At 45.4% G+C, this 136,327-nt stretch overlaps 18 protein-coding genes and 1 long non-coding RNA gene across 21 annotated transcripts in view; 10 read left to right on the forward strand and 9 right to left on the reverse strand.

The window, feature by feature from the left end:
• Positions 1–15,349: 15,349 nt before the first annotated feature.
• On the reverse strand, positions 15,350–18,323 carry LOC101761886 (pentatricopeptide repeat-containing protein At5g48730, chloroplastic). The gene is made up of 3 exons (XM_004966636.2): positions 17,671–18,323; positions 17,138–17,544; positions 15,350–16,847 (listed from the first exon to the last, which is right to left on the reverse strand). The coding sequence occupies exons 1-3, from the start codon at positions 18,046–18,048 to the stop codon at positions 16,154–16,156; spliced, it is 1,479 nt and encodes a 492-aa protein (XP_004966693.1). The 5' UTR covers positions 18,049–18,323; the 3' UTR covers positions 15,350–16,153.
• A 136-nt stretch (positions 18,324–18,459) lies between these two features.
• LOC101773646 (uncharacterized WD repeat-containing protein C2A9.03) lies at positions 18,460–23,763 on the reverse strand. The gene is made up of 10 exons (XM_004964671.4): positions 23,440–23,763; positions 23,117–23,320; positions 21,821–21,988; positions 21,639–21,725; positions 20,979–21,113; positions 20,735–20,845; positions 19,795–19,886; positions 19,611–19,716; positions 19,435–19,521; positions 18,460–19,164 (listed from the first exon to the last, which is right to left on the reverse strand). The coding sequence occupies exons 2-10, from the start codon at positions 23,285–23,287 to the stop codon at positions 18,751–18,753; spliced, it is 1,371 nt and encodes a 456-aa protein (XP_004964728.1). The 5' UTR covers positions 23,288–23,320; positions 23,440–23,763; the 3' UTR covers positions 18,460–18,750.
• A 3,929-nt stretch (positions 23,764–27,692) lies between these two features.
• LOC101774052 (fanconi-associated nuclease 1 homolog) lies at positions 27,693–34,408 on the forward strand. Its single transcript, XM_012845124.3, has 15 exons — positions 27,693–27,917; positions 27,992–28,148; positions 28,614–29,128; positions 29,202–29,303; positions 29,956–30,217; positions 30,311–30,373; positions 30,910–30,984; positions 31,062–31,180; positions 31,832–31,902; positions 31,979–32,066; positions 32,197–32,337; positions 32,418–32,641; positions 32,962–33,235; positions 33,315–33,548; positions 33,741–34,408. Exons 1-15 carry the CDS (start codon positions 27,795–27,797, stop codon positions 34,188–34,190), a joined length of 2,898 nt encoding a protein of 965 aa, XP_012700578.1. The 5' UTR covers positions 27,693–27,794; the 3' UTR covers positions 34,191–34,408.
• A 339-nt stretch (positions 34,409–34,747) lies between these two features.
• LOC101774459 lies at positions 34,748–37,098 on the reverse strand. Its single transcript, XM_004964673.3, has 5 exons — positions 36,839–37,098; positions 36,662–36,735; positions 36,470–36,573; positions 36,266–36,334; positions 34,748–35,400 (listed from the first exon to the last, which is right to left on the reverse strand). The coding sequence occupies exons 1-5, from the start codon at positions 36,910–36,912 to the stop codon at positions 35,137–35,139; spliced, it is 585 nt and encodes a 194-aa protein (XP_004964730.1). The 5' UTR covers positions 36,913–37,098; the 3' UTR covers positions 34,748–35,136.
• A 106-nt stretch (positions 37,099–37,204) lies between these two features.
• LOC101774853 (ALBINO3-like protein 2, chloroplastic) lies at positions 37,205–45,181 on the forward strand. The gene is made up of 15 exons (XM_004964674.3): positions 37,205–37,702; positions 37,842–37,948; positions 38,296–38,423; positions 38,649–38,720; positions 39,709–39,810; positions 40,698–40,757; positions 41,605–41,670; positions 42,452–42,499; positions 43,238–43,351; positions 43,546–43,674; positions 43,760–43,815; positions 43,905–44,022; positions 44,110–44,175; positions 44,266–44,375; positions 44,639–45,181. The coding sequence occupies exons 1-15, from the start codon at positions 37,242–37,244 to the stop codon at positions 44,775–44,777; spliced, it is 1,776 nt and encodes a 591-aa protein (XP_004964731.1). The 5' UTR covers positions 37,205–37,241; the 3' UTR covers positions 44,778–45,181.
• Positions 45,182–45,216: 35 nt separating this feature from the next.
• On the reverse strand, positions 45,217–49,646 carry LOC101775257 (adenylyltransferase and sulfurtransferase MOCS3-1). Its single transcript, XM_004964675.3, has 11 exons — positions 49,176–49,646; positions 48,874–48,966; positions 48,631–48,686; positions 48,321–48,385; positions 48,166–48,240; positions 47,993–48,071; positions 47,772–47,810; positions 47,577–47,685; positions 46,993–47,111; positions 45,972–46,091; positions 45,217–45,889 (listed from the first exon to the last, which is right to left on the reverse strand). Exons 1-11 carry the CDS (start codon positions 49,477–49,479, stop codon positions 45,503–45,505), a joined length of 1,446 nt encoding a protein of 481 aa, XP_004964732.1. The 5' UTR covers positions 49,480–49,646; the 3' UTR covers positions 45,217–45,502.
• An 84-nt stretch (positions 49,647–49,730) lies between these two features.
• Positions 49,731–53,454, forward strand: LOC101775662 (zinc finger CCCH domain-containing protein 40). The gene is made up of 4 exons (XM_004964676.4): positions 49,731–49,944; positions 50,668–50,937; positions 51,325–51,548; positions 52,376–53,454. Exons 1-4 carry the CDS (start codon positions 49,840–49,842, stop codon positions 53,256–53,258), a joined length of 1,482 nt encoding a protein of 493 aa, XP_004964733.1. The 5' UTR covers positions 49,731–49,839; the 3' UTR covers positions 53,259–53,454.
• An 8,215-nt stretch (positions 53,455–61,669) lies between these two features.
• Positions 61,670–64,509, forward strand: LOC101762308 (wall-associated receptor kinase 5). Its single transcript, XM_022825904.1, has 4 exons — positions 61,670–62,155; positions 62,335–62,800; positions 62,901–63,029; positions 63,119–64,509. Exons 1-4 carry the CDS (start codon positions 61,670–61,672, stop codon positions 64,300–64,302), a joined length of 2,265 nt encoding a protein of 754 aa, XP_022681639.1. The 3' UTR covers positions 64,303–64,509.
• A 1,945-nt stretch (positions 64,510–66,454) lies between these two features.
• Positions 66,455–70,862, forward strand: LOC101776069 (putative wall-associated receptor kinase-like 16). The gene is made up of 5 exons (XM_012845394.3): positions 66,455–66,590; positions 68,119–68,512; positions 68,690–69,164; positions 69,275–69,406; positions 69,493–70,862. The coding sequence occupies exons 2-5, from the start codon at positions 68,129–68,131 to the stop codon at positions 70,668–70,670; spliced, it is 2,169 nt and encodes a 722-aa protein (XP_012700848.1). The 5' UTR covers positions 66,455–66,590; positions 68,119–68,128; the 3' UTR covers positions 70,671–70,862.
• A 2,269-nt stretch (positions 70,863–73,131) lies between these two features.
• On the forward strand, positions 73,132–75,986 carry LOC101776471 (putative wall-associated receptor kinase-like 16). The gene is made up of 4 exons (XM_004964677.3): positions 73,132–73,632; positions 73,762–74,233; positions 74,369–74,476; positions 74,560–75,986. The coding sequence occupies exons 1-4, from the start codon at positions 73,180–73,182 to the stop codon at positions 75,744–75,746; spliced, it is 2,220 nt and encodes a 739-aa protein (XP_004964734.1). The 5' UTR covers positions 73,132–73,179; the 3' UTR covers positions 75,747–75,986.
• A 1,341-nt stretch (positions 75,987–77,327) lies between these two features.
• Positions 77,328–82,231, forward strand: LOC101776875 (receptor-like serine/threonine-protein kinase At3g01300). Of its 2 annotated transcripts, none has more exons than XM_012845669.3 (7): positions 77,328–78,058; positions 79,511–79,830; positions 79,904–80,039; positions 80,671–80,804; positions 80,886–81,009; positions 81,464–81,814; positions 81,950–82,231. In XM_012845669.3, the coding sequence occupies exons 1-7, from the start codon at positions 77,908–77,910 to the stop codon at positions 81,964–81,966; spliced, it is 1,233 nt and encodes a 410-aa protein (XP_012701123.1). In that variant the 5' UTR covers positions 77,328–77,907; the 3' UTR covers positions 81,967–82,231. The 2 variants fall into 2 exon arrangements, with proteins under 2 accessions (XP_012701123.1, XP_004964735.1); XM_004964678.4 differs by having other exon boundaries at positions 77,333–78,058; positions 79,514–79,830.
• A 2,125-nt stretch (positions 82,232–84,356) lies between these two features.
• LOC101762710 (36.4 kDa proline-rich protein-like) lies at positions 84,357–85,638 on the forward strand. Its single transcript, XM_004966638.2, has one exon. The coding sequence runs from the start codon at positions 84,376–84,378 to the stop codon at positions 85,264–85,266; it is 891 nt and encodes a 296-aa protein (XP_004966695.1). The 5' UTR covers positions 84,357–84,375; the 3' UTR covers positions 85,267–85,638.
• Positions 85,639–89,166: 3,528 nt separating this feature from the next.
• On the forward strand, positions 89,167–93,802 carry LOC101777285 (ribonucleoside-diphosphate reductase large subunit). The gene is made up of 17 exons (XM_004964679.3): positions 89,167–89,394; positions 89,520–89,581; positions 89,689–89,776; positions 89,977–90,240; positions 90,325–90,565; positions 90,635–90,711; positions 91,132–91,302; positions 91,381–91,473; positions 91,614–91,763; positions 91,844–91,930; positions 92,014–92,178; positions 92,256–92,375; positions 92,499–92,701; positions 92,780–92,929; positions 93,020–93,167; positions 93,262–93,354; positions 93,450–93,802. The coding sequence occupies exons 1-17, from the start codon at positions 89,167–89,169 to the stop codon at positions 93,549–93,551; spliced, it is 2,442 nt and encodes an 813-aa protein (XP_004964736.1). The 3' UTR covers positions 93,552–93,802.
• A 9,563-nt stretch (positions 93,803–103,365) lies between these two features.
• Positions 103,366–107,031, reverse strand: LOC101763115 (probable LRR receptor-like serine/threonine-protein kinase At3g47570). The gene is made up of 2 exons (XM_004966639.3): positions 104,073–107,031; positions 103,366–103,976 (listed from the first exon to the last, which is right to left on the reverse strand). Exons 1-2 carry the CDS (start codon positions 106,969–106,971, stop codon positions 103,582–103,584), a joined length of 3,294 nt encoding a protein of 1,097 aa, XP_004966696.1. The 5' UTR covers positions 106,972–107,031; the 3' UTR covers positions 103,366–103,581.
• A 2,462-nt stretch (positions 107,032–109,493) lies between these two features.
• On the reverse strand, positions 109,494–110,359 carry LOC111257126. The gene is made up of 2 exons (XR_002677538.1): positions 110,008–110,359; positions 109,494–109,903 (listed from the first exon to the last, which is right to left on the reverse strand). It is a non-coding gene; the product is annotated as an uncharacterized LOC111257126 (long non-coding RNA).
• A 223-nt stretch (positions 110,360–110,582) lies between these two features.
• On the reverse strand, positions 110,583–113,769 carry LOC101777705 (mitochondrial outer membrane import complex protein METAXIN). The gene is made up of 6 exons (XM_004964680.3): positions 113,529–113,769; positions 112,916–113,256; positions 112,747–112,823; positions 112,546–112,606; positions 112,076–112,241; positions 110,583–111,105 (listed from the first exon to the last, which is right to left on the reverse strand). The coding sequence occupies exons 1-6, from the start codon at positions 113,713–113,715 to the stop codon at positions 110,927–110,929; spliced, it is 1,011 nt and encodes a 336-aa protein (XP_004964737.1). The 5' UTR covers positions 113,716–113,769; the 3' UTR covers positions 110,583–110,926.
• A 238-nt stretch (positions 113,770–114,007) lies between these two features.
• Positions 114,008–115,557, reverse strand: LOC101763519 (DIBOA-glucoside dioxygenase BX6). Its single transcript, XM_004966640.2, has 2 exons — positions 114,631–115,557; positions 114,008–114,539 (listed from the first exon to the last, which is right to left on the reverse strand). Exons 1-2 carry the CDS (start codon positions 115,510–115,512, stop codon positions 114,279–114,281), a joined length of 1,143 nt encoding a protein of 380 aa, XP_004966697.1. The 5' UTR covers positions 115,513–115,557; the 3' UTR covers positions 114,008–114,278.
• Positions 115,558–129,693: 14,136 nt separating this feature from the next.
• On the forward strand, positions 129,694–130,747 carry LOC101778120 (proteasome subunit alpha type-4-2). The gene has a single exon (XM_004964681.3). The coding sequence runs from the start codon at positions 129,798–129,800 to the stop codon at positions 130,548–130,550; it is 753 nt and encodes a 250-aa protein (XP_004964738.1). The 5' UTR covers positions 129,694–129,797; the 3' UTR covers positions 130,551–130,747.
• A 1,957-nt stretch (positions 130,748–132,704) lies between these two features.
• LOC101778517 (probable LRR receptor-like serine/threonine-protein kinase At1g56130) overlaps positions 132,705–136,327 on the reverse strand; it is a 12,210-nt gene continuing 8,587 nt past the window's right edge. The window contains exons 13-17 of one of the 2 annotated variants that reach the window (XM_004964682.4): positions 136,293–136,327; positions 135,545–135,606; positions 133,670–134,037; positions 133,402–133,588; positions 132,705–133,307 (exon numbers count right to left, since the gene is read on the reverse strand). The exon at positions 136,293–136,327 is cut by the window's right edge and continues 10 nt beyond it. In XM_004964682.4, coding sequence (XP_004964739.1) covers positions 133,117–133,307; positions 133,402–133,588; positions 133,670–134,037; positions 135,545–135,606; positions 136,293–136,327 — 843 coding nt within the window. In that variant the 3' untranslated portion in view covers positions 132,705–133,116. Of the gene's footprint in view, positions 133,308–133,401; positions 133,589–133,669; positions 134,038–135,544; positions 135,607–136,292 lie in introns of those variants that run through there. The other variant, XM_012845098.3, reaches the window with a different exon arrangement.

Here is a 136,327-nt window from a genome sequence, read left to right on the forward strand (position 1 = left end):
TTTAGAATTATCATGTCATCATTTAGAAACCGGATGACATGGAGGGTTCTTAGGGAGCAATAGCTGAACCACCTGGCCTTAACAACCTGTTCGCTTCAGCTTATTCAACTGGCTTATCAGCCACCAAACAATATTTTTCTCTTACAACAAATCAGCTGTTTCAGCTTTTCAACCGGCTTATAAGCTGAAGCGAACAGACCAAAGGGCCGCGGGCATCTGATCGTGCGTACTAACATAAAGTTTAACAATTCACAAGAGTACTTTCAGCCTAACTAAACATCGGCAGTTGAGCTAAAATAATGACCAAGCCCACAAAAGCCACTTAAAAAGACGTCGCTGCCAGTAGTGGACACACGACGCTCATTCGTTTATACTCCTATACTGAAACCATAAATAACCTGGCCTTTCAACCAAGTTTCTGGATATGTCAAAATAAGAGATTTCTTATGCAAAAGTAATCCTCGCCGCGTTAGTGTTCATTCCACTAAGAAAAAGAAAAGAGAAAAAACATGCAATAAACTATCCACGAAAAAGATCCGCCAAATCTAATTTGGAATCGCATGAGATTAATTAAGTGAACTTGACTAAAATCGCCAAAAATGGAAAAGATAAAAAAATAAGAAACTGCCTGCAGCCAACGGCAGTAGTAGTACAAGTCCAGGTGTTTCGTCAGAATCTCTCTAGTCTCTAGCTTCCCAGCCAGAGAGGGAACACGGAACACGCTAGAGAAAATTCCCTATGTGTCATTGTAAATTTAACTCATCCTTTCCGTACCATCAAAATTTAGTCCATCCCTTAGTGCCACTAAAAATTTAACTTCATCCCTTATGTGCCATTACTGTCATAGTACCGCCAAATGACCGTTAAGTGAACATGGAAAAGACAATATTACCCTCAGGAGAGAAGAGATGAATGATATCACTTTTATTATGCCATTGCAATCAAGAACATTACGCTCAATGTGCACAGAACAATCAACAAACTCTAAGTACATACTCCCTCCGTCCTGCGAAGAGTGTCCATTTAGAAAATTTCAGACACATTAGTAATGATGAAAAATGTCTATATTGCTCCTAACAACTAATACTATTTGTGATTGAAAATCGTGCTGGCCGTTTAATTTTATGGATCCTAAATAAATGCACGTGCATTGGAATCAGAGAGATAATATAAATTGATCATTTGATTGGCTCTAGCGTTCCTCCATATACTTTTTTTTACTGGTACGAGTGTTGTTTTAATTAGTTGAGGTTAGTTGAGGTTTACTATGAAGTAAAAAAAGACACTCTTTATGAGATAAATTTTAGAATCTAGACGGACACTCTTCGAGGACGGAAGGAGTAATGCACGGACCGAATCAAAATACATGCACTTGCTGCACTAATGCCTGTCTCATCAATCCATCTGCTCTCCTGCTTGCCTCCTCCTGCGTTGCCCCTCCTGAACGACGAAGGTGAAAGCGGCGCTAGCATACGGACCGGAGGAGAGGCGCGCCGACCCGTTCCTGACGCGGGAGGGTACTGACCCGCGGGGGATGCGTGATGCGAGCGGAGGGACCTAGGAGCGCGATGCATATGGAGTGCAGGCCTGCAGGGTATTTTCACGATGAACGAAGAGGGCCGACGGTTTATGATTAGGGGGTGTTACCCCTACTCATCACATCGGATGTTTGATACTAATTAGGAGTATTAAACATAGACTATTTACAAAACTCATTGCATAGATGGAGTCTAATTCGCGATACGAATCTATTAAACCTAATTAGTCCATGATTTGACAATATGCTGCTACAGTAACCATGTGCTAATCATGGATTAATTAGGCTCAATAGATTCGTCTCGCGAATTAGTATAGGGGTTCTGCAATTAGTTTTATAATTAGCTCATGTTTAGTCCTTCTAATTAGCATCCGAACATCCAATGTGATACTCCTAAAGTTTAGCATCTCGTATCTAAACACCCCCTAAGGTGTCCGGGGGTAAAGTTGGCACTAGGATAGAATTTTGACGGCGTTAACGTACGGCTCAACGGAAAAAACGACAATAATGGCACGTAAGGATGGAGTTAAATTTTCAATGACAGGATTGATGGCATAGAATCAGATCAGAAATCAGATGCTTGCTCGGGAGAGAATATATGGCCTCGGCCGCCTTTGCGTTTGCTTCCAGCAACTGCCGCCGGGTCTCCGCGACCGCATCTTCTCCGGGAAGTCACAAAGGGAAAGCGACAAACGCAGTGGACTGGCTGGCTGATTAGCTCACAAATGTTCGGCGCTCAGCGTTCGCCTGCATGGAGTTCTTGGTTCTGAGTCACCAGTTGGTCATTGGCATGGGCCAGTCCAAGTCTTAGTCACAGTTATGGATTCCTCCACAAATCATTGAGCCATGTCGTCCAAGAACATTGCTTCTTCTTCTTTCTTTTTTTTTTTTTGGAAAAACAACCAAGAACATTACTTGAAGAGGTATTCCACTACACAGTCTGGATTTATTCCACTCCCTCTCGATTCCAGATAGATGCTGATTTGGACGCTGGCTTTTATTATACTGCGTGTTGCTGCGAATTAGACTTGATGTGTTTCGAAAGTGTATTGCAAGAAAGAAAGTGACAAATCCGCGAGATAAAAAAGGCGATTGGTACCATGCAGTGGCGAATGCATGGATGCAGCGCGCAGGCAAAAAAACGCAGCGGAGCAGACAACCAATCAACTTCCTACACGAGCTAGGCTGCATGCAAACATCAACCAATCAAAAGCGAGCCTAGCCGACGGGTGCCTGGAATCGCACCCTTGATCTCGCTGATGACCGTCCACACGGACTTTTCCTTGTCGTTGAAAACTCTCTCATTGCCATATGCTCCGAACAACAAGGATGGACAGTGAGCACTTAGCTGTGTTTGGCCCGGCACGGTTGCAGTTGCAGTTGCTCCGTCAGTACTCTGAACCCGTACAACCACCGACACCTCATAGCCTGGCACCATAACTGCATGCAGAATATGTGCAGGGCCTCCGATTCCTTCTGAAAGTTGATTCTGGGGCTCATACCAGAAAGCAACAAGTGACGTTGAAAACGAGCTGCTTGCCAACATGAGCTCAGTGCCAATCTGCCAACATCCTAACAAGTGAGAGTGAGACCCTAAAATCGGAAAGGTGCAGTGTACATTAATTAGAAAAACAAAAATCAGAAAGGATTTAGGGCTCACAGTTTCTCTTTTTTACATATATACTTGCGTAGTCACACTAACAATATGGATCAAAATTCTGAACATCGTGAGTTCATCAGACCAGTGCAGTACCAGTAAGAGCAGACAAAACCGGAACCGAGATGATGAGGCTACACGGAATTTGGACATATTGCCAGATAATGTACCAGCAAGAGTGGCGGAAGCAGGAACTATGGTGACTGAGGCTGCTCAATGGAACTGGCTTCGATTTGGGTTAGCTCACATGCACAGATGCGAGACCAGAACAGCACTGAATAATGGATGAACACATACAGATACAGCAGCACCACATGATCTGAGAATCCAGATGGAATTTTGGGCAGGTGCAGTGGTAGATGAGCTTACCAATGACTCTTAAGTCATGACTTGATGCTAATATAGTTGTTTTTGCAGTAGACATATACAGGCCATGACGATCCTTCAGCAATTCGCTCAATTATTTTGCTTTCTGGTTAGTGGTGATCAGAAATTCAGAACGATTAACATCAAGGCCCTTGCCGCTGGCTCTGACTGAACTGTCGATACGGGACGCCAGAGGAGCGGATCGAACAGTCGTCGTCGCCGATGGCCTCCGCCGACGGAATCGCCGCCTAGAGAGGGGGAGGGAACGGGAGTTCTCGCCCGCGGCGTAGTTTGACTCGCTGGCACGAACGCCGTCGCGTTGCGATGCCCGGCGTGGGGAGCTCGCTGCGTGGAAGACAGGCCGGATCGAAGATCCATGGCCGATGCCATCTCTCTCTTCTCCAGCCTTCTCATCTCGACGCGGTAGGCTTCGAGGTACCGAAAATGGCGCTCCGGCTGGCGGCGAAGGCGTGGATTGCGGACAGTCCAACGGTCCAAGGACCGGGGTGGGCACCGGAGCCGGCGAGCCGCCATGGCGCGGTCGCGGCCGGAGCCCCTTGCCGTAATGCCGTTCAACAAATCTTACGGAAAACCCCCTCAAACGGATCGCGATTAATAGTCGCGATCCAATAGTTTATATAAAGCCCCCTAAATTGGATCAACGTTTTGTGATAACCCCCCTAGATGGGCCAAAATTTGTTCAAAAGACCCCCTACCCAGCCTCGTGTTCTTCCTCCTCCCCGTCGCCGTCCTGAAGCCAGCGACGATGGCGGCGGCAACGCCGGCGAGGTTGTCCGCGCACGCTTCCCTGAAGCGTGGGCTCCCCATACTCTTCGCCGGAGCCGCCTCCGCAGCTTTCCTCGTCGTCCCCACTTCCTCCTCCCCACCCTCTTCGTCCTTCGTACGGCCGCGCCGTCTCCGTCGAGCACTACGACCCTTGTCGAACTCGACGCCCTCGAGGAACTCACCTCGCTTCCTCATCAAATGCGTTCATCCTTTTCTGCTGGTTTGCTTTTCCGTGAGAACATAAACCTGCATGAGAAATTTGGAATTTTACCATTTTCAGAACTCGGTTTCACTGAAATGCTATCCCGCAATTGAGTTTCGTCAGTTTGCCATTATAAAATAGCCTTTTCGACATTTTCCAATTCATTAACTCTTTTTCCTCCTCTTCCTTCTCTCAGAACATCTATTCTCCTCCGCATCCCGACCAGGTCCGGTTCCGGCCATGTTCTCCGGCAAGCTCGACCTTGACGGCGCCAGCCTCATCCCTCTCCCTCTACGAGGACGTCCTCGACCTGATCTGCGCGCACCTCCGGCCACCCCCGCGAGTGCACGACCTCACGCTCGCCCTTCTCTCTATGCTCTCCGGCGCCCCCTTTCTCTCCACTCGCGCCGGCCCGCCACCACCCGTCGCTCAGCTGCTCGGCCGACGATGCCCTCACAGCAACAAATAGAAACAAAATGACATTGTAATGCTGCAGATTGTGTAGGATTTTGATTTGATTAATGGGCTGGCCGGACGGGTGCTCAAATTGGCATCAATGTCAATGTCTGCTGCTACGTTCGGCCAGAGAAACAGAAAATGGGCAAGAAACGTTCAAAGGCACCTTCGTTGCCTGCACCAACCTTGCTAGTGGGTTGACAATGTTGGAATATATGGGCTTGGCCCATTTATTTGTTCAATTGAAAGAATTAAAAGTCAACTAATAAATGCTAGAGAGTTAAGTGCTTAGTCCCACATGTGGATTTGAAGAGGATCTTAATTGACTTAAATGGTGCACTCTGTATACACCAATTGTGAAGTCAATAAAGAAGATTGGCGTGCCACGTGCGCGCGCGCTCTCGCTTGCTTCACCGAGCTGTGGGCGTGGGTTCATCCCCCCTCTCTTCTTCATGTCTTTGTTAATGGGTAACGGTGCTTCCGGCATTGGCCTCGCCCCAAGGTACATCCTAAATCATATGTGCATTTGTTCTTGTTTATTAGATGTTTAAACTTGAACACAGGCACATATTATATTGTCACTAAATCACTCAACATATTCATGATAATATTTTACATGTTTAATTTTGGAATTAATATATACCGAAATATACCTAGAATTCTAACAATCCAAAAACCTTATAATGTTGATAGACTTTTGGTATATAGTTTTGCTGCGTCGATTAAACCAAACGTGTTTGATGGTTCCAATTACAAGCATTGACGTGAGAAGCTTATGTTGTGGTTGACGGCCATGAATGTTATGCATGTCGTAGCCGGAAAGCCCGAAAATGCCTTTGATCGTGCTAACAGCTTTTCCCGTGGCGCCATTATAAGTGTTCTAGTTGAAAATCTTGTTGACACGTACCTCTCGCTGCCGAGTGGCAAAGAGATGTGGGAAACTCTTGAGGCTCAGTTTGGAGTTTCTGATGTTGGCAGTGAGCTGTATCTCATGGAGCAGTTCCTTGACTATAAGATGGTTGAAGATCGTCTCGTAGTAGAACAAGCCCATGAGATTCATGGGCTATCAAAAGATCTCAAAGACTGTATCAAAGAGATTCCTTGTGTGTTGCTCGACAAGTTTGTGGCTGGAGCTATTATCTCTAAGCTGCCACCTTCTTGGAGGGATTTTGCTACTTCTCTGAAACACAAGAGGATACTTGTTTTTGTTTATTAGATGTTTAAACTTGAACACTGGCAGATATTATTTTATCACTGAATCACTCAACATATTCATGATAATATTTTACATGTTTAATTTTGAAATTAAAATATACCGAAATATGCCTAGAATTCTAACAATCCAAAAATCTTATAATGTTGATAGGCTTTTGGTATCTAGTTTTGCTGCATCGATTAAACCAAACGTGTTTGATGGTTCCAATTACAAGCATTGACGTGAGAGGCTTACGTTGTGGTTGACGGCCATGAATGTTACGCATGTCGTAGCCGGAAAACTCGAAAATGCGTTTGATCATGCTGACAGCTTTTCCCATGGCGCCGTCATAAGTGTTCTAGTTAAAAACCTTGTTGACACGTACCTCTCGCTGCTGAGTGGCAAAGAGATGTGGGAAACTCTTGAGGCTCAGTTTGGAGTTTCTGATGCTAGCAGTATTGTATCTCATGGAGCAGTTCCTTGACTATAAGATGGTTGAAGACCGTCTCGTAGTAGAACAAGCCCATGAGATTCATGCGCTATTAAAAGATCTCAAAGACTGTAGCAAAGAGATTCCTTGTGTGTTGCTCGACAAGTTTGTGGCTGGAGCTATTATCTCTAAGATGCCACCTTCTTGGAGGGATTTTGCTACTTCTCTGAAACACAAGAGGAAAGAGTTCAGTATCTCTAATCTCATTGGGACTCTTGATGTTGAAGAGAAGGCGAGAGCAAAAGACATACTGGGAAAAGGAATTGTTGGAGCTTCAAGTGCCAACTTTGTTCAGAAGAACAATTCCAATTCCCAAAAGAAGAGGAAGAAGCCACCGCAGAACCAAGGAAAGACTAAACAGACAACTGCACCGGCTAAGAAGAAGAAGAAGGGAGTTTGCTTTGTGTGCGAGAGTCCGAATCACTTTGCTTCACAGTGTCCGAATCGCAAAGGCAGGAAGTTTGCCAACATGGTTATAAGCAAGGCTAGAGGAACATTAGGGTATGGTAATTTATTACCTACAGTTCTTTCAGTATGTTACTCACCTGAGTGGTGGATTGACACCAGGGCTAATATCCATGTGTGTGCTGATATCTTCTTATTTTCTTCTTACCAGATCGGAGGAACTGGCTCCTTGTTAATGGGAAACGGATCACATACGCGTGTTCTTGGTGCTGGTACGGTCAATCTGAAACTTACTTCGGGAAAGACCGTGCCATTGAAGAACGTGCAGCATGTTCCCACTATCAAGAAGAATCTAGTCAGCGGATCTCTACTGTGTAGGGATAGTTATAAGTTAGTCTTTGAGTCCAATAAATGCATTCTGTCTAAGTTTTATACTTTTATTGGAAAAGGTTATGATAGCGGAGGCTTGTTCCGCTTTTCTTTGTCTGATGATTTGTAATAAAATTGTGAACAACGTTGTTAATGTTGATGAATCAAATGTTTGGCATTCGAGGCTTTGACATATTAATTTTGGTTGTATGACGCGCTTAGCTAATTTGAGTTTAATTCATGTTTGTGTTGAATCAAAACAAACTCGTAAGCCTCACAAGGCTGCGGAGGCGATGAACTTGGGACCTTTAGAATTAATTCATTTCGATCTATGCGAAATGAATGGTGTGTTGATAAAAGGTGGTAAAAAATATTTCATGACTTTGATAGATGATTGCACTAGATTTTGTTATATCTATTTGTTGAAGTCAAAAGATTAAACATTGCATTACTTTAAAATCTATAAAGTTGAAGTAGAAAACCAACTTGAGAGAAAGATAAAACAAATTAGGTTGGATCGTGGTAGCAAGTACTTCTCAAATGTTTTTACTTTATTCTGCGAGGAACATGGTATTATTCATGAGAGGACGCCTCCCTATTCACCTCAATCAAATAGGGTTGCCGAAAGAAAGAACCGCACTCTAACTGATTTGGTTAACACCATGTTAGATACAACGGGACTTTCCCAGAAATGGTGGGGTAAGGCTATATTGACTGCTTGTCATGTCCTAAATCGTGTTCCTACAAAGAATAAAGAAATAACGCCATTCGAGAAATGGGAGAAGAAGAGGCTAACACTTTCTTACTTACGTACTTGGGGTTGTTTGGCAAAAGTTAGTGTGCCAATAACTAAGAAACGTAAGCTTGGACTTAAAATTGTGGATTGTGTCTTTCTGGGTTATGCTATTCACAGCGTTGGCTATAGATTTTTAGTAGTAAAATCTGAATTACCTGACTTGTATGTTGGTACTATAATGAAATACAGAGATGCTACATTTTTTGAGAACATTTTTCCTATGAGAGATGAAACAAGTTCATCTAGGCAAGAGTTTATCGAGAAGGATATCTCTACCGATGTGATAGAACATAGTGAACCTACACTTGTGGAAAATTATAAGGAGGGTAACAATGAAGCTCCCAGAAAGAGCAAGAGACAAAGGACTAAAAAGTCTTTAGGTGATGATTTCATTATATACCTTGTGGATGACACCCCTAAAATCATTGAAGAGGCATATTCATCTCCTGATGCTGACTATTGGAAGGAAGCAGTAAGGAGTGAATGGATTCTATTATATCTAATGGAACTTGGGAAGTCGTTGAACGTCCTTATGGGTGCAAACCCGTAGGATGCAAGTGGGTGTTCAAGAAGAAACTTAGGCCTAATGGTACTATTGAAAAGTACAAGGCAAGGCTTGTGACTAAGGGCTGTACTCAGAAAGAAGGAGAAGACTTCTTTAATACTTATTCACCTATTGCTCGATTGACCACAATTCGAGTGTTACTTTCCGTAGCAACCTCTTATGATCTTCTCATCCATCAAATGGATGTTAAGACAACTTTCCTAAATGGAGAGTTGGAGGAGGAGATCTATATGGATCAGCCATAAGGGTTTGTAGCAAAAGGTCAAGAAGGAATGGTGTGTAAGCTATTGAAATCTTTGTATGGGCTCAAGCAATCTCCTAAGAAGTGGTATGAGAAGTTTGATAAAACTCTTACGTCCGCTGGCTTTGTTGTGAACGAAGCCGACAAGCGTGTGTACTATCGCTTTTGTGGGGGTGAAGGAATGATATTGTGCTTGTATGTCAATGACATACTTATTTTTGGGACAAGCCTTGATGTGATTAAGGAAGTCAAGAACTTTTTGTCTCAAAACTTTGACATGAAAGATTTGTGAGAGGCTAATGTTATCCTTAATATAAAACTAGTAAGAGAAGGTGATGGTGGGGTTACACTCTTACAATCCCATTATGTTGAAAATGTTCTAAGTCGTTTTGGTTATAGTGACTGCAAACCTGTTTCAACACCTTATGATACTAGTGTAATTTTAAGAAAAAAAAGGATAATGAGAGATCAGCTGAGATACTCTCAAATTATTAGTTCACTTATGTACTTGGCTAGTGCTACGAGGCCTGACATCTCATTTGCTGTGACCAAACTAAATCGGTTAGTTTCAAATCCGGGAGATGATCATTGGCATGCTCTAGAGAGAGTGATGCGCTATCTAAAAGGCACTATGAACTATGGGATTCACTATACTGGTCACCCAAGGGTACTTGAAGGGTATAGTGACTCAAATTGGATATCTGATGCTAATGAGATAAAAACCACAAGTGGATATGTATTCACACTTGGAGGTGGCGCTGTTTTCTGGAAGTCTTGCAAGCAGACCATATTAACGAGATCAACAATGGAAGTAGAACTCACAGCATTAGACACCACCACTGTTGAGGCTGAGTGGCTTCGTGAACTCCTAATGGACTTGTTGATAGTTGAAAAACTGATACTAACAATTCTAATGAACTGTGACTACTAAACTGTGATTGTCAAGGTGAACAATTCAAAGGATAACATGAAATCATCAAGGCATGTCAAGAGGCGGTTGAAATCTGTCAGGAAATTGAGAAACTCCAGAGTTATAGCTTTGGACTATGTTCAAACAGCTAAGAATCTAGCAGATCAATTCACAAAGGATCTTTCATGAAATGCGATAGACAATGCATCTATAGAATTAGGCTTGAGACCCACGTGAGTTATTCTATAGTGGTAACCTATTCTATGTGATCGGAGATCCCGTGAAGTAGGATGGTGAAAAAAGCTATAGTTTAACTGAGAGAAAAGAACCTTTGAATAGGCTCATTCCAGTGAAAGATGCATTTTTCTTCAATCCTGTATGGCAGGTTGGTTTATACCTTAATGCGTTCCAAGTGACCTTTTTGAAATAAGGGTGTTGTTTCTTTGAAGCAAAGATATTGTCTTACAGAACATTTTTTGAGGAATGCACCTATATGAGTCAGACTACTGATCATAATCTATGAGATGTGGGTGATCTCTAGAAACTCATGAAAGGTCTGGAGTATAACTTGGTGCATTTGATGGCTGGGTGAATTGATTGTGTTTGATGACTGTTCTGACTACTGGCATCCAGGTTTCATCCCCCCTCTCTCACTGTTCGCATATATAAGGCGCCCTCATCTTTCTCCCATAAATGCACCAAGGTATTCCTTTCAACAGACCTCTCTATTCCCCCTGTCTTTTGCTGCTCTCTTTGCATTCCCATCACCAGGCACTGCGCGCACAAGTTCTGGCGAGAGCAGAGCCTCCGGAACCTCGCCTTCTGCTGGAGATCCTGCTCAGGATAGGCGGGCGATAAGGTTTTTGGGGAGCGTTCAACGCGACTGCTCACTCCCTCCCTGTTCGTTTGCAACCTCTACAGCCGACCCCTGCAACGTCTACTCCCTGGTGGGCGACCTCTGCATCGTCTACTTCCTGGTGGCTGAGGACCTGTTCGTCTGCAACGTCTTCTTCCTGATGAGCGTGCTGATCGACTACATCCTCTTCTTCCTGCTACTTCCCGGAGGCCGTTCGAGGGACTGCACTGCATCGACCTCTTCCAGCGTCTCGTTTATATGACTACATCAACTGAGGCCATCCCACGATTAGTATGACTAATCCAGATGGTAACGACGCATCCGGTGCCTCCGACACTGGCCCCGCCCCAGGGTACATCCTAAATCATCTGGCCTATATTTGTTCTTGGAACACTAGCACATATTATTTTGTCACTGAATCACTCGACATATTCATGATAATATTTTACATGTTTAATTTTGAAATTAAAATATACCGAAATATGTCTGGAATTCTAACAGATGATGCACCGGCGAGGTGGCCATCTCTACAACGGAAGTGCCGACCAGATCTCGCCTGGTGCTGCGGGCGGACTCGCCAAACACGGCCGCCACGCACCTCGTGCTCGCCACCTTTGCCTGCGTTGACCGGATGCGTGCGAGGCGCTCGTGATCCGTGCCGGGGAGCCGATGTCCTGCGGCGGCATGCTGGGCCAAGTGCTAGGAGGCAGCGGCGCTCAAGAGACCGGCGGCGAGGAAGAAAAGAACGAGAGCCACGGAGTCTATTTCAACTGAGATGAGAGGGCAGGGGCAGTCTGGGAAGTTCCATCGACAAATTGTTGGAGAAAACACAGAATGAATTGGAAAACGTCGAAAAGGTATTCTAGCGGTGCGCCACGGTTTCATAATGGTAAATTGGTGAAACCCAATTACGGGACGACATTCTAATGAAACTCAGTTCTGATGATGGCAGAATTCCAAATTTCTCGAACCTGCACCGGGAACTGAATGCTCACGCACCACTACATGATCAGGTGAAATTGGTAGGATTTGAAGCTTAATACCAATGGTCATTGGTCCATGGTCATTTTTGGATGCTAATATATTTTGCGACAAATGTAATGGTTAGTAATTTAATATAGTTCGATTTGAACCTCCTTCGGTAGATCTTTTAGCTGCTGTTATCACTACACAATAGGTGAAAGTAGGGATGCAGGTTTCCTTGGGTTAGACCCAATTACCCAATACCCAAAAAACAAAAAAACAGTGTTTCTACCCTATAGAGCCGGCCCAATATTTTTTTTGGGTCACTTTGGGCTCCACCGGTGGGGTAACTGGGTACCCAAATCAGCCTCTCTGCATTCACGGAGAAGCAGAGCAGCAACCATGGCGGCCTGTCTGCTTAGTGGCCGGCGGCAGGCATAGCGCAGGCCTGGCAGGGGCCGGTGGTGATTGGAGCTGCGCAAGGCGCGGAAAGCGGCTGCTTAGTCGCCGGCGGCAGACACAGTGCAAGCCTGGCAGGGGCCGGTGGCGATTGGAGCTGCGCAAGGCGTGGAAAGCGGCGGCTGCGGTTCAGCTGTGTGGGTGATGGTGCTGAAGGACCAATGGATCTCGTCTTCTACATTCTCGCCAGAAATCAATCCATACATATGATTACTTCCAGCGATCAATCGAATTTGATGGAGTTTGTGGAAGTCACGCAGAAAGCAGCACCGTGCTCTCGCGCACTGCTGCGGGTGCGCATCCTCCCCAGCCGCTGCTGTCATGGTTCTATCGACATTTGCTAGCTTCAAGCTCGATTTGAGACTAGTTCGTCGATTCCGTGGGGGGGAAGGAGCTCAATTCAGCACCAATAAACTCGATTCAGGCATCGGGGACCTCGATTTTTGTGGCCGTCGTGGACATATGGTCATGGAGTAGCGGAGATGGAGAGCAATTCGAGAAGAATAGAGCTCCCATCCCCACCTCCCTGCTCGGCACAGCCTTGTTCGCCGCCGGTTTCGCGCCGCCCGAGTGCACGGGGTCCGTGCTGCACGCGCTCATCCCCAAGCCTGTCGTCGACCTTGCCCCAGCGCCGGCATCTCCGACCGCGCTTGTTTGTAGCTGCGAGATCACGCGACCTGACCCACTGGTTAACTGGTTTCACTGGTTTCAGGACTAGAATTTGTTTGGGCCGACCCAGAACTAATTATTTGCTAGCTGGGTAATCTGGGCCAGTGTTTGGGTTAACCAAAACCGACCCACTTGCATCCTTAGGTGAAAGCATGGAACAGCTTGCTATACAAAACTTCATTCCGAGTATGAGCAGTGAACAACTCTTTCTGTTGCATTGGTTGGTTAACATGTGTGGAACTCAGCTCTATGCAAACAAAGCCATTATCAATGGAACTCCATAATACTGCTGATATTTTTATCACCAAATCTAGAACTTTTATTAACATAGCATGCTAATGGTATAGCCATAACCATTTAAACCATACAACATTCAAGTGATTGTTTTCAAGGCAAGTTCTTGTGCAGTTATTCGAAGTAAGAGAGTGGCTGTTCCACAAAGCGTATCCGTTGCATAACCTTTTTGGATGAACACCAATGCACGCATAACCTTTGAAACCCTTGCTGTATAAAGGTAAAGGATAATCTCCTTTCTCAAGGAGTCCTTGGTCCATTCATAAGTTAGGTGCCTCATACTAGTACTTTTTTTGTAGGACAGTGATAGCAACAATGTTGGGGGGAAATGCCAAAGAGTCACGCAAAGTAATTCCTGAGAATTAATAAGGGAAATGCTGCATCTTTGCGCTAACCAGTGATAAACGCCATGCACAGCTGCACAAGATACATAAAAAAAGTCACAACAGCAAAGCGAAATCTGACCAATGCCACCAGAGGTCCTTCTACGTTTGCTTATATAAGTTGCACAATTTCACAAGGTTATCTTCATGTCCCCTGTCGTGTTCACCATTCTTCAATCACCAAAACTTGCTCGTATCTTTAACAGAAACTACTGCACTCTTGTGATGCCCGGCAGCTTGGCTAATAGTTAAATGTCACCAGATAGCTCTGCCGTCTAAATTGCAAAACAAAGTTTGCAAGTGTGTCTCATGACCATCACAACCATGGGGAAATATCAGGGGCAGGGTGTGATTCATCCATCTCTGTAAAACAATGCTCTGACATAGACTGGTTCCACGTCCTTGGGATGAATAGCAGAAAGAAGTCAGTTCATGGGATGCTTCTGTGTTCCCATCTACGGATCATCTGTACATTGCTAATGTTTGGGCTCACATAGGTACTGAACAGCACTGAACTTCAATTCCTTTAATCACCATTTGATCATCGTACTGCATGTCACCTTGGTTGGTTTGCACACGTGTTCCTTCATCAGGTGAAGAACATCCCACATTTCTGACAAGCAATGCACCCCTCCATATGCATCCACCAAGCACGGTCAAGTCTTAAAAAAGGTTGAAGAATGCAGCCATATTATGTCTGAATTCTTGAGAATTTTCAACAGCATCAATTTTCTCAACTTCCCTCAGAGCTTGGGATAACTGTATGCAATATATGTATAGCAACACTGATTCCTAGTTGGAAAACTGTGTTAATAAAGCACTAGGTCTCAGCTAGTACCCTAAGCAAGTGGCCTTGAAAACAAGCTACTCACCTACCTCAGTTCAGTGCCAAACTGCCAACATCTAACTGCTTCTGGAATAAAGCAAACCCCTGAAAATGGCAAGGAGCAACCTGCTTTAGGAAAATCAGAAAGCAGAAATGATTCACTTCTATAGCTATAACTAAACATGGATATAAATTTTGACAGATAATCACCGGTAAGAGTGGCAGATGCAGGAACTTTATGATCTGAGGCTTTGCTTTCTGTTCGCTCATATGCACAGATCCTAGATCAGATAATCTCCGAATAAAGATTTAGCATACAACACCACAAGACCTTAATACCGAGATAATATCTTGGATAGGTGTATTTCTGGTTGAAGAATGGATCTTAAACATGATCATGATTTGGTGCTAAATATATTCTGTAAAAAAGGTATGAACGACAGCTTTGTTTCTGTGGGTCTCTTCTTTTTAGAAAGAAGTGTTGGGTTCAGTTAGTATAAGCTTCAAAACAAGCAGCACCTGCAGCCAATTCATGAGTAACCACAAGGCTGTTGCAATCACTACAGTCGCAATTGACTGCCCACCTTTTACTTGCAGCTGGATGAACTTCCTTATGTAGAGCTGTAGCGGTTTCCAGGATTTTCCATAACTTACAAGTTAAAAATAATGAATGAAAACAAGGAACATAATTTCATTTCAAACAGCTTGCTACGAAAACTTCACACAAACACATCTGATTTTAAAATCTCAGTACGATAGAGGCTATGAACAACTCCGTTGGATCATTTTAGCTTGCATATTGAGACTTAACACCATGGGAAAGAGAGGATTAGGAGATCATGTATGATACTAGAAACTCTATAATACCAAGATTGTTTTTCCATGCTAGAGATCTATTAATAGAACAGTTACTATTTGGGAGTATAACCATTAGAAACGGTTGACTTATTTCAAGACATCAAATAATTGAGCACTTATTCAAACCAAAGAAAGGCTGGTCCTGGAAGCATCTCCAATTACATAACCTCTGAAGCCATTGTTGTAACAGGGTCAAGGAGAATCCACTTTCAGAAGAATTCCTTGGACCATCTATATTCTCTTTCTATGCATGAGCATGACAGTGATAGCAACAATGTTAGGTGACATACCAAAGAATCACCTACCTAGAATTGACAGATGAAACACTAAAACATCTTTGCACTAGTCAACATTACAAGTCATGTACAACTGCATCTGCATCGATACATCAAGTCACAACAGCATAGAAGATCTGACCAAATTCACCAGCATCATCTCCCTTGCTTATAAAAACATGTCCTTTATTCTTCAGTCACCAAAATTTGCTTCTATCTTCTCCATAAACTGTTCATTCGTGGGTTACCCTACCCATTACAATTACTCATGGGAGTAGTAGCTATGCTAAGATGTCCCCAGATAGCTCTGCTACTGAAATTGCAAAAATAAATTTTCATGTGCTTCTCATAAACAATCACCATCATGGGGCATATAATAAGAATGTTTGATTCAGTAGCATTCAAATCAGCAACTCATAATATCAGAGATTCAGAGGAATGTCCGATTCAGTAGCATTCAACTCATGATATCGAGGGCAGGTGAGATTGATGCACCTATCATCTATGTAAACCAAGGGTCTGTATGACTGATTCCACTTTCTTGGAAATTGCAGACAAAAACCACTACTTCAATGAGCTGCTTTTGTGTTCAGACCTATGTATCATCTGTAATTCGCCCATCTTTAAGATCACGTAGATACTGAACACGATGGTCATTAATCCCTTTGACAAGAAACCATTTGATCATCGTAGTGCAAGTTACCTTGTCTGGTTTGCATCGATGCTCCTTCATTAAATCAAGAACATCCCACATCTCTGCCAAGCATCCCACTCTCCCATATGCATCCACCAAACAGTTGAAGAACACAATATCCAATGTTATATCTGAATTCTCAACAATTCTCAATACTGTCTTTATTTTCTTAACTTCCTCAGCCCTTCCATATGCTCTAACCAATGAACAGAGTGTAACACAGTTGGGTTTTATTCGCTCAGATTTCATTAGTCGAAATATATATTCCATCTGTTCAAGGTCTCCTGCCCTTCCAAATGCATCAATAACTACATTGTATGTGACTATTGTCCATGAGTAGTAATACTTCTGCATGTACTCCATTACAGCTCCCATCTTCTCATACATTTTAGCTTTACCATAGGAGTCAAGTAAAATATTGTAGGTCTTAATGTTTGGGGAGATACCAGAGGCCTGGAACTTCTCATAGCAGTTTTCCATAGTCTCAATCTGGCCACTGCTGCCAAAAGCTCTGAGAGTAGAATTCATTGTCCATACGTCAGGCTTGCAATTTTGTGACAACATCTTCAGAAGAGTCGATTCCATCTCAGCAAACCTGAAAAACAAAGCAGCATTAGCTGAGCTAATTTCATGGAACTGTGTTCAGGGCTATCCGAAGATTTGGATGACTACAGAATTCGATGAGCGACAAGTTTCTCCAAATTCTAGTTTCGGCTATCCTACCAGTGCATATTATGTGGTAAATTCTTCACTAAACCATAAAACTCAATGTATTCCCAAGAACTGAGAAGCATAACACTTCCAGGATGCATTTATTGGAGCATGTAAGAACTGGCTTGTTACATGTTTAGATTATGAGAAGCACAGGTTGTTGCTGTCACTTACTTTCCTGCTTTCCCATAAGCATCAATCAATGTATTGTATGTGACAGTGTTGGGGCGGATACCCACACGGGCCATATCCGCCATCAAACTCTTCACCCTCTCAAAATCATAGGCGTGCAAGCAGGATTTGATGAGAATCGAGTACGTCTGCACATCGGGCTGGCAACCAGGGGTGTCCTTCATCTGATCAAGCAATTCGAACGCCTCGCGGAAGCGACCGCTCCTGCTGTACGCGGAGACGAGAGCCGTGTAGGACTCGAGGTTGGGGGCGCAGCCCTCGTCGATCATCGCCTGGAACAGCTCGTGCGCCTTCTCCGGCTGCTTGCACTTGCCGAGCATGGTGATGAGCTTGATGTAGATGCCGATGTGAGGCCTGTACCACACCTGGTCCCGCATTAGCTCGAACACCTGCGCGGCAATGGGCGCAGTGGGATTAAGCAACGTTTCTATCCGGATTCCGGAGAAGAAGGTGTGCTGCAAAGCCTGCAACTGCAAATGGAGGAGGTGGTTTGAGGATCTCCGAGGGAGCAGGACCTTGAGGGCGGAGTCCCAGCGGAGGGCGGCGACGCGATCGTGGAGCGCCTCGAGGACGGTGCGTGGGAGGAGGCGGCGGGTGCCCTTGCCGGGCTTGCGCTTGTCGAGGACGGCCTTGGTGGCCTCGCGCCGGAGGATGACGGAGAGCGCCTTCCGGGACGCGATCTTCCGGTTCACCTCCTCCTTCCGCCGCCTCTCCGCCTCCTCGTCATCCATCTCCGCCTCCTTCCCGCGCCGCGCCCTCTCCTCCGCGCCGGTCGCTCCCCACGCGCGAGGCGGGTCGCGGGCCGCCGCGGAGACGGCCGCCGGGAGCTCCCGGGGACGGCGCGCGGAGGGCACCGCGAGGGAGGAGGGCGCGGCCACCGGCCCGGCAGCCATTGGCGAGCTCGGAATTGCAGGGAGCTTTGCTGCGGGCTGCGGCTGGGTGAACAGCCGAGTGGGAGAGATTTTTGTCTTCGCCGTGAGGACGACCCGGCGGAGAGGACTGGATGAGATTCCGAGCTCGAGCAGGCCGTGGCGGCGTGGCGGCAAGCGTGGCGAATCGCAGTGACTTCAGGGGCAGTTGGATGAAGAATCAACGGCCGAGATCTCGCTGACTGTAAGCTCTTCCTCAATTCAGAATCAGATAAACCACCCTGAAAATTGGCTGAGCAACCGTGCTAGTAGCTTCCCCCGGTGAACTTAGAAATCACGCGAGAATATCACCGCAAATACCTACAAGTTTCCAAACAAATTGGTATGACGTACAAACAGAAGGAATTTGGTCGAGACCTATTTTCGGAATTTGGATTCTGGAGTCTGAAACTAACAGCGGCAAACATACATTAATCTGCTTATATATGTTCAGACAGTTAAGGTCCTCAACATTATGCTTCAACTGCTAAACTATTTACACGGCAGGCTCGCCCGAGTCCCAACTCGCCGTAAACCATCGGCTAGCGCACAAGAACAGGCAGATACATTCCCTGAAAAGCGCACAAGAACAGGCAGATACATTCCCTGAATCGCGCACCAGAACCGCCACCTGAGAGCAGTGACCGACAGCGAGCACCAGACAGACAACACGGGATATTCAGTTCTTCACACGTACGAGTCAAGATAATCGAACGCATGCTTCATCTTGTACTGCATCAAGCTGGCGTAGACACGGTCGCAGACCCCGATGAACAGGGACTCGTCATCGGGGCTGAGCGTGATCCCGGACACCTCCCCGAAGAAGTCGATCTCCTGCCGCTTCTTGTAGTCCGCAGCGGCGCTGTACACGTGCACAAAGTCGGCAGGCTCCGAGAACACCAGGAACCTCCCATCGGAGGAGTAGCGGATGCACCGGATCGCGCCAATGTTGCCCCGAAGGACCGCGAGGGAGGTCGACAAGTTGCGCAAGTCCCAGACGCGGCAGGTTTTATCCTGGTTCCCTGTCGCAAAGGTAAGCCCTTCCGGGTGCCATGCCGTTGCGAATGAGTAGTCCAGATGGCCGACTAGGGTAGAGGTTACCTGCAAAACACCATTTACTCAGTATTTTCCACTCTCATGTCTCTGTTCAGTAACAAAACACGAACTCGTAATGCCCCCAAACTGGGCTTGCCATTGATACAGTAATTATGTGACACCGGCAAAAGACAAATGAACAAAGTCTTCCGCAGAAAAAGAGGAAGCCCTACTGTATTAGAGACATGACAGAATAAGAAAGCCCATTTTCATAATGCAATGACAGAATGGCAGTAAAACAACAATGGTTGTGAATAAACCAATTTAGCTCAATACCTTCCCATTTCGTGAATCCACGAGAAGAGCGTCCCGATCATCTCCAACCACCGCCAAAAGTTTCCTATCCGGGCTCACAGATGTGTGCTGTTTTTATTAAGAAAGCAATTATGAACAGTCATATATGGATGAAAAACAAGAAATAGCTAATATGATCCTAATGAACTATAACTTACATTCACCGGCCAGTTATAACGGAAGTGGTTCAAGAGCTGAAATCTTTCCATGTCATATTCACGGACACCGCAATCATTATTGGATACCGTAATGCGCAAGCTTCCACTGCAAAGCAATTTAGAAACCTTCAGATTTTTATGACAATGACATCTTCAGATTGAACATGAAAAAGCTATTTTTTACCTTGTCGATCTGTGTATATCTATGGCATTCGTTATAGCGTTGTCGCTCAAAGTTGTCCTTGTACAGAATTTCACATTGCGGTCCGCTAACCCCTGCAACAACACAAAAATTGCTGAGCAAGCAAGCAGTGGTTCCAATAATACTTTTCCCCTCAAAGCAACAAGGTTATTAAAGGAAGGAAAAAGTACATTTTACTCCCCTCACCAATCCACTTTGTCCACTTAACCCCCCCAACAAAATTTAGGCTCACTTTACTCCCCCAAACTATTTCAGTTGGTCCAATCTACCCCCTAATTAGATTTCTCTTTTTTGTTTCTTCGTGTACAAGTTTAGTTTTAATTTTAGATTTTGTTAGTTAACTTATAACATGATGCCCTACGTTAGAAAAATACATTAGAAATTTTTCATGATTACTTTTCATACAGTTTTTTTTATATCTAAGATCAATTTCATATTAAATGTTCCTAACCTATGAAAATAACCATGAAAAATTCTTAGTATAATTTTTTTAATGTAAGGCATGATGTTCTGTATCTTCTCCCAAAATTTGAACTTAAAACTCAACTCATACACGGAGAAGCAAAAAAGAAAAAAAAACTCATTAGGAAGTAGATTGTGCCAACTGAAATAGTTCGGGGAAGTAAATTGAACCTAAATTTTGCTCAGGGGTTAAGCGGACAGTGAATAGGTGAGGAGAGTAAAATAGACTTTTTCCTTAAAGCAAAAAAAAGGCATCTAAGAAATACGTCACATGGAGTATAAGGATCCTTCAACTTTCATCTTCCATTTTAGATTTTTAACATATGGCATGCTAGTGTATATAGGAAAAAATGCAAGGAAAATGAACAGTTAAAAACTACATCCTAGTAAGTGGGAAAGAGAATTCATCAACAAATACAACCGAGGCAAATATACAACCAAGTCTTAATTGGTGCCTTACCATGCAAATCAGTTCCCCTTGAAAACCACCAGCTACCAATAAACCCTCATTAACAGCAAGTGTGCTGACTTGAACCCCAGAGAACCCTTCTAGTAAACTGCCAGGATGCTTCTGGTGAAACGAACAAAAGAGGACCAGACTTGCGTTAGCAATGAGAACCATTTAATTTAGAGACGAAAACATCAAAAGATAAAAATATATATTTGATCACAAGGTTGCAAGCAGGAATCTACAAGGGGAATACCTCTGCTGGAGCAACATGCCCTGAGAAGTCAAGAACCGTTGACAATTTGTGAGACAATGGTGACCAGTGGCCTACTGTGGACTCCGACATAAAATAGACATCATGCTTTGAGGTTGCCCACAACAAATTCCTAAGCTATAAAAGAAATAGTCAGTACTCAGTATTGAGCGGCCATAGGAGTCATATGACAAGACTGCAGACAAACACATGAACTAGTCTCCATTTCATAGCAGACAATAAAAATGATTATGCTTTTATACCTGTTCTTATCCTCTTTATTGACATCCAACAAGATAATTTTAAACATAACCATTGTTCTTCACTCGCTTTTATACCTGTTATTCACCTATTATCCTCTTTTTTAGTGGCTCTTGGGTACATTTACTGCCTGAAAAAACTTGCTTAGGACTAGGCTTTGTTGTTATTGTTGGAGTATACTTGTCAATATGCATTTGTTTGGCAATTTCAGAAAGGGAGGGAGTAGCACTAATTTTCTTTCTCAAATTTCTTGCTACAATCGGCTTGCAAATTTGCAAATAAAGCAGTATGAATGCTCAAAAGAAAGAAGGAAAATAGATAGTTCGTAGCAACTTGCTCTCATAAAAACAGATTAAATAGTTACTGCATATACTGTACCAAAAGGAAAGTCACAATGCAAACCTGAAAATGGAGAAACGATGGTTTCACTGATCTAGTATTGTTCTGAAACTCGTAATACTTGCTGCTTGGCTCCACTTGCTTGCACAACTAAGAAAATTGTTTTTTAAAAATATTAGGAATTTTAAAAAATTGAAATAATAAAACAAACTTTGATTAGCAAGCATGGATGTGAGTGAAGACACCTTATCCATGAGTTCTCCAGATTGAGGGAAGTTCTCATAGTTTTTATACTGTTCCAACCTAGCTTTTCTGTAGTCCTGCCTGGTTATGTTTAGCCTATCCCATGGTATACCTTGTATATCCTTTCCTGCCCTTGCTTCGGCTGCTGATGTGTCACTTACCCTAGTGACCTGCAGAAACATTGCCGAATACCAATAGGTTATAGACACTAAATTAACAATAAGGTCTGAACAATTTAGGGCTTGAAGCAAAATTCACCATGCCTCAATTTGGGTCTCAAAATCAAAATATAGAAATAATCTTACAAATAGATCAAACGATTTTTTAGTCATTGATAATCTACAATAAGCAGAAAGTGGCCTGAGCTCATGCAAATCCATGCTAGCGGTCGTTAGTCCTTACGTTTATGCCAAAAGCATGCCCCCAACTAAGTGAGCAGTTATTTCAAAGGGTGAATAGTCTTAGCTCCAATAACAAGAAGAAGACATAAGTCTTATCTACTAATTGAAATCCATGTTCATGCTCTTTGGTCTAAGGCAATTCAAACAGCAGTGAAAGAATGAATCTGCGACACCGTGTCATGTTGGGCACAGAAAATTATTCAACAAAGGCCTTTTACGAAAGCGACCTATCAGAGCGGATGGTAAGCCAAGTCATTATTGGCTGAAGATAAGCACCGAAAAAAAAAGATAGCAATCTAGAGCTACATGATTGGCCAAAACAATTCTGCTCCACAAGCCCAGTTGACATCAAGTCTCCTTGTCCCATAAATAATTCAGCAGCCAAGGACTAAGTGAGGAAAATTCCACACTGCAACTCAGCCAGCAAATTAAAGTAGCTCGTGTATATAACTCACTGAGGTTTCTTTGCAACATGCGCTTTGAAATTTAGTAGAATTACTGCTTGCTATTCTCTAATTTGCTTGTCTAATGGCGAGTTAACGTTTTCAACTTTGTCCTTACTTCCCCACATGTGCTTTACCACACGGCTCACCCTAATGTTAGCAGCACACCCACTTCACAAAACAAACCATAAATTATAGCATAAACTTCTGTCCTGGTAGAACTAAACCTAGTACTGGCAAGGATCTATCAATGAGCAATTTAACGATCCAGCACGGACATGTACCTCGACATGGTACCCACCAAGCCCTGAACTGAACGATCTCAAGCTCGAATTTCTCAGGTGAATAAAAAACCGACAGGAATCTTAGGCAAGCATCGATCCAGAGCACAAGCATAGCCATAACGCGTCGGCCCCCTCAGATTTGCGAGCTCGAAAGCAACAGAGGCACTCACCAGCGAGTACGCGTCGTCGTCGTCCGCGCCGCCGTCCCTCCGGTCGGCATCGAGGCCGTGGCCCTCGCCTCCCACCTCCATCTCCACGTCTACCTCGCCGTCCGACGCCCAGCCGTCGTGGTCGTCATCCATCATTCGCCCGGCCGCCTCCGACGCCGCGCTCGACGCCATCCTCCGCGCCGCGCAACCCACGAACCGCCTCCCCTGCGCGCACCAACCAGAAACATCAGATCACGCACGCAGCGCAGCGCGCGGCGTAACCACCACAACCTCGCGCCTCACGGGACGCAACCAGGAGATGAGCTGGCGCGCGCGCGCCTTACCTCAGAGGGCAACGAGAGCACCGCCGCGCGGCTCGCTCGTTCGCGGTGCGCGCCGCGCCCGCGCCGCCTGGCAAGGAAGGAGCGGTGCTGGTCGGTCGGTTGGTCGGCCGGCCTCGGCTGCGACGAGGGCAGGGGGACTCGCCGGTGGTGGGGGAGGGGAAGGGAGCGGTGCTGTGTCGGCGGCAGCGGCGGCGGCTGTGGATCGGGAGGCGGAAACGTGTGGATGGGATGAGGGCGCGGCCGAGCTCTTTTGTGCCGTGCGGCGAGGCGAGGTTCGAGAGAGAGAGAGAGAGAGAGGCGAGCTCGATCCGGCAACGCGATGCGGGTGTGGGGTGGGATAGCGACGGGGAAAGGGGGATAATTAACTAGGTTACGCACGGCACAGTGCTGGGGTTAACGGCGTTTTCTAGAAGACGTGACAACGGGGACGCGGACGGGATATTTCGGGCACACCGGCGTGGTCCTTTTTGGCGTAGTTATCGTGTCGGTTAATGCTCCTGGGTCCTGGAGTCGATTGATCAAGTGAAACTTTTGCCTTTGACACAATTTTTGGCACGAGTAATTAATTCATTTTAACACGGTATGCCAAATAGTGACAATGTTTGGATGGCAGTGAGCATTGATGAAGTTTGATCCAGGAATTTGGATGCTTCAGTGTTAGAAATTGAAAGTGCCATCCATAAAGCTAGCCATGTAAAAAAATTAGGCTTGCTAATGTATCAACACATTTTGTTTTTTTAACTTAATATTTAATAATAAAATTTCTACATATATTAGACATGATGCTACATCTCACTAAAAGGATCTTGGATGTCGACTAAAGGAGAGGTGAATAGTCGAACCTGAAAATTTTTACAACTTCGAACAAATTGATCTCCAGAAATTTCGGAATTTCTGGAGAAATCTTTGGATTTTTCCGGAGAATGACAGATTTGAGCTGCAACCTCAAGATAAACTTGCTGAAAAGTAAATCGATGAATATAGGTTATGCAGAAGGTTGTTCTAAGCCTTTGGCACAAGGTAGCATAGCTGGAAACTTGCTAGAAAAGTAGATCGATCTCAAACCCTAAAAATGTGTTCTATGCTTGAATATGAACAAATTTAAGAACAACAAGCACAAGAGACACAAGAATTTGTTTCCCGGAGTTCAGCTTCACACCTTGAAGCCTACGTCTCCGTTGAGGACCCACGAAGCGTGGACTTTTCACTCCTAAGCCACTTGACGAAATCACCGGCTTGACGAAGAACAAAGTGATCAAGAGATGAAGATTCAGCTCACTAGCACTCTCCCTTGCTCTTTCTTAAATCCCTCCTCAAATCCCCACCAAATCTCACAAAGAATGCCAAAGGGGAGCAAAGAGGGGAGTTAGAAACTTTTCTAAAGTTCAGCACAGTGAGAGGTCAAGAGAGCTTCTGTGGGAGGGGGTGAGTTTCACCCCAAAACTAGCCATTGGGGGTTAAGTTCCGGAATTTCCCGGAACTTTCTTCGGAAACTTCCGGAACCTTCGGATTCTTCCGAAAATCTCTTCGAAAAAATCCGAACCTGCGGAACTTCTCCGGAAACTCTGTAACTTCCGAAATATTCTAGAAGATTCTTCGGAAAATTTCGGAACTCTCAAGTTAGCACCATTCTAAGTAACCTCATGTGATGTGCAGGAAAGGTGTCTCTCATTGGTTTGCTAGGTCATCTTGAGCACCTTTTTCAACGTAAAAATCAGAGATTTCGCATCCCTCGTAATAGTGCGGCATTCCTATACTCAAATTCAAACCGAAAATAAATTTAGTCTTCAACGTATGTTGTTCATTTATTCATTTTCTTTTGAGGGGTCCATCACGAGTGCTTCATGACCAATAATCCTTTTAAACTTGCTTATGCACTTAAAACTTTGTTAGATATTTAAGCTTGCGTCATTAAATCACCAAAATCCACTTAAGGAGGCCAAGATACTCTTCACTCACTTTTGTATTATGTATCAAATGCTAAATTTCACTGACTATGATTGGTCACTGAAATATAGTTTTGGATGTAATGTATGATTACGAAAGTGAGACTTTTTAGATTTTAAGCTGCAAGTTGGTGTTGCCGTACTTTGCTATTGACATCCATTGCACCATCCTTTGCTTATAAGATCAAAGTTAAAATGTTCTTCCATTTGTTCTAAAAGTTAGTACGTCACAACGGCAAGCTACCTTGCTCCCTTTTCATCTGCATATACGGTACACTTTGCTAAACCTTTTATTTTTACTCATGATGGGGTCGATTGATTTAACTTCAACCTTTTGCGATCCCAAATTTGGCAATAGTGACGTATTCATTTTTATACAATACTAGAGAGTGCCAATGTTCCAATGGCACTAAGCATCGATGAATTTTTGTCTAGTAATTCGATGCTCTAGTGTTGAGAAATTGAAAGTGTGATCCACAAAGCCAGTCAATTAGGTTTGCTAATGCAACAACACATATTTGTTGCAATCATTATATTATAATAAAGTTTTTATTTATACTATGGAACGATGCTACAATTCACTTTTTATATTGTGTATCAGTGTATCAAATGTTTAATCTCTCTTGATTACGGGGAATGTAGTGATGGATGTAATATATGATTGCAATAAGCACACCACATTTAAAAATTTAAGCTACAAGTTTAATAGGAAGCTCAATTGCGCTAACTTTGCTCACAGATTTACTCCCCTTCAAACTTTGATTTTTTTTGTTACCAACCACTCATCCAAACTTTGTATTATAACTTGAATTTGTGATGGGGATTCGAGGTTAGGGTTTGCGATTTCTGGGTTAGTGGTTACCTACATGTTCGACTCTAGAGGAAGCTTCGGAGCGACGCGCCGGCTGGCGGTGGAGGCAAAAGAGATGGCGGCGGAGCGGAGGTGGTAAGGGTGCAGCCGGAGCGGGCGGCGGGGACCTCCTGTGTGTGCTGGAAGGCGGTGGGGGCGTCGAGCTCAAAAAGGTTGTTGTTGGCGGCAAAGGTGGCGAAGGCCACTAGAGTCGGAATGAAGATGGGAGCAGTGGGGGAGCTCGGAGGAGAGGGAGGAAGGAGACGGCATCGAGCGTGAGGTAGAGGCGGTGTCGGGAGGGACATCAGGTGAAGAGGAGGAAGAAGATAAAGGGGAGAGAGAGCAAGCGGATCTAAGCCATTGCTTTGCGATCGGACGGCTGGAAGGAGTGGTTGATGGAAAAACGGAATGTCAACAATCAACAGCAAGACACATCCTTAGAGTTGTTCTTTTCATTTGTAATGAAGGAGTTAATACATGATAATATCAATTTACATGCTTCTTTTTCATGTACAAACTATCAGATGTGCTATGCTGTGCTGAATCTTTTACTGATGATGATATTTGCTATTGTTATTTATATTCTCTTCTACGAAGGTAGTATGATGTAAGACTTATTTTAAAGCTAACGTTTAGTATTGGCGTTACAATTCACTGTATGAGAGTATATTTGGCACATCTCCAATTCTTGCTAAAATGGCTTACTCTACCTCATTCGATGGAGTTGAAGCACTTTGTAAAAATATTTGGCAAAATACCTTTTGTTTTGGCTAATGAGATCTACTTTAAGCATTGGCGTTACAATTCACTGTATGAGAGCATGTTTGGCACATCTCCGATTCTTGCTAAAATGGCTCACTCTACCTCATTCGATGGAGTTGAAGCACTTTGTAAAAATATTTGGCAAAATACCTTTTGCTTTGGCTAATGAGATCTACTTTAATAGGAACGTGAAATGCAGGATAGAAGAAAATAATAAAAGCTACATTTTTAGCTTCTTGGATCTAATTTTATAAGAGAGCTTCTTGGATCTAATTTTATAAGATAGCTTCTTGGTTTAATCCATTTTAGTTTTTATGATTTAGCGGTGCTTCCTTAGACATGGAGAAGCTGCTCAAAAAGTTCTATTAAAAGATGACTTATGTGTCAATACCTATATAAACTTGTAAATAAAAATGCACCTAATATGTTTAGATGGACCTAACATGTTACCCAAAACAAAAGGGTAACTTGTGGACGTAGTAATACTTGGAAAATGGGCATGACCTGTCTATTAAAAAGAGTCAAAAACAGTGTGAAAAACTGAAGAACAGAATCATGTGAGCTGGCTTTGTTAACCTGCACGGTTCACCCCACCACCCACTGCTCCAACCCAAACCACTGCGCTACCCGCGGCGGGAAAAAGCCAAAAGCCCACCCCGCGCGTTCACACACCGCGGGCCGCAAAGCCCGCGAGGCGACCGGTTCGCTCCAACAGTCCAACGCCGTTCGCGCCGCACCACCAGTAGCCGCGCCCATTCCTTCCCGCCCCGTCGCGCGCCGCCACCTCCCCGCCGGCCATGCTGACCGGGCGGGAGAGCCTGGTCCGCCTCATCGGCCGGCGCCGCCGCTCCCCTCTCCCGGCCTCGCTCGCCGCCGTCCTATCCCCGTCCTGTCCTCTCCCCTCCGCCTCCCCCGCTCAGGTTGAAGTCAACCCCCGCCGCCCCGAACCCCGCGAAAACGTGCCGTCGATTGACATATCTCCGTTTTTATCCAGGCCGACGACGGGGGCGGCCCGGGCGAGGCGGCGGGGGTAGAGGCTGGTTCGTCCTATGGAGGAAGCGGCGGCGTCGGCGTGCGCGCGGAGTGGGTGTCCTGCCCCGTTTGCGGCGAGTCCATCCGCGGGTCGGATTACTGCGTCAACACCCACCTCGGTGCGTGTATACCTGCAGTGTTGAACGCTCACTTGTATTTACTGGGATGGAGAGTGTAGAATGTAGGCTACTTGTGCCGGCTCGGCTGGGTTTGTCCCGAAATGCTAGTAGCATTGGCGCCGACTGAAACGTTGCTACGACTCAAAAACAAACAAACAAGGGCCTAGAAGCCATATAATGTCAAATCATAAATTCACATCATTTGGTGTTTCTCTGTTCGTAGAGCAGTGGTTTATCAGTCAGAACCAGCTAGCCAAAGGTGTATATCCAACTATGCCACTTTCCTTTCTTCTCTTGGTTGGTTCAGTAGGTGAATAAGTTTGAGTGAAATTTACAAATGCACCACTACACATTTACAAGTGGTTATTGGTACTATATTACTAGTATTCTGGATGCATAAAGAGCATGTCATACATTTCGATACTATTCTGAAGATTGACTTTTGTGTTGGTATTAACTGTGCAGATATATGCCTTACAAGAGGAACGAAAAGAAAATTAACACAGAGCACCCTTCTTAATTTCAGATTCAGTAAAAAAGTTTCTGCTGAGCCTACTTCAAACAATTTGACCAACGAGGTTGAAACAGAAAGTGTGAAACAGATTGATGAAGATTTGTCAAGAAACCAAGAATTCATCTCGTTGGATAGTGACACTGAGAGTTCAAAGGCTGGTGCCACTATTTCATCATCTGGTTGTCTGAATGGCTCATTTCGCACTTCTAAGACGATTAGTACCTATGCACCTTCAAATACTATCTTGCCAGATGTGAAGGATGAACACTGCTCTTCTAGCATGCTTCCAACAGTAGCAACCTCTTGCAGTGATGATGCATGCGCAGACTTGGATTCTAGCACCACTATAACCGTTGACACTGTCATAGTAGGCCGGAGGTTCCATGAGAACATTGAATTGAGAGAGGATGCAGGCATTACTTTTCTGAGAGATCCTCAGAATGCTAAGGACTCTGATGCTATAAAGGTTTCCATCTTTTCCAAATAAAAAATATGGTAATACCCCCCATGTAGTGGATTTTTCTTAATACCATTGGTAGGTGCTTTATGCAGCGTCTGAATGCGAGATGCTTGGATACTTGCCTCGGGAGCTTGCTAAAGTTTTGGCTCCTCTAATGGACATGCACTATGTTGAATGCGAGGTGAAGTTCTCTTATTATTTTGCTAGAATGTTGTAGAGTGTAGGACAGCTTGCTGCCACTACTTTATGTAGCTGATTAGACATATACAGGTGGCTTTTATGTGGAATGCACTGCACTATGCTGAAAAAACTACATCTATCACTATCTTTCTTTCAAATTCCTTTTGGTTCACAAAGTAAACATATAATGATGATGAATAAACTAGCCTCGGTTATCGTAGTAGCTTCTCTGTAAAACCTCACCTGATGCAATCTGAATGGATGCTACTGAACACAGTTAACAATTTTCAGTAATCGTTTATGAATCGTCATTTCAGTGCTGCATTCACAGGCTGAGTACCTCTAAACTCCAGTAATATTACTTTATATATTTATGCTTGCAAAATTTGGCTACTTCTCCTCGGGAGGGGGGGCTGCCCTGTTCCAATTAACAGACCAACAAAAAGCTTTTGTACCAGCTTTGCTGATGATAGTAATCACTCAGCTTGCTATAGGGAGGCTGTAAGATTTCGGCTCCAAGTTGACCTAGGTCTTTGATTATCCATTTCTTTTTCTGCAGATAGACTTTTGCTTGCTGTGGGAAAAAAGATAGACTTTTGCTAGTAAGTAAATGGCTATTCTGCTTCTGATGTTCCCTTATTTTTTCTTATTAGGGATGTGTGGTTGGTTTGCCTGAACAACAGCTTGGCAATGTTCCTATCCAGATCACTATCCAGAAATGTAAAATTGACAATCAGATAAATGATGATCCGGAGTATTGGCAGTCCTTATGGGAAAAGTTCATCAGCACCGTTAAAAGTGGAAATTTTCAGCGACCTAGCAGTGCAAGATATCAGAGAAATTTTAATTTGATGATAGCAGATGTGATGGCCAACCATGCACATGTTTTTAGTGATATAGAAAGATCATTTTTAGGTTGTTTATTTTTTTCTTCCCCCTCTCACTTACATCTTTAATTTCTCATTGAACATGTCTTAATTGACTATTATACACTATTTCATTCAACAGCTTCTTTCAAGTCGTTATCAGATGATGGGCAACGGCTTTTTGTTAGGATCTACACTCGAAAAGGTTGGCTTTCCTGCCAAACAGTGATAAGTAAATGTTAATTGGGCTTCCTTTCTGCACCTTGCATATGTGCATACCTTAAAGTAGATGCTTAGGAACTGCCAGCATCAAATGCACTTGAGCAAATTTAGGGGATGTACAACATACAATCAGCAGCACTAATTTGTCAAAGGAAACTTTCCTCCACTTAATTTGCCCATTCTGGGCATTTTTGGAAAGAACATTCCCATCCTTGCACTGTCAAATATTTGCTACACCTTATTCTATTCCCATTCAGGTGATATAGGGTTGTCACGATTGATCCATAAGACTTAGGGCTTTCATGTTTGAGATGCCACAGCTTATATGTTAGGCATCGCAATGATGTATTGACTTTGTTACCAGTTCTTTAACAGCACCCATTCACAATCAAGCTTAGGGCATGTTCAGCTTCAGTAGCTTGATTAAAAATATTAAAATGGAGCCACTACTGAAGAAATATTTTTTTTAATCAAGGCTTACTTAACAAATAACCTTGCACTTGCCTAATTTTCTTACAGGGCCATGGTTCCGAAAGAGTACCATCTCGTATCGTGAGATATCAGATTTGGAGCATGCAGTCATGGAACTGAAGTGTAATAACCTGGCATCTAAATTTTGCTTGCTATTCTGCCTTTAGCTTGTTGAATTGAAAAACTGTTTCTCTATACAGTGGCAGGTTATATCAACATGCTTTCTTGCACTGTTGATCCATCTGAGTATGATATGAAGGAGATTCTTGATGTGTTAAGTGTTCCTGAAATTAAAGAAATTCTAAAGGAGCTTCCTAAGGTTTTCAATCTTGTCTTCAATACCTTTTCTAATCACTCACAAGTACACTATTTTCCTCTTGAGTAAATTGTCATATCCAGGATTTCTAAAGTGGCATTCTTATGCTATTACTTTGATCAGTCGATATATTATTTTTCTGAGATTCAGCCACTGCCCAACAGCCCAAGCATTGGCCCCTTGAAAGGTTGACTTTAAGAATCACCATTTGTTCATAAGTTGCCACTTTGGAAGCTACACACTACTTTAGGATTTCATGGTGGCACATATTTTTGCATACTCATATGATAAGCACCGATAAGTATCAAATTTGATGATGAAACTGTTGACATATGCATGATTAAAAATATCTGAGAATGCGTGGGGATGTCTGTATAACACCAAACAACACAACAATACACAACAGCAAGTGTATAATCTGTGAAATGATTTTACTGCCAAGGAATGGATGACTTGATGAGGTAATAGAGCTTTCATCCATCCATAGTTTCTGCCTACTAGCACTTGATGAAAATAATGTGAACACAAAATTATTTTTTCCCCTTCGGCATGTACAGAAATAGATTTGTGCTGTCTAGGTTCTTTATTATTCGTTAGAGGAGGGTTGATTTTCATTTTCTACCTTGTTTTCTCACTGGCCTATCTCCCTTTTAGGAAAACACAAGCTGCATACGTCGACACGAGCTTGCTTGCACCCTTCTGTCTTTATATCATAATGGTACCTGGTAAAGGCTCTTTGCTTGTTGCATTCTTGAGAATTGTGGCCTCAGTGTAATGAAAGTTCATCTCTTGAACATGCAGTGCATCACTACCAAAGCGAATCCTAAAATGGACAGGAACCTGCATAAGAATTTCTAAGATGGCAGATGAACTTTTGTGGCGTATTCAGGTGAATTCTTACTGCTTTTAACCATAAAGCTTAAATATTGCTTGGACAGTTGGACTGTTTAGTCTGGCAAGAGTATTATTTCATACAACAGCTATATTTGCATCAATGATGATCAAGTACAATCGTGCAGAGGCTCTTTTTTCTAAACGGTGATCAAGATCTTTCTTCCTTTCTATTAGTGGAATTTGGTGTGGTGAAGTTCCCAGACTATGCTTGCAGCATCTCTCACCACATTTTTCAAGAAAGAAGTGATCTGCTTGAGTATGAAGAGGTAACATTTCGATCCCCTTTTAAAAAAAGAAGAATAACGAGCCACTCGCCAGCTGTGTTTAATGTTTGCATTGCAAACAGGCTATCCGAGTTGCACAACTGATGGATGAATCCCTTGATAATAATAACATGGACTTGGTGACAAGATGCATTGACTTGTCTGAGAATCGACTATGCACTATGCCAAAACAAGAAAATGCAACTTCACCTGAACATTCCCCATCGTTCTTTTCACACTTTTCAGCTTCCTGGGTCTATTCGAAAATACTCACATTAGGTGTCTCTGTTTATGAACGAGACCGCAGGTAAGTTGTGATAACTGCTAAAATTATGGATCAACTCAAACTCTCTTCAGATGCATGAATTTTTTGTGATTTGTAAGATTTTGGGTGAACTGGAAACCTGAAGCAAACTAGAGTTCTTTTTTCCCTTTATTGTTGTGGTGACATGCCTTCTGGCTCGTGCTACATATTGGGATGCTTTGGTGTTGTAGCTGTTACATACTTGGGCATTTGACACAAGCACAAGTATAAATGACACTTGGTTGCACGTAGGGCTCATTAACTTCTTTCCTCAGAAAGCATCTTAGTAATATTGTTATTTTCATGCCAACTAAATTTTTTAGGTATGAAGATGCAATCAGGATTCTAAAGATACTGCTTAGTAAAGTTGCTTGTGATAGAAGGCGAGGGTATTGGACACTGAGGTTATCTGTTGATTTGGATCATATGGGTCGTCCAAATGAGAGCCTTTCCGTAGCTGAAGGGGGAGCAATTGATCCATGGGTCCGTGCTGGTTCAAAGTTCGCATTGCAAAGGAGGGTGCTGCGTTTAAGCAAACCTCCACGACGCTGGAAAGTTCCCAGTTATGCTGATTATGTTAAAAGGAATATAAAAGAGGTATATATCGCCCTGACTGTCATTGCGCTTTGTTTTCATACTAAACAATCTATGCTTGTTATGCTTCTCCTATTATTAGATGAACATTGAAGGAAGGCCATTAAATTGTGAGACAGGAGCAAAGAATTTATTTTATGGTTATGATGGGGAACTTTGTGGGGTAGAGCAGTTGGCTTTACAATATTATGCTGACGAAGGCGGTGGTTGGCGAGGTACCCATTCGGAAGGTGGCATTTGGATGACTATCTTTGGCCTTCTGATGTGGGATGTAATGTTTTCAGACATACAAGATGTTTTTCAGTCTAAATTCCAGGTATATGACCTGAACAATGCTTTCCTTTGTTGGAGGTGCACAACCATATTTCCTGCAAAGTCATCAGAACCTTGTAGTGGATTCTCATTAAATCCCTCATGGTTTTGTTTGATAGATTGTTGGACCTTATCATGTCTTTTACTTGTTCCCTACAGTAGTTTTCCGCAACTTGATTTGGGTGTTCTCTTGCAGACGGCTCCTCTTGATCTGGAAACAGATTATTTCTACAAATCAAGAAAGGACCTTGCAGAATCCCAGCTGAAGAAGATACAAGAAGGGATGGCTGAAGAGATGCTAATCAGCTCCTGGGAGCTACATCAGGGGACATCCTGCCGGGGCGTTAATTGGGACCGTCATTCCTTAACTGATCTACGGGCTGTCGTTGCGTGCATTGGCGGCCATCGCTTGGCATTGCTCCTGCGTCATCTAGCTGTTGATTACAGAAGCTGGTCTAGTGGAATGCCTGATCTACTGCTATGGCGTTTCCTTGATGAAAGAGGCGGAGGTGAAGCTAAACTTGTGGAGGTCAAAGGACCAAGGGACCAGCTGTCGGAGCAACAGCGTGCATGGATTCTTGTTCTCATGGATTTTGGATTTGATGTGGAAGTGTGCAAAGTAAGCCCAGTTACCAAGCGGAGATAGTTCCCTTCATAAGTTGCACCTAGCGTAACAATTTCATTTTATTGATTGATGATTTATGCATAAATATTTGTTTTTTTAAACATAAGTATTTGATTAATTTGAAGAGCAAATCTGTAACATGTAAACAGCGACATTGTTGTGATGTTGTACATAAGTAAAACATTATCGCCACCTATTTGGGCAGGGACGTTCTAACAAAGCTCTACTACTTTTGGAAAGATTGGAACCATCAGTTTTCTTCGGTTTGTTATAGTAAGTTACTCACTCCGTTTCGTTTCAAATTGTAGGTTGTTTCGATTTTTCTAGGTTCATAGATATTTATATGTATCTAGACATACACTATATTTAGATGCATACAAACATTTATGCACCTAGAAAAACCAAAACGACCTATAATTTTTGGACGGAGGGAGTAACTGCTTAATCGGTATGCTATGAGCTCTGTACTTGAGGGGTTGAGATCAGTGGGAACTGGCAATTGGTTACAGAGCAGCAATTGGCCAGAATCTACCACAAGTCCAAAACTTATCCTGTATATATGTACTTTCATAACCGAGAGTCACAATAGGCCACAGGATTGGATTCAACTAAAATTCTGACAAAAAGAAATATTACAGGACAAAATTTGTTTATGTTCGAGAGGCAGCGAGGCTCTTAAAGCTTATCTTGACCTTACGAAGGCACAGTTACAATTGACAGTAAGGCACAGTTACAAGTCTGACTGTCACGATGACCTGATACTGACAAGGTACAACAATGTGCAAATTCCCAGCTTGCAAAGAAAGCAAGCTTTTGCAACCACAAGGCCGCTTGATAAAATACCCTCAGCAAGAACTCCATACACAGAAGATAAAATACAGAGCATCCAATGTCGTGTAATTGTTCAAAGGCCATCTTAAGTATAGTACTGGCTTTCCTCCAGGCCAGGTGCTGCCTTTGATCTGATCTAGATGAATATGGCGCTAAACGCCTCCTCCATCGCTCTCCTCTTACTCAATTCAATAGTCCATCCGCCTGCTCGTGCTGCTCTCTCTGCACGCAGTCTCCTGGTCTCCTCGTCATCTCCTTGAAGAGGATCTGACCGACCGCCAATTGGTTGAGGGGGCATACCTGTGGGACGAGGCTGACCCATCCCACCAGGAACAGCAGCAGGCGCATACTGGCCCTGAAATCCTGCCCCACCACTAATACCCTGGGAACTCCCAACATCCTGTTGAAGATTTAAAAGCACCATGTGTTGGCATTTATACCATAGCAATTTGTTTTTTAATCAGAATACCACAGCAATCTAATCTAACCACCAAAAAGTATAAACCACATGAAATCAATGCATCAACTTCTCTTTTTAAGGGAAAAAAGTATCAAGTTAAAGCAGTACAGAATAGAGAAAGGTAATAAAAGAAAAATAGAGCTTGCAGTAGTTCTTTTACATGTGCGTCAAACCAGATAAGACTGAACATGTTCATAAGGATGCAAAGTGAAGATGACAGTAGCACCCCTTTTAAAAACTTCGTGCTTTGTCATGACACACGGTCAGATAGTTGCATAGGCAATATCTAACGATGCATGGCATCTATGCAAACATACATCATCTAAGGAGACAAAACACACATAATTAAGTTGGAGTGCAATTTCATAATTGGCTGAAATATACTAGCAAAGGATTCAATTTGCTAAGGGTTACACCTTCGATCACCAAATCAAAACTCCTGCATCGGCAGCTACCTTTCATCTAGACTAAAACACGCAGTCAATATTTGATTACACTAGTAATTACCACAAAACACATTGATAGGATGTCAAGGTGCTAAATCTAAAAGTTGGTACTTCAGGATTTATAGCATTTAATCACTACCATTTTCTGATGATATTTATAGCATTTAATCACTACCATTTTCTGATGATGTTTACTACTCCCTCTGTCCCAAATTATAGGTCGTTTTGGCTTTTGTTTTTTTTAGTCATGCAAGTATCAGACATTCAGACCCCTAAGTTGAAGAAGACAATACATACTTTAACAATCTTACAAAATATTTATTTCACAGGAAACATATAACTTAAAAATATCTACTGACCGTATCGTCGGCGTCGGTCTTTACAGGGTTCATCCTGCTTGCTTTAAGTGCTGCCGCAAGATCTTCAGCCTATCATGTAACAAATTGGCCATAAAAATAAACTGTTGTCAGTCAAAATATATAAATATGTCGAAGGTTAGAGCAAAACATTTCAACTGGAATTTCGCTGCCTCAATCAGAAGATCACATCAAAGAAAAGCACACCCTTTTTGCTCGGGACAAGACTATCTGCTCTGAATTTTCTTTCTGGTATCTTGCAATTTTAGCTTCGATCGCATCGACATCTATTCCTTCGATCAGGTTGAAAGCTTCAAAGAAACATAAAACCCTGCTAAGTTTCCACCAATTGGTACATTGCAAGAATGACAAATTTACAAACAGGGGAAAACAACTCACTCATATCCTCAACTTCTTCCAGATAATCGTTGTAGTCCTTCAGAGTAGGGAAATGTTCCCGCGTCTTGTTGAATCTGGACAAAAGATCCATACAAACAATCGAAGTTAGCAGCTTGACCAAAAAAATCCTTTTTCCTTTGACACAAAGAACCGGAGTTTTCAGGGTGTGGAGCGCACATGCTGGCCATCTTGCGGCGGATCGTCATCTCCTTAGCCCACGCATTCCCCCCGCCGCCAGACACCAGCACCATCTAGCCGCCGCCGCCGCCGCCTTGACCGCAGGATCAGCTGCCGCACTGCCGAGGACTCGCGCCGCAGCGGGTTCGAGCTGGGAAGTGATCAGGGTGGCTAGGGTTCGCCGGTTCGGAGGGGGGAGAGAAGGGCCGAAGGGGGATGAGATCATGAGATTGAAGCGAAGGCCTTGAACGGCAATTTGGGAGAAACAAAGAGGCTCTTCCGACAAATACACTTGTTTCAGTCGATCTGAGCCGTTTGCTGCCGATCGAACGGTTAAAATCTTGCACCTGTCAAGGGTTTAGACCGTCTTGCCCCTTCGCATCCACCGCACGTGACGAACGCCATGGCGCTGGCGATCCGCCTCCTCGGCCGCCGCCGGCTCCTCCCGCCGCCGCTCGCCGCCGCCGTTGCCCACCTCTCCGCCGCTACCCAGAGCCCCAGACACCAACACCTCCATCTTCCCATTCCCACGCTCCCGTTGCCCCCTCGCGAGCTCTCCCCTTTCGCCCTCCATTCGCGAAGCTTCTCGTGGTACTCCCGCTCCAGGCCCGACCCCGGTCCGGGGACCTCTGCCGCGGACACTCCCGGAGAGGAAGCATACGCTGAGAAGGAAAGCGTATACCTGGACAACCTGCATATCGTTGATGGAGAGGAAGGTGTCGCCAGCGCGGCCGGCGCTGCGGCGGATGCCGTGGGAGGTGCCGCCGGCGCCACGGCCGACGGCGTTGGGGGAGTATCGGAATTGGCTGGCAGCACAATGTCGGACCTCATGGACGGGTTCCATAGCCTCACCGGATTGCCGTGGTAGGCCTCTTGCAGCGGGAAAAAGCTGTCCATTTCCCGTTATTTCCGGCAACACGTCTTCTTGTGGCAATTTGAGACCATGCTTGGGCTTTTGAATGATCGTTTTTTTCGTACTTGAGACTGTTGATGTTCATCACAGGTGGATAACGATCTCCCTTTCAACTGTGGCCATGAGACTGTTGATACTTCCTGCCCTCATGGTACAACTTCAGAAGACTGCTAAAATTGGCCAAATAATCCAAAAAGGTAAGTAGTACCGCTGTTCTTCAAACCTTTCATTGCCTCGTGATGCAGCAACGCATCAGCTATCAGGGTTCCTGTAAACATATTTGATTAATATTGTTCTTCACCTTCCTGAATTTTAGCAGGAATACATTATACATTCCCAATGGTTTTATTTTTGTAATACCATCCAGTACAAACAATTAATGGTCAGTACCCCCTCCTGATGTAGCAATACAGTAATAGCATGGTAGTGCCTACTGCTTATGCTACGGGGGCCTTGATTTCAAACATACATTTGTTACATTGGATCTATACTGTGCATTTCCTCATGTGTTTCTGATTTGATTATCCTAAATCTTCTTTTTAAGTGTCCACTTCATTACCCCCTCCTCAGCCTGGAAGTAACTTACGTGAACAGTACACTCTGTTCTGGAGGAAAAGGAAGGAGCTTGGCTGTCCCTCCTTTCTTTGGAATTTTGCCTATTTTTCAGTACAGGTAATAATATAAATACTATGATAAGATGTCCTGACTTCTGCCCTTAACATGGTTCAATGTAGTTATAGATCCTATGATTGATGCCACAATTATTTTTGGAGTCATATTTTGCTGTTCCAAATCTATATTTTCCCATTTGGTATCAAAACTTAAAAATAGCATTTAAAACCGAACTAGCTTAATGTTATGTTGTCATCTCCTCTGCCCTCTGTATTATTGTTGCAGTTCCCTTGCTTTATTCTTTGGATGATGAGCATTCGGAGTATGTGCTTGAACAATCACCCAGGATTTGATAATGTATGTTCAAGGTATCTCTGTACTTAATTCTCATCTATTCATTTTACTACTCCCAAGTTTCCTGAAGAGAGTTATGATGTCTTAAGGTCATAATGCTAAGTAACCATATTTGTTGTTCATAAGTCTATTTTATATATATTCATGTTCTATGTTTGTTGTATTATGTTTAACGTTAAAGCATTCTGTTGTCAGTTACAGTTATGATGCAACTTATTGAAACTATAAGAGAACAATCATATTGACCAGATTCAATCCTAGAATTACTATGTCGCTGTTGGCCGATTGGATAGAGTTTAATATAGTTATTTGTACTTCACCTAGCTATGAGAAGAAGAAAAAGATGTCAAAGTGTGATGTACTGTAGTACCTGATTGGTACCATGTGACCTAAGGTGTTCTAGGGCACTACTGAGCTACTAGGGTTATCTTGCGCAGCATACCGTTAAGTTGCATATCTGGAGGTTGCAGCAGTTTTTTTTTTTGGAGATTTGGAGGTGTTGATAATTTTGTGGGCTGGTGGTGGAAGGGACTGTATACCTTGGGGCATGGTGAGGTGGTTGAAGAGATTGTGGGCTGGATTCAGCTGAGGTTAGTAAGCCAAAGTTGCCAGCATCAGGGATTCACAATGAATATGGATGACTGGGGTTTGATACTGCAAAGCTCATGCTGTGTTGGCACTCAATCAATAAGTTGTATTGAGTTGAAACATGGCATATATACAAGAGAACAAGTGGACATATCGGCAACACTTAGACTTGATGGGCTAAAAAGCCCAAAACAAAAACATATCAAGCTATACGCTAGTATTGATAGTACTATAGTTACCATTTATTTCCCAGATATATATAGTCTAATAGCAAATGTATCCTGTTTTTGAAGCATATATTCAACCTCTTGCAATTATTTATATTATTACACTTCATATTTAACTTCATTTTTGTTTAATATAAATTTAACTTCCTACTGTTTATTTCTGGACTGCTAAACAGGGTGGTATTCTGTGGTTCCATGACTTGACTGAGTTTCCACATGGCACTTTAGGTCCTATCTTTCCTATCTTAGTTGCTGGTCTCCATTATTTAAATGTTCAGGTACTTTTCTAGCGATTTTCTGTTTTGAAAGGCTTTGTCTACTAGTTTCCCTTTCCTACTGTGTTTCCTTTTGCTGTGTAAGTCTAGTCTCTAGTACTTGGTCAACACACAAAGTGTAGCAACTTAAAAAATTATGGCTGGGTTAATTTCCCTCTGGTAGGTTCTCATTGTGTGATCATTAGTTTTAATTTCATATATAGTTTTTGGCTAATAATCATGCAAGCAAGTTGGTGTATCTTTTGATGGTGACTTTGAGGGCCTGTTATGAGCTTAGATTAAACTAGTGCAGTAAGGGCTAACTCGTGTTGGACCGAGCATAAGTTGGTGGTGATTTTAATTTCTGTCAATCGTTGGTTATATGGATGGAACAATGTGTTGAGGTTCAAGTGATATTTCCACCTCATGAGTAAACACAGAGGGCATGTAATAAGCTTGACCATGTTCTGATAAAACCTTTTCAATGAAATCTGGAACATTCACAGTTCTTTTTGTCACTAAGTGGATAAGAAATGGCAATTTGTAATTCTATAAGCTGGGCGAAAGCCACAGCCTTCAAAGAGGTGAACCCAGGATGCTCACTCAAACGCACACGAACACAGTAGGACAAAGTGGTTTTGGTGCTGACGAATGCTTGCAGCTTTTCTGGTTTCCCCACTATATATAGCTGAATAGGAGCTACAATAAAGCCTGGGAATATCATCTAATGCAGAAAATAATTACTAAAATCTGCCTATTAGCATAGGGTAATAGCAGTAATAGGCTCTAAAGACTGCATCTAGACACCAACACGAACTTGGACACACAGGATTAGTTTCCAACACTGGGACGAGGATCTTGTTTATGCTAAACTGTCTTTGAGACTCTGACTTCTTGATCTGTTTCCTCAGATTTCTTTTCAGGGGTCCCAGATCAAGCACCATCCAGGAATTTTCGGCTTGCTGGCAAAGGTATGATCCAGAAAACCAGTCACAGGGATACATGTAGCTAGTTGACTAGCTATCACAAATTCTTAATAAGTTATCAACATGGGTGACCCATCACTCAGATTTTGTTGTGAAGAACATGGATGGTTTGTCCATCAATCAGAAAATCAAGTGTTTTTTCTTTGTTCAAGTGTATGTGGTGTATACTGCACTTGGGCAGTTGGCCTTCTGAAATATGACCCATATAATGTTGTTAACTTACTTGGTCCATGTGGGTATCCACACTTAATGGAATAAGTGTTGTTGACATGCCCAGACAGCTGTCGGTTGTCGTCTGGAGTAAATTATTGGACTAATGACAATGAGCTGCTGCTTTTACTTGTTTGGTGGCAACCATGGAGGCCAATTAAATACTTGTGGGTTTTGGATGGTGAATAATACTAGCATTACAACTATGTCCCACGGGTCTTCTTTGTGTTGTTATATTCAACTGGATCCACCACTGCCAAATGGCATTGATATTGCATTTATATGGATGTTATACTTGCGCAAAGCATTTTGGCTAAAAAAACCTGTGCTGATTGGTTGCTATACTGACTTTCTGATATAATATAATCGAGCTATGGTTGGCACATTGAATATGCACAATACCTTTCTTATAGTGGTATGAATTATGTTCGGTTAGCTGCTCTCAATTTTGCTGTCTATAGTTAGGTATTAAGAATTTCCCCTTTAGTAAGGTCCATTTGAAAATTGAAATACCTGTGAATTTATTTCTAGTTGACTGTTTACTTTGCACATGTTTCCTTCTCCCTCCCTACTTTTTATGTAAAGCTGTCCTGTTCTGAAAATATTTCTTTCTTGTTTGCAGTACTATAGAATATACTTGGATATACTGACTATCCCTTTGTTTCTTATCGCGTACGTGGTCCCTCAGGTCAGCTACTTGCATTTACCCTTTGTTCTTATTGCATATGTGATTCCTCTGGTCAGCTACTTGCATTTGGGTTTTCATGTGGTTACGAATGGATGATGTGCACAACATGTTGAGTACCATTTCGAAATATATTCTCAAGTTTGGCAGGCAGAGATTAATTAAAATAAATTGGCCTAACTATTATGGTGGAATTTGTTAATCTTTTCGAGAACGCGCATGCATGTATTTCATTAAGAAGTGGAATTTCATAATCACTGCAGATTCTTAGTATTTGCAATTGTTTCCAGCAACATGCTCTATTTGGCATATTGTTCCACTCACGTTACAATCCTTTGTGTCACAATAATGACAGGTAGATGCAACCTATTACTGCATGTGCTGTTACAAAGTTAACAGAGTTGGATGAACTAAGATTTTGCAACTGGAGAGGAAATTTGGTTCTGAAATCAGTTTTTTTTTCTCAAACACGCAGGAGAGTTGTGTATCATTGCATTAATATTTAATAGCAGAAGGGAAAACATACAATATACACCCACACACCCCACAGAAATCCGGTTTGGGTGCAGGGTTACAAACTAAAAGCATGATACTCTTACATTATGATATGATGTAAACTAATCAGCAGTAATTTGTTTAGTCAATGATGTTTTTGCTGCCCCAATCGAAAGAATGCAGTCCAAACTGGCCATGGAAGAAGTATAACACTCGTTTGCAACTTTTGCTTTAATCAAATAGCAATTCAGATGCTGAAGCCCGATTATTTAAAATCTTTGATTGGCAGGGAAGCCTGGTCTACTGGACTACAAATGGGTTATTTTCTGTAGCTCAGGTTAGAGCAATTGTTTCTTTTACTTGTATTATGAAGTCATTTCAGTTTGGATATTGTGAGAATCTTGTATTCATTTTATAGTAACTCTATGCCTAAAATCTAAATGTGATTTTATGGTAAAGTGATAATAAACCTCATCCAAAAAATAGGGAAGATGGGTCACATGTAGGGGTGGTAAAGGGCCCAATTAGCCTAACAATTTTAAGGATCCGGCTCAATAAGGGCCGGGCTAAAATACTATATGTTTTTGAACTAAATTAGGGCCGTGTTGGATTATAAAGGAGGCATAAGGGCCATGATCCATTACCACCTGTAGTCACATGTCCTGGTAGAATTATGTCATTCCTTTTTTTTCGGGTTTGCCATTAGTCAAATATCAACAAGGTAGGCATGTGTTGCAACACCCTTTTGCTCCTAAGAACATGGCCTGAATAATCAATAAGTACACCTTGAAGGAGATACTAAATAACCTAGAGCAGATGGTATCATAATGCAAGGATTGTCAAGAACCCAGAAGATGTTGCTTAGAACAGATAGATGCATCCCAACCTCTATTACTCGTGTAAAGCTCCAACAGGAAAAAATGCTTATGAATTCCCCTTTTTGTTTGTAATTTCCTGTTTTTGTCGTTTGAGCAAATCAGTTTCCATGTATTTTAATTTGAAAAAGCTTGATATGATGAAGTCAACATTATATACTTTATGTTATATTTTAATTTGTCAAATGATAAAAGTGCAGCAATTGTCCCTGAGAAATGGTGCTGTCCGCAAGCTGTTGGGATTGCCAGATATTAGAGCTCAGGTTGGTTACAGAGCAGAAAAGTCTCCTCTTGAGGGCCCTAAGATGATGCAGGTACAACCATTTATTTACATGCGCTAGTTAATTGCATTATATGTGATTGAATCATGATGCTGAAGTTTGTTCAATAATCCCCACCCCCACCCCCACCCCACATGACCATGCCAGACACTGAGGAATGTCCTTCATTTATTCTCTTCTCATATCCTGAATTTACACTTTTTTTAAAAAATATCATGAATTTACAGCGGTCACTGCTTGAAGATGCTGACTTGCAAACGAAATTGGCACCTTCTGATAATGGAAGTGCCAGTGAGAGCGCAACTCCTATGGAAGGAAATATATCCGAGTCCAGTTCACCTGAGGAGCTACTTGAAGTATGGATATTTACATATTTCCTTTTATCTTGGAATATTATTCCAGTATGAATTCTGAAGTACATACCTATATGTTTATCATTAGCAAGCATTACAGTATCTGGGAACTGGTCGCCGAGATCAAGCTATTCCACTGATCAGGTAAGTTGGTGTTAAGCTTTGTCTGATCACTTGTTGGCTACCATCTCCGTTTGTAAACAATAGAAGTTGATGAACAATGTTACCCACAGGACAGCAGTAGAGAGAAACCCTGATCTCTCTACAGCGTTAATTGGAATGGGACAAACACTGTTCTCAAACAGATTGTTTCCTGAAGCCTCAGAATGTTTTAAACATGCTATAGAAAAGGTCTGTTGCTACCTCAGATGGTTTTCAGTACTTCAAAGCTAATGATCTGAGGCAGTCATTTAAGACTTAATGCTCTCCATCTTGTAGATTCAAGAAGATGACCCTCTTCTTGTACTTGCACTTTTCGGGGCAGGTCTTTCACACGAGCGGCAGGTAGAGTATGCTACATTTGGACTCAGTTTATAAGAACATTAGGAATAGCAATGAACAACATAAGCACCAATCACGTCATTATCAATGTAGGGTGATAATGAGATGGCAATCAAGCTCCTGCAGAGAATAGCAGAGCTCAAGGAACCAGAAAAGCCCATCAACAAAACGTGCTACTTCCAAGGGATGGTTATTTTGGGAAGGTATAGTCCTTTGTAGACCTTTTCTTTTTGTTATAAGAGTCTTCCATTGGTCTGACGCCTGACGGCTAGCAACAGTCTACATGCTCCCTAAATATTAGTTGTGGTAGGGGGTATCTTGGCTCCATTCCTAGCTACATACATTTGTAATTCAACTCAATTTGTGATTTTTTTGTGGCCCAGCTTTCCTATAATGTTTTTTTTTAAACGAAAGCTTTCCTATAATGTTGGACAGTTACTAAAGGTGCTGAGATTGGTTTTTGCAGCATATTATCCAGAGAAGGCCGGAACTCTGAGGCTGCCAAATATTTGCAGATGGCTATCGCTTATGATCCTTCTGTAGAAAGACTTCTTAAGGAATGCGAGGAAGGAATGGATGATCAACCAAAGTCAGAGGAGAAATGACATGGTGGACCTGAAAAGATCATAGTAACAGAGAGAGCATACTGCTTTCATTTTTGGACATTAACACATGGTTTATTTGGCATGAAATTCTGGAACGTCAGCCAGCAAATCCTAGACCATACTTAGCCATAGAAGAAATATGAAACCAGTGGGTGGCAATGGCATGATTGGATTGCACGCCTTTGAAGTCTGCAGATACCTCACATAAATCTGATGTCCATTTCACACCACCCAGTGTGCTTGAGCCCAGACGACGTTATTACTTCTGTAGTCACTTGTGTCCTTGTGTAGAATATAGTCGCTTCAAATTATGTAAATTAAAATGCAGCAGGAATTTACACCTGATCTCATATTACTGAACATTTTTGCGTTTGATCGATCAAAAGTTTATTTCGTAGCTCAAATATTATTTTGTCAGTGGCGTAAGCCATCACAGATCTTGAGAACAGTTGAACATTCACACCTTCCATAACATTTTTGTAAAAGCTCTACTAATCAATTGACAATAATAGGAATTACTGTTCTTGCAACAGCAGCATCTCTCGCTGCATTCAAACCATTACGTGGAAGTAGCTTAAATAAGCCAATGATTCTTAAGCCGAGAACAACAGCTAACTGCGTGGGAAACAATCTTCTCAAACTCACCCCCACAAGCTCAGCACTATGTAAAGGTTTGATCTTGAGTGTGAAGCCTCATAGGCCCCAGTTACTTTGCATCCATTTCACTAGTACACAGGGAAATCAGGATCAACATCTTGTCCCCATGCCTGCAACCCACCGATGATATCCTTCGCAGAGGCAAACCCCTTCTCGCGGAGGAGCTTGACGGCTCTCTGAGAGTCATTGCCCCTTCTGCACAGGACAACCAAGGAAGGCTCTTTACCCAAGGCTGACACCGCTCCTTTTTCCTTCAGTGAGGTTTCGAGTGTGGGCAGCTTCTCTTCCAACATGGAGAGGGGGATGTTCAGAGACGGAGAAATCGAAGCGATTTGGAAGTGATGCGTGGGTCGTACGTCCAATAACAGATGAGGTTCACCATTATCAACCAATCTTTTGTAATCTCTACTAGTGATTCGGGCGTTCTCGGGGAGCAGTTTCACACTCGGTGCTGTCTGCAGTAAATGTAACAGTAGATGAGGCAACAAAAAACTCAAGATCATTCTTGATGTGATGTGCACTGCATCCATTCATTACCTTATCAGACATTGGTGATTGCGTGAAGTTCTCATAGTCAAACTTCTGAAAATCTTGTTCTGTGAAAACTGAATTTTCACCACAAAGGGTGCAATCTGGCAAGCTTCCACGAAGCTTAACCTGCAAAGATACATAGTTATAGACTTGATAATGAGCTCTATTAAGATATTGAATCTTATAGCTGTGCATTCAAGCACACAAACAACTTTCAAAGGTCAAACAGAGATGTTAATAGTTTGCAGGATGAGTAGAACTAGATGAAGGGTTAAAATCCACTTAACAAGAGACCTCCTGCAAATGGATGAATCCTCAAACAGGGTTCCAAATGCCATAGGCGACTGAAAATCATGAGTACTGGGAGAAGAAACCAGGCGATATCATGTCATTTTGGTTATTTTTGCAATGCTTTGGTCACTACTTAACAACTATATTCTCTTTGAAGTTAAAAGGTTTGTAAGATAAGAAACGGTGGAATATGACTGTCTGTTGGTCTGGTAGCCAAACATTAACTACTAGGAATAGGCTAGGTACGAGCTCTGAGCAAAGGTTCGGAAAACATTAAAAGAGGGAAGTCTTGAAACCCTGGCGAGCAATTGCTCTGTTCCCAAAATTTCAATTGCTTATCAAGCAAAAAAAAAAAACCCCTGCAAACACAACCAAGACATGGCCATCACAAGGATACCACACATTAGAATGTAAAGGTTCTTCCAACAAGAACAGAAAGACTCAAGGTTTCTCATTAATGCTGACAATAATACTATAGAAAAGATTACATTCCTGTCAGGACCTATTTCAATTCTTTTATGCTCAAACATGATTGGCAACACGCTATCCCACTATTGCAATTCATGTTACTGGTTCTGTGATAATTATACTAAAAAGAGCGTGCAAGTTAAAAGTAGATAGGAGGATGCAACATTGGTGACATCCCCCGCATGGTGGAGGGAGTTGGATGCATCACAGTGTTGGACTGTCATGATTTAAAGACAATAAATTTAAAGTGAAGTCACATATCACATACAATTCTAATACGAGCAGAGAGTGCGTCAAAAAGTAGCATCCTTCCGCATAGGGGTTCACCAACGGCAGTCGCAACCTTTATAGCCTCCAGAGCTTGTAGACAGCCAATCACTCCAGGAACTAGTCAACAAAAGAGTAGTTTTAGTCCACCAGTGCAAACTATGTCTAAGAAAGTAATTAACAAAGTGCTAATTATAATAACTAGCAGCTAACTATATAAACTAATAAGCTGGAACAAAGGTGTCTACACTGATCTGTTGTAGATACAGAGTAAATATCACAACATTTAGTAAGAACATCTTGAAGAAAAACCCACTATAGTAATTACATCATTGAGTGAACCTACCAAAACCTGTAGTCATTCATTAGTTAAGGATTAATATGGACATGAAAAAAGGTTACACAACATCAGAGCTCTTACTCATGATTTAGTTTCCTATTTAGATTGAACCGTTGAAGTCCACATCATACAAAGAAGTTTGTGTATGGATTTGAAGAAGGTTGAACAAAAAATATTCTAATTCATACTTTGAATGCTGCAAAGTGTTTGTTATTGTCATGAAGGGCGCTTAGAGAGTCACCTACCAACCCCAAGAACACCACTGTCTGAGCATCTCTGGCAGGCTGCCACAGGTGGTGGACTTGGAAAGAGGCACCGGTAGCATGGACTTCCATTGTGATGATAAACTGTCAACTGTTAGAGAAGTCAATGAATGACTGAATTAAAAATATAAGGTGAAGTAAAAAAAGTACAATATCTTTGGAAAGGAAGATATTTGCCTGCCCTTCCAAACCTAATGCCGCACCGGATATAAGTGGCTGCACAAATTAGGTAAAATCTCAGGGATTGATCATTGAATGATGCAATGTATCAACAAAAGGCTCTTGCACTTATTGTATTGATGGAGAAATTTACTTAGCAACAAGCTAACATGCCAGAGGACAGAATTTCATATCAAAGTATAGCATGCATTACTTACAACAACAAAAAGCAAAATTACCTTGTTCAGCAGAACACAACAATCACTGATCATATACCTAGTAGGAAGGTTGTCAGTTGCATCAACAACTATATCATATCTGCAGTTGTTTTAGTTAATGCTGAAAACGAGAGGACTGAATTTCAGAAAAAAAAAAAGAAAATCCTCTGTCATATGAGATTCTGTAAGGATACTTCCGCACAATCTCCAATGCATTGCACGGCTTCAGAGTATGGTGATGCTCTACCACCTTGATAGAGGAATTAATCCTGATTTAAGGCAATCAAATATTACAACATTTGCTTGGCAATCAATGTTTAGAGAATCAGCTGAAAGGATAGACTCTTACTCATGGCAAGCATCAGCTGCTGACTTCACTTTTGCTTGTCCAACATATGCTTCTTTGTGGATTATCTGAGAGTAAGAACAAAAAACAAGGTTAGCATTTATACACCATATGACTATCACAGATTAAAACAACCAATTCTGAATGGGAACTATTTTCAAGATTGTTCTCTCCCAATTGACTACATTTTGTAGCTTATGATAATTCTGTTACCAATAAGTATGCATCGTTCAGATAATTCAGAGACCAGAATAACCAAAAAAGAGAGAACAATAGATAAGAGGGACAAAAAAACATGCCAAATTATTTCTACCTGTCGATGAAGGTTATTCAGTTCAACATCATCACCATCCACAATGCCCAAGCAACCTAATAAGATAACAAATGCATTGCGAATGCAACAATATCAGGGAACTTGAGCTCAATAACATATTAAAGCACTCTCCAAATAAGGAGAATGACGATGCCTAAAAATCAAACTTCTAATTTCAGAAATCTAAATGCTTCCTTGTGAAACTAAAGTTAAACACAACTTCGCAGCAGAGATGAACATTACCGACACCACAGGCTGCTAGGTACAATGCCACGGGAGAGCCCAAACCTCCGGCCCCGACCACTAAAATCGACGACTGTGACAGCTTCCGCTGGCCTGCGAGACAAAGCATCAGAGGATCAGTCCAGGCGAGCTTACTACACTGCACATTTTCTTTACCAATACACTGCACCATTGATTGAATTGAGCATACGACTTTGTGAATTGTGATAACACATTCGAAGCAGAAGGGGGCAGTTTTTGAAGTAACCAGGAAACCACACTAACGGAAGCAAGTCTAAACCTTTGGAAACGAGACAACTGACCTTCGACCCCGAAGTCCGGGAGGAGGAGGTGGCGGCTGTACCGGTAGATCATGTCCGCCGGGAGACCACCGTCCGGCGCAAACCCGTTCCCTCTGCGGCTCCTGCACGCGACGCTCCCGTCGCACGATCCGTCCACCACTCCTCTCCCCGCCGCCGCACCATCCACTCCCGCAGGCCCCACCTCGAGCTGCGACTCCAGCAGCCGTATCCGGCCGTCGAGCTCCTCCCGCTGCGCCCGTAGCTTCTTCAGCTCCCCCTCTATCGCCTCCCTCCTCCTCCTCCCGACGCCGCCGCCGCCGTCCATCCCGCCGAACCTGGACGCTGCTTTGCTCACCGCTGCCGTGTCGCCTCAGCCGCCGAAATTGTGTCGCCAGTTCGCCACAGCCGCCGAAATTAACCAGCCGAGCATTCCAATGGCCCGGACCACGTAGGCACATACGTAAAGCCCGGCCCACGTAGACGCTTACGTAAAGGCCTGGCGAGTCCGACCTTTATTAAAGCCCGGCCCAGTAAGAGACCACTTGCGTTAAGAGGCGAGGTATCCAAGCCTGACAACGCATCGTCAATTCGGGGTCTCGTCTTCGTGCGGCCCCATTCGCTTCGTACCTCTCGGCTTCTCGGGGCGGCGGCGGCGGCGGCGGCGGCGGCAGAGAGCAGGAGGGGGATGGCGCACCGGCTGCTGCGGGACGCGCAGGCGGACGGGTGGGAGCGGTCGGACTTCCCCATCATCTGCGAGTCATGCCTCGGGGACAACCCCTACGTCCGGATGGTACGCATCAAACCCTAACCCTACCTGATCGATTCGTGTGCCTTCTCGTTGGTTTGGCGGGGGTACCGTGATGCGGTGTGCACTGAGGCGGCTTGCTTGATTCGGTTTTCGCTTGTGATTTTCGTCTGTTGGATGCATCCTAGGTTACGCATCTGTTTAGGTGTCGCGTTCTGTGAACGCGTTGCTTCTGCTGTTTTCGTTTGTAGCTGTTTGTGTGAAGTTGTTGTTGCTCTGTGTAGCTTCGATCGATGTGGTCAGGAATTTGGGAATAGATCATGGTGAAGGCAGTTAGTTGCTTCGGGAGTGTGCATACACGTGCTGTCTTTTCGTTTTATTTAATCAATGATTTCACTGAGTACCATTCTCTAAATAATGCCCTGATTGTTGATGGTTCTACAAGAGCAGCATGTGAATTGACTGCTTGGTTTTACCATATGCATCATATAAGCCGTTTGTGGATTGGATCAATCTGCAAACTGAAAGCCTGAAACAAGCAGGGCCTTAGTTAGCAAGATGGGACCTTAGATTTAAGCAGTCTATACTTGGTAGCAAAACAAGGATAAGTCGTTATGTGTGAGGTGAGGCTCAGGGTAGAGGTTTGAAAAAAATGACATGGATGGGCATACCCTTACAGTGAAACATTTCGTATTTCGCATTTAGTTTTCTGAGCATTTCTTGTAAATGCAAGATTCAGTGCCTTACAGGCTCTTGTTTTACTGTCAGTTAAGGGCAGAATATGACAAGGAGTGCAAAATATGTGCACGTCCATTTACTGTCTTCCGATGGCGACCTGGTCGGGATGCAAGGTACAAGAAGACAGAGATCTGCCAGACATGTTGCAAGCTGAAAAATGTCTGCCAGGTCTGCCTGCTGGATCTTGAATATGGTCTACCAGTTCAGGTCAGGGATACAGCGCTCGCTATCAATTCGAATGATGCAATTCCAAGGAGTGATGTCAATCGTGAGTATTTTGCAGAAGAGCATGATCGAAGGGTATGTTTCGTTTTTTCATCATTGAAACTTGATGCTGTTTGCTTATTTTCATAATACTCGAATCCAAATACAAATCCTGTATTTCTTGGGATTTTTAGTTCTTAATACTGAAGTTATCGTGTGTATTTGAGAACTGTTTTTATGATGACATAGTAAATAAATTGATGGTACTTAGGAAATAATAAGATGAAGACATTAAAATATGATAACAAAAGAATGTCCTTTCTTCAATGCCCTTTTTTAGATGTAGCTTACCTGATCTGCCATAGTTGAAATGTCTTCCACTTACTCTCTGCTTATGTGGTCCATTGTTAAACTTGTTCTCACTTACTCCTCTTTAATCTATGAGTAGTTGTTCCTAACTAGAGTTTATTTTTATAAATGTAGGCCAGAGCTGGCATAGACTATGATTCTTCCTATGGGAAGGCCCAACCAAATGATACCATTCTGAAGCTTCAGAGAACAGCACCATATTACAAGAGGAACAGAGCCCATGTGTGCAGTTTCTATGTGCGTGGTGAATGTACTAGAGGTGCTGAGTGCCCATATCGACATGAGATGCCTGAAACTGGGGAGTTATCTCAGCAGAACATCAAAGATCGTTACTATGGGTACGTAATGGTGACAATGCATACATGATTTTGAGTTGCACGTTATTTGTGGTTCTCTCTTCATGCTGCAGCCAGAGATCTTATTGTATTCAACTTAAGGCTTGGCTTAACATTTGAAATTATGATCAAATTGACTTATTTTGTTTTATGGTCTGGACTATGGTTCAATTTATTTCACCACTTGCCAATTGTTACATTGTGGTGTAGTTTTTGTTACCTTTTTATTTAACTCTGATGCTTCTCATCACTATATCACTATTAATGTTCATGAAAACCATTCTTCCTGGAGCATCTAGCAGAAGCTAGCAGATCATTATCTATTATGCAATGCTTTGACTGTATTATACTTCATTGTAGATGGCGTATCCAAAGTGACATGTTACCTTTTATTTATCTCTGTTCTAGTTTGTACTTTATAGACTTTATTGTAACTACACCAAAATTAAGTCACTACGTTCCGGTCATCAGACAGCATGCACGGTTAAGTTGCACCCAAATTACTTGTGTGCATGGATTTACAACATGAAAGAACCACCCTAACCTAGTTCAAATGTTGAACTCGTACCTGTTTGTCTCAAAGCGATTTCACAGACAAACATCTAGTCTAGTTAAGCTAAACGCTGATGCTTTTTTTAGATTTGAGTTAAGAAGCTGAACTGAATTCCTCCTCGTACAAACTGTTGAGTGAATGTATCTATTCACTTCCCTTAATTTTCAATTCTTACTATCTGCAGAGTTAAGCTAGACAAACGTCTAGACAAACATCTAGTCTGGTTAAGCTAAACACTCTGCATTGGTTTCTGACAGTCTCTTCTTACTATCTGCAGAGTTAATGATCCAGTTGCAATGAAACTTTTGAGTAAGGCAGGTGAGATGCCATCCCTGACACCGCCAGATGATGAGACTATAAGGACACTATACATTGGTGGACTCGATAGCAGAGTAACTGAACAGGATTTGAGGGATCAGTTTTATGCCCATGGTGAGATCGAGTCCATAAGGATGGTGCTTCAGCGTGCATGTGCATTTGTGACATACACTACAAGAGAAGGCGCTGAGAAGGCTGCAGAGGAGCTTGCTAACAAGCTAGTCATCAAGGGTGTGCGACTGAAACTCATGTGGGGCAAGCCTCAGGCTCCAAAGCCCGAAGAGGATGAGTCTGGGAGGCAGGGGCAGGTTTCCCACGGAGGACTGCTCCCTAGGGCTGTCATATCTCAGCAGCAGAGCGGCGACCAGCCTCAACCCCCTGGGATGGAGGGCCAGCAGCAACCACCAGCATCATACTACTTTAACATTCCAGCACCACCACCAGCAGAGCGGACTCTGTACCCATCCATGGATCCCCAGAGGATGGGTGCTGTAGTTAAGTCACAGGATGGTGAAGGCAAACCAGGGCTGCAGCCTGGACATGCTCAGCCATCAAGTAGCTCAGCACAGGGCGGCTATCCTGCACCACCACCATACTACCATGGTCAGTATCCACCATACTATGCTCCTCCACCATACGTTGGCTACATGCCTCCACCTCGCATGCCCTACCCACCCCTGTACCCACCATACCAGCCGATGCTAGCACCACCAGCACAAGCTCACGCTAGTTCATCTCAGCAACCAGCACAAGCAGGACAGCAGCCGCCTCATGGCCCTCCGGCTCAGCAGCAGCAGCCGGCTCCTGGCCCTTCAGCGCAACAGCAGCCAACTCAGAACTGAAGTACTTACAAGAATGTTGGATAGTGTACTGCTGTAATTCCTCTCTGCTAGAAAATGTACCCTCGTTGGTTGCCAGCTTCTGTATTTTCTTAATTTTGTGATTAACAGCAAAACTTCGTATTATTGCTTATCTGAGTTTGAAAACCCGGAAGATATACTGGATTTATCCAGCATCAAGATTTTGTGTTGTCAACCACGTGCCTTTCATCTCAGCATTGTGTTTATTGTGGAGGTCCAATTAAAGCCTTCGTCTTTTTCGTATTGAGCTAGTAACTCTCCGCGGATATCTTTGGTTGGGAACAAAACACGTAAAAAATATTTCTCCGTACTGGTGGCGACTAATAATTGACGCTTGTTGCTAGAAGCAACCCATGGACCATAGGATGACAGTTTTCACGGCTGACTGCGGAAGCACAGCTTCACTATTACATTCGTTTTTTTTTTTAATTATGTTGGCCCGTTGCCTCGCGTTGAAGTAGGGATGGCTTGGACCCATGGCACCAAGTGCGGATTTGGATGTAAAATTCACCCATGGGTCCAAACCCGACATGAACCGTATTAAGATAGGTCGGACGTGGGTGTAAAATTTCACCCATGGGTGATGGTGCCTATCTCTTAAGGTCTTGGCCTCTAACCCTTGCCAAAGTATTGAATAAATACAAATGTACTGGACTTTTGATGTTAAATTGTGATGTATCATGGGCTGTAAGGTGAAAGTTTGTATTGCTGCTTTGCTAGACTATGTTGAGTTGAATTGTTGATGTATCATGTAATGTTATATGAAAGTTTGGCTTGCAACTATTGCTGGACTCATTTTTAGATCTAAGATGAAAGTTTGGTTTGCTACTTCGATATGTTGCTCAAATTGTATATAGTGTGTCAAATTTTGTATTATATTGCTTGATATCGTATGATAATGTTGGTTTATTTTATAATTTAGTATTTTTTAGCAGTTCTAGTGGGTGCCCAATACCTAACGGGTGCCTAGTGGGTGCGGGTGTGGGTGTAAAATTTTACCCGTTAGACATTATGGGTGTGGGTGTAGATAGATGTGATGGGTCTCATTATGAGTGGATTTTGCTCCACCCGCACCTGACCCGACCCATGTTCCACAAATGTTTGAGAATTGAGAATTTTAAGAGGTACTTAGTGTAATATTTCTACACACGACCACTAACTAAATGCTTTGAAAGAAAAGAATCACATCATATTATTTAACATAGATATACACATTAGCTTTTACTTAGAAAAGTTACTTACAAATAGCGTTGATTTTACTTCGAAAATTGCATCAAAATATTATCTTCTCATTTAGTAATGTACATACGCTAGGACGTATAATTTCTACATTTCAATTCAATAGGATATTGTATATATATTAGAATGCATAATTTCGATATAATGGACAAGATGTAGTCAGGACTCTGACTCGACATGTGACTCAACAGAGGGTTGTGAGGCCTACCTTAACAAAAATATTTTTTATAGATGAGTGATGTCATTAATAGCTCCATGGACAAAATTACCTCATCAGGGGGGCATATGCCCCTCCCCCCCCCCACCATCCACAATCCCACACCCATGTCACCCTCGGCATCATGTGCATTTGATATGATGGGCAACACTACAGTTATGAGCAAGACTAATATCATCAATGAGCATACTAATATTACTAATTGAAAAATGCATCCTTACTACAACATCTAGGGATCTAGGGGTGGCTGACGAGCCAGCTCGGCTCGTTAAGGCATCTCGGCTCGTTATGGCTCGTTTGATAGCGAGCTAGTTTGGTTGAAAATCGAGTTCGGCTCGGTTCATTTGCAAAGCTCGAGCTGGTTCGTTTGGTTCATGAGCTGAGCATTGTTCAACATTAATAGTAAGATTAAATAGGATATTAATCAATATATAATAATTTATCATGTTTATAATATCTAAAAATATTGCTACGGAAATAAGTAACAAGTCAACAAATTAGGATGATGTAAGAAATTAGGATGATGTAAACGTTTTGATATTCAAAATATACATAGTACCGTATTTGACCTAATAGTAGAATGGCAAGTTTATTTCAGCCAAATAATAATAACACCACTGTGCTAATAGAATAAAAAGTTAGTATTGTTATAATTATCGAGCCTCGTGAGCCAATTGATTAGTTCACCAGTGACTTATTAAGAAAATAAGCTGAAATTAAGGTTTGGCTTGATTCATTTAAGAGGTCGAGATGAGCCGAGCTGAGCCAAATATATCAACGAGCTGAGTTGGCTCACGAGCCTCGAGCTTTTCTGCCAGGCCTAATAGCATCTGACATGTCATTCATTTGTGATATATCTAACTTTATAAATGTGTCTTTGAAGTAAAAGGAAAAATTAAATAATACTATATCTTTATATGTTTCCATTGCAAAGGCTTCATTTCCTTACTCTGAAGTGTGACAGGTCATAGCAAATACTCCCTCCGTCCCACCAAATTATAAGTCGTATGATTTTTCTAGATTCAAAAATTTTGCTATGCACCTAGATATATATTATGTCTAGCATTATAAGTCGTATGACTTTTCTAAATTCATAGATTTTGCTATGCACCTATATCTAGATGCACAATAAAAGATACGAACTTAGAAAATCCAAAATGACGTATAATTTAGGAAGTACGGAGTAACAAATGTTTCTTTTAATTGTAAGGTTACGATACCATTACTTAAGACATGATGCGTTTAAAACAGGAGTAGAAAACTGTACGATCTAATTTTTTCTTTACTTTAAAGCTGTATTTACAAATCAGATATGTCCCCTAGGGCCCTAATAAATCAACAAGAGACTGTAGCAAATATAGATTCTCCAATTAATGTGTCCATCAATGGTATAGTTATTGAGAAAATTCCTTCTATACCGTCAAAAGCTATACCCATCCTTTCTATGCCGTTAGTTTTAATTTTTCATCACTTACGTGCCATTACCGTTGTTTCTGGCATGACCATTTGAAGTGCCCTTCCGTCTCTGGCGCATGCAAAGCCGCACCTGCCCATCAAAATCTCATGTCATGTGATGAAATCAGAACAAACAATCAAGTTAGCTTGAAAGCTTCTCAATTCCTCATCGGCCAAAAGGCAGCGCGCATAAGATAAGATGATTTTTTGTTGTCCAGTGGCAGGAAGTTAGCTTGAAAGCTTCTCGATTTGGGCGTGCTTTGTTGGAATAATCTCCCTGCTGAGCTCATCTTCGTGTTCCGCCGTCGACGAGTGGGCGTCTAGTTCCGGCACCATTCTTCCGGCATCGCAGGCTCGTGCGTGGTAGCGAAGGGGCTGCACTCAAGCGGAGCCGGTGTCACGCTAGGGCGCTGCGCTCTAGTTGTGCGGGGCCGCCGGCATCGGCGCCTGGGCCCGGACCGGTAGGGCCGCGCGTGCCAGGCGATTCAGGCGACTGCCGTCGGAGTGCCGCACGCGGAGCTGGCGGCTATGACCTGCAGGGGAGGCCGGTTGGTTGGAGCGAGATGCAGGGGATCGGGGGACATTGCGACCCCGGCAGCGCCGGCTGAAGCGTGGGCACGGGGCGCCTTGGCTCACCCTGGAAGCGGCGGCGCGCCCGGGGCTGTGGTTGGGCGGCGCGCGCGAGAGAGGGAAAGGCGCGGCTCGGCCAAAGATAGCCAGGCGAGGCGTGATATTTTCATAACGCCGTAACCAAGCAACGTTAGCGAAAGTGACGGCAATGGCACTTAGGGATGAAAAATTAAAACCAATGGCACCGACAGGATGGCTATATTTTCAATGATACGGGGGGATGAGTATAGCATGAGCTTTCTATATTTCCATCTTCAATCTTCTCATTAGCGAGTCGATCTTTCCTTCAAGTAATTAATCACACTCTACTTGCAACACTCCTTGTATATTTTCATTAGGTTGAGTTGAGAATAGGTACCCAGATGATGTCCATGCATCATTGTCTACAACCTTTTTGAATAGCTTGAAAGCTTGGGTTGGGGTGAGATCGATAATTGATCATCCAGCAGATGCGTCGATGATTGCCCTTGATGCTGGTGTCAGCCCTTGATAAAACTTCTGGACTAGATCCTCCTACGGGAACTTATGACATGGAACTGCACGGACGTATTCATTGAAGCGTTCATGAGTTTCAGCAATCGTCTCGGAAGCATATTGAGCAAAAGTAGCTATCTTGCTTCTGAGATTATGAGCCTTGGCTAGCGAATAATGTTCAGTTAAGAGAGAAAACTATTGAAGCGCTCTTCCAAGTAGAGAGTAAGGAAACAACATTGCCCTTAGTTGATTTTTGGTGACTCCATCCACGTTAAAGATGTCGCATAGCTGTGTAAACGCTTGTAGATGAAGATTAGCATCTTCCTTACTAGTAAAGGGTGAACTTTGTACCATCCTCAGTCTTTAAGTGTCGATCCCAAACAGTCGGCCAACGTCGCCAATTCATGGATAGGTAAGTCATTGATGTTCGGGATGCAAAGTTCCTCAATGGTGCAATCTGGCTCCAGTTGATCTCCCGTTGCAGGTCCTTCCGGTGCTACTGGAGCAACTATCGCTTCTATTGGACTTGCTGGTGGTGTCAACTTTGAGGTAGATGATGATGATGATGTTTCCAACACTTCCAATTCTTCCTTGACTGCTGAAGCTTCGATCTCCAGCTTTCTTGCTTGTGCTAAATGTCTCCCTTACCTGTAAAGTTTTTCTGGATCATCCACAAAATTTTTCGATTTGTCCATCTCCTGTTAGAGTTAGTGAAAGAAAAAACATATATACAAGAACTAGAATGAACTTTTCATTGAGATTGAACAAAAACAAAAATATTAAAAAGAAAAGACTGAAAAACCATGAATAAAAAGTTATATCTACCGATGCATAATTAAACTAGAACTTGACTATTAGTTCCCCGGCAACGGCACTAGAAAAGCTTGTTGGTGGCAGTTAGCACGCCAGTTTGAACCGCAAGCGCACGGATCAATTGTAGCTTTTCCCTCAGAGTACTCCCCCAAGATTTATCAATCTGTGGAACTTTTATAGCACAAGATCTGTTTCAATTAGCATTGTTAGTATTAACTTGGTGTTTATGAGATATTCAGATCCAATCTACTAAGTATGTATAGACAGATAATAGATAGAGCAGAGGTAACAATAACCAATCTAGAGCAATCTAGATTATGCATATGTTGTAATTCAGAGCATGGATAGCAAAGCAGCACATATATGATCTTAGCAAAAAGCATCTTTAAATCTAAACCTTCGGTCCAACTCCCGAAACCCCCTATCTTACACAAGATCCCGTCACGATCCCCACTATCAGCATACGTAGACTAAGGGCACGATCAAAAGAATATGCTAACTCTTCGGTAGATCAGGCATGCAAATCTGGTCACCACAATCACAAGAACATCCTAAGCAATCTATCATCGATCATAGATTGAAAAGCATGCAAACCAGATCGCTAAGAATAAGAACACATCTATTACTTCACCATGAATGATTATACATCACAAGATCACCATCGGGATCTTACCTTGATCTTGTTGACTCCTAAATCTAGAACTGCTGCGTGATCTTCCTCACAGGATGATCACACTGGCAGGGGTTTAGCTACGCCTACTCCTGACAACTGCATGACCCTTGGCTCTTCGGAGAGGTGTCCCTCAAGCTCCGTCTGATTCTCTGTCGCTTCACGTCGAGTACGTCATCTTGGATATGGGGTTTGATGGATTTTTCGAGTATTTATAGTCCAGAGGGCGTGTAGTAACAATTGGAAGGCAAGGGGATGAAGGAAACCCCAGGCCGATCGGCTTGGGAGGGTCCAGGCCGATCGGCCTGGGCCTTTTAGCCCCTCACGTCCTGCTTCATCTCCAAATCTTGATGGATGCTCTGAAGTCTTATTTTCACTTACATGTGGGCCTAGCACGTCGGTAGCTTCGGGATGAGATTGATCTTTGATAACTTTTCAAATCTCCGCTTGATTCTCTTTTATTCCTTTTTGATCCCGAAGTGATCCTTGTCATATCTTCACAAACTTAGCCCTTATGTGATCTTAGAGGAGTGCTTGGCAAAAATGAGAGTCGGAGGAGGCCAAAAGACCCATGGCCGATTGGCTTGGGCTTCACCAGGTTGATCGGCTGGGCTCTTTCTGAGCCCGCTGGCCTTCATATTTGATAGGTTCGTTGCTCGTTCATGGCTTTATCTAAAAATATACTTTTAGGTCTAATTTCCTGCAAAAACAAAATATCCTCCAAAATATGCTGCACATGTGAAAATGACTGGTTTCTTAGGTCTGATCAATAGTTTAGATATTAATTTCATGTCATTATTGAAGATAAATAGGGGTAAAAGTGTATCAATAACGAATGTCAACATCCGGCAGAGTTGGCACCTTGGACTCCGAATGTCGTGCAACGAAAGTGCTGCGCTCGGTGCACGAGGGTGCTGCTGTACCTCGCATGGCCTGGTGTTTCCACGAAGCTTGCTCCCAACCTAGATATCCTCTGCCATTGGAGCATGCTTTGTATCGTGTTGCTAGCAACCTTGCAGCGAAAGCGTCGTGTCCGATGTGCGGGAAGGTTTGCAGACCTTCGCATGATCAGCCACTTGGCATCATCAGGAGCTGCAGTTTCCTTCTCCTAGTGATTATGGTCTTGTCTTGTGAGGTTGTTGGGTTCATCCGTGGTTTGTTGTGTGCCCACTTCTAGTGCCTCTGTTCCATCGTTGCGCTCCTTGTTGGTGGTGTGATCAAATAAAATGCCGGGTGTGCCCATGGTAGCCGGCCATCCCTCATTCGAGTTTTCTTTTCTTTAAAGGGCTTTGGATGGTGGTAGGCGGGGGGTTCGGATGTGCTGCGAAAGGTGCTGCCTCTAGCTCGAAGGGAGATCAGTGTGTCCAGTGATGTTGTGGCCGGCGTGCTCAGTGCACTCTTAGTCCCCTTTCTGTTGTGACGGTCCCTCTTTCCATAGGGGCTTCTTCCCCCCTTGGACGCTTTGAGGGCGGAAACAAAGAGGCATAGCTACGGGAGGTGGTGGGTAGCACTTTGGTCTCATCGGAGCTGGCAATTACGCTGCTCAGTTGCAGTGCCCGTGAGGAATGACGGCTCACTCTTCGACATGTGCAAGTCTTAGTCTTTGTCCTCGTACCTTGTATTTCTTTGGGAGTGTGTCTCTTTCTTTCTTTGTTGTACTTGTTGTGTTGTGCTTGCAACTTCTGTTGTAATCCGTGGATTGTGCTGTAACAAACTTGCCGGCCTCCGGCCTGGCCTTTGAATGAACGTTCAGTGGGCGTGCTCCGCCCCGTTGCTCCTTAAAAAGAGATATTTCAAATGGAATGGTTTTTTAAACTTTATGCTAGTGTTAAAAGTAAAATTATAGTGATGTCATTTGTGTTCTTTTACCATAATACTCTTGTACTACCTGTACTACTCATGTATACTACTCATACCATAGGTGAAGGTTTCAGCTATATACAATTAATTTTGACCGTCAGATGTTTTCACACTAGTCCTTTTCGAACACTAAGTATAGTTTAATATTGTGTATCGTAAAAGAGCTCGTCATGCAAACTGCAAGCGACTGGATGCTGGAGAAAGACAAGATGCTGGGTGAAAGGTCCGCAGCGCAGCGAAGAGGCGACGGAAACCGCTCGCTTGAGCCGTTGACATTGTGGGACCATCAGGTTCCGAGTGCTCCCATTTCCTATCTCTCGGTGCCTTTGTGTGATGCAGCATGAATCCAAATGGCTAGCGGAATAGGAGGGTGTGCACGAATGATGTGAGTATGCGGGGCGTGTTGATGTTCCAATCCAACCGATCGATGTTGTTGAGTTTGAGTTGAGTGATGAAATGGTGTTGTGTGGCGCATGTTAATGACCCAATCCAACCAGCTAATGTTATTTGTTGTTAATGGCCGGTCTGAAGTTTCTTCTTTTTAATATAATACGTGGTTCTTCCGCTGGTTTGAGTTTCTTCTTTTTTTTTAAAAAAAGTTTTTTAAAAAGGCGACGGGCGCGCCGCTCGCTCGGGCCGTTGGCATCGTGGAACCATCGGGTTCCGATCGCTCCCATTTCCCATCCCTTGTGATGCAGCATGAATCGAAATGGTCAGCGGATTAGGAGCGTCTGCACGAATGATTCCCGATTAGAGGGTCTCATGCTAATTTGCTGCATTCCGTGTTGACCCAGCTTTTACTTTTCTGCTTATTATATTAGGGCTTCCGGGCGAGAGTAATTGCCTATTAAGAACCCTTCCAGTGCGTAGAAACGGCCATATGGAGGAGCAGCGCCAGAAACATAGCGTGTGTTTGGCCTAGTCGTTCAGAAATAGTCAAATTCATCACCTAATCTGCAATTCTGCATAGAAAATTAGCACGCTAACAAATTTCAAGGGCTCAACTGATGTATATAGATGTGTGAGCTTGCATCAATGAAGAAACCTGTACAGCAAACTTTCTGTCAGACTACTCTTATCGGCTCCCAGAAGATGCTGCCCATGCATCTGCTGCTGCTGCTATTCAGCTTTGCAATTGTAATGCAGTCTGTGGTCAGGGGTGCTTCATCGTTGCCCCACCCTGGTTGCCCGGACAAGTGTGGCGACGTCGACATTGTGTACCCATTCGGGATTGGCCCTGGCTGTGCAATGGAAGAAGGATTTGAGCTTCACTGCAACAAGTCTCAGGATGGCCACAAGAATGTGACTTACTTGTCTAACCTGCCGGTAGTTGACATATCTCTGCTCAAAGGCCATGTTCGGATGATGAGTTACATCGCTTCCACGTGCCACAACCACTCAACCACATACCTCCTGGACTTCCGTGGCACGCCATTCACGGTCTCAGAGAAGGAGAACATGTTCACAGTTATTGGAGCCAACGCACTCGCTTCCATGGCTGGCGCAAGGCAATCTGCCATCGTGAGCAAACCCCCCTCCTCTCTCTCACACTCGCACACTTTGTTATTGTTGGCTGCAGGTCATTTCATCACACACAGTTGTACTACCAGTTCCCAAAAAATAGATTTCGATTTGATGCACTAAAATAATTTTACATAATACATTGTCAATAACTCAGTTGTACTTTTCTGTTTATGCAGTATGTGATCGGGTGCTTGACGCAGTCCTCACCTTACAAAAACCTCGCAGCACAAGAGGGGAAGTGCACCGGTGTTGGCTGCTGCCAGGTTGCACTCAGTAGCCGCTTGTCCTACCACAATATTTCCTTCCGTGATGCTAGTGCATCTGATGAGAATGCAAGTGGCATGGATGGCGAAAGGCACTGCAGATACGCCATGGTGGTGGAGGCCGACAAATTTAAGTTCCACACAGCGTATTTGAATGCGACAAACTTCTGGGATGAGCACAAAGGTGAAGTCCCGATAATTCTAAACTGGGCCGTCGGCAGTAAGACTTGCGATGTTGCCAAGAAGGATACAGCTTCCTATGCCTGCCGTAGCAGCAACAGTTATTGCATCAATTCAACCAGTCATCCTGGTTATCTCTGCAACTGCTCTGACGGCTACCGAGGCAATCCTTATCTTTCTGGTAGTGGTGGATGTCAAGGTATTACAAACATTACTGGTCCATACATAATTCAATCTCTGTGGAGCTAATTGAATTGTTGATTTCTGAGATTGTGCTACCCCTACTGTGATTTGTTCAGACATCAATGAGTGTGACCTTAATCCACCTCCATGCCCTGGGTATTGCATCAACACACAAGGCAGTTTCTTCTGCCAGAACACAAAGAATCGAAGCTTCTCACACTCTGGCACCGCGATAATATCTGTTGGTAAATCACTCTTGTCCAGTGGGCTCATCGATTTTCTCTTACACAGCTAAACTGTGCCAGCAACAAACTAACTATCTGAAAACATGCAGGCCTAAGCGTTACAGTTGTCATGCTGGTCATAGCAGTCACCTGCTCATATTTGATCCGTGAAAGGAGGAAACTGGCCAACATCAAGGAGAGATACTTCCGACAACATGGGGGCCTGCTACTGCTGGAACAGATAAGCTCAGGGCAAGGCACTACATTCACAATCTTCACAGAAGCAGAGCTCATGGAGGCAACGGACCAGTTTGACGACAAGAATGTCCTTGGCCGTGGTGGCCATGGGACTGTTTACAAAGGCACGCTCAAGAACGGCACTGCGGTTGCGATCAAACGGTGCATATCCATGACTGATGAGCAGCAGAGGAAAGAATTTGGTAAGGAGATGCTCATTCTATCCCAGGTCAACCACAAGAACATTGTGAAGCTCCTAGGCTGCTGCCTTGAAGTAGAGGTCCCGATGCTAGTCTACGAGTTCATCCCCAATGGCACACTGTTTCAATTCATCCATGGCATCAATGGCTGCCGTAGCACTCCCTTCTCAACTCGAATAAGGATTGCCCATGAATCTGCACTAGCAATGGATTACCTGCACTCATGTGCATCACCACCAATCCTTCACGGTGACGTCAAATCCTCCAACATACTTCTTGACGACAATTACTCCGCTAAGGTATCAGACTTCGGAGCATCGATTGTGGCACCAACTGACGAGTCCCAATTTGTCACTCTGGTGCAAGGGACCTGCGGGTACCTGGACCCTGAGTACATGCAGACATGTCAACTGACAGATAAGAGTGACGTCTACAGCTTCGGCGTCGTTCTCCTGGAGCTGATCACTGGCAAGAAGGCACTCAGCCTACAAGGGCCTGAGAGCGAGAGGAGCCTTTCCATGAGGTTCTTGTGCGCTTTGAAGGAGGGAAGGCTCATGGACGTGATAGATGACCACATCAAGGGTGAAGAGAACGTTGGGCTGCTGGAGGAGGTCGCCGACCTCGCAAGGCAGTGCCTGGAGATGGCTGGTGAGAATCGCCCAGCAATGAGAGAAGTTGCAGAGAGGCTTGACAGGCTGAGGAAAGTGATGCAGCACCCGTGGATGCAGCGTAACCCCGAGGAGGTGGAGAGCTTGCTCGGAGGCAGAGAGCCGTCGGTGGCCGGCGTGGAGATGGTCAGCAGCACTACGTTTCTCACCATGGAGAAGCGCGTTGGTTTACTAGAGTTTGGGCGGTAGACTTGAGCTGAGCCCATCAAATTTTGCTAATCATCCATTGCTTTGGGAGGAAAAAAGTGACTGTTTGGGTTTGGCTTGTTTAGTCCAGTTTTGTCCTTTCACTCTTTCTTGGAGAAATATGTGTAGCCCAATCTTGTTAGTTTTTTGCTGCACTTCATGTCCCCCTGGTCTGTATGTATAGTAGGCCTGGACAAAAGTATTGCGAAAGTGCAATACGTATATGATATATCGGTATCACATTGCTTTAGTTTGTCTTGTTTCCCTTTAATCTCTAGAAATTATGTCATTATTTTCTCGAGGGAGCTTTGTCAAAAGAAATTGCTACACAAGACTTTGAGAGATCATTTGTTTGAGCTCCTTGGCAGCTTTTCAGCGTGAAAAGTCAAGGAGTTCAAACAAACAGTGACCTTCTTGTGCAGTTTCCAGGAAGCTGAAAGTCCATAAAAATTAGTTTATTGAAAAGTTGGAAAGCTCAATTTATAAACTTTTCGTAGCTAAACACATCTTCTAAAAGTTAGTGTTAGCTTTTCAGAATAAAAAAGTAAGCATCAATTTTTCAAAAAAAATTTAAAAGCTGCAGCTCAAACAAATAACCCTTTGTCACGTATATCTTCCCCAAAAGGAAAAAAATCATATTTACCCCCTCGCATTATGGGCCGAGTTCAAGTTTCCTCCCGACCCCAAAACCGTCCGTGACGTGGCGCCATGTCACCCCTCCCATGGTGCAACCTCCTCATGGGCCCCATTTGTCATCCATTCTATCTTCTTCTACCCCTCTTCCTCTCTCTTGGCTGCGGGTTGTGGCCCATGGCAGGGGCTACTGCGAGCGGCGGGCACGACGAGCGCGCCCCAGGCAGCGGACGCGACGAGCGGTGACAACGACGAGCGCGGTCCAGGTTGGCGGCCATGGTGAGCGGCGGACACGGACGCACGGTGAGCGTGGTGCGCGGCAGACGGGGAGATCAGACCCGTGCCGTGCCAGCTGCCCTCGCTCGACGTGCCGCTCTCCCTGGTCGCCACTAAATTGAACAAAATCGAGATTTAGAGTTCAGACCACCCAATCGAGGACAGACGGAGAGGGTACTCATCCAAATCAATGAAAAATTGAGCAGCATGCACCTGCGCCGGAGCGCCTGCAGCAACGAGGTGCTCGGGTCGGAGGGGCTCGCCGTGCTGGGGCTCCAGCTCGGGGCTGCTGTGCTGGAGGCGTCGTTCCTGTAGGTCCCTGGTCGTGGTCATCTCTGGCGCCGAGAGGATGGCCCAGGCTACTGCAGGTGCTTTGAATGCCATGCGGCGGCGAGCACATCTCACGTGCCCGTGCCAGTTTTTCCTTAGATTACGAGTAAAATCATTAGTTGATTAAGCAATCGGCATGGAAATCCATCCAAACAAGCTGGGAAATGAACAAAAGGAAACCATCCGAACAAGATGGACGGAATCCCTCGTCCAGCAGGTGATGCCGCAGTGCGACAGGATTTAGGCCGCCTAGTGCCCGGCCATGTCTCTTGCCTAGGTGCCGCTCGTCGACGCATGAACCGGGGAGGTGGTGGAGCTAGAACCCGTGGTGCATTCGGCTCGGCCTCCGTGGTGAGCAGAGCGGGCGGCGATCTCCTCGGCGAGCAGCACGGACCAGTCGAGTTCTGAGCTGCTGCCGCTGTTCTGCACTTGTGCGAGGAGGGGAAACGGAAGGTGGGTCCCGCATGTAAGTGACAGAGGGAGGAGAGATGGTGCCATGTTGGATTAGCGCCGTGGCAATGAGGAGGCGCCACGTCGGAAAAAACCGCTCTGAATTCGTGTCGAGGGGGTCCTGTAACCGGTTTCGAGAGTTTGAGGAGTCAAAATAGACGGTTTTTGAGTCATGGGAGAAAACACAAACTCCGCCCATAGTACAGGGAGGTAGATAGGACTTTTTCCTCCCCAAAACTAGATCCGACCAAATGGGCCCGGCCCTATGGGCTTGATAAACGTTTTCTTCTGGGCCTGGACAGCGTGACAAAGGCCCAAAAACCGTGTCGGGCCAAGCTTGCCCAGTGCAAATTTTCACCACAAATCTCTTGGGCCTGGCACGAAGCACGGGCGCTAGGGCGGTGAATCGGCGATGCGGCCGCGGGCCCACGAGAGCTCCAGGTGCGATGGTCGCCGACTCGCTGTGGACGGCCAGGTCGAAGCCGGGAGGCGGGGGAGGGTTGGTGAGATCATGCGGAGGGCGAGCTCGACGTCCGGAGGAGACGGCTGGCCGAACGCCGGCAGCCATGGCCGGTGCAGCGCGCGACGACGGGTAGCGCGAGGTTAACTTGCCCCTGCTTCCAATCCCTCAATCTTCTAGTATGGCCTACTCCCCATCAGAAACTTTTCTACGAGTCCACCCACTGAACGTTGTGTTGCATTACGCGAACTTTAGTTGGAAAAAAAACAGTTTGGATTATTCCTCGCCTCTAGTCCCGTTGCAATTGCAACTGTGTTCGATCGAATTACTGTGGCATGACCTCTTCAATTTTCGACTTGGTCACACCAATCCACGTTCCGCGTTGACTTTAGATTCACGTGACATCTGTAACTATAGACCTAGCCAAAGCAAGCCTCGGGCTGAATTGACTTCAATGTGGATCCACGCCAAATATGGAGAGCGACAGCACGATTGCAGTATGTTTCAGTTGTTCGACTGAACAAATCGCCGTTTTCAGGCGACGGGGACAATAGGACTGAGTTTAACTAATGTACGTCATGAGAGCTTGTTTAATTTTGGCGCTGACATCGGTAGAAGGTTAAGTGTAACGGCTGTGTTTGTGTTGAGGTGTAAATTTATTTTTAGGATCCTTTCACTAGTCACAGTAGCAAACTTGTCCTACTAATCCACCAACTGAGAAATATGGATCAAATTAATCTGCTTTCGTCGAAAAGAGAAAACAATGTTTCAGATGATGCCTCTTGAGTGCTACTCCTATTGCAATCCACATTCTGCCTTGAGTTGAGTGTGGCATGACCCCCCTTAGTTTTTGACATGGCCAAAGGAAACCACATTCAGTGTTGAATTAAGTGTACCATGACATGTAGTTTGGAGAGAGACGGCATAAGTTATATGGTATTCAGTACAGTCGTTTCGTTCATGTTCGTCAGCATTGCTTCTTTAAATTGCTTGCTTACCTGGTTTTAAGGTTGAACATGTGCAGCGGCCATTTTTTTAGGTGAAAGTTTCCCCAGCTATCCTTTCAGATATGTTGTTAAAAGAAAATTGTGGCACGCTACTCCTAGTTGAGGAAATCTCGTCAGGTCCAAATAAATTTATGAGATGTAACTGAATGAAATGGGAGACTTTTGCTGCTAGTTGCAAGTTTTCATTTGTGAATGAGGTGGATTGAAGAATATTTTTGAGAGATTTAACTGCATAATGGACTAATGGATGCTGGAATTCCTAGATTTCTTCAAAGATAAATGGGACGCACAAAATTTTTGGATTCTATTTAACCTTTTGCCCTTAGGTGGAAGTTGGATTGGAAGAGGAAGATGCTTCACTCAATCAAAAGAGCTATGACCCTTTCAAAGGGTTCAAAATGATAGCATGTATTTGTTGGAGTCATCAAAATATGACAAAATAATCATCTCATTTAAGAAAAGGTCTGGCCAATTAACAAAGTAAGCGTCGAACTAGTATATATAGAGACTAATGTGTCATATTTGCACATGAAACCAAACAGACATTGAGAGTTTGAGACACACCATAAGAAACTATGCACTAGTACTGCTACAATAATTCCACTAGTACTGCTACAAGAATTCCACTGATACAGTACCTATGCTTCTTCTGCTACTCTTCAGCCTCACAGCTATGCTGCGATTCCAAGGCAAGGCGGTGATGTTGCCAGACCCCAGCTGCCTGAAGAAATGTGGCGACGTTGATATTGTATTCCCATTTGGGATTGGCGCTGACTGTGCAATGGAAGGATTTAATCTCGACTGCAACAAGACTGTGGATGGAAGCAGCCACATAACATATTACCACAACGCTCCACTGATGAATATATCGCTGCTCCATGGCCAGGTTCGGATGAAGAACTACATCCAATACAGGTGCAGCAACCACTCGAATGGGAACATCATCGATGGCTCCTGGTACCTGCAACTCTCTGATACGCCATTCACATTCTCAGAGCACCTCAACATGTTCACAGTTTTCGGAGTCAACACACTCGCGTACATGATCGACTCTATTGTAAGTTATCTCAAGTAACGATCATCTTAAGATGGAGAGGCAACTAGGTTCTGCATACAAAGAAAACTCATGGATAATGATTTATTACTGTCTGTATATTTTATTTCTCTACTCTTTAGTACCATGGGCTGGGGAACTTTTAAGTTGACAAATAAACTGAATGTTCTTGTTATGCAGAATGTGCTTGGGTGTTTGGCGCAATCCTGGCCCTACAACAACCTCTCAGCACGAGATGGGTTTTGCAATGGTGTTGGCTGCTGCCAGGTTGCACTCACCCGCAACATGTCCTACTATGATGTGGACTTCAGTGAACGGTACAAATCATGGATTTCAATGAACGGTACCAACAGAAGCACCACAGAGGACGCAGAGTACTGTGGCTATGCTGTGATGATAGAAGCTGCTGCATTCGAGTTTCGCACAACATATCTTAACACGACAGTGTTCTGGAAAGAAAACGCTGGCCGTGTCCCACTGATCTTGAACTGGGTAGTGGGCAACGAGACCTGTGAGATTGCCAAGGAGAAAGCAGCTTCATATGCTTGTGTTAGCAATAACAGCATGTGCATTGATTCAACCAATGGTCCAGGCTACCTCTGCAACTGCACTGAAGGCTACCATGGCAACCCTTACCTACCTGATGGATGCCAGGGTTGGTATTGCAAGTATATTTTGATTGATGCATACAAATATAATCAAGCATTTTATTTGTCACCTTATTCAATCCTTGCATAGCAGATCTCTGATACTCTGTTTTTATAGATATTGATGAATGTGCTGTTAACGTTCCACGACCGTGCCCTGGATATTGCACGAACACACCTGGGAATTTCTCTTGCCCGTATCAAAAGCCTCCAAGTTCCTCTCGCTCTGGCACTGTGCTTCTAGTTGTTGGTAAATCACTTTCTCCCTCTTTTTCCACTATGGATTTGGTCTGCACATGATTGAATTGGAATTGCAACTATCTGAAAACTGCACAGGCCCAAGCATTGGGGTTGTAATTGCGGTCATAGCCATCACCTGCACATACCTGATCCGTGAAAGGAAGAAGTTGGCCGATATCAAGCAGAAGTATTTCCAGCAACATGGTGGGCTGCTGCTGCTGCGGGAGATAAGCTTAAAGCAAGGCACTGCCTTTTCAATCTTCACAGAGGCAGATCTCACTGAGGCAACAGACAAGTTTGATGACAAGAACATCCTTGGACGTGGTGGCCATGGCACTGTCTACAGAGGCGTGCTCAAGGATGATAGTCTGATCGCAATCAAACGGTGTGTATCAATGACCAACGAGCAGCGGAAGAAAGAGTTTGGCAAAGAGATGCTCATCCTGTCCCAAATCAACCACAAGAACATTGTCAAGCTACTGGGCTGCTGCCTTGAGGTAGAGGTCCCAATGCTAGTCTACGAGTTCATCCCCAATGGCACGCTGTTTCAGTTCATCCATGGCGACAATGGCTGCCACAACATCCCCTTCACGACTCGGTTACGCATTGCCCTTGAGTCTGCTCAGGCTTTGGCTTACCTGCACTCGTGGGCATCGCCTCCAATCCTCCACGGTGATGTCAAATCTTCCAATATACTTCTCGACGAGAACTATGCTGTGAAGGTATCAGACTTTGGTGCCTCGATACTAGCACCAACCGACAAGTCTCAGTTCATGACTGTGGTACAAGGGACTTGTGGGTATCTAGACCCTGAGTACATGCAGACATGCCAGCTAACGGATAAGAGTGACGTGTACAGCTTTGGAGTTGTTCTCCTAGAATTGCTAACCGGCAAGATGGCCTTCAACCTTGAAGGTCCTGAGGATGAGAGGATCCTTTCGCAGCGCTTCTTGAACGCCATCAAGGAGGACAAACTCATGGACGTCGTAGATGATCGCATCAAGATTGATACTGACACTGGGTTGCTCGAGGAGATTGCAGAGCTCGCGAGGCAGTGCTTGGAGATTGTTGGTGAGAGGCGGCCGGCAATGAAAGATGTTGCCGAGAAGCTGGACAGGCTGAGCAAGATCATGCAACACCCGTGGGTAGCAGCACAACCCGACCCTGAAGAAATGGAGAGCCTGCTCGGGGAGTCTTCGGTGCCCAGCTTGGAGATGATCGGTACGGCGAATTTCAGCATGGAGAAGAGGATTAGAGGATTGTGCAAGGGCTGATGGAGTCTGGGCGTTAGAGCTGGCCCCATCACGCCACAGATTCACAGTGACCATCTTATTCTTATGCTTATTTCCATCACGCCACAGATTCACGGTGACCATCTTATTCTTATGCTTATTTCAGTATGTATATGTACTTCCCTCGTTACGTTGCTTTGGGAGGATATCTGAGTGATTTGATTTGCTAGAGCATACTGGATTGCTGATCCGCTGCATTGGTTTGCTTCTGGGCATGGTTGAGTTCACACTTCCACTTTTTTTTTCTTGTAAAGCATCTGTGGAATTTGCCATTGGCAAGCAAAATGGGATTGGCCTCATTAAGCTCGATAAGCGTTTTTAATGGGCCCGAAATAAATCGTGACAGAAATAATCGGGTGGCCCAGTGAGCCAGACACGAGCTTTGCAGGCCCGCTATGCTTGGAGCCGGTTTCCGTCTGGCCGTTTCCCGTGTCCATCGACGGGCGGCGACGGTCCCGTCGGTGAGCTACGGCCGCGCAGCACGACGGGACGCGCCGAAGCCCTTGAGGGCACGCCGCTGGACGTGCGATGGCCGCGCGTGAGCGACGACATCGAAGCCTGAAGGGTGGGCTCGGCGTCCGGAGGCGACGGCTGGCAGCGACGGGGAGCGCCAGGTTTGGCCTTTTCTACTTCCAAATCTCAATACCGCAATCTTTTATCAGTTACTTCCCATACGAAACACCCTCTGTATCCTCCAAATACCAGTTCACCAAGGACTAAATTTGGCTGTCATGGGATTGAATTGTTCCCGTCTCCTAGTCCCCAAGGAGTCCACGTTCTGCTTTTCATTAAAACGTGAGGCGTGACCCCTACAGGCTAGAGTCCTTGACCTAGCCAAACGAAGCCACATCACATCGAGTTTGGAGAGCGACAGACAACAGTTTTGTTAAATTCATGTACGTCACTGCTGTTTCTTTTGTTTGGCGCTTGTGTGGATCCAGGTTGAACAAGAGCAAAGGTTGTTTTCTTGGTGGAAGTTTTTCCTTCCACTGATGTCACAGTAGCAGCATTTGTCGAATCATCCAAATCCACCCAGGGACAAGTCTAGTTAGACTTTGGTGCTAGTTGTGAGTTGCTGCTGCTGCTGTTGTGTGTTTTTGTGGGGGGAAAGTCAAGGGAACTATCTAGGAATATCATTCATTAGATTGTACAAAATTTGGTAGCTGAATTACCTGTGTCTCATTTCATAAGATTGTACGAAATTTGGCACCTAGGTGTAAGGTGTTTGATTGGCCTTTTCCCCTGGAGGAAGTCAGGTAGGAACTGGAAGATGCTTCGCTGGCGATGAGTATAGAAATGGTCATGTCCCTGTTGAAGAGTTCAGAACCCTACCATGCGTAGACAATTCAAACCGCATGTCGAATTAGGTGCACTGTAGTAGATGTGGCATTGCACCAGCTTTCTTTTTACAATGGAAACTTGGACAGCAACATCCTAACAACATGACTTGCATACATCGTTGTGCTTGGTGATGAAAAGGTCATGGGGAAAACTTTCACCTGCATCGATGCCTATTGGCTATTGCAGATGTGCAACTTTTAATCTATGTAATTTGGTATCGAACTCCTAGTCAAGGGAATTTCTGTCCAATCCAAATAAATTTAAGAGATGCAATGAAATGAAATGCTTTCTGATTCCAATTTTTTAGTGGTTCAATGAGAACTGAACAATATTTTGGGAGAGTCCATTTACTTCACCATAGACTTCACGAGTTACACAACATGTTGTATGGAGTAAAGGTTGAACGTGTAGCTGCCATTTACATTTGAATGTTTCCATGATGATCCTTCCATCACCATCATTGTAGCATCTAATTGTTTCACTTACTTGAAGGAGTTTTCAATATTTATTCATGAGGTGGAAGTTGGACCTGCAAGATGCTTCGCTGAATTGAGACAGCCATGAACCCGTCAAAGTGTCCAAAACTTGGCGTTCATTTGGTGGAAAATGTCGGTGTTTAGACCCGGCACCTACCGAAGAGTGCCCGAGGTAGTGTTTTGGTTAGTGGGGCTCGTCGAGATCAGGAACTCGAAGGTAAACGCAAACATGCGATTTAGACAGGTTCGGGCCGCTAGATCGCGTAATACCCTATGTCCTGTGTGTTGGTTGGATTGAATTGCTTTGGAGGGGGTTCCAGCCTCGCCTTATATTGCTGGGGGCAGGGTTACAGGTCGGTTGATTTAAAAAATACTAGTTGGATTCGACTAGATGAGTTCTACTCTTATTGCTACAAGTACTTTTTCTAATCATCGACTAGTTATTGTCTTGCCACGTAGACTACATCATCTTGCGTCATAATCTTCATGTTAGAAACATCTCGGTATCCACCCCTATATTTAAGACTGTTCAAACCTTCTTGTGGACCCATAGATGTATGTACGACAGACACCATATAATAACATCTCATATATAGAGACTAGTATATATAGAGACCAATTACTCGTATGTGCTCATCAATCAAAGCAGAAATTGTGACACAATAGAGCGCAGTATGTACTACTACAAGATCCCCACTGATACAGTACCTATGCCTCTGCTGCTACTCTTCAGCCTCACAGTTGCGCTGCAATTCCAAGCCAAGACGATGGCTTCGCCAGGATCCAGCTGCCCAAAGCGTTGCGGCGATGTGGACATTGTATACCCATTTGGGATTGGTGCTGGCTGTGCAATGGAAGGATTTGAGCTCAATTGCAGCAAGACTGAGGATGGCCACAGCATCTTGACGTTCCTTGGAGTAATTCCAGTGCGGAATATATTGCTGCTCGAAGGTCAGGTTCGGATCATGAAACACATCTCAACCTTGTCCTACAACCGCATGAGCAAGAAGATCGACCATGATATATGGGGCCGGGACCTCTCCAAAACGCCATTTACATATTCAGCGAGTTCCAACACGTTTACGGTCATCGGTGTCAACACTCTCGCATACATGACGGATAATGTCGTGAGTAGGCTCTGTACAACAAGAATTCATTTATGATTATGCATGGTTAGCTGCACGTTTTAATTCTTCAGTACTATGGATTGGGTACTTTTTAGGCTGCTAATAAGTTAAATCCTCATGTTTATGCAGCATGTGATTATTGGGTGTGTGTCACGGTGCTGGCCCTACAGCAACATCACGGCACAACAAGGGATATGCCACGGTGCCGGCTGCTGCCAGGTTGCATTCAAAGCGGACATGTCCTATGACGGTGTGTATTTCAATGAACTATACAACACTACGGATTACTATACCAGCAGAAGCACCACAGACAGGGCAGAGTACAGGGGCTATGCTGTGCTTATGGAGTCCAACGCATTCCGGTTCAACACAACATATCTGAATACAACAGCTTTTTTTGATGAGCACGCTGGTCGTGTCCCAGTGATCTTGAACTGGGCAGTGGGTAACGAGACGTGTGATGTAGCGAGGGAGAAAAATGATTCATATGCTTGCCTCAGCACTGACAGCAATTGCGTTAATTCCAGAAGTGGCTCAGGTTACCTCTGCAACTGCAACGTAGGATACCAGGGAAATCCTTACCTTCGTGATGGATGCCAAGGTCGGTATTGCAAACCTTTTGATTGGTGCCTGTAAATACAATAAAGAATCCCTCAAAGAGTATAACAAAACATTTATCTCATTCAATCCTTGCAGAACATAACTCAACTCGCTAAGTATCATACTCTGTATGCAGATATTGATGAGTGTACTGCCAGCAAACCATGCGCCGGCTGCATCAACACTCGTGGAAGTTACATTTGTCCACCTTCAAGATCCTTGAACGTTGTGGCACTAGCTGTGGGTAAAACACACTCTTTTATCTATAGACATGTTTGCACTTTATTAAAAATTTGTAATGATAGTAGCTAACTGAAAACTGCACAGGTTCAAGTATCGGAGTTGTAATTGTGGTCATAGCCATCACCTGCACGTACTTGTTCCGTGAAAGGAAGAAGTTGGCCAACATCAAGCAGAAGTATTTCCAACAGCATGGCGGGATGCTTCTGCTGCAGGAGATAAGGTTAAAGCAAGGAATTGCCTTCTCCATCTTCACCGAAGCAGAGCTCATTGAGGCAACGGACACGTTTGACAACAAGAACATCCTTGGACGTGGTGGCCATGGAACCGTCTACAAGGGCACGCTCAAGGATGGTAGTCTGATCGCAGTCAAACGGTGTATATCGATGACCAGTGAGCAGCAGAAGGAGGAGTTCGGCAAAGAGATGCTCATCCTTTCCCAGATTAACCACAAGAACATTGTGAAGCTACTGGGCTGCTGCCTTGAAGTAGAGGTTCCAATGCTGGTCTATGAGTTCATCCCGAACGGCACACTGTTTCAGTTCATCCATGGTGGCAATGGCTGCCACAACATCTCATTCTCAACTCGGTTACGCATTGCCCTCGAGTCTGCTGTGGCCTTAGCTTACCTGCATTCATGGGCTTCGCCTCCAATCCTTCACGGCGATGTCAAATCCTCCAATATACTCCTCGATGAGAACTATGCAGCTAAGGTATCAGACTTTGGGGCCTCGATACTGGCACCAAGTGATGAATCTCAGTTTGTCACACTTGTGCAAGGGACTTGTGGGTACCTAGACCCTGAGTATATGCAGACGTCCCAGCTGACAGATAAGAGTGATGTCTACAGTTTCGGCGTCGTTCTCTTGGAGCTTCTCACTGGCAAGAAGGCGTTCAACCTTGGAGGGCCTGAAAACGAGAGGAGCCTTTCACAACGCTTCTTATGCACCGTGAAGGAGGGCAGACTCATGGACATCATTGACAACCGAATCATGAACGAGAACGATATGGGATTGCTGGAGGAGGTCGCGGAGCTCGCGAGGCAGTGCCTGGAGATGGTTGGCGAGAGGCGACCGGCAATGAGAGACGTTGCCGAGAAGCTGGACAGGCTGAGCAAGGTTATGCAGCACCCTTGGGTGCCTGCGCAACATAACCCCGAAGAGATGGAGAGCCTGCTTGGGGAGTCGCCTGTGGCCAGCTTGGAGATGATCAGCTCTGGGAATTTCAGCATGGAGAAGAGGATCGTGCAAGGGATGATGGAGTCTGGCCGTTAGATTTGGCCCCATCATAAGCAGTCACAGATACATGGTGATCACCTGACGTGCATTTTTGCATACATCTCTTTGTTTTAACGGTGATCTGCTATACTTCAGAGTATGTGTAGTTAGGTTGCTTTGGGCGAAGTGAGTTATCAGATTTGCTTGAATTCAACTGACTGTTCTTTCATTTTCGAAGATCAATTCCACTGACTGTGCATTTATATGTTTGCAGTAAATATAATTGATTGTCACTTATTGTGTTTGTGGAGGAAAAGTTTCTTCTCTTTTGCCACCTCTTTCCGCTAGCGGTTGTTTATTCTTTTCACCTGCTCTTCGCTGGAACGGTGTGATTCGGACATTCGGTGAATCCTGAATGCTGGACAAAGAAAAATCATATTTGTTTGGTGGACTCTTTTCAGCCCAAAGGAGTGAGTGGGGCGCTCACTTGCTCGTTGTGGACTTTGTGGTTGCTTCTCTGAGCTGGGCTGGGCTGGGCTGGTAAACCTATTTTAGTAAAGTGAGTGGGGCGGATGCTCACTTGCTCGCTGTGGACTTGTGGTTGCTTTGCTGATCTGGGCTGGGCTGGTAAACCTAATTTTTCCAGCACCAACAACGGTCCAACCCCTCTCTCTCTCTCCAAGAAATCTTCCTCAGCAATCTTTTATTTGGCCAATCTTAATGCCAGTTTCTGGGGTTCATAGACGGTTATGCGGTCAATGCACCTGTGAACATCTCTCGGTTATCCATCAATCATCAAAATCTAGAGAGATGAATGGGAATTGGAATTTGAGGTTAGGGTTTAGAGGATTTTGGGTTGGAGGTTGCTTGTGCCTTGCGGTTTAGAGGGAGCTCTGGGAGGCTTGCCGGTCGACAGTGGAGGTGAGGGAGCGGAGGCGGCAAGAGTACCGCCGGAGCCGGGAGGTGGAGGAACCCCGGTGGGTGGTAGGGGCGTCTGGCCTTTACGGGTTAGTATCGAGAAGTGGAGGATGATGGCAGCGCAGGCCAAAGGAGCTAGGGGGAGGTGCTAGCGGCAAGGATGATATGGGCGTCGAGTTCGGAAGTTCGTGAAGTATTCCGCGTGGAAGATGAAAGGAGGAAGAAAGAGAAAGGAGAGAGATAGGGACCAGATGGCTCAAGATTCAACGGTTCCAAGCATTGATTGACAGAAAAATTAAATTTCAATCAATTGATACCGGAACTACCGGGATAGTGAGATTTACTCCTCCTCACTCCATTGATATGTTTGCTGTTGTTTAAAAAAAAGACGCTTTTATGCAGAGTTGAAGAGTGAATTTCCGTTGTGCAAGAGGGGGAGAAATCAATCCGTTTACTGCGCATATCATGCTCCAAATTGTTTTTTTTGTCACACATTAAAGCATGGATCCATTCCCAGTCTCCTAGCCCGCGGTCATTCCCCAATCCCCACTTGCCGCGGTTTGATCCTGCACAGCCGGCACCCGTTGCCCGTTGGTGCTCCGCAGCGTAGGCTCCCACTCCCCCGCCCACCATTCCGTTCCCACCGTCCACTCCTCCACGCCGGAGAAACCGAATCGAATCAACCCGGCGAGGCGAGGCGGTAAAATCCGGCCGCCTCGTCTCACCGCCCGGTCGTTCAGCTGACGCGCGGGAGGGATAAAGCGCAGCCAGCAAGCCCGCCAGCCAGTGTGCGTCAGCCATCAGGCAGGCAAGGCCGCGCCGCAGCCGCCAGCCGCAGCAAAAGGCCGCGCCGAAAAGCCCCTTTCCCCTTGGCCGCATCCCCGCATCATGACGACGGCGACGCCGACCCGTCGCTGCTGCTGCCGCCGCGGCACTAGCGCCAGTGCCAGTGCTCGCGCTGACGGGCGGGGCGGCCCACCGCCACCACCACTGACCCGGCCACACTCCCACTCCCCCCCGCTTGCTTCTCCGACTTGTGCACCCCCACCGCGCGCCACCTTTCGCTTTCGCTTTCCCCTTTGCATTCCCCCGCATCGCACTTATCTTGCTGCCCGCCCGGCAAGCCTCGCCTCGCTCGGGGTCGTCGGGGGATTTGGACGGGACGGCGGAGTGGGAGAGAAAAGCAACGCCAGCGCGCGAGAGGGAGGGAGCCGGGCCGGGCAGTCAGCCGTGCCGGATGGGCGTGCGGGAGGAGCTGTAGGCCGTTGACCTCCTCGCCTGGGCGGGCAGCAGGGAAGAGATGAGTCCCCGGAAGCAGCAGGGCGGGTGCGGGTGCTGGGCCGCCGTCGCGCGGGGCCTCCGCGGGGCGTGCTTCCGGCCGGCGACCGCGGCGGCGGCGGCGGACGGCGACGGCGGCGGCGCGGCCAAGGCCAGCCACGTCCACGACGCAGGTGGTGGCTCGAATCTTGTCCTATTCTCTTCTTTTTCCTAATTCCGTTTTCAGTCGGTTGGTTGGCGGATGGCGATCGTTTGTTTGGTTCTGCGAAAGATTTGTTCCCGCTTGCTTGTTCGTTAGTGGCAAAGGCTTGGTTTGGCGATTAGCGTGATGTTGTGATATACGAGTCTATGACTGATGTACTGATCATCTATGGAACGTGATGTTGTGATATACGAGTCTATGACTGATGTGCTGATCATCTATGGAAAAAGGAAGAAGTCCATATTACCCCGTCATCTCTTCCATGAGTCTAGAATTCAAACCCAAACTACGAACCCGTGTAACTGACGTCCTCGAACTACGCAAACCAGGTACGTGAATTCTAGACTCATGGAAGAGATGAGGGGGTAATATGGACTTCTTTCATGGAAAAAAAGGAAGTGCTTCTTTCTTCTTCGTGGCTCTGTCCCGGGCACTCTTGCTCGTGTTCCTTGGGTTCATCATGGATTTGATCAGACTATTTTGCTTAGTACTCCTTCATAGCTTAAGAGCAATTAATAGATTGGCATGAAGGTTAAGGTCAAATAAGGATAAAGCTTAAGCCTTTGAATTGAAACTCAAGGTAAACACATCTAGGATGTCCTTTGCATGGTTTGCACGAGGATCATGCTCTCTATCCTTACCGAAAATGTGGATGTAATGGTCTAATGGTCGATCAACCTTTGAAAAAGCCATTCATGGTTATCAGGTGCTGATTAGAACAGACTAATACGGCATTAGGCGAGCATCTGTGAGCTTAGTCAGCGCCTGATTGCCTAATGATGTTCTTTTCTGTGTATGAACTTAATCAGGGAATATTTATGAGCTTCCGCACAATCATTTGAATGCTGTATGAATAAGAGGTAAAAGAGTGCGTTAATATGATCAGTATGAAAATCCCCTTCCTGTCTGTCAATAATTTGTGCTCCTTATGTTTCCATCCAAATAGCTTTATGCAATTCAATGATTCATTGTGTCACATTTCAATTGTCAATTGAGATTTTCTGTTCATACCCAAAAAAAATTGAAGCTGAGTTGGTCAAAGCATGAAGAAAAGTCTTTGGTTCATTGGTTCCAGGAGCCAATTACATCTGACTTGTGTTGCTTGCGGCTGTTATGTTATCATATTGCCCGAAATTGACACCGCACAAATGATTAGCCTGGATAACATAACAAAACATACGCATGATACTTCAAGTCAACTGGATAGGTTTTGTCTTGTATTAAAAGCTGAGGATGATTATGCCAAGTACATAATACTTTGGGTCCATGCCTATCAACTTGTCTAACCATTTTGGATCTGGGGGAGCCTGAGAGTGAATAGCTATTGGCCTTGGGAAATGTGTTCCATCTTATCTTAACTTATTGGGTAAAATTTCAATTTTGTTTCTGTGTGATGTGCTCAAGCAACTTTTTTTCTCTGTAGCAGCAGAGACGAGGTATCTGAATGCTAGCAATCGGGAGCTTGGTCATCATTTTCAGACAAACCATGATGGTGAAAATGGTGTTGATGCATCAATTGAAAAGAAAACACCCCCCAAGCTACTTCAGTTTACCTTTCAGGAGTTGAAATCTGCCACCATTAACTTCAGGCCAGACAGTATTCTTGGGGAGGGTGGGTTCGGTTATGTCTTCAAGGGATGGATTGAGCCAAACAGCACTGCTCCTGCAAAACCCGGCACAGGTGTTACTGTGGCAGTTAAAAGTTTAAAGCAAGATGCCCTTCAAGGTCATAGAGAATGGGTGGTAAGTATTGTATGGCATCTAAACTATATCTGTTAGTTGTAGCTACCGCTTTTAAAAGAAATCACATTTTCAGGCAGAAATTGACTTTTTGGGACAGTTGCATCATAAACACCTTGTTAAGCTGATTGGATACTGTATTGAGGATGATCAAAGGTTACTGGTATATGAATTCATGGCACGAGGAAGCCTTGAAAATCATCTATTCAGAAGTAAGCAATCACCTAACACCGTAATTGCTTTAAGTCGAGTTGATTTAGTGTTTTACTACATTCATTTCCTCCTTGGACCTATCTTGTGGTTTGCTTCCTTGATAAGTCATTTTACACTTTTCTGAGCAATCTTGGTTTTTTTTTTTTTGTCCTTGCGACATCAGAGGTCATTAAATTCTGACTTGACTTGACTATGGATATATCATGTTACTGTGTATGGTGCAACCGTGCAATACCTTGTGGTCGCTGGTGTATACCTGAGCAATTTAGCCTGTCCGAGTTATTATATTTTAGGTTTTACTTGTGCCATTTGATATTACACCTATTCATATCTTCTTAGTTAATAGATGGTGGATTTCCAAAAGAAAAAAAAATCATCAGTCGTCTACAATAATAGTGGGCAAGGAGCCAAGGATGAATGCCTACTAGCAATGGTGGTGTTCATTCCATTGCTAACTTAGGTCCTCCCAATTGTAACTGTTATTTTTGCCAAAAAAAATGCTTTGCCTGCTTTTTCATGAAGTTGATTTTAATGTCCGTGCCTAAATCTTGTTGACTTTCCTGATTGATGATAATTTTTCTGTCTTCTCCCTTTTATGATTCTGTCATCTTACTTTGTTTAATCTTGAAGGGGCTCTTCCCCTACCTTGGCCAAACAGAATGAAGATTGCTCTAGGTGCTGCAAAAGGCCTAGCCTTCCTCCACGGAGGTCCCAAACCAGTTATTTACAGGGATTTTAAGACATCGAACATTCTTCTCGATGCGGTACTGTATCTGCTATATCTGTTTCATATCATGTTTATATAATACTGCTACCTTGTTAACTGTGGTGATTTGTTTCTACAGGAGTACAATGCAAAACTGTCTGATTTCGGTTTAGCAAAAGCTGGTCCTCAGGGTGATAAAACTCATGTCTCTACTCGGGTTGTTGGCACCTATGGTTATGCTGCGCCAGAGTATGTAATGACAGGTATCGAGGAGAACTTTTAGCTTCAGTAGCTACTTGTAGCAAAATTTCTGTAGCTTCCTGTTACCTGCTGTGTGTTTGAACTTTACAATGTTTCTCTGACCTTGTAGATGTTCTCATTTTCTCACCAAATGTTTTTCCCTCTGAAGACATAAACTGGGGGGGGGGTCGTCTTGATGCTATGAGGGCCCTAGACATAAATTACAGATATATGATTGCTTATTTGCTTCTGTACTATAATTTCTCTATCCAAATTTGTTTGACCAACCATAATCACAGGAATTGCACATACTTTTGTGCTAATGCACATGACCATATGTCTTCATCCTGTAGTATTTTTCCCACGGGATTTTATAGCCTACCTGAAGCTTAAAAAAATTAACAATTCAGTTTATGATTGTTTCTTTCTGCAGTTAATATGTCAAGTTTTGTTGCTCATGTCATGCATACTGTTCAGGGCACTTGACATCTAAGAGTGATGTCTATAGCTTCGGAGTTGTGCTACTCGAGATGTTAACGGGCAGAAGATCAATGGACAAGAAGCGGCCTACAGGGGAGCAGAACCTGGTTGCGTGGGCAAGGCCTTACCTAAATGATCGGCGAAGGCTCTATCAGCTCGTAGATCCTCGCTTGGGGCTGAACTACTCTGTGAAAGGGGTGCAGAAAGTTGCTCAGATCTGCCATTACTGCCTTAGCCGTGATAGCAAGTCCCGTCCATCGATGGATGAAGTTGTCAAGCAACTCACACCATTACAAGATCTAAACGACATGGCATCAGCATCGTCGAGGCCTCGCTCAACTCAGCGCGGTGAGTAAACATGAACGAAGAGCTCATCACCAGTTCATAAGAGTGTAATTCTGGAAGCACCATCCAAGATGAGTGATGAAGCTCACTGATTCTATAAAGAACTGAAGCTAACTGCTATTCGCTTTTTTATTACAGGGAAGGTGCATCGATGACGGACGGTTCTGCTGTAATAGAAGAGCATATTGGTGATTCTTCTGGTCGCTAGACGCTTGTTTGCTTTAATTGTATAGCAAAATTAGCTTTGATGTTAACTGCCGATATACCTGGGGATATGACATGCATCCCCCAGATGTCTCGCTCGGCCCAATCACACTCTGTTTGGCTGTTTGCCAGAGCGAGATAACGATGTATCTGATTGCAGCATGTAATAATTATAATAATAATCATGGGTAGAATGGTTGGTGTGCGCCCAGGTCAGTGATCTTGTTGGGAATTAGTTGGATCAGCTGCAATGAGAATGCTGCTGTTGTGTGATAGAATACATGGATAGGGAGAAGTAATCTGAGCCTCCAGCTGCCACGCATGAACAGTCTTTTGAAACCTGTGACTCCTGCATTGCTGATCTCGGCTGGGCATCGTACGATTCTATCGTATCATATCCACCCAGCGTTTAGCCAGGATCGTGTTGGAGTTGTTCCAAATTCACTCCAGGAAATAGGCCGACCTTCCCGACCCTTTACACTCAGGGTCGGGCGAGGCGGAGGATCTCCCGACCCCGGGACTCGGGGCCGGGCGAGGCGGAGCGTCTCCCGACCCCTGGACTTTGGGGTCGGGCGAGTCGGAGCATCTCCCGACCCCAGGACTCGGGGTCGGGCGAATCGGAGATCGACCCTCATGGGGTCAGGCGCATCCGACCCCAAGCTGGAGGTCGGACGAGGCGAAGTCCCAGGCGCACCCGACTCCAAGACGAAGGACTCAAGGTCGGACAAGGAGGAGTTCCATCCTCATACGGGACCAAGAGTCCGTACCGCTCAATACCCCCTGTCTGGGGTGTCGGTACTATATATACTAGCACCCTTGCTAGGGTTTTAGAATCGCGACAGAAGGAAGAAATAGAAGAGAGGCAGAGAGATTCTCTTGTAAGCCGCCGTAGGCGTGTAACCCCAAACTCTTGATATAGTGAGATTGTTGCCGGCTGGTGCCCGTGGTTTTTCCCCTTCACATTGAAAGGGGTTTTCCACGTAAATCGTGTGTCTCCTGTGCGGTTTGATTCTTTACTTCATATTCCATACGCCGTTCGTTCCTAACAGATCGCGCAGCTCTGCCCCGCTGTCACGAGGACGCGCCACGCATCGGTCGCGTTTTCCGCTGACGGAAATAGAAACACTGCAAGCTCACACCACCCGAGACGGCGTGCGTGGCCCACGGCCGAGGCCGGAGACCTCGCGTCGCCGCCGGAAACGCTCCAAACCCCGCGGCGGGTCACGGGCGCCCACGGCGCCGCAGAGGACAACCACGTCAGTCTCTGCTGCGTCCGTGCCTGACCCGGGAAGTCTCGAGCTCCGCCAACTCATCGGTCCCCGCGCCATCGCCTTGCCGTGTTCCGGGCGAGCACGCGCGGCAGGGATGGCTAGGCAGCTACGGCCGCTGCTGGAACTGGAAGCGGACGCTTGCTTCCTCTGCGCCACCGCCGGCCCGTGAGCCCCCGGGCGTTGGCCGCTTGCGCGCGCGTCCTCGGCTCCACGCCAGGTGCCCGCCCCCCGCAGCCGGCGCGGCCAACACCTGGCGCCCATCCCGCCCGTCCATACCTGCATGCATCCGTCCCGCGTGCGGTTCGCTTGCTTGCGGAGACGCGACCATGATTAGCGTTGACAAATCGTGCTTGCTGGCTGGCTCGTGCCTCCGCGATCCGACAACTGTGCGAAACATTTTGAGGAGCCCTGTAAAACTTAATTTTAACATCGTGGTCGGATTTTCTGGAGCTTTAATAAACGTGCAATTTCAAAACACCTTCACCATCGAACCCGGGAAGAAGCGCAAAACAGCTTAGAAGGAGAAAAATGGCTTCACCGGCTTCTCCTCTCTCCTAGCATTAAATGATCATAAAATTACCCATATTGCCGTTGAGAAGCCGTTTTACCAAACATTTTGCAAAACGACTTCAGCTTCACTAGATAAATCGCTCCACCAAAGAAGCTAGAGCCAAAACCGTTTTGGAAGGAGCCAAAGCTCTACTAAACGAAGCCTTAGTTGTGTTTTAGAGTCGGGTTGTAACAAACTTGAGGGAGAGGGAGACGCAACAGGAGAGATAGGCTCAATTAGTTTTAAAGATAGATTTATCGCAAGTTGTATTTAACACCGAGTTTGGTCGAGTACGTCTCCTCTTCCTGGTGTAGATCTCTTGGCATCGTCCTGTGTAAACGTGCAACCGTGGTGAGCTAAGTTATGCAACCACGTTTCCTCGATTTTACAAGATCACTGTGCGCTGCGCTATTGTGCTTCACTGAGCACTGTGCTAGCGTGCTTCGCTTCACCTTCGCTCCAGCCGTGACGCTTTCTCTATAAAAGGGGACGTGAGCAGTGTGCACAGCCCGTCACGGGCCATCGCTCGAGCCGGCGCAATGGCCACCAGCACCGCTGCCTCCGTTCGCGTCCTCCTGCTGCTCCTCGCCGCCGTCCTCCTGCCGGCCTCGCTGGCGTGGAGCAACTGCCCCCCGCCGTCGCCTGGCGGTGGCGGTGGCGGGCACGGCCCCGGCCGCCCGGGGTACCCGGCGCCCGGCAGCGGCTCCCCGACGTGGCCTTCCCCCGGCTCCGGCGGCTCAGGCGGCGGCCACGGCGGCTCGCCACCCCACCACGGCAAGCCACCCAAGCACCACGGCAAGCCGCCGTCCAGCTGCCCGCCCTGCAACCCGCCATACACTCCTCCGACCCCCCGGCCGTCCCCGCCCTACGTGCCGCCGTACACCCCTCCGACGCCGCGGCCGTCGCCGCCCTACGTCCCGCCGTACACCCCTCCGACGCCCCGGCCGTCCCCGCCCTACGTCCCCCCGTACACCCCGCCGACGCCGCGGCCGTCGCCGCCCTACGTGCCTCCGTACACTCCTCCGACGCCGCGGCCGTCTCCGCCCTACGTGCCGCCGTACGTCCCTCCTACGCCGCCCTACGTCCCACCGTACGTGCCGCCGACGCCACCCTACGTCCCGCCGTCGCCGCCGTACGTGCCGCCGACGCCGCCGGCGGGTCGGACGTGCCCGATCGACGCGCTGAAGCTGAACGCGTGCGTGGACGTGCTGAGCGGGCTGATCCACCTGGTGATCGGGCAGGAGGCGAGGTCCAAGTGCTGCCCGCTGGTGCAGGGGATCGCGGACCTGGACGCGGCGCTCTGCCTCTGCACCACCATCCGCGCCCGCCTGCTCAACATCAACATCTACCTCCCCGTCGCGCTCGAGCTGCTCATCACCTGCGGCAAGCACGCGCCGCCGGGGTTCAAGTGCCCGCCGCTCTACGACTGATCGATGACGAGAGGGGTCGTCGAGGAGATCGATCTCGCTCCCCAACTAGCTACATACATATGGCGCCGCCTGAGCTCGCCGGCATGCGTGGTGGCTGGGATCATGCGCCGCAGGCGGCGGCTGCCAGCGTGTCGAGGATTTGTGTCGTCATAATTACTTTGGTGTTCTTGAGTGTGATGTGCTTATATTATCATCAGATGGAGAACTTTCTCGGTCTCCTCCTGAGTGTGTGGGTTAATCAGTCGTCGATGCGTGTATCATGTCGCTCGATCTTGTCTAGCTTCTCGCGACACGCAGCGGCAAGTATTGGGTTAGTTTTTCAGAAACTGCTTGGTTCATTTCCATAGCTTTATTATATGCTTCATTCTGTTACTAGCTTTGGTTGCGAATTTGAGACGGACGACTTGCATGATTGGCACAATAAGATCCAAGCGTGACCGGTCACACTGACCATAGCACATCGATTTCTGTTAAAAAAAAACGGTCTAACTAGTATTGGTACTAATCCAAGTTTACACGTGGAGTGCATTTAAAATCTTACATAAACAACTTATTATCAGCAGCAATTCCTTGAGGTATCTTTTTTTTTTGAGAGAGAAACTCCTTGAGGTATCTTAGATAAACAACTTATCAACTGCAAATTCCTGAGGTGACAGACATGCTGGTCTTCTTCAGAAACTACTTTTAATGGCTGGTTCGGTTCATCTCCTCTTCAATCCTTTCCAACTCCTTTTTAAATCCTGATCAAACCGATCCAATCCTCTTCAGTCCCCAGTAAACCAAATAAGCCCTAACATAACCGCTGATGCGATTTTGTTCATTGGAAAATATTAGAGTTCTATTTGTAAAGATCTTGACAGGATACTGATATCTAGTGCATGTTTAGGCACTCTTTCAGAATTTTTCCAATGAACCATCTTTCTTCTAGACGGAACTCGACCGAAACTCCGAAAGGCCCCAGACAGAAAGTTGACCGTGGGCCTCGACGTTGGGCTCTGCGAGTTTAGTGTTGGACCGAAACGACGATTCCTTTTCTCGACAAAGCCCACGCAGACAGAGAGAGAGAGAACATCAGAGGCCCACTAGGCCCGCCAACTAGACGGCCAGCGCTTGCAATTCCCTCCCATTCATCGGGCCCGTCCGGCCCGTTTGTACCGTATCGTGGTGGGGAGACTCCCCCGCGGGGGTTCGGATTGGGGACTCCAACAACCGCCTCCGCCTCTTTTCTCCGTAAAACTCCACCGTTCCCTCTTTAGGCTAGGGTACAGATATTCAAACGGGCGGCCCGGCACTACGCCACCACTTTGCCGGTCCATGCCCGCCCACGGGTCGCACCAACGGCTCGGGCATGGGCCCACGAGCCCATTTCGGGCTCTACCACCCGGCTGGCATGGCTAGCCCGGTAAGACCTGTGCCAGCCCAGGCATGGTAGAGAAGTTGCTGCCGCCAGGATCTGTGGAGGAGAGGAGAGGGGGAGCGTAGGCGGCTGCGCCGACCTCCACTACCGCCTACCAGCGGTCGAGGGGAGGAGGATAGGGAGAGCACCGGAAGCCCAGGGAGGGATGAGGGACGGAGGGAGGTAGAGCCATGGTGTGGAGGTCAGAGGGAGGATGGAGAGCGGCTCCACCGTGAAGGAGGGATGAGTAAATGAGGATAGGAGAAGTGAAGAAGTTAACGGATCTTTTCAGACCAGCCACCTAAAATCGTGTTGGGCCAGGGCGCCCGTTGTACTGGGGTGGCAGCCCAGGTGCCGAGCTACCGGACTGGACCGGCACGGGCACGAAAGCCGCCGTGCCGGGCTGGGCTTGGACCGGGCTAAAACTAGGCTTTTGGGCGGGCTGCCAGGCCGCGTACCATCTGGACATCTATAGGCCAGAGCCAGGCGAGCGAGTGAGAGAGAAGGGGATCGGGGATTGGATCCATGGATTCGTGGGCGACGGGATTGGTGGGATGTGCTGCGGAGTGAGCGGCGCCAGCGTTGGACAGCTCCGGCTGCAGAACCGCAGCTTCCGCTGCCGGGAGGGGTGCAAGCTCAAGGGACGCATCAGCAAGGCACCTCCATCGCCTCCTTCCTTCTCGATGGCGCTGTGCACAAAAGGGTACGCACGTACACTCACCTCTCCTGCGCAACATAACTAAGCAAGCTCCAGTAATTAAGAGTAGTAGAGGTCTCGATCGATCGTTCGATAATGAACTGCAACTTTCTTTTCTTTCCTCACGCATGTCAGCACGTTGAAGACCTACATATAATCCTTCTGTTTGAAATTGTAGTTGTTTTGACTTTTCTAAGTTCATAGATATTTGTATACATCTAGACATACATTATATTTAGATGCATAGTAAAAAATTATGCATCTAGAAACGCCAAAACGACCTACAATTTAGGATGGAGTAGAAAGTAGGGCTTGCACATAAGCAATCTTGACAAATGTAAGATTTTCCTTTTTGACTTGCTCAACAACATGTGCTACGTTTATGTATTGGGTGAATTTCTAGTGTTGACAATGCGCATTTGTGAACTATGGCGTTTGTCTTCATAGGCCGGTTCTTCGTTATTAACAAAAACAATTTCGATGTGGATAGACGTGCAGGTCTTTTTAGGTGCAAAGCCAGGAGCATCGGCCATTCCTGTGTGTTTCAAGCGGTGCAAAAAAAGAACACCGGCCACCAAGTAAACTTAGGAGTGGTACCAGAAATGCTCTGTCTGGGTGTTATGATTTTCTGTTGAGACCGTAATACTGGAGTGTAGTTTTCAAAGTTTCAGAAATGCAAACTCACCCATATATGATCAGGCGTGGGGATAGCCTCTTCTTTGTTTTGTTCCAATGATTTTTAAGGAGCTTTTATACTGAAAAATCAGGTGTGGCCCCAGACAAAAAGTTGACCGTGGGCCTAGTAGTTGGGCTCTGGTAGTTGAATGCTCAAACGGACCGAAATTGTCTCTTCTTGTCAGATAGGCCCATAAGGACTCCAACTCGACCCAGTAGACAGGTCGGCCCACCAGAGCCCCCTCTTCCCGCTCCCTCTTCTTCCTTCTCCCGTACGACTCCTCTCGAATTCGAATCCAGAAGACCAGAGCGTACGAGTACGACGGCTTTCAAGCCTCAACGGTCAGACGGCATCCTCGTCACCTCATCAGCATCTTCTCCTGCAAGGAAGAAACGGGGATGTAAATGCTGCACGCTCACGTGACTCGTGGCAGTCCGGTGTCCGGACCAGCCAATCATACGGCGTCAGAGCCACCCGCGTAGGAGCCCGCAAAAAAGTCTACGCCTCCGTCTCAAACCACCGCAGGACTGTAGGAGCCCGCAAAAGCTTGCACAGCACGCTCCTCGATTCCCGCCCGCCGCTCGCGCACGCGCCCGCCGCCGTCACACTGGCACCGTGGACCCACCTGCCGGCCCGGCCTGTCCCCGCGTGACACCTCATAACCATCGCGGGCGGTCGGACTCTCTCACACATTCACTGACACGTGGAGCCAGAGAGCCTGAACAGACCTGCGGCCCCACACGTCGGCCTCTTGGGCTCTTGCCCTGGCGGGTGCGCCTCCCACCGACACCGCCCCGCGCTCCCACGACGGCGACGCCAAAAAACCGCGCGGGAAACAGCCCCACGCCTCGCGCGCGCGAAACCCAAACATTTTCTTCTCCACCGCAGAAAAAAAGAGAAAGGATTCCTCCGCCCTCCCCGCTCAATTGCTCCTCGCATCTTCCGCGCCCGGCAGGCATTTAAATCTCCCCCAAACCCTGCCCCTCTCTCCTCATCCACCGTCCACTTCCGACCTCCCTTCCTTTCCTCGCCTCAAACTCAGAGCTTGGCAGCGGCGGCGCGGGTGTGCGCGCACCAGGTGTTCGACGGAAGTCCGCGACCGGCGGGGTGGGCGCGAAGGGCGGCGGCAACATGTACGTGGTGAAGCGTGACGGGCGGCAGGAGACGGTGCACTTCGACAAGATCACGGCGCGCCTCAAGAAGCTCAGCTACGGCCTCAGCCAGGAGCACTGCGACCCCGTGCTCGTCGCGCAGAAGGTCTGCGCGGGGGTCTACAAGGGCGTCACCACCAGCCAGCTCGACGAGCTCGCCGCCGAGACCGCCGCGGCCATGACCGCGTCCCACCCGGACTACGCCTCGGTGAGAAATCCCACCGCGAAAAAAAAAATCCTCCCCTTGGGTTTCCTTTCTTCCTGTCTGTGGTCGTTGTCCTGACGTGGGGATTCGGTTGCCCCCCTTTCTCTGCCTGTTCGTGGTTCGTGAAGCTGGCGGCGAGGATTGCTGTGTCGAACCTGCACAAGAACACCAAGAAGTCCTTCTCGGAGACGTAAGTAGCGGCTGATTTTGGCTTGAATTTATCCATTCGTAGCGGCAGGAGGAAGGCTGGATTCGTGGATTGGGTTGTGAGTTGACTTGTGACTGTCGTGGATGCAGGATTAAGGACATGTACATGCACTTCAACGAGAGATCTGGGCTGATGGCCCCTCTGGTCGCTGAGGATGTTTATGAAATCATCATGAAGGTGAGATTCTGACTGTCCCTGACACATTTCTGACATGACACCTGTGTAGATAGTGTTGGTCTGTTTCTGGTGGTTAAATTTACTGTTCCATTGATTTCTTTTTGGAAAGGATATTTATCTTATCCACTAAATCTGTTGTTCTTTGCACTGTCCTTGATGTAAAGTGTTCCTCACATGGCTTCTGTATCATCACATTTCAGAATGCTGCTCGCTTGGACAGTGAGATAATTTACGACAGGGATTTTGATTATGACTACTTTGGCTTCAAGACTCTGGAGAGGTCTTACCTCTTGAAGCTTGGGGGAAAGGTTGTCGAAAGGCCACAACACATGCTAATGAGGGTTTCAGTGGGGATACACAAGGAAGACATTGAGTCTGCCATCAAGACCTACCATCTTATGTCTCAGCGCTGGTTTACACATGCCTCACCGACGCTTTTCAATGCTGGCACACCGAGGCCCCAAGTACTGTCCTTGTTTGCCTTCAGATGATTACAAATGTGGGTTGTGAGATTGTTCATTAACTGTTATATGTTTCCTATGATGCAGTTAAGCAGCTGTTTCCTTATCTGCATGAAAGATGACAGCATTGAGGGAATTTACGATACTCTGAAGGAATGTGCTGTCATTAGCAAATCAGCTGGAGGAATTGGTGTCTCAGTTCACAATATTCGTGCTACTGGAAGTTACATTCGAGGAACAAATGGAACGTCTAATGGAATTGTTCCTATGTTACGTGTATTCAACGATACTGCTCGTTATGTTGATCAAGGTGGCGGCAAAAGAAAAGGTATGTTCTGTCATTTCTCAATTCTAATTTCACTGTATTCACAAATTCTTATGAGCTTCTAAAACTCAGGTGCATTTGCTGTGTACTTGGAGCCCTGGCATGCTGATATTTTTGAGTTCCTTGATCTGAGAAAGAACCACGGAAAGGTAATATCTCTACCATTGGTATTTAATCACGTCTGTGTATGAAAACAATAAGCCATCATCAACTTCTGCAATAATTGCAACATTAAGTTGACTTTATATATCTTGATTCCGTCATAGTCTACTGCTATCTTGTTTCCGTCACCTAAAGTTGATTCTTTACTTGTGTCAAGAGACCTCAAAGATGGTTGTTCAAGTCTTAGTTTTTTGTTCAAGCTAATGTCTTATAGAAATAGTGCTCTAGTTTATTTCTGCATGATATAGATACCGAATATTTTAGTTTCCTAACTGTGGTTAAGGAATACGTGCACATGTTTTGTCTGCTATTTAAGTCCTTAATAATACTTACTCCATTCCTTCTAAATTCATAATGCCCCTGCACAGTTCTAAAAAGACTTGTTATCCTGAATGATAATTTAATAGGAGGAACATCGTGCAAGGGATCTTTTCTATGCATTATGGGTTCCTGATCTATTCATGCAAAGGGTCCAGAATAACGGAGAATGGTCATTGTTTTGCCCTAATGAAGCTCCAGGGTTGGCTGATTGCTGGGGTGATGAGTTTGAGAATTTGTACAAGAAATATGAAAGAGAAGTAAGCTGGAAATTCTATTTCTATATGTTGTATATTGAAATGAGAGCATACTTTAGTAACCTTACTTTCTGGTTTCAGGGCAAGGCAAAGAAAGTTGTTCCAGCACAGACCCTCTGGTTTGACATTTTGAAGGCACAGATAGAAACTGGTACACCATATATGCTTTACAAGGTATGTTTTTGGCAACTACCAACTATACAGATAGGTGTTCCTGAATCCTGCTTCTGGATTTGTAATTCTTTTGGCAAATTTTGCCAGCTTTTACTATCAGGCTCTAAGCATTTTTTGTTCTGGTTATTAACTGTATGCAGGATACGTGCAATAGGAAGAGTAACCAGCAGAATCTGGGCACAATTAAATCATCAAACTTGTGCACTGAGATAATTGAGTTCACAAGCCCTACTGAAACTGCTGTTTGCAACCTTGCATCTATTGCTTTACCACGCTTCGTAAGGGAAAAGGTATATCTTGTCAGTGATTCAGCTGAATTCAATCATGAAGGTTGTATTCTGATGTGCTGTATGATAAACTTTTTTCACAGGGTGTTCCTCTGGAGTCCCATCCATCTAAGCTTGTGGGCAGCACTGATTCGAAAAATAGATATTTTGACTTTGAGAAGCTAGCTGAGGTTTGTTCACACCCTATTTGTCCTAGGTCCTCGATTCTCACCTATGTTAAAACAAATGTTCTGATACATTGTTGATATGCCAGGTTACCTCAACTGTTACTTACAATCTCAACAAAATTATTGATATTAATTACTATCCTGTTGAGACCGCAAAGAGATCAAATATGCGGCACAGGCCCATTGGCATAGGTGTTCAAGGCTTGGCAGATACTTTCATATTGCTTGGCATGCCATTCGATTCACCTGAGGTACTTCCCCCTAGCTCTGCACTGGCACGTTATCTCTCTGTACTAAGCTGGTATGTAACAAATAATATATTTTCCAGGCTCAGCAGTTGAATAAGGATATTTTTGAAACAATTTACTATCATTCTCTGAAAGCTTCTGCTGAACTTGCTGCTAAAGAAGGTCCTTACGAAACATATGAAGGCAGCCCTGTCAGCAAGGTTTTCTTCTCATAATTCACTGTTTCAATTATTGTACTGTAACGTTTTGTAATTCTTATCTTAAAATTCTATGCATTGACCTTAATTCTTAATCAAATACTGTCTACCCCTCTTTCTTTGTAGGGTGTTCTCCAACCTGACATGTGGAATGTAGTCCCATCTAACAGATGGGACTGGCCATCTCTTAGGGAAACTATTTCTAAAGTTGGGATCAGAAACTCTCTTCTTGTCGCTCCAATGCCCACTGCTTCCACTAGTCAGATTCTTGGCAACAATGAGTGCTTTGAACCCTACACATCTAACATATACAGTCGACGGGTTCTAAGGTCTGGAAATATACTCTTTTGAGTGCTTGCATTTTGATCTACTTGTGCATACGATTGATGTTTCTGTTTTTCTTCCAGCGGGGAGTTTGTAGTGGTTAACAAACATCTTCTTCATGACCTGACCGAAATGGGTGTTTGGACCCCTACTCTGAAAAATCAGATAATATATGATGATGGTTCTGTCCAAAAGATGACAGAAATCCCAGATGATCTTAAAGCAATCTACAAGTAACGTGGTTCAACCTTTATATCATCATTTTCTACCAAATGCAGTTACTGTTAGAGTGTCTAAAAGTTTGTGTGCAATTACTGCATCAGGACTGTCTGGGAGATCAAGCAGAAAACTTTGGTTGATATGGCAGTTGACCGTGGATGCTATATTGACCAGAGCCAGAGCCTCAATGTCCATATGGAGCAAGCCAACTTTGGGAAGCTAACATCGCTGCACTTCCATGCTTGGTCCAAGGTATTTAGCCTCGAATCATTGAATCAATTGTTTATCTTCAAGCATTTTGTACTTAGCCTATATTGATGATTTATTTAACCTTGTTCGATGTCAGGGCCTGAAAACTGGGATGTACTATCTACGCACACGAGCAGCTGCCGACGCGATCAAGTTTACTGTCGATACCACACTTCTGAAGGAGAACGGGGTATATATCCTGTCCCTTATCCTGTATATGTTCTATACAATCGTTTCCCAAAAACTTGCTGAAACACAACTCATCACGAAATCACATATATGCAGGTGCCTAATGGCAAGCCTGCAGAGGAAGATGTGGAAGCCAAGATGGCACAGATGGTCTGTTCTCTGAACAACCGTGAAGAGTGCCTGGCGTGCGGAAGCTAGATGCATCCGCGCTGCACTTTCTTGTTCATGACCACAACACTATACAACCGGCTGATGATTGGAGTTCAATAACCAGAACGAAGTCTGTGATGTAGGTTGAGTTGAAAATTCCCAGACTGGGAAAGTGGGAATGCCTTGGTCCCTTAATACTGCTACCTCTGGCTTGTGTTGCACTACTGAAATATTTGGGCTGATGCTCATGTATATATATAATCTACTACTGTCAATGTTTATTGATGTGTGTCATTGCATTTTCTTGTGATTTGCCAATCATTTGCAGTACTTTCTTCGCATCAGTGCCAGTGACAGAACAATTAGGCTAGGCTGGATAATGTTTCACCATAGATGGCTATGATTAACAGGAGTTGCTACTCCCTGGTAATTCTTGGAGAAGCATCTACTTGCAACTACAAATCGAGAAGATGATCACGTTGCATTGCTTCTGGGCACGATTCAATGTCTAAACAGGAAGTGGTAACTGCAAAACAACTCCTGAGCCGGCGGTTCACTGGTTTTGGTTTAGATCGATGTGGATGTGCTGCAGCGCATCAGCCAGCGCGTCCGCCGCCTCGGCGCAGCCGCCGCCGTCTGGAACGCAGATGCGGCCCATCTCCACGATGGTGCCCCGCGTCGCCGCGACCCGCCGCACCAGCGCCGAGAGGTTGCCGGCAGCCGACTCCGCATCGCGCACCGGCGCGGCGATCTCCGCGCCGAGCCCCTCGGCGCGCAGGTACCGGAGCTTGCGGACCTGGTCCGCCACGGCGTCGATCGCCGCGATGATGTCGCCGTAGACGCCGCAGATCTCCGCCATCCGCGCCTCGGCGCGCGCGCACGCGCGCTGGAGCTTGGCGAGCTGGGGCCGCTCGCCGTCGGTGCAGGCGACCTGCGGCGGCGGCGGCGGCGGCGGCTTGACGTGGAGCTCCATCTCATCCATGGGTTGTTGATCGCCCGCCGCTCCAACTTCCCAAAGGATTAGATGAGGACTAGCCCCGACTAGCACGAGGTGTGTTTGGGCTTTGTATGCAACTTCCCGTCTGGGGAATTGGCTGCGCGGATCAGGAAATTTTCGGCTTCGGCCTGTCAAGCAGGTTGGGGAGATCACGCAACAGGGGCTGCGCTCCTGTTTTGCGTGTGTACACACTATACAAGGTCCAGGACACTTGCAACCGGTTACGAGTACAACTCCGACTCTAGGTTCGTATTTCAACACGGCCAGCCAAGTATGCGATGCAAACTTACGAACTCGTTTCGGATTTTGGTCAAAAAGTCTAGTCGGATTCGGATACTTTTGAATGCTTATTAAATTTCCTGTTGAAATATAAGGCATGGCATGTAGAAGTGTGAGAGAGTCCCCACTTATCATTGGACATTAGTAGAAAAATTATGGAACTCACGAAACAAAGTTCTTACCACTATGTTCGTAATCAGCAGCAGAGCTTGCCAATTAGTTGAGAGAGGGACTACTAAAAGAGCAAACTAGTATAACAAAACAATTAAATAAAAAGTGCGTGTGTGACCCTGGCTCCACCTCTGTTCGTAACAGTGGACAAGACATATTGTGGGAAAAAGTAGAAAATGCTTTGAGGCATGGAAATCCAGATCTACATTTGGCCTTATCTCTTGCGGAACTCGATTATCCTTGTACAATGTAACAGATTTGTACTAAAATAGTTTTTATAGACATACCTCGCCATCTTTGACCTTTCAGTGTCCCATGAGCTATATATACTAGTAGAAATGCCCGTGCGTTACTACAGGTCTTTACTTGCTCTCACATTATTATTCACTCTCATGTTATTATTCGTTTGCGTTGTCCTAGTCCTCTCATTGCAAGTATAGTAGTAGAAGATATTTGTGGGTGGTTTAATGCTATCTTTTTATTACGTGGGACCCACACATGGAACTTTTCCAACTTCGCAAACCCCACTCGTTTCGACAAGCCTACCTCCCGCAGTCGGCAAATCTCTCTTTTTTCCCCTTTATTTCCCTCTCCTGTTCCTGGCGCGCTCCATGGCCGAGCTCCTGCTCACCCGCTGCCCTCCGTACTGCCGCCCAGCCGCGTGCCACCGCCGAACCCCACCCCTCCCGCACCTCCAGTGCTCCGCGCCGCCGCACTGCTCACCACCCCACGAGCCGAGCCGTGCCCTGCCACCGCCACCCTAGCCCGGCCACCACCACCTAGTGCCACCCCTTGGCTCAGCCGCCGCCACCAAGCGTCCCTCCCCCCTCTCAGCCTAAGCGCCGCCGGTAGGTCCAGCCAACGGGGCGATTCAACCGGGTGGAGGTTGAAGAAGGTGAAGTTGCTTTTGCAGTTTAGCCCTAAAAAAAAAGGACTGCAGCTCCTGCTCACCCGGCCCCGCGTCCTCGCGCCACCGCCGCCGAGTGCCACCCCTCCCCTGGACTCACCTGTCAATGCGTTAATCTATACCAAACCTCATAGAAGTTGGACACTTTAACCCGCGGGCCGCGGCATATGTGTTCAACTTCAACCGCTTCACTGGTCCTGTTTATTTCAGCTTATTATCTGAGAATCGATTATCTGAGAATATGCTGTCAGCTATTGGCCGGATAAGCTGGGTTTGGCAACTCTGATTATTTGCCTGAGTGAAAAATGACTTGCACGCCCTGTGACTCATGATAGCTGATTTCATTCATGAGTACAAGCAAAGTTGATTTTGATAACATTTTTAAATTTTATAAAACACAAATTTTGATAAAATAATTAGTAATGCATTCCAAGTCATTGAATTAGCTGAGGCAATAGTATATTTCACAACTCACACGACAACCATTAGCAAAAGGAAAGACGACAACAAATAATCGTTTCCTTACGCCAATTTTCTTTGAAATGTTTTATTAAAAAAGGGTTGATTGCTTGCCACGCTGTTCACGAGTGCTGCCTCTTTGCTCGCCGCCTGGTCTCACCCCTTCCTGCTCGCCGCCTGCCACGCCCCTTTCTTGCTGCGCTCGCCGCCTGCCGTGCTTGCCGCACCATCTCACCTACGTCGCTCGTCGGTCCGCTACAGCCATGCCGGTCCGCCATCATCGGGCTGCACCGGATCTGTGGTGGAAGGAGGCACCGGAGCTTGGACACCGCGGCAGCCTGGGAGGCGGCGGCACCGAGGAGTTCCGACCCTAGCACGAGAGAAGGGGAACGGGAGGGAGAGGCACCAATGGAAAAAGGTTCGATTAATCTCGTACCGTGGGGGAGTTGCCATGAATATGGACCCACATGTCTATGTACAGCCCACATGTCAACGAGATTAAGTTGGACCAAACTAAAAAAAGTGGGCAGAAGCGGTCCTCACGTTAGATATAGGTATAGATATAGATTAGGCAGTCACCAACAAATAAAAAAATTACACGCAATTATCCTTAATAGGTAAACATAATTGTGATTTACTAATGATTCGTCAGTTAATATTAATATATTAATGCATACCAGGTGTAACATCTTGGTATCACATTATATTGATCTAAAATTAGTAACGTTACATGCCTATAAGTGTTGTTATGGTGTCCATAGATAAACACCAATTAGGACAAGCACAACATATAAGTGTCCATTCTTTCGGGCAAAAAACACATAAGTTTTAACACATTAAACTTAAAAAACACATTATAGATGTCTTAAGACTTATATAAGAGCCTTCGTGGAGTGTAGAGTTCAGAGAGAACAACATTATGCAACATGTAATCTCTTTGTTCAAAGAAAATAATTGTACCGAGACCCATGGCATCACCAAAAATTTCCGAACTGTAAATGGCTTGGGAATATTTTGCACCCTTATATGTAAATCAATATTTGATCTTTATGTGTAACAGTCCATCCGCTTAATCGTGGTCCATTGCTGTTGCTTTCTCGACGTCTCCCGACGAAGCATCACTATCCGCCACCGCCGCCGCCGACCGAGCAGCGTCCGCCGCAACTTTCACCTCCGCGAACACCTGCGTCACCGCCGCGAGTTTCGCCACGTACCCTGCCGTCTTCACGCGCCCGCGCGCCAGCCGCACCTCGTACTCCACGGCCGCGAGATCCCTGTCCACGACCTCATGGGCACGGACGAGCTCGTGCAGCTGGGCCGCGGCCTCCTGGCCGTCCCGGACGTGCTCGTCGAGGTCGGCGGCGGACGGGTCCTCGGCGAGCTTCCTCAGCGCGGCAGGCACGGCGAGGGACAGCCTCTCGATGCGGTCATGGACCGGCTTGAACTCGTCCCTGATCCGGCGAGCCGACGCCTCCAGAGCTTCAAGCCGCTCCGTCTGGGCGTGCAACACCTTGAGTGCTTCGGCTAGATCTTTCCTGGCGGCTGAAAAGGCGGCGGCGTAGGAATCTTCGGCCGGCTGCTCAAAGATTAATCCCATGATTTGTCGTATGGTCGTTATGTGCAAAATCTTTATAAAAATATATAAAGTGCCCCTTCAAATATAAAAGTATATAAAGTGGCATCAGATGAGAAATCTCCTTAAATTATCTTAGTGCAGTAGAATAAGAACAAGTATGTGTGTGTCTATATATATATATATATTGATATTGTATTATAGACGGTTTCTGATCTAGAGATCGAAGACAAGATTGATTTGTTGTAGCTTCGCTAGGTGCGAAATCTTCGTGAAAATAGATAGAGTGGCGTTGCACGGAAAGCCTCCCTAAATTTTCCTGTAGTAGAATAAGGATAAGTACATATTAATATCGTATTATACCGTTATTTAGATGGTTTTTGATATGTAATTTTAGATGACTTAATAAACATCCCACACAATATGTTATCTTTTTAGTTGTCCTGTAATTATACCACATCCCCTAATTTGAGGATGGAACAAAAGAAAATTTTTGAGTTTCATGATAACAATAGCTCCTAATGGCGAGGAGTAGTCTTACACTTTTAAATTTCAGCTTTACGATAGTGTTCTTGTATATATATGCAGTTATCTTTACAAACATAATTTATCACTCCTTCCCTATACAAAGGCGGTTGAAATCTCGTGATTCTTGTGAACGTGGTGGCTGACGGAGTTAGGATTTTGTACGTGTTGCCAAGTCCCCCTCATGGCCCCGCGCTTGGAGCGAGGGTCGCAGGGAGAGCATGTCGATCGGCCCAAGGTGTAGTGACTAGTGAGAGAGAGAGAGACTGGTTCATTGTTTGATCCGAATCAGATGCGGCAGCGCCGGAACATCTCAGCTGTCGTCGTCGCATCTTCTTGCTCGCGCGGGGGCGTTCCCAGCCGCGCCGCCGCGATGTGCTTCACGATGGCGATATAATCCCTCATGAGCGTGTCGAGCTCGGCGGACGCTCCGTCCAGCTTCCGCTCCAGCTCGAGGCGCCGCGCCACCTCCGCACCGGAGGCGGCGAGGGAGCTGCAGACAGGGCACGGCGGCGCCGTGGTGGCGCCGCCTCCCTCCGCCTCGTCGAAGAGCCCCTTCAGCACGTCGATCCGGGCGCAGGCGTCCTTGACGTCGGCGAGGAGCTTGTTGAGCCGTTCCGCGGTCGGCCTGTCGACCCAGAAGGACTCGCCATCTTCCTCGATGTCGTCGAGGAACTTCTCCATGGAGAACGGCGGCTCCGCGTCGTCCATGGCTGCTGGCGCGCGCGCGTCCCCTCCCGTCTTCTCCATGGTGTGCCGGTCGATCGCCACTAAAGCCGTTGTGCGTTTGCAGATGACGACGCCTACGAGAACTCGATCAAGTCATCTGAATCCTAATCGAGTTCTTGATCTCCTGCAACTTAATCGCAATCATGTAGATGTAGCAGCCTGTGTCCGGATCGGAATCGGACGTCGATGCGTGCGGTCCCCGCGACGCCCTCTCCATGTGTATAAAAGCCAGGCACTATCTGCTCATCTGCTGCCATTGCACGCCGCCATTGATCCATCGCCGGAGTCACAAACTCGCGTACGAGCAGCATGGACCCGGAGCACGCGCTCGCCAGCAGGCTCGAGGCGTACTTCATCAAATCAGGAACCAAATTTCAAACCACGCACCGCTTGCTCCCGCTCGCCATGCAGTCCAGCACGCGCATGGCGCCGTCGGCTGCGTTGGGGGTGCCTCGCATGGCCGGAACCTGGCGGAGAGCTTGTCACCGTGTAGCTGGGCATCTTTTTTCTGGATGATGTTCCGGCGACGAGACAGACTTCTTGACTTTGGCATGACTTTTGGGAGCTAGAGACGTTTGGCTTGACTTGGGAGCTAGAGACGAAGCTGGTCTCGCGCATGACGTGGCTGACACTGGGGTCGTCTGAGGATGGAAATGATGAGTTGCTCGATCACGAATTTGGCAGCGGCAGCGAGCACTGGTTGGCCACCTTCGAGGGTGCCCTGGCACTGGTGTGCCTGCGCGCGCTTGAACGTGGCGACGAGCGTGTAGGACAGCACGGGCACTGTCTAAAAGATGTGGTGGCATTTTATTTGTGCAAACTGAACTGATGAAATAAAAATATCAACAGCGTTTTGGTTAGTGGCTTGGAAGATCGGTTTCAGGCTCTAGTGGGCGATGAACTTTTAAAAAAAAATTAGGTGCGATGGTCCGCAAAGGCCTCACCGTGAGGATCTGCTCTCGATTTCTACCGCGTGGCCACCCGACCGCATCGACGCTCGCGCCCTCATTTGTAGGGCAATGCAGGCTCGCGCGCTCGTTCGCAGGGAACGCAGGCTCGCTCGCTGGCTCGGCTCTCTCCAACGGTCGCTGGCTCGGCTCAGGCCATCGGCTCTTGCTCGAAATTGCAGCGGCGGTGGTGGACGACGGAGACGACAGCAGCGGACAACGGTGCAGAGGCGGTGAACGACGGATAACGTGGCGGACTTCTAAATCACAACCACTAATGCAAATAAGATATTTCCGAATCACAGCCACTAATGCAAATAAGACATTTAATTTGGTCATGGTACTAGCTAGCTCCAACGCCCTGATCAAGGTGAAAATTCATGTTCATCTTCATCCGTTTCATAGGATACGTTAGGTCGGAGGAGACATAGTACGCTAGAGAGAAAAATGCGTTTGCATGTCATACTCGAGGCATCCCATCATGTGAAGCCCGGAGGCAGCGGCAGCACTGGACAGTGGAGGCGACGGCAGAGGAGGATGAGGCGGTCGTATGGGGCGCCAGTGGGCAAGGCGACTTCGGCGTACTACGACAGCCACGGTGGAGGATGACGGATGCGATGGTAGCGGAGGATGAGAGAGATTGACGGGAGATTGGTCGGACAAGGGGACTGAGGCGGACCATGGCAGGATAGCGGCGGCAGCAACGTAGGAAGCTGGAGGCGACAACTTGCGGAACAGATGTGGCAGCGGCTCTCGACAAGGAAGAAGGAACTGAGCCGTCCGTTTGGAGACGAGCGCCTGAGCAGCACGTGTTGAGCCGAGCGAGTACGAGCGTCGTGGTCGCTGAGGTATCGATCCGCTCGGGTGGCCACACGGCACAAATCGAGGGCAGGTCCTCATGGTGAGGTTTTTGGGACCGTCCCCATCTAATTTTTTCCCATGAACTTTATGGCTTGGCGTGCGCTCAGCTGGGCACGGATGGACAGGCGTCAGTGCGTATTTCATTTGGAGACATGCAGCTCGGCTCGTTTTTTTGGCTCAATGACCTCACACTCGTCCACGTTAGACTACTTTGTTGGTCTCAAACATCAATTGACATCAATTGACTCGGTCAAAACCATGCCACATAAGCAAATTATGACGGAAATCTTTCTTAGGGATAATTTGATCCAATATTAATAGGTGAAGGGATTAAATTGAGCCAATACATAGGTTAGGAGGTGGGGTGGACAAAGTAAATAAAATAGGTGAACGAAGTAAAATGGACTTTTCCTATCAAATAAACTCTAATTATACACTAATAAAAAAGACATTCTATTCCTAATTACACGCGTGCATGTAGCTATCCACCAACAACAAAGTCTTAGACCCTGTTTGGGTCCAAGGACTAAACTTTAGTCGGCTAAAAATTAGCTCTTGATGATTCAAACAGTGGGGCTAAAAGTGGGATAAAAATTAGCAAACCTCCCAACTAAACTTTATTTCATTAGCCTTCCAAACCAGCTAATGGGGGCTAATTTTAGATACAAATGTCAAAAGATTAAAAATACCCTCCTCTAAAACCTTACTATATTTTCTCCTCCACCCTCTAAAGATAGAATGGACTTTTACCAATAAATATGTTAAAAATTAGCTCTAGCTCCAAACACGATGAGGTTAATTTTAACCAACTAACGTTTAAATATTTATACATTTAACCTTTACCTTTAGTTTTAGTACATCCTTAATCGCTCCTGTCCTCATCCTCGTCAAACAGATCAGCTTCGGCTTCGCTGAGACTGTAAACTTCAACCCCGCTCGCCGCCGCCGCATCATCTCCGCCTGCCCGGAGTGCCGCGAGCCGACGCTGCACCATGGCGTCGAGGTCCATCAGCCTCGTCTCGAACTCCAGGTAGAGCTCCTCCTCCATCCGCGACAGCTCGACGAGCCGCGCCCGCAGGTCGGGGGCCGCGAAGTCCCCCTCCAGCTCGTCGACTCGCTTCGCCAGCGCGTCGGCCCGGGCGTAGACGTCCTCAGCCACGTCGTGGAGGAGCTGGTTGATCTGAACAGCAGAGAGCGGCGGCGGCGGCGGCCTCTCTCGGCTGATGTCGCCGGCGCGTGCGCCCCCTTCCATGACGATCGACGTTGTTATTGTTATTTGGTCGACGTGTTCGCAGGGGACGGGCACCAGCACCATGATTATAGCGGTCGGGCCTGCATATTTGATCCACGTACGAGTACGACGACGACTACGACAGGGACTCCTGTCGATCTGGTAATAGTAACCAACTCGATCGATCGATCGAATAGAGAGCATGCACGACTTTTTAAACGCACAAGGCTCGGAGATGATGAATCCGGCTCCGGTTCGGACTCGTGCTACGCGATGGGTGTTTGGCTGCCACTGCAAACCATCGACCCATCGGCAGAAAATTGGCCACTGCAAGCTGGAGTACGTAGGGTTGTTTTTTTTTTTGAGAAAACCAGGTTGGACTATTATATATGAATAACATCCTTTTTACATTCAGCCCCTTGCAAGGGAATCCTTAAAGAAAGATAAATTACATTGAAGTCCTTCTATGGAGCTCCTGCTTGTCCCCGGCGCCGCCGGTGGGATGATCCACCTCTGCTCGGTACTTCCCCTGCGCAGGCAATAGAGAATAGTACCAAGGAAGAGGTTAGAAGCCGACTCCATAGCCAACGAAGAAGCTTCAATTTTTGAAAACGGCAGCAATGGCACGGCACTTCAACCGCTGAACGGTCTGGCGCATGGCCGTCATCCATGCACACCAACCCGATTTCAACATTACCAGGCAGTGGAATGCATACCTCATGGCTAATCCGCTAGGGACTTCACCATGGATGATGCCATCACCGAGGAATAGCAGGAGGGAGAAGAACCCATGCATGGCCATCCGACTCGACTACCATTTTTACTGATCTAATATTACTGTTTTCCTTTTATCGCGATTACGTGGTACCCTGTGGATTTCAGTAGCAGTCGAAATCACATCGTTAATCGCTTTCCTCGTGGAACTAATACAATCGATTGGATAGATGCTAGAATCACAACTAGTTGGCGTTTGCTTCAGCAGCCTCCGGCACAAGTCGGCCAGTTGGAGATTATGCTACTCGTCAGCGGTAGCCTTTGTGCAAACAATTATTTCTTTTCTATTAACATGTGCATACTACTAAAATTAATAGTTTGCTCATCCAAGAAAGTAAGGATACTGTGTTTGGCAACACAGGCCACAGCATTTGACACAGATCACCCGGTTGGTGATTTTATTGTTTCTTTTGAAATAACTCGGTTGGTGATTTTAGTTAGCGCTGTTTGTTGTAGAGAGTTAAGGTGCTGTTAACTCTAGCTAGCCACTTAGTAACCATTTGTCCCCAAGTTCTAACAATGCATGCAAACTACCTTTCGTGAAAGGATAGGGTTATACACTTATACTTTCGTAGCACTGTAAGAATCTTATAAAACGGTAATGACTGTAATGTTTGCTTCCACCTCATGCTGAACTAGACTCCAGCTTCAAATTGTCCTTGATCTTCTTCAACTTGGCAACGACATCAGTCATAGCCATCCTTTCGTCAGGCAAGTCACTTGAGCATAGCAAACCCAACTCGAACACTGATGTGAGAGTGCTATGCAAGATGCTATGAGGAACTTCTGAAGAGCTGCCGGTGTGGTGAAAACCATGCACTATTTCATCGTCTTTTGGTACATTACCATCCATAATACGGTCAATCCTTGATGGGAATGCTTGATGAACCCACTGCCTAAGGCTCAGTTCCCCGACAAACATGGGATCTGTAGGCTTCTTGCCAGTGAATACCTCAAGCAGCATGATTCCAAAACCAAACACATCGCTCTTCCTTGATGCTTTCCCCATGAAACCATACTCTGTTCAGGAATGTTTAAAACAAATAAGAATCAGTACAAAATAAAAGAAGTTTGCATGTTAGCAAAGAATTAGTTCAGTCATGATTGGTGAAGAACCTGGTGCCATATATCCAATTGTTCCAGGCATGCTTGCAGAAACCATCGAGTTATTGTCACCTAGCAAGAGTTTTGCTATGCCAAAATCTGCCACGTGTGCCGTCATATCATCATCAATTAACACGTTGCTAGGCTTCAGGTCACAGTGCAAGATTACCTCATGGTGTTGATAATGCAGATATTCTACTGCCATTGACACCTCTAGCATGATATCCAATCTCTTAAGGAATCTTAAGGGTGGCTTGCCTTCATTGTGCAGATGTGCATCCAGGCTACCATTAGGCATGTATTGAAGTAACAATGCTTTAAAGTCTTGGTTTGAACAAATGTTGATTATCCTTATCAAGTTGCGATGTCGAACCCTGCTCAGCACTTGGCACTCAGCATCAAAGCTCTTTATCGCTTCTTCCACTCTTACATTTAGAACTTTGATGGCAACCACCAAACCATTGTTTAGCTGTCCCTTGAAAACTTTGCCAAAACTTCCCATTCCCAACAAATTATCTTCACTGAAATTATTAGTGGCACGAACAATCTCGTGATAAGATATTAATCTGTGACTGATTGCATCAGTAACATCATTGGGATCTGTCAACGCTCCTGGACGTTTTGTTTTCCTTCTTATTGTTACATATAAGCAAATAGCTATTGCTCCAAATGCTGCAAGGGCAGCAGGGAGCACAATTTTTAGGATCTGTCCATTTGTTGAGTGAGGTCTGACCGTACATGGGGAAAAACCTAGGCGTGGAGCACCGCAGAGTGCATCGTTCCCTAGCAACGACTGCAAACTGATATTTGAGAAAATACCTCCTTCTGGTATACGTCCTTGTAGCTTATTGAAGGAGAGATTCAAATTGGTGAGGTATGTAAAATTGGCCAGGTACATTGGGATGTTGCCAGAGAGGTTATTGTAGGAGAGATCCAGTGTTTCCATGCTCGCTAACTTGCCATAAGAATTTGGAATCGAATCTTGAAACGAGTTGTGTGATAAATTGAGGTAGGTCAGCATCTGTAGTTGTCCGAATGAATCTGGAAGGTCACCGAGTAGCTGGTTCGTAGAGAGATCTATCTTGTTTATTGTGTTCAAGCTTCCTATATCAGCTTTGAGAGTACCGATCAAGTGATTGTTTGAGATATCAAGTTCGATAAGGTTGTGAAGATTAAATAAACTCTGTGGTATGGTTGAAGACAACTGGTTATGGGACATAGAAATACGTTGTAACATACTAAGATTACCAAGACCATCAGGTATGGTGCCAGAGAACTCGTTGTCGTCAAGAACCAATTGTTGAAGGCTTCTTAGCATACCAATTTGGGTTGGGATGGGGCCAGAAATGCTGTTACTGGCGAGACCAAGTACCTGGAGATTCTCCATTGTCACAACAGATTTTGGTATTGGCTTGCTCAGTTCGTTGCCTATGAGATCTATGAACTGGAGACTGGTTAAATTTGATATAGTTGCAGGAAGTCCGCCAATTATGTTGTTATCACTTGCCCGGAAAGTTACTAGTGTTTTGGAGAGGTTTCCTATATAATCTGGGAGACTTCCAGAGTGGGAATTGGATGATATGCCAAGGTAACTAAGCTGCCTACAATTTGAAAGAGCACCCAAAAAGTCAAGGTCTCCCTTGAAGCGGTTCCATCCGAAGCTAAGAAGGCCTAAAGAGCCGAGATTCCCAAGTGTGACTGGGATCGGGCCAGTCAACATATTTGTATCCAACACTAGGAAAGACAGGTCAGATAGGTTACCGATGGAAGCAGGAATCGAACCTGTCAGTTCATTATCTGAAAGATGCAAATAGAAAAGTTGTTTCATCTTCCCAAATTCTGGCAGAATTTGCCCTTTCAGCTTGCAGTTTGAGAGATCCAGTTTCTGAAGCCCAGAGATATTGGTTAACTGAACTGGGATTGACCCAACAAGGTTATTTCCACCTAAGGCAAGGTACCATAGATTCGACAATTTGTCCAACCATGTTGGCACAACATCTGTAAAAGCATTTTCTGACAAAGATATTACTTGGATGAACTGGCACGCGCTGAGTCCCATAGGAATTCTACCCACGAAGTTGTTTCCGGATAGGGATAAAACTTGCAACATAGGAAGGCTAAAGCTTTCATTGTCAGGGACAGTTCCGGTCAGGTTATTGTTTCTCCAGAGGCTCAGAACTTGCAGGGAGGACTTATTGAAGATGCTAGGAGGCACTATGCCGGAGAGCTGATTCTGTTGCAAGACAAGGATCTGAAGCATGGGCAAATTACCAACACCAACTGGTATCGGTCCCCAAAGGCTGTTGTTGCCAAGGTTCAGATGGTTCAGGTAAGGCGTGTTGTTGAATAATTCTTCTGGTATCATGCCACTCAAGTAATTCATGTGCACATCAATGAGCCTAATGTTTTGCAGGTTTTGCAGCTCAGGTGGGATGAGCCCTGCTAGTCTGTTCTTGTAAAGAGCAAAGCTCTCGAGCCTCGTGAGGTTTCCGATGGTCGAAGGGATGTAGCCTGACCGGCTGTTCTGGGGAAGAGCAAGAACCCTGAGACGACGCAACCGTCCAAGCTCAGCTGGAATGGAGCCCGTGAGGTTGGCGTTGGTGAGGTTCAGTACGGAGAGGAAAGAGAGGTTACCGATGTGGGGAGAAATGCTCCCATGGAGGGGAGTGTTGGGCAGCTCCAGGGCGGTGACGCGCTCTCGGCGCTGGCTGCACGACACGCCCAGCCAGCGGCAGAAGGACGTGCCGGGGGTCCAGTTGCCGCGCAGGACGCCGAGAGGATCCGAGAGCTGTGCCCTGAACGCGAGCAGCGCATCGAGGTCGGTGTCAGTGCCGTTGCTCCGGGAGGACACGGCAGCCGCCGGCAGCACTTCGGCCAGTGATACGAGGACAATAAGGAGCAGGAGGGCCATGCCGCTGGCGTGTTGCGCTGGGCTATTCACTTGGACCAGATGGAGTCTGGACTTTTGAGCAGTTGGTTCGACATCGTCGCAGCCTCGCAGGTACCTATGCCGTGTATATATAACCGATCTGATAATGATGCTTCTTCTTTAAAGAAAAAAAGTGATGCTGTTTACTACTCATCCATCCCAAATTGTAAGTCATTCCAAAAATCTTGGAGAGTCAAAGTATCTCAAGTTTGACCAAAGTTTGACTAAATTTGTATGATAATATAATAACATTTATGATGTCATCTAAGTATCATTAGATTCTTCATCAATTATATTTTCATAGTATACATATTTGATGTCATAAATTTTTATAATTTTCTCTATAATTTTGGTCAAACTTGATATGCTTTGACTCTCCAAGATTCTTGAAATGACTTACAATTTGGGATGGAGGGAGTACAGTCTATATTCTACGGCCAATATTGACGTCATCTACTCTATTTCTGTATAGATTAGTCTTGACCTTGTCTTGAACTAATGTTTTTTTTGATAAGGGAGTGCACATAATGTTGTGAGCCATTAAGTCCTGAATGCAATACTAACAGACCGTGGGACTTACGAGAACGACAAGGCAGATGGGCGTGAAGACGACGGCCTTGACTTTTGACTACTCCCAGCAAAGACTTTGGAACCATTATCATTTGGAGTGACACGTTTTCATGTGTGTGTGTTTTTTACAAAGAACAAGTCTCGCCGGCTGCTAGGGGCTGGATTGTGTGCGTCACGATTTTACCCTGCGCTCTGTTTCTCCTCGCATCTTGATTCACTTTCTTCCTGGTGGTGGGTGCTATTGTTGTGCAATGCCTGTACGAAACTCTTTTATTTTTTCGTTCTTAGGCAAGAACGTGTGTTTGGTCCAACACGGTACTCTTCTTATTCGCCGCACGGCTAGGACTTTAGCAACTGTCATTTAGTAGGCTCTAATTCAGTTACACCTCCAATCTCTTTGCATGTGAAAGTGGAGTTGTATTCATAGTGGATTCTAATGCATATATGATCGATCCTAATAGGATCATCAAAATCAACGGCATCTGTTATTCCTTTTTTTTTCTACCTATTAAAATTATCAATTGTCTGACATTGACTCTTTTGGTTAGTCTAAGCCATTAGACTAATAGTGTATATTTTTTCTTTTTCGATTGGCGTGATAATTTTTTAGATCTTCACGAATATAGTGATTTCTTTTAACACTCTTCCTCTGTATCGGAATATTTGTCGTTGTTGACTTTTTCTTAAAATGTTTGACCATTCGTCTTATTAAAAAAATTATTGTGAAAAAATAAATTGGTGTTAAAATACTTTTGATGATAAAGTAAACCACAAATAAAATAAATGAAACATACATAATTTTTTAAATAAGATGAATGGTCAAACATTGTGACTAAAAGTCAATAGCGACAAATATTTCAATACGAAGGTAGTAGGGTAGTATTTATTAAGATAATAATAAATTAGCGATAATTGACAGAAGATAGATTTTATGATCAGCACATGTGATGGAGGAACAAAGGCACTACTTCCAAGCTCCAACAACCCTTTCAGTCCAAGAAGATTGTGCCATCCACTCCCAGCTCTCCATCACCTTCTTCTTCAGCGGCCTGCTCTTCAGTTGCCTGACAACGGGATAGCTCGTAACAGAGTTCGGCAGGTACACACCCGTTGGCCGTTGCATCCAAGCAACTTCCTGTCATACTTCCACAGTAGACAGCTATCCTTTCCAAAGACACAGTAGATAGCTACTGCCTATAAATACCCATCATGTTCCTGCGGCACTCGTCTCCTTGTTTATTTCCAAGTCAGAACAAGTCACTAGTCAGTGGAGAGACTTCCCGTGCGACAGAGAAACAGAGATAGCAATGGGGAGCAGGGCACTGTGCGAAACAGAGATAGCAATGGGGAGCAGGGCACTGTGCTGCCTGTAAAATAGGATTTCCACATGTCGCATGTCGGGTAGGACTTTATCGATTGTCATTTAGTAGGTCTAATTTAGGGGGCGTTTGGATGCCAGGGGTTAAACTTTAGTCCTGTCATATCACACATTCGGATGCTAATTAGGAGGGCTAAATATGAGCTAATTACAAAACTAATAGCAGAACCCCTAGGCTAAATCGTAAGACGAATCTATTAAGCCTAATTCAGTTACACCTCCAATCTCTTTCCATGTGAAAGTGGAGTTGTATTCATAGTGGATTCTAATGCATATATGATCAATCCTAATTCCTAACCATTATAATATGGATCATCAAAATCAATGGCACGTGTTGTTCCCTTTTCTTTCTACCGAATTACAATTATTAAGTGCATTTCACATTAACTCTTTCTGCTACTTTAGATCGTTTAGATCATCACAAATCCAATGGTGCATATGTTTTTCTCTTTTTTCATTGACTTAATAATTTCTAAACCCTCCGGACGAACAACATGCCTTCTTTTAACACTTCCCTTATTACGATAATAATATAATAGATTAGGGATAACAACAATTAATGGAAGAAAGATTTTATGATCTGCAAACGTGACGAACGAACAAACAAACGACGACTTTGACACTAGGATCCCTTGGTCCACAGACACGTATTAAGATGACCTACATAGAAAAAAAAAATCGACAGAGCAGGCTACGATAAGCAGGTACAAATAAATACGCCTATACGGTGCGATAGTGGTACTCGACCCCCGCTACTCCGAGCAGAGCGAAGCCAACGAGGAAAGCAGGAGCTGCTTCGTTAACTTTCTTCAGCTTATCGACGACAGCCCTCTTCCACTCATCCAAACTAACCCTTGCAGCTCTCATAGCCTCGTCACATTGTTTATCCAACTCAACATTTTCTTTGATGGCCGCTTCCCAATCCCACCTGGCCCTGCTCGGCTCCGGGATCTGCGCCGCTTCAGCCTGAGAACAATTTCACATGGATTTAATAATAAGCAATATAAAGTCAAAGGTAAATTACCTAATCAAATAGTTAATCCTCGAGAAGGGGGGTATGACGGGTGGACCTGAGGTAGGGTGCTCAGGGACCGAGAGGCCGGCGGCGCCGGCAACACCGCGAGCTACGCGCGGCAGGAGGAGGGGACCGCCGGGAATCCGTCGGAGCAGACAACGCAGCGCCATGCTGGACAATTGCTGGACGACCTGTGCAAGCAACGCGCGTAGTCTCTAGAGAGCTCTTGTACTCTCGGAAACCCTTGGTCGACTCGGAATCAGGCTCGTGAAAAGCACTCCGTCCCACGTCTCCATATCCGAACACGAGACTACGAGTCTTTGAATTGAACTTCACAACTCAAAGCAAGGTACTGCCAGAGCAACCTTTAGGGCTTGTTTAGTTCCCAATTTTGGAGTGGTAAAATTAGCATTTTGCCATAAATGCGCAACTGTAGTTTTTCGTTTGTATTTGTAAATTATTGTCTAAACATTGACTAATTAGGCTCAAAAGATTCGTCTCGCAAAGTACAACAAAACTGTGCAATTAATTTTTAATTTCATCTACATTTAGTACTCCATGCATGTACCGCAAGTTTGATGTGATGGGGAATCTTCTTTTTACATGGTGCCAAAGTTGGGATTTTGGAGGGAAGTAAACAAGGGCTTATTTTGCAAACCTGTAATATTGACTGGACAGAAGTTCAGACCAACAGATTCGACATGTGTCAAAGAAGCATCTCCAAAGCTCCAAAATTCGAATCTGCTTACAGTTGGATTCACTGAAGCCAAAGAAGAAGAAGAAGAAGAAGAAGAGGGACACGTGTGCGCCCAGATTATGAAGCTGACCAAGGCTAACAAACTCGGTGTATTCCTAGCTACAGTATCAAGTGCACCACATCTCATTGACGGTGGGAACAAATTTTCACAGCACCCAACAAGGTTGTACTGTAGGCTGGGCTTGAAACGAATCATGTAGTACAACATTGGGAGGATCTATTCTTCATAATCTAAGCCGTCATCGTCGTCTAGCTCCGAACTATCAGCCCCGCCCATCAGTGATAGGAACACAAGGACTCCAACAAGCTGTGCGGCCAGGAAGTACTTTGATCTTTGCCTGAATTTCTTTTCCTCCTCGGTCCGTTCCTTCTTGGCTCTGGGTTTCGGCTTATAACCTAAGAACACCAAACGACAATAAGACGTCTGGAAACAGTCAAGAATATAGGCAACACAAGTGCCAAGATAACAGGGAAATGAGCCAGGTGAAGTTCAAGTACAACTTGCTATCACTACTTCAACATTTCCGCGATGCATTTTACTTATCTCGTTTTCAAATGAAAGTGCACACAAGTAAAATGTACAAAAGTAAATATTGTGATAACCCCCTCGACATGAACTTCTGACCAAATCTTCCCAAACATATCGGACAAAAATCATTTTGCCAGATGAGCGCAAGTACCATTATTCTGTTCTGCTGGGTTCTGTTGGGGCCTAGCCATATGCAACCTATGTATAACCATATTGATTTTCCACTCCTATCCTATAACTAAAGCATCGTTTGACACAACTTCTTGATTCAATGAAATCAAGAAACAGTTTGAGCCACCAATGATCCAGGATTACAGAAAGTATTTGTCCGCTAAAATGCTTTTTTTTCAGGGAAATACAATAGGGTGTTATTTAGCGCAGCCACTGCTTTACTTTGTAATGAAATGCATTTTTTAAGGGAATAAGTCATCACTTCATACAGAAATATTATTGCTAAATGCGGATGAGTAGACTGCAGAATGTAGATGGCCTTAAACAGTTCAGTGTGTGCATATAATAGCCATTGGCAATAGCACAGATAAAAATAATAATTTTCAGACAAGCAGATCTTAGTTTCTCCACCATACCTAATTAAATATTGAATGAAATGCATTATTGTATTAAATTCGACAAAATGACAAGCAACAAAGACAACCTGAAAGCATTTGCAGCTCCAGGAAAAAATACTTATAATGGGTGCTAAAGTAAGGCAGAGTTAGGTATAAAACGGCATCATCCAATTTTTAATGTTTTGACAGGTTATCTAGTAGAGTATTCGTGCTATAACTACCGATCTCTGAATTTTGAACATCTGAATAAAGTGATCAGTTTGCTTACTTTGGCCAGCAGATGCTCTTTTCCTGGGGGTGGATGATGATGATGGACTGGGTGATGATCCTAACCCTGATGATGATGATTCTTCCAGCAATTGGATCTTGTGGTGCTCTACAAAGTTCACCAAGTTTTCATGCTTCTGCAAAGTGCCCCTCAGCACAGATGTATCCTAAGAAGCAGAAGTAAGATCAGAACATGCCTTGAAGTTTATCAAAACATAGTCAAGAATGTTTTGAATCATTTGCTGGACAGATTTAGGTTATAGCTAAGGAAATTCTTCACAGCATAGAGAAACAACTTAATTCCCCTACTGCTAACGCTGGAAGCATTCGAGATTTGCACCAGTTCTTTTAAATAATGTGCTTGTGCAATTGGGCATCTGTGTTTCAAATTTCAATCAATGTTTCTATGCAATTATACATTAGGCGATGTCTGCCATTTGGGTGTACATCTGAGTATAGAGGGAAACTTACAGGCAATGCATTGAGCACAAAAAGAGCATGTCCAAGGAAAAGAGCATCAACATCTGTAGGGCTTCACAAAGAGAAACAGAAATATTAGTGCTCCATAAAAGTCGCATCAGGACAAATATCCAAGTGCCAGTAACAGTAACCATAAAAAAGCACAAAGAAATATGCTGATTCAAGTGAAACAGGTAAGGATCAGTAGCTTACCTATTATCAAATAGAAAGACTTGATCCCCTAATCTCAAAGACAATGCGTCATATGCAGCACTTGCCTTCTGGTATATCTGTTTAAATAAAAAAAATTGCATCACAAGCTATTAGTGTGTCGCCCGGGCAAAAAAAAGGACTAGGAAAATAATGAGTAGGGAGTAGGAACCTCCTCCTCTTTTTCTGCAGCATTAAGCTTCGTTATATCCAGTAGATGCTTCACATCTCTAGTTTTCTTCCAATGGAGTATCTTTCCGATGGGCCAGGGGAGATCAGAGAAGTAGATATCATGCGCGATGCTTCCATCAGTAACCACCCAGAGTTCATACTGCAAAGCGTCCGCGAGCCAGGTCGAAACCATGGCCTTCGTGGACAGCACATCGGCGGGAGAAACACTTGGGTGCTTTGAGTTCAAGTCCAAAATTTTCTCCTCCTTCAGATACTCAATCACACCCCCTTTCTCATTGTTGAACGCCACGCAATCACCAAATTCGACATATGGTATGTGATCTGTGGAACGAAAATTAAGGTGTGAGCAAAATTGCCTCGCACATGGCTCCGCGCAGAGATTCCAGCACGCCAATGTATGACTCTACACGTAGCTGCTATCTACAGCTTTATCCTTTTTATTAAGGGGGAAAACACTACTGTATCTGCCAGCTGACGAACGGAAACTCCAGCAGCAGAGCGAGATCCCAGGCTGGCAACACCGGGGACGCAAAGAGGAGCTAAGGCGATACAGGATGAGAGGGTACGGCTGCGCGTGGGGGCGGGGAGCTCACCGGCGTCGGGGAAGGAGGTGTCGACGTGGATGTCGAAGGGGACCTGCGCCATCCGGAGGTAGAGGAGCACGGGGAGGCTGGTGGGGCAGGCGGTGGGGAGCCCGAAGCAGGGCTTCCGCGCCACCAGCACCTTCCGCTCCGCCACCTTCCACTCCGCGGCGGCCGCCGCCGCCGACGTCGATGCCATCGCCGGAAGGGAAGGGGGGTTTGCCTTGCGAAAAAAGGGTTTAATTTGGTCGTTTGCGTGTCTCCCCATCTCTTAATACTGAAGCGGGCCTTATCTAGCAGGCCAGTGGGTTCGAAGCTCTCTATCCAGCCTGTTAAAGAAAGTCGACCCAGCAGCAGCTCATGTAAAAAGTTGCACGGTCCAGCCCACGGCGCACGGCCCAGGGGCCATCCGAGTGCATGCGTGGTCCCGATTCTAGAATTGGGATGGTTGTGAAATTGCAGAGCAGAAATAGAAATCAAACGGAGATCACAACGTCATTTGTTCGCCATTTGAACAGCAACATGCCAACATCCAAACCACATCTACTGCTACCACTGCACACCAAGAACTTTTGTTACACGTTGGTGGTGAAACGTCCTGGCAAGAATGACCACGGATTATGGAAGACCTACCACGCACATTTCAACTATCAGGAGCAGCACCTGCACCGGATGCTCCATTATTCCAAGACTGCTTTCATTTGGGAACTACACGTAGCAACCATGCACTGCTGCCCGTCCCTAACGAGCAAACCGAGTATGCTACTGCTCCAACTTGAAGTAGTCGAGCCTAGCACGACGCTCGCTGCCTTTCCTGTAAAAGTGCCCGACGAACTCTTCCACCGTGACGCTCCTGTACAGCGGGGAGTTGCCACCGTGGACGAGTTCCTGGATGGGGCCGTACCGCCTCGTGTCTCTCCCCACCCCCACGTCGACGAACGACGCCACGGAGACCCTCGCCGTCGTGTTCTTGTTCGCCAGGACCCGGTGCTCCACGCTCCTAAACCGGCCATTGCTGACGAGCTGCGCGCAGACAAGGGAAAACAATGATGATCAGCTCCGGAATATGATAATACCAACTATAGCCGGTCGTCGGCGAGAGGTGGATCGATGCCAGGAGAAGGTCGCCGATGTTGATGATGAGGGCGCCGGGGACGGGAGGGACGTCGACCCAGCCGCTGCCGGCGCCGGCGTGGTCGAGGAGCACCTGGAGGCCACCGACGCCGTCCTGCAGGAGGACGGTGAGGAACGTCGGGTCCGTGTGCCGGGTGTTGCCGAGGGTGAGGTGCGGCTCCGGGCACGCCGGGTAGTAGTTGATCGCCACCTTGAGGCTCTCCCCGCACCCCATCTTGCTCAGGTGGTCGCCGCCCAGGCCCAGGGACTCCGACAGCAGCTCGAACACCCACACCGCCAGCTTCCTCACCGCGTCGGCGTACTCGAACATCACGCCCCTGAGTGGCTCCGGCAGCTCCTCCGGCAGCGGCAGCTCCGGCGCCATGTCGCAGAAGACGGTGTCGCGCCAGCAGGCCGCCAGCGACTGGAAGAGGTCGAGGTTGGAGTAGAACCTCACCTTGCGGGCGGCGGTGTCCCTCGTGTAGTAGGGCCGCTTCGCCTCGGCGGGCTGCTCGTTGAACCGCCTCGCGGCCGCGATCATGGCGGCCATGGCCTCGCCGGGCACGCCGTGGTTGACCACCTGGAAGAACCCGGCCGTCTCGGCCGCCGACCGCACCAGGCGCACCACCTCCTCCCGCGGAGCGGCCAGGAGGTCGATGACCGGGACGGCCGCGCCGCCGTCGGTAGTGACGGGCGTGGCTGCGTGATGGTCTCGGGGTTGGGGCAGGGAGTCCGGCGGGTGGTGGAAGATGGCCAGGATGGACGTGGCGCCGGCGTCGAGGAGGCCCTTGACGCCCGCCTTGGTGTCGTCGAACGCCTGCAGCTCTCGCCGGCGGTTGTAACCGTCGGCGACGGCGACGGCGACGGCTTCGGTGAGGGACATGGTGCCGGCGCTTCCGACTGACCGAGTAAGGGGCAGGTGATCGAGATGGGGTGAGAATGAGATGGATGCATCATGAGTACTATACAATTTATGCTGAGCGAGGCTGCCCTATAACAAACTAAATTCGATTATTCTTACATTGTGAATCCAGTATTCTAACTAAGTCGGTAACCACTCCATTGTTCTACTTAGTTAATCCACGATTTCATCAGTATTCAGTACAGGTATGAATCTAGAAAAGTCAAAATAACTTATAATTTGAAACAGATGAAGTATCACTTATTGTTGCTGTCACACGTGTCGTTCGCGTGGCAATTTAAGTCATGTAAATGTTTCAAATATGGAAGAGTCGGAACAATGCTAAAGCCACTGCAGTCCCGTGGAATATTTGGAAGACTCAGAATGCTGAAGTCTTTTATATATAGAAAAAAAAGAATGCTAAAGTCATCCATGATCGCGACACCTTCCCTCTACCGCGTGCAGTGCTTCATTCCTTCACCAATGCTAAAGAGTACAATTTATGCTGTGCCGTGCGAGGCTTCCCTATAACTAATCCTATTATTCTACTCCCTCCGTTCCAAATTGTAAGTCATTTCAAGAATCTTGAAGAGTCAAAGCATCTCAAGTTTGACCAAAATTATAGAGAAAAATATAAAGATTTATGACATTAAATAGATATACTATGAAAATATAATTAATAAAGAATCTAATGATACTTAGTTGACATCATAAATATTATTATATTATCATATAAATTTGATCAAACTTGAGATACTTTGACTCTCCAAGATTCTTGAAATGACTTACAATTTGAAACGGAGGGAGTACTTTGTAAATCCATTATTCCAACTAACTTGATAACCACTCCATTGTTCTACTTCGTTAATCCATGATTCAATTTCATGACCTAGAACAAAAGTTGAGGTGAGGCACACGCACACCTCAAGAACAAATGCAATTTTTAACATGGCCTCAAATTTTTGCACTCATGGCAACGTAGGTCTGCCCCTTGATTTGATCAGTATTCAGTATCACTTGTTGCTATCACACATTTCATCATCCCAACTAATTCGATCGAGCGGGATCTCATATGCATCTTCAACTGATTTCATAAACTTTGCCCTTGTTCTTCTTCTACCACTTCCACCGAAAATGAACTAAGCCGAATTCCAACATGCAACCCTAAAATTAATATTTGGTTTGAAGGACAGGTTCATCCCACTATTTTTGTTTGGTTGAGGTGATGAATTTAGTGGGACGAGACATATGACAAATGGGACCCATGGTTTTGGGCCGAATCTATCACGGTATCGGGCCAAAGCCCAGTTCGGCCTACATATTCCCCTCCCGATGTCTCACTGCCATGTGGGTCATCTTATGTCATCCCCAACCTCCCGTCGTTTGTTTCACGAGCCGAGCGCCGCTGCTCGCCTGTGCCCAGCCGCCCAGCTGCACTCCTGCGCCCCACCGCTGTGCGCACCGGCCACGGATGCTTGGTTAGAAGCCGCACACGTGAGCCGCCCGCCCTGATGAGCTCGTATGCCCAAGGCAGTTGTGCCTCCGTGGCAACCGAAGGCTGTGGCAAGATTTGAAATTCCGGCAAGGTAGCCCATGAATCGAAGCTCAGATGGGGTCAAATGGAATCCATTGATTGTGAAGAACATGGCGGAGGAAGGAATTGAGAGGGGAATCACTATGGGTGTCGGATTTGGCCGGCGAACACAGCCCTTGCCTGCACATCCTCTCTGTCCATCCTCGAGTACTGCAACTTTGTTTGTTCACGAGCACCGACGACGAGCCCCAAGCGCCGTCGTGCCATTGCGAGCTCGCCCTCGTCGTCGTCAGCCGAACGCCCGCGCTCGCCCGCGCCGTGTCCCAAGTGGGATGAGTCCGTCCGCTCGTTTTGGGCGGACGGCCGCGTCTGGAGCGAATATTCGCTCGCGGGATGGACCCGTTCCAGTCCGGCTCCCATCCAAACATCGGCGGAAACGGGATCGTCCCGTTCCATCCCGCGCCGTGCATCCATAGTTTTTTATGCATCTGTATGAATATACAGTAAAAAGTTATAAATTTAGAAATATCAAAACGATATACAATTTAAAATTTGAGAAAATTTGAGATGGAGAAAGTATAAACACACAATCATATGGATCGGCTAAGTTGGTCATGCTAAAACTCGGACCTTGCACACCTGGCGCTGAACCTTCTGTTGCCTGCCTGCAGCTCCCTTCCAGTTCCGATCTTTGCATGTTCGCTGAAGAGTACTAATTGATCAAGAATGTGGATACTTCCATCATCCAGAATAAATGAATTTGAAGCCAAAACTTTTGCCCTAAAATAAATCAGTTTGTACGTAAGCGCCCGTCACCATCTCCTCTTAACCACTCCATTGATTTTTCACGCAACCTTGATCATTCATTTAATCGTGTGATTATGCTTCAATGATGTGCATTGATCTATATTTTTAACGAATTAAATTGGCTTCGGCCAGTGAAATGTTACAGGAACCTTGGGAGGGCATGATGGTTAAGTTCTATAAAATTATTTATTTTAAGGCTATGGAAGTATAATTTTATTCGAGTAGACACAAAGGAAGAAGGCACACTAAGGGGTGTTTGGATACTCCCTACTAAACTTTAGCACATGTCACATTGGATGTTTGGATATTAATTAGGAGTATTAAACATAGTCTAATTGCAAAACTAATTGCACAGATGGAGTCTAATTCGCGAGACGAATCTATTAAACCTAATTAGTCCATGATTTGACAATGTGGTGCTACAGTAACCATTTGCTAATGATGGATTAATTAGCCTTAATAGATCATCTTGCGAATTAGACTCCATTTGTGCAATTAATTTTGTAATTAGCTCATATTTAGTCCTCCTAATTAGCATCTGAACATCCAATGTGACCCTGCTAGTAGAAAATGTGATGATCGGCGTGTAGCTAGTGCCTAGTAACTAGGAACTAGCAAGCTGACGCCAACACAACTAGGCTTTCTCTCTCTGTTTTTTTTTTATCATAGTCTCTTTGTCGTGAGTTCGTATATAATAGGCCAATCATCACGTTTTTCTCTTAGGGACCGTTTGGTTCATTGCTAAATTTTAGTCCCTATCACATCGAATGTTTAGATACTAATTAGAAGTATTAAACATAGATTATTTACAAAATCCATTGTACAGATAGATACTAAATGGCGAGATGGATCTATTAAGCCTAATTAGTTCATGATTTGACAATATGCTGCTACAGTAACCATTTGCTAATGATGGATTAATTAGGCTTAATAGATTCGTCTTGCCATTTAGTCTCCATCTGTGCAATTAGTTTTATAATTAACTCATATTTAGTCCTCCTAATTAGCCTCCGAATATTCGATGTGACACGGATTAAATTTTAGCTCAAGGATCCAAACACCCCTTAGTTTCTGAACCTTTCTAAGGGCTGCAATCAAACACAATCCTATTAGGCAACAAAAAAACTTGGACCTTGCGCCCCGGCGTTTAATGACCTTATGTTGCCTGCACCCCCTGCGTTTTCAGTTCCTTGCACGGTCGCTGAAGAGGAGCTAACTGTAAAAGTTGTGAACAGGATGGTAGCTGTTGTCGCACTGATAGCCAAGGGACACGTACGAATCACTCACCAATTCACCAATTCGAGTCAGCACAGGCGCTTAGAGTGTAGTATCAGTTTATTTCCATAAACGGACGACGATATTCGTTGCCATGGTAGCTGACGTGAAAGTGCTTGCTAAGTTGCTGCTACACATATACATGGTCTGCCCACGTGTTACCAACTTTTTTAGCTTGCGAAAGTACATCCATTTAGCTATTGAAATGTATATCCAACAAGATATTAGCTTCATTATCTATTTTTTCTTTTAATAAAATTTTATTCCACGAGTTTGTATTTGTATACTAAATTTTTTGAAGGAAAGTTTGTATACTAATAGTTTTGCCGAAATTTTTGTTAAGGCATATATTTTTTTGTTCCACGAGTGTTCATTATTTATTACTTGGATTTAAAAATTTTCATTCTATTACTATGTGTATAATTTTTTTGTTCCGTGATTTTTTATTAGTTATTCCACATGGACAAATTGTTTATTCTGACTCCCCCACGTGTATAATCTTCTTTTTTTTCTTCATTTACTTTTAACCACAGACAAGAATCCACCCAGCTGAGATTGGACCCAAACTGTTATTCCACAAGTTTGTATTGTAGTTTTTTTTTATCCTAGGTCTATTTTTCTTCCACGAGAGTTCATGATTTTCCATGTGCCTACTTTTTTGTCCTGTTAGTATCTTATTTTGTTTTATATTCCCGACGATTACCTTTCAAGCCTTAAATCGCCGATCTGAGGAATGTGGCATTGGATTAGAGAAAGTTCTCTGTTCCAAACATAAACTTTCGATTATGTGAGTATCTTGATTTGTTCTATGTTCCCAATGATGACCTTTTCAAGCCTTAAATCATCAATCTGAGAAATGCGGCGTTGGATTAGAGAAAGTTCTTTGTTCCCAACATAACTTTTTTTTCTTCTGCCAATTTTCTATTGATTGTTCCACCTGAACTTTTTTTATTCAAGCAGAATTTTCACCTAAAAAAGACAAATATATGTGGGTGAAAATGCTTTTGCTAGCTAATACAAAATACAAACTGACTTACTGTGTATAAAGTCTCTTATTTGTCATGAACAAATTACACAGACATTTTAGGATGTGGGGGTTGATCGTCATGTCGGTTTTTAACGACCAAGCAGACCTAAACCCATCTAGATTTTTTTACTTCATCAATTTCAAAAAGATATTGGTCCAATGATTTGGACGTGCTTATAGAATTAAGGTGTATATACGTGTTTATAAAGATAAGTATACGTGGCTGTGTACATGTAAGCATCACGTGTATGTAAAAAAAAAGAATGCAGTGCTCGTCATCTCATGAATTTGGAATCGATATGGTTTTGGTTTTGCGGGTGATTTGCACCTTCAACTTCAACAGGCAGATCTTCGTCGCCACGACCCTAAAATTGGGTGGAGACCGGATGCAAAACGCATCCGGTGCATACTCAGTCCCGTCGCCCGTCGCATGGGTAGCGCTTCAATTCAACGGATTGCGTCGCGATACTGGGAATGCAGTGCTCGTCATCTCCTAAATTTGGAATCAATATGGTTTTGATTTTTCGGGAGATTTGCAGCTTCAACTTCAACTGGCAGATCTTCGTCACCACGACCCCAAAATTGGGTGGAGACCAGATGCAAAACGCATCTGGTGCATGCATCTGGTGCATACTCAGTCCCATCGGCCGCCGTGTGGGTAGCGCTTCAATTCAACGGATTGCGTCGCGATACTGGTCGGCTCTAGGAGAGACTCACGTATGCGGCTCGGCTCCAGGAGAGACTCAGCTGACAAGTGCGTTGGGCAAGGGCAAGTGTGGCGGATCCACTTCGGATCTACTTGGTTAAACATGATTTAGCCGCCTAATACGCGACGCTCATGCCTAAGCCGAGTAAACACGAAGTGCCATCGGATTTCCTCCGATTTAACCACTTGAACAGGACCATTTTAGCAGACCCACACGAAGGTGAGCGGTTCCAGAGAATACAAACAAGTCCACCGAGTTAACAACTTAACCACTTATTTTGGTTAGGAAATAAACATAAGAGTTTTACAAGGTTTTCACGAAAGACACAGAAGGTAAAACCACTAGCGGAAGCAACGTCGGGGTCGGACATCCCTGGTGAGGCCAATCGGAACATCACTGATCCCTCTCCTCGCCGTCCGAGGAGGGATCCCACTCGACCGTCCAACCCGGAGGGAGCTGGGACGGCCAAGTGCCAGCGGAAGAAGGGTCGGGAGCAGCAACTTCACCTGAAAACAGGAGCCACAACAAGGCTGAGCTACTAAGCTCAACAAAACTTAACCGACAGGGAGAAAAGCTACTCCACAGAACTAGACATGCCAGGCTTTTTGGCTGAGGGGTTTGTTTGCCAACAGCACTAAGTAAAATCCTATTTTCAAGTTTTAGCTCCGGTTCTAAGTTCATTATCCGGTCTAAGTTTTGCAACTTATTCTAAGCAATCATAGAACCAACCAAAAGGTATATAAACATCAACAAGACCATGTCATCATCAGATTCCTCATTTACTCCGGGTGACATAGTGATCAAGCAGTCTCAAACTGTGAGAGGCAGACGAATCGATTCGGGTTTCTTAACCATGCATGGCGAACCTAATCTCACGACATCCGCGCACCACAAGGGCCGCTTCCTATGTCGGCCGTCCCCATCGATCCCCAGGCGCGTGTCAGGTCCAAACTTCCCTTGGCATGCAATGCTCCACAGTCCCGGCCTCTACCGTACTGTGACCGCACTTGCACCCACATGATGCACCATGGGAATCCTTGTTCCAGGGACAGCAGGGGTATAAGCCACGCCCTAGTTCAATCAGGTACTAGGCTTCCCCATCCCATACTAGGTATGAGATTAGTACCTTCAAACACTTGATCACGAACACCACCACTGTCGGGCCTTAGCAAGTTTCATAGACAGACGGGGCGACCATCCGTCCACCAAAGAGTTACCTCACCCTGCCCCGTCCATTGTCCTTACAGTTATAATAGAAGAGTAGACATCCAACTCCTACAACTCGCGAGTGACAGGAAATCACTCGGCTTTTACCGTTTTCCTATTTAAGCAAGCATCTACTTGGTCCAACAGCTAGTGTTCAGATCATGGAAGCTAACTCGTGCATCTAGGGTTCCAACCAACTCCTATACGTAAATGCACAAGCATGTTTAAGGAAGGCATGCGCAAGTTTGGAGAACACAGGGGTTTCATGCAACCGGGGCTTGCCTTCAAGCAAGGAGGAAGAGAACTGCTCGACTTCTGGGGTGGCTTCGGCTTCAAAGGGCAGGAGCTCAGCTACACCGTCATCTTCTGGCGCCGGGTGCAGCTCGTAGAAGCCGTCGGCGAGGCGCAGCTCTACACGAATGCAATGCATTAGTTAACATAGACGGTTATTTCAACAGCAACACTTGCACGTCTGAGCCCAGAAACTCGCGACAAAAAGCAGGTGGGTGGGAAGGTTCAAGGGAGCTGATGGAGATCAGGATGTAAGGGTTGGAGGGAAAGAACTTATGATCTGACCCTTAAACTAGCGGGTTTGGGGTGCTAGGGTTCCTCAGACTCAACGCTGACGGGTCCCCAAGTTTTACACATACACCCTTGGTTTGAAGAAAAAGATTCAGCCGAGCCCTCGGGCGAGGCGGAGAAGGGTCAGCGGAACAGACAGGGTCGGGCGAGACGAAACCGGGGTCGGGCGGATAAGAGGGGTCGGGTGAAGCGGATAGGTGTCGGACGAGGCGGACCAGGGGTCGGCAGCTTACCTTCTTCTTACAAGGAACACTTGGGGTCGGGAAGAAGCAGACTTGGGCGGAGGGCTAAGGCTTTGAACAGCGGCTAGGTCCGACAAATGCTCCGGCGGCAGCGGTGCTTCTTGTGGATCACAAGTAAGCTCTCACGCAGCACGGAGGAGCAAGCGGCTGGCTGGCTTGGGGAAACGGTGTGGAGCGGAGAGGAGAGTTCCTCAGGAACTTAGTGTGTGGCGCTGGGAGCTCGAGCAGGGAGCAAGAGAAAAGCGGGAAGGCAGCAATGGTGAAGGGAATTCCGGCGGGGCTCGCGCATTCCCTTTTATAGCGGCGGGGGAGAGAGAAGGGAAACGGCGCGGGAGTGAGAAGGGGAGCGGCGCGAAGGCCGGGGAAGAAGCAATGGAGTGCTCTGCCTGGGCGGCGATTGAGCGACGAGGGCGGTGGAGCAGGACTTCGGGGATGACGCCAGCGGGCATTGGGCTCTGGCGTCAGGGCGGCGCAGGAGCGGGTATGCCGGTGGTTGAGATTTTGGCGGAGGCGGGCGTCGTCGTGCGGTAGAGTTGATGGAAGTGACCGGGTTAACGGCGCTAGAATCGAGGGCGCACAGGTGAGAAGACAGGCAGCCGTGGGCACGCGGGCGAGCGCGGAGCAACAGATTGCCGGGCGGCTTCTGACAGGGCGGGGAAAGGAGCTGTCGCTGCTGTGGTCAGGGTTGGCGGAGGAGGAATCGTCGGGTAGCGAAGACCAGGCGGCGCGACTGTGTCGAAGTGACGGAAAAGACGGGCGACCTCGGGCTCTGCGGCCGGGATCTGGCGATGTGATGATGGGCGCGGGTGGCGAGGTGTTGCAGAAAGGGTGCAGAGGGGCTTCCGCTGCAATTGGGGAAGGGGGCGCGAGAATCCATTTGGTCGCGGGCCAGAGACGAGGCGGAGCGGCGGGCGTCGGAGAAGTTGAGCCACGCGGTGGGGAAACTCTGAAGCGGGCATGCAACTCGAGTGCGCCTGTCGCGGAAGATCTGGGGGAAAAAGATCTCGTGGGTCCACCGGTCAGATAGGACGGACGTTTTTGGGAAAGACTTAGAAGGATCCGACGGTAAGATGGGGTTGGCGGGGTCGGAACTGGAGACAAGCGGGGAGGGGTCGGGTCTCAGGGGTCGGGACCGGTCGGGAGGTTGAACACTTAGGCTTGGAAAGCTAAGACAGGTGATCAGGGGCTCGGATTAAGATTAACTTGGAAGATTTGGGCCGGTCATCACAGCAAGGCACCTAGGCAAGACGGCTCGCTCAGCCTGCGTTTCCTCCTTGCCTCAAAATAGATCGAGCCGCCTCTCTCCTCCTTCGACCTTCTCCTGCGCCGCCGCCGCATCAAGAGCCCACCACAGTCACTGGAGCCATGGGCAGCCTGCCACCGTGTAAGCTGGTGACGCAGGTCCTGCCTGTACTTATGTCAACAACGATGTGAAACGATGATCACAGAGCACATCTAAGCCTTGTCGTACCTAGGGCCATGATGGATGCTGCCGGACCTGGTCATCGTTGCCGTCCCCGCCGCCACCACCGTCGTCTGCCGAAGTCGCACATGCTAGAAGTATGGTACGAGGTCAGGAAGACACCCCATCTTCCATGCTAGGAGGAGGGGGTTATGAGGAGTCATCCGTGGTTGCTCCCCCCTGTGCCCTAGCACATGATACAGGCTCACATCAGGCAACCTCAGATGCGCATGAGGATGATGCAATCGCTAACGGGGGTCATGGAGTCTCTGAGAGCAGCCATCACAGGTAGGGTCATCGCATGTTCATTTATACGATAATGCAGAAACATCATATGTTACTCATCTATTTTGGTACGATCATGCATAACATGCCTGAATAATTAATCATCATCTCATTTTACAACAGGTGGCAGATAAAGTTGGGATCACTCCTGAAGTTGGAATGAGTTTTGAATCAGAGAAAGAAGCCTTTGAGATGTATAACACCTATGCCGGTAAGGTTGGGTTCAGTGTTAGAAAGAACAATACAAAGCGTCGAGTGGATGATAGTATATCTTAGAAATATATAGTTTGCAATAGCCAAGGACATCGGCAAACCGAGTCATCAAAAGACACTATAAGAATGGGTTGCGATGCTCGTGTCCAGTTTAGTGTCAACAGAGAGGGGATTTGGACAGTGCAAAACATTGTAATTGAACATAATCATTATCTTGCTAGTCCAGATAAGTCGCACAAGATGAGATCCCAACGACGTGTCACTAAAGCAGATAGGATGCTAATTGACCAGATACGAGAAGCTGGGATAAAGCCAGCCTAGGTGTATGAGTTCATGAAGCAGTTTTACGAAGGAGCTGACAAAGTGCCATCCACAAAAATGGATTGCAATAATGAGGTTGGACGCAAACGCAGAAAGTACTTAGAAGCCAATGATGCACAGACACTGGTAGAATACCTGAGAAACAAGAAGTTATAGGATCCTACATTTTTTTATGCCGTTCAGGTAGATAAGAAGATGGTCGGATAGCAAATTTTTTCTGGGCAGATGGTCAGTCTATTATGGACTACAAATGCTTTGCTGATGCTGTGTCATTTGACACTACATTTCAGACTAATAAGTTTGAGATGCCTTTTCCTCCGATCCTTGGAACAAACCATCACAAGAAGACAATAATCTTTGGGGCTGCATTGATATTTAATGAATCTATTGAATCATTTGTTTGGCTTTTTGAAACCTTCCTAACAATAATTGTCGGGCATACATCCATGGACCCACCAGAAAGTTCGTATAGATCCACATGTGGAGAAATACACCGAGATGTATCAAGACATGAAGACTACGGTACAGGGTGGCATGGTCTACATGGAAGACCAGGGGACTAGTCGAGGACAAGGAAACTACTCTTCCTAGTTGGAGTAGTAATCGGTAGTCGAATCCGACTAGTACTCTTGTAAAACAACTACCTTGTAACCCTGCTCCCCCAATATATAAGGGCGGGTAGGGACCCCCTCGAGACAAGTTCAATCCAATACAAGCAAACAACAAACAGGACGTATGGTATTATGCGATCTAGCGGCTCGAACCTGTCTAAGTCGCGTGCCTACGTACACCATCGAGCTCCTGATTTCGACGACACCCACCAACCAAAACTCTACCTCGGGTACTCCCTTGGTAGGTTGCTGGGTTTAAACACCGATAGTAATGTCAGGTAAGCATCCAAGGATAATTTTCACTGATCAAGACGCGGCCATGGCTGGAGCAATTGCTTATGTATTCTCATATACAAGCCATCGCCTTTGTTTGTGGCACATTTACTTAAATGCTGCTAAACATCTCGGACATATAATTCACAAGTCAGATAACAAGTTTCTACCTGATTTTAAGAGATGTGTGTATGAAGATAGATCGAAAGCTTACTTCATCGAGAGGTGAAATGAGTTGTTATCTAAATATAACCTAGAGGATAACTCTGGATGAGAAACCTATATGATTTGAGGGCAAAATGGGCAGCTGTGTACCGTGATGCTTTTACAGCGGATATGACCTCGACTCAAAGGAGTGAAGGCATGAACAATGTATTTAAGAAAAGATTTCGTAGGAAACTCAATCTTTCGGAACTCCTTGTAGAATGTGAGAAGATTTTAGTTAGTCTTCGTGCAAATGAGTTGGATGAAGGCTCTAATTCACGCCAAAAGGACGCGGTTACTTACACCCCAGATTTACCTATGCTAAAGACCGCAACGGAATCATACACAAGAAGGATGTATTCTGAGTTTGAGGATGAATTTAAAAAACAAGTATCATTGTCTCATAAATTGCTACAAACTGAAGGGACCAACTTGACATTCTTTGTCACATACACACAATCCAATCATGGAGCAACAATTGTGTTTAACAGTGCAAATTCTACCATTACGTGTTCTTGCAGAAAGTTTGAAGTCATAGGTACGTATATGCATTTCAATTTGTAATATAATTGTTTTATACAATTTGCTGAAAATGGTATCCATGTCGTATAGGTATATTGTGCCAGCATGCCTTTAAAGTCTTCAATATAAATGGAGAGTATAGTTTACCATCGGAGTATATTCTAAACAGATGGACAAAATATGCGAAACGGGGATTTTATATCGACAAACAAGGAAGTGAGGAGGAAGATTTGAAAGCACGTGCTGCACTTATCTCTCGAAAAGCTACAACCATTGCATTGAAGTGTTCAATAACAAGAGAGCTTCTTGATACTTTGGAGAAAGCCATAGAGAAGTTGGACTTGGAAGCAAATACTTCTCTTAGCAAGATGCAAGAAAAATCAAATGAGGTTCCTCTAATTTCGAATGAATGTGACACAGGCTCATTGAATGGTGTAATATCTTTTAGAGTTCCTCAGGTGGTAAAAGGCCCAAAAATACACGTTTTAAAATGTGGTTGAAAAGAAGACAGTGAAGTCAAAGAAGAAAAGTGCTAAGAAGAAAGGTAGTGATCCTACCCATTCAAGATGGTTTTTCTTCCCTTATGGTTGCTTCTATAATAAATTTTTTATGTTCATTTTTTGTCAAATGCAGGAGAGGATCCAAATACTGCTGCAAAAAATAGAGATGGAGGTGTTGATCCAAAGCAATTAACTGTAAGACATGATTCAGACTAATTATACCCTTTTTCACAATTTATTTACTTATACGCACATTTAATATGACACAGGATCTTAATTCTTCTATCGTGCCTGCTCTGTTGATCCAAGGTGGATATGGTAATGCGACAATGCCACACTTTAATATGATTGGGAATTTTTCTACCATGTCTGCCCCATATATACAAGGAGGATATACAAGTTTGTTACTTGGAGTTGATCAAGACGCCACATTGCAGTCAGCAGTTAGGAAATTATATTTCGCTGGAGATCCAATCATGAAAACATGTAACTGTGCTAAGCTGTTAAAGTTTCCACTTTGCATGTGGGATTTTGTTATTTGCCCTAGATTTTATTATGGTGTAATAATGAATTTTACTTGATATTATGTTGCATCGGAATCAGTCTTGCTTTCATTTTTTCAGAATATCAGTCTTGCATCGGAATCACTCGTGCTTGTATCTCAGAATATCCAAATGACAGAACATCCATGGAAGAAGCCCCACATCACTGATGATATAATACATCATTTTGCTTCAGTTTATAGATGATCTCAAAGTGTCAATCATGTCACAAAGCAGTAATTTACAATCACAAATTGATCTGTCATCCATCCACAATTTGATTAGTGCATAATGTTTGGACAATTTTACAATAAAAAAACACAATTTCATCCTGCATGGATCAGACTTGCTTTCGTTTTCTAGTGCTATCCAGCGACTAAGAAGAATGGACGGACGTTCTCACTTGCACAGCTTGTGTTGGACACCAGCAGCTTTCAGCTTCTCAACTAGGTTTTTCAGGTGTGAGTCTCCTTTCATCTCCACTGTCACCTGCGTGTAGAAAAAAAGGTACTGTCACCTACGTATTACCAAAGATGCTGGAGTTCACTATTACCACTGCACCATCAGACAGAACAACTTTCTTCAAGGTTCCCGCATCCACATCATGCTGCAGAGAAAATCAAACATTAAAATTTAGTATTTATTATTGTAAAGGTTTAAGCTAATAGGTCTACATAATTCATATCAATAAATATAGATCACAGAGTAACTCAAGAAACCAGAATAATTTACTTGGCTAAATACATAGATGGTCTTGCATGAGTCCCAGGTAGCAGTTGCCAGCCTCTGATGCATCAGAGAATATGTACATCAGAGAATACGTACTTTAAATTTCTAAGTTAAGTATCAGGATATCAGAATTATCCAAGTTATTTCTTAAGGCAAGGAATTCAAAAGCTAATACTGCTAGCTGCATCATGCGTAGTAAACCAAAACATTTAGCTTAACTCCCTGATCTTAATGTTCTTATCTTATTCTATCACCAGTTCATGCTATATCCCGATTTCAATTTTGATGTCTTCGGGTGAGCAGGCCTTACCCTTAGCAATAAGCAAATCACACCCTTTCAATCTTTAGACTCTCACATAGAGACCAAGGATCACAGATACACAATTCAATACCGACCAGAACAAGAGCATTACAATTTACACACTTGTAGGGGCAAAACGAACTTCTGCGCTTACCGGTAATGCGAGCCTGACATCGTCGCCGTCCTGGATCCAGAGCTCCATGGGCCCGGCGAGCTGGAGTTCGTGTGAGGCAAACCGTCGAACATGCCTTGTGCATTCAGTCGAGGTTTGAAGACCCAGCATACGTCCACAAGTTAAGCACGGCGCTGGTGGTCTGCACGAGCACCTGCAATGGCAGCAGCAAGTGCACGCCGGCGCTGACGGCGGCGTGATGGCAGGTGGCCAGGACGTCGGGGAGGAAGAGCCGAAGATGTCGGGGAGGCGTCAGACGAAGCCGAAGATGTCGGGGAGGCGCCAGGAGATCACGGTGGCGGCGGGGGCAGATGGAGGAGGCGGCGGCTCGCGTGTTGATATCCCTCGCCCAACGCACTTGCCAGCTGAGTCTCTCCTGGAGCCGAGCCGCGTACGCGAGTCTCTCCTGGAGCCGACCCAGTATCGCGACGCAGTCCGTTGGATTGAAGCGCTGCCCACGCGGCGGCCGACGGGACTGGGTACGCACCGGATGCGTTTTGCATCTGGTCTCCACCCAATTTGCTTCCCTTTTGGTTTGGCTCTCGCGGAGAGCCTCGACACGGATCCAACGACCAGGAAACCAGCGCGGAGAGACCCGACGGCTCGGATGCGATTAAACCCGCGGCTCCGTTCCCCTTTCTTGCCTCACAAGTAGATCTCGCGTTAACTTCTCCCGAGTCGCCTCCCCCGAATCCCCCCAATCTCACAAACGCAAACCCCAATCTCGCCGCCGCCGCCGAGCCACCGCCGCGATGTCTCGCCGCTATGACAGCCGCACGACGATCTTCTCGCCGGAGGGGCGTCTCTACCAGGTGGAGTACGCGATGGAGGCGATCGGCAACGCCGGGTCGGCCCTCGGGATCCTGGCGGCCGACGGCGTTGTCCTCGTCGGCGAGAAGAAGGTGACCTCCAAGCTCCTCCAGACCTCCCGATCCGCCGAGAAGATGTACAAGATCGACTCCCACCTCGCCTGCGCCGTCGCGGGGATCATGTCCGACGCCAACATCCTCATCAACACCGCCCGCCTCCACGCCCAGCGCTACGCCCTCTCCTACCAGGAGCCCATCCCCGTCGAGCAGCTCGTCCAGTCCCTCTGCGACACCAAGCAGGGCTACACCCAGTTCGGAGGCCTCCGCCCCTTCGGGGTCTCCTTCCTCTTCGCCGGGTGGGACAAGCACCACGGCTTCCAGCTCTACATGAGCGACCCATCTGGCAACTACGGTGGGTGGAAGGCTGCCGCTGTTGGGGCCAACAGCCAGGCTGCGCAATCCATGCTCAAGCAAGACTACAAGGACGGCTTGACCCGCGAGGAGGCCGTTGCGCTCGCGCTCAAGGTCCTCAGCAAGACCATGGACTCCACCAGCTTGACTGCTGAGAAGCTGGAGCTGGCCGAGGTGTTCCTGCAGCCTGGCACCGGGGAGGTGCAGTACCAGGTGTGCTCCCCTGAGGCGCTGGGGAAGCTGCTTGCCAAGTCCGGCCTCACGCAGCCAGCGCCGGAGGCATAATGGCTGGTTTGCTGTGGCCTGTGATGCCTATTACTGCTCTTAGCTATGGTTTAAGCACTTATGCTTCTGTTGTCTGAACTAAGATATCCGAGAATTATGTGTTTTAATTTTATGTTCAGCATGCTTGATCCATTAATGCTTCGTTTGTAACAGTGGATTGCCTTGGACTTGTTGCAAATTGTTGGTTTCTATCTGCTTTTCTTGATTGTTGCCACGATTAGGGAGTATGGGAAACAAGGGCACAGGGAAAACTAGTTTAGATCTATGCATATGACTAGACTATGATAATTGAAGGTGTTTGGATGATATATTACTGCTTCCATCAACCGTGCTTAGTAAACATGGCAAAATTTTGGGGTGCTTCTATGTGATAATATCTATCTGCTTCTGCTGTGCTTGTATTCTTGTTGAGATTGGGATAGAAATCTGTGCTTCTATGTGTTACGTAGTATCTATGAACTTGTTGCAAGTTGTTGAGTTCTATCTGCCTTTGTTGATTGTACCATGATTATGGAGTATGGGACACAAGGGAATAGAGAGAATTAGGTTCCGGTCTATGCATATGACTACACTATGACAATTAAGGCATTTAGATGAGCCCCCATCAACTCTGCTTAGTAAACATGTCAAAACTTTGTGGTTGCTTGTATGTGTTACAAAATATCTGTGCTTCTGCGATGCTTGTATTGTTGCTGAGGTCGGGAGGCAAGGGCACATAACTAAATTGAGATAATAGATTCTAAACTATGACAATTTAAACCTCTGGATTCTACTGCTTCCATCAACTGTGCTTGTAACCAGGCAAAATCATAGGGGTCTTTATGTATTTCAGATTCAGATTATCTATATGCTTCTGTGCTTGAATTGCTGTTAGCATTAGGACTTATGGGGGACAAGGGCACTGGGGGGAAGAAAAGAAATATTTAACATGATCAGACGTGACAATAAACCATCAGGATGTCACTTTTTTTTGTCAATTGTGCTTAGAAAACACCAAAATTTGTAGTGTTAATGTTATGTCTGATTCAGATAGCTAAGGTGGCTTAATGCTGTGGGCATCTCAGGCATATTCAACCTTGTAGTTTTTAGGATTAGGATTCTAGTATTGATTTGACAGCATTTGTTTTTTGATGGATCACTCCTTGGTACATCATAACCGAAAGCTTTTGTTCCCCTCTTGCAAGTTTTTTGTACCTTGCCTGGAATTATTTGGTTGATCATTCATATCCATCAGTTATATTTAGTATCATCTAGAGCGTAAATGCTATGTAGTTTTAACTATGGTGCATCTCTGTTAGTGCTTGTGATCTTTATCTGGTTATTTGCCTTTAGTAATTTTTTGGGATGATAAATTATGATCAGATGTCTGTGCACATTAACTTTAGTCAATTCTGTGGCTATATGCCAACTGAAGCAATATATAATTGCATTGGCTGCCTCCTTTCTTAGGTGTTTTAGCGCCTCTATTCTGTAGAGAATGATTATGAAGTATTTGGCCACTTGATGAAACCGTGGGATATCTTGCAACTGAAGTACCAAATACTATACCTGGATACTCTGCGTTGTATTCTTGGTTTACTCGCTGGAACCATGTTGTTCTAACTTTTAAGGTACCAAGTTGCAACAGTTAGATGTAAAATTGCACTATCTTTGATCTGCGAAGGATTGAATCCTTGAATGCTATTAGATTTGGCTTCAAATTTGTGCTGCACACGTCACGTCCATCTAGTTTTGTGGTAGGCCTTTTTTTTTTCCCTTTGGAATCCTGATGTGCTCATTGTATATGCTTCATGATAAAATCCGTTTACAGTTTTACGGATTGGTTATTGCTGCGGCTGCAAGTATGTGTTGATTAGCTCTTGCTTGCATTGCCAAGCCGAGAAAATGCTTCAGTTTGCAATAATTTTGGCTTAATGCTGTGGTCGTCATCCATGAGTAATAGTATTACTTAACCTGGTTTTGATCCCGTGCATTTTTTTTTCTGTACAAATCATGTGCTGATCAGTTACAGTTAAATGGTCGTCGGTCTGCCCACTAACTCGGGAGCCATTCGATGACTTGTTTTGTTTCCTTATAACTGAATTTTAGAAATCAGTGAGAATAAACATATGATCTTTCACCGTTATGGCAACACAGGTCAGTCCAGTGGACGTGTGCAAAGTACATCATTTCCTTTGCCTGTTTGAAAAGGAATTACAATAATTTCATGCAAAACAAATACAGTGACAGGCAGACCACACATGCAATGCATCAGACTTCAGAATATACGGCAGTTATATATTCGACAGGGATTTACAATGAGAAAATGAAACTACAATCAACAAACAATCAAATTTGTGTAATACATCAGTACCATAATGTCTAGAGATGGCTAACTGCGCTACAATCATCGTGAAACAAAACCTGAGGCCTAAAACCTTGATCAAGAAGTGAACTGTACATCAACGTCGTCTTGGCTATGCTTGCAACCAAACTCAGCACACGCAAAGTGACAAAACACATACATAGGCTCATTCGCATGAAGGAAACTGGCTGAAGAATCAGCTATATACATCAGACGAACTCCTCATGCCATTGAGCGCTTCACAAGTGAAACCCATTTCCACCAAAGGTAGACAACGGATGAAGATATCACAGCAGCAGCAATACAAAGTGCTGCAATGCCTGCAATCACTCCTCTCCTCTTCTCATCCTGTCGTGCAGAATCAGAACTTGGTGCTTGTGGAGGACTGATCTTCCTGTCATGGGACCGGGTAACTGAGAAAATCAAGCATTTCGTAGTCAGCTAATGATTTTGTGCCAGAACAAGACAAGAGGTCAACAGACAGGCAGGGACATGTTCAGTAGCTACCTTTTATCGCTGACACCAGTGGCCCATAAGCTCCTTTGTAGGGAATGCAGCAGGTGCCCCTTCCACTCCAATACAGATGTATTACCAACATGGAGTTGTCAACAGTCACTTCCTGGGTTATGTTAGTGGCTTTTCTAGGACCCCCTGCTTCCTTAGTAATGTCAAAATCCTTCCTGATATTCTGATCCTGAAATTAATTCACCATATAAAGGTATGGTTTGTTGACTGGATATGTTAAAACATTTTTCTCGTTAGAGAGGGATCAAACCTGCATATCAATGTCAAATAAGCGTCGTCCTGGTCCATCAGTTATGACTATCTCTGCAAAGAAGAGTTGTACTGTGTATTTCCCATTAGCCAAACCTACCACATAGTATCGCAACGAACTTGTTGATGTTCTTGCTGTTTTGTAGAGCTCTGGCATGTTTGTTTCCAAAATATTGCTTGTATTTACAATACCGCTGGTTTTATTAAATGGATCAGAACCCACATGACTAACTACCCAATGACTGGTGGTATTAATATGAAAGCCTGCTCCTCCAAGATCAGCGGAGTCTTCAGAGAACATAGTTGGCATCGGATCTGAATAATCCATTTGCTTGCCACCACAATTTATAGCGAAGGAAGTTGCAGGATCTGCATGCATAATCGATCTATAAGGTAAAGACTACAAGTTTGCAGAAAATATGCTAGATACCACCAATTCTTGCCCCAGTTTTGAAGTGTAATTGTGATTTTGCCCTCGTTTTTTCAACTTTGTGATTTTGCCCTCGACTATTCACAAGTCAATGCGATTTTGCCCCTAGTCAATAGTCAAAACAGGGGCAAATACGCAAAGACCAAGGGCAAAATCACAATGACTTGTGAATAGTTGAGGGTAAAATCACAAAGTTAGAAAAATGAGGGTAAAAAGACAATTGTGCTTCAAAGTAGGGGCATGATCACCAAAAATCCATATCAGAATTGACTGACAAAGTTTAAGTACAACTTCAGAGGCATCTCTCATAACCCCATAAATCAACATTGCAATGAACAAATTTACACTTGCTTAGATGCATGTCCCAAATGCCAGTGTATTTTTTTCTTTTTTTCCTTAAGTTTGACACAATTGTGGCAATCAATTTCTTAATCACAAAAAGTGCAGCATGCTATACCTGCCTAAGGTTAGTTGCCGAACACTAGGCATGATCCATATGGGCCCTTAGCTTCTTTCATTAATTTTCTGGCTGCAAATATATGTTGCGGTATCTTTCATCTTACATATGAACGATAATAAGAACAACATCGAATTTTACTTGTAATTTGGATTATTTGACCAAGAGTTTAACAATGTGCCCAACCATGTCACCTGTTTTCCTTTTATTTTCCATAATTCTAAAATCAGGCATATATTGTATGAAGTCCATTAAAAACAAAAAAAAAGATTGGCCATTATAGATATTTAATCTTAACAAGGCAACAAAACATCGATATCAAGGGTTCAAAATGAATATTGGGTAGCATGCTTGATCGTTCAAGAAACTCAATTAATGCAGCAGTAAAATCAAGAATTGAAATATTGAAAACAGAAAATGGAACACAGCAATATCTAAGAGTGAGAAGAGTGGACAGACAGACAGACAGATAACAATACAATGCTGGCATCAATGCAAAGCAGAAAAATACTGAAGAAATAAAGTAGCGTTTAGTAAGACATGAGTTCAGTGTTCTGTATTGGTACGGGCAAGTAGAAATTGAATCAGTAACTGGTTGACATCACTAAATCAGTATACAAGCTGGTGCTCTGTGAGTCTGTTACCAGGCATTAGAGCAGTGAAACAGAGTGAAAGGCCTCTTGCAGAACAGAGATAGGGCAAAGGTAGATAGATCACTTTTGCATGCTATCGATTGGAAACATATGTGGAGATGGCATTTCCCAACATTTGAGGCCTTTATGGTGGAATTTTTAAGTAGACCTCATTTGAGGTAGCATGTTCCAACATGATTGCGATTGTGATGATCTGTAGAAAGTTACTCTCCATAGAATTTACACCATAATATTGAGTATTTAAAGTGGTGTTCCAGTTAAGAAATGAGCACCAGCAGTCTAACAGCAATAATGGCATGCTCAAAGATCAAAAGTACAGATTTTTATAGAACTTACTAGTTAAATTAGTTCTGTTGCATTCTTTCATGTGAAGGCAATTCAGGGTTGTTAGATCTGCACTGCATGGTAATAAAGCAAAGTGAGAAATATGCAGCATATTACTTCAAATTTCAAAATAATGCAGTGATAAAAAAATACACTTCCTATGAGTAGGGCAATCTCATGGCTTATACTGTTACGAGTTACAACGGGTAGCAAGGACACCGTAGGTCTAGAAGTTCTTCTACCATATTCTCATTGATAATTTTCTACATGTTCCAATTATTATACACTCGATCATTCAATTCAGTAACTAATAAGTTGATCTCCGGAATAAAAAGAAAAGCCATGTGACATTTTTCTAATAGGTAGGCATGTTTATATTTGTGTTTTAAGGAAATTTGCAATAACATTGATTTGTCACAGTCTGCCAATTCTTATACAGATCTAGTTATTTCCTCTCAATTGCATGAAGAGAATAGAAGTTACAAGGGACATGTAGTCATGTTGGTAAGTTTTCTTGGGGACAAAGGAAGGGCTACAGTGAACAGCAGGTAAGATATCAAACAAGATAATCAGTTGATTAACAACGTTAGAGAAGTTCTCTTTAAAAATATATATGTGAAAAAAAAGAAGCAAGGAAACAGTAATGAATGTAATCCAAAATTCAAAAGTGTGTATACTAATTTGCAAAACAATAACACAAGGATTTTTATTTACCAAAAAATATCAAAGAATGCAAGATTATTATTTAAAATGTTATTACCTGTCAATTGTTCCGCTTGTATCAATTGAAGTCCC

Source organism: Setaria italica, chromosome IV, assembly GCF_000263155.2.
Source record: "Setaria italica strain Yugu1 chromosome IV, Setaria_italica_v2.0, whole genome shotgun sequence".
NCBI classification, from domain to species: Eukaryota; Viridiplantae; Streptophyta; class Magnoliopsida; order Poales; family Poaceae; genus Setaria; species Setaria italica.

What these genes read in the sequence shown, in the direction of transcription:
- LOC101761886 (XM_004966636.2), bottom strand. Translation starts at nt 18,048, where the DNA reads ATGGCTGCCGGGCCGGTGGCCGCGCCCTCCTCCCTCGCGGTGCCCTCC. An exon ending in GCTGGGACTCCGCCCTCAAG is followed by an intron (nt 17,545 to 17,670) that starts GTCCTGCTCCCT and finishes ATTGCCGCGCAG; the next exon opens with GTGTTCGAGCTAATGCGGGA. An exon ending in GCTTATGGGAAAGCAGGAAA is followed by an intron (nt 16,848 to 17,137) that starts GTAAGTGACAGC and finishes TTTGTTTTTCAG; the next exon opens with GTTTGCTGAGATGGAATCGA.
- LOC101773646 (XM_004964671.4), bottom strand. Translation starts at nt 23,287, where the DNA reads ATGGCGTCGAGCGCGGCGTCGGAGGCGGCCGGGCGAATGATGGATGAC. An exon ending in GATATACACAGATCGACAAG is followed by an intron (nt 19,717 to 19,794) that starts GTAAAAAATAGC and finishes ATTGCTTTGCAG; the next exon opens with TGGAAGCTTGCGCATTACGG. An exon ending in GTTATAACTGGCCGGTGAAT is followed by an intron (nt 19,522 to 19,610) that starts GTAAGTTATAGT and finishes TAATAAAAACAG; the next exon opens with CACACATCTGTGAGCCCGGA.
- LOC101774052 (XM_012845124.3), top strand. Translation starts at nt 27,795, where the DNA reads ATGCTGACCGGGCGGGAGAGCCTGGTCCGCCTCATCGGCCGGCGCCGC. An exon ending in TGCACTATGTTGAATGCGAG is followed by an intron (nt 29,304 to 29,955) that starts GTGAAGTTCTCT and finishes TTTTCTTATTAG; the next exon opens with GGATGTGTGGTTGGTTTGCC. An exon ending in TGCAGTCATGGAACTGAAGT is followed by an intron (nt 30,985 to 31,061) that starts GTAATAACCTGG and finishes TTCTCTATACAG; the next exon opens with TGGCAGGTTATATCAACATG.
- LOC101774459 (XM_004964673.3), bottom strand. Translation starts at nt 36,912, where the DNA reads ATGGTGCTGGTGTCTGGCGGCGGGGGGAATGCGTGGGCTAAGGAGATG. An exon ending in CGCCGCAAGATGGCCAGCAT is followed by an intron (nt 36,736 to 36,838) that starts GTGCGCTCCACA and finishes TCTTTTGTCCAG; the next exon opens with ATTCAACAAGACGCGGGAAC. An exon ending in TCTTGTCCCGAGCAAAAAGG is followed by an intron (nt 36,335 to 36,469) that starts GTGTGCTTTTCT and finishes GTTACATGATAG; the next exon opens with GCTGAAGATCTTGCGGCAGC.
- LOC101774853 (XM_004964674.3), top strand. Translation starts at nt 37,242, where the DNA reads ATGGCGCTGGCGATCCGCCTCCTCGGCCGCCGCCGGCTCCTCCCGCCG. An exon ending in ATCACCCAGGATTTGATAAT is followed by an intron (nt 38,721 to 39,708) that starts GTATGTTCAAGG and finishes ACTGCTAAACAG; the next exon opens with GGTGGTATTCTGTGGTTCCA. An exon ending in AGGGCCCTAAGATGATGCAG is followed by an intron (nt 43,352 to 43,545) that starts GTACAACCATTT and finishes ATGAATTTACAG; the next exon opens with CGGTCACTGCTTGAAGATGC.
- LOC101775257 (XM_004964675.3), bottom strand. Translation starts at nt 49,479, where the DNA reads ATGGACGGCGGCGGCGGCGTCGGGAGGAGGAGGAGGGAGGCGATAGAG. An exon ending in GTTGTGTTCTGCTGAACAAG is followed by an intron (nt 47,811 to 47,992) that starts GTAATTTTGCTT and finishes TAATTTGTGCAG; the next exon opens with CCACTTATATCCGGTGCGGC. An exon ending in CATTAGGTTTGGAAGGGCAG is followed by an intron (nt 47,686 to 47,771) that starts GCAAATATCTTC and finishes CTTCTCTAACAG; the next exon opens with TTGACAGTTTATCATCACAA.
- LOC101775662 (XM_004964676.4), top strand. Translation starts at nt 49,840, where the DNA reads ATGGCGCACCGGCTGCTGCGGGACGCGCAGGCGGACGGGTGGGAGCGG. An exon ending in ACAACCCCTACGTCCGGATG is followed by an intron (nt 49,945 to 50,667) that starts GTACGCATCAAA and finishes TTTTACTGTCAG; the next exon opens with TTAAGGGCAGAATATGACAA. An exon ending in CAGAAGAGCATGATCGAAGG is followed by an intron (nt 50,938 to 51,324) that starts GTATGTTTCGTT and finishes TTATAAATGTAG; the next exon opens with GCCAGAGCTGGCATAGACTA.
- LOC101762308 (XM_022825904.1), top strand. Translation starts at nt 61,670, where the DNA reads ATGAAGAAACCTGTACAGCAAACTTTCTGTCAGACTACTCTTATCGGC. An exon ending in TGGTAGTGGTGGATGTCAAG is followed by an intron (nt 62,801 to 62,900) that starts GTATTACAAACA and finishes TGATTTGTTCAG; the next exon opens with ACATCAATGAGTGTGACCTT. An exon ending in CACCGCGATAATATCTGTTG is followed by an intron (nt 63,030 to 63,118) that starts GTAAATCACTCT and finishes GAAAACATGCAG; the next exon opens with GCCTAAGCGTTACAGTTGTC.
- LOC101776069 (XM_012845394.3), top strand. Translation starts at nt 68,129, where the DNA reads ATGCTGCGATTCCAAGGCAAGGCGGTGATGTTGCCAGACCCCAGCTGC. An exon ending in CGTACATGATCGACTCTATT is followed by an intron (nt 68,513 to 68,689) that starts GTAAGTTATCTC and finishes CTTGTTATGCAG; the next exon opens with AATGTGCTTGGGTGTTTGGC. An exon ending in CACTGTGCTTCTAGTTGTTG is followed by an intron (nt 69,407 to 69,492) that starts GTAAATCACTTT and finishes AAAACTGCACAG; the next exon opens with GCCCAAGCATTGGGGTTGTA.
- LOC101776471 (XM_004964677.3), top strand. Translation starts at nt 73,180, where the DNA reads ATGTACTACTACAAGATCCCCACTGATACAGTACCTATGCCTCTGCTG. An exon ending in CATACATGACGGATAATGTC is followed by an intron (nt 73,633 to 73,761) that starts GTGAGTAGGCTC and finishes ATGTTTATGCAG; the next exon opens with CATGTGATTATTGGGTGTGT. An exon ending in CCTTCGTGATGGATGCCAAG is followed by an intron (nt 74,234 to 74,368) that starts GTCGGTATTGCA and finishes CTCTGTATGCAG; the next exon opens with ATATTGATGAGTGTACTGCC.
- LOC101776875 (XM_012845669.3), top strand. Translation starts at nt 77,908, where the DNA reads ATGAGTCCCCGGAAGCAGCAGGGCGGGTGCGGGTGCTGGGCCGCCGTC. An exon ending in AAGGTCATAGAGAATGGGTG is followed by an intron (nt 79,831 to 79,903) that starts GTAAGTATTGTA and finishes TCACATTTTCAG; the next exon opens with GCAGAAATTGACTTTTTGGG. An exon ending in CGAACATTCTTCTCGATGCG is followed by an intron (nt 80,805 to 80,885) that starts GTACTGTATCTG and finishes TTGTTTCTACAG; the next exon opens with GAGTACAATGCAAAACTGTC.
- LOC101762710 (XM_004966638.2), top strand. Translation starts at nt 84,376, where the DNA reads ATGGCCACCAGCACCGCTGCCTCCGTTCGCGTCCTCCTGCTGCTCCTC.
- LOC101777285 (XM_004964679.3), top strand. Translation starts at nt 89,167, where the DNA reads ATGTACGTGGTGAAGCGTGACGGGCGGCAGGAGACGGTGCACTTCGAC. An exon ending in CTGGCACACCGAGGCCCCAA is followed by an intron (nt 90,241 to 90,324) that starts GTACTGTCCTTG and finishes CCTATGATGCAG; the next exon opens with TTAAGCAGCTGTTTCCTTAT. An exon ending in TGCCATTCGATTCACCTGAG is followed by an intron (nt 92,179 to 92,255) that starts GTACTTCCCCCT and finishes TATATTTTCCAG; the next exon opens with GCTCAGCAGTTGAATAAGGA.
- LOC101763115 (XM_004966639.3), bottom strand. Translation starts at nt 106,971, where the DNA reads ATGGCCCTCCTGCTCCTTATTGTCCTCGTATCACTGGCCGAAGTGCTG. An exon ending in AATTGGATATATGGCACCAG is followed by an intron (nt 103,977 to 104,072) that starts GTTCTTCACCAA and finishes ATTCCTGAACAG; the next exon opens with AGTATGGTTTCATGGGGAAA.
- LOC101777705 (XM_004964680.3), bottom strand. Translation starts at nt 113,715, where the DNA reads ATGGCATCGACGTCGGCGGCGGCGGCCGCCGCGGAGTGGAAGGTGGCG. An exon ending in CTGCAGAAAAAGAGGAGGAG is followed by an intron (nt 112,824 to 112,915) that starts GTTCCTACTCCC and finishes TTATTTAAACAG; the next exon opens with ATATACCAGAAGGCAAGTGC. An exon ending in GTCTTTCTATTTGATAATAG is followed by an intron (nt 112,607 to 112,746) that starts GTAAGCTACTGA and finishes CTCTTTGTGAAG; the next exon opens with CCCTACAGATGTTGATGCTC.
- LOC101763519 (XM_004966640.2), bottom strand. Translation starts at nt 115,512, where the DNA reads ATGTCCCTCACCGAAGCCGTCGCCGTCGCCGTCGCCGACGGTTACAAC. An exon ending in ACATCGGCGACCTTCTCCTG is followed by an intron (nt 114,540 to 114,630) that starts GCATCGATCCAC and finishes GTCTGCGCGCAG; the next exon opens with CTCGTCAGCAATGGCCGGTT.
- LOC101778120 (XM_004964681.3), top strand. Translation starts at nt 129,798, where the DNA reads ATGTCTCGCCGCTATGACAGCCGCACGACGATCTTCTCGCCGGAGGGG.